This window comes from Ambystoma mexicanum, chromosome 1q, assembly GCF_040938575.1.
Source record: "Ambystoma mexicanum isolate Mex_15411 chromosome 1q, UKY_AmexF1_1, whole genome shotgun sequence".
NCBI classification, from domain to species: domain Eukaryota; kingdom Metazoa; phylum Chordata; class Amphibia; order Caudata; family Ambystomatidae; genus Ambystoma; species Ambystoma mexicanum.
Window position 1 is genome coordinate 157,505,670 of NC_090922.1, and position 144,179 is coordinate 157,649,848.

The following is a 144,179-nucleotide window of genomic DNA, read 5'->3' on the forward strand; positions in this document are numbered from 1 at the left end:
ATTAAATTTATGTATGTTGTTCTGTTTTATGACACACTGATTATAGGGTGTATCTTTAAACTTGCATGTCATTTTTTAACTGGTATTCGTTTTTTATAATTACAATAATACATTGTTGATTACAATTTGAGTAACCATTCAAGAGCACATTTAATTCTTTTCCTCTCTACACTCCTTATGTTGTGGTCTCTGCTATTCACAGAAAGCATGCACCGGGTCTTTATATTTTGAAGCTCTGTATTGAGCGAGGTTTGACCCAGGTGCATTTAAATCCTGTAGTCCCTTTTTGTGTAAAAATGCTTTGGAATACAATTTTTTTTTATATCATCATCACATAGTGACACCGCTGTTGATAGAGACATGGTGGATGGGTATGGATGGATATTTCCTGATCTTTCTGTGTAAGGTTTGTGCGCTGGTACTCAATGTTCATGCAGTCATCTCCCCCCCAGCCCCTGCCCAGCTGCTGCACGCTCTTCCTGATGACTATCCAAAGGAGAAAGGAGGGTTGATGTTGCATGCATTCATTCTTTTAATTACCTGCGCCTTTCATTGCTCAATTTGCTTATACAATAAAAATTGCACTATGGTGCAAGAGACTGCGCGACAATAATATGTGACACCCACTGCCAAACTAGCACTGCTGCATTGCCTGCAGACTGGTTGTCAGGAACCTGATGCTCGCTACGCCACTCGCCAACCTCATTCAATGAAAATCGCACTATGGTGCGATTAATGACACACTGCCACAAACTAAACTTTGAGTAGTTTCGATTTCCCCCATCCCTGGGCTAGCCCGACCCTAGGTCGGACTATCTGCAGCTGGGACCAGGGCGCAGCTAAGGCACATTTGCTATAAATGTACCAAATTTGGGTGCCCAGGCCAGAAACATGTGGCGACGTGCTTACGTTACTGCATTTGGGAAATTTGAGACCATCCGCCAGGACTACGTCCATCATGCACACAACGCACGCACTTCAGTCAGTGGCCCCCATGTGCGCTCAAGACAGTGACTGACTGACTCAGTACTATCTGAGCTGCAGCACCGCCGGCGCTAGCCCGCTGCATTCATCAAAAAAAAGTAACACTGAAGTGTTACCTTTCTTTGATGAATGCGGCAGGCTGTGACACGATGGCGCCAGCCAGCACTCGGTATTACAAAACACTGGGAGGGAGCGGCAGGGCTGGGCGGGGCTGCCTCTGCCCAACCTGCTCCCTCCCAGTGATTTGTATTATAATGGCAGAGCTGCTTTAGCCCCCGTCCTCGCACCCCACGCCTGACAGCAGCACCATGGCAGCGCGCCCGCTGTTCCTGCTCTGCCAGCGCCTTCACCCCAGCATGGGGTAGATAGAGGCCCCACGAGAGAGTGCAGGCGAGGACAGTGAGGGGCAGAATAACATAGGCAGGATCGTGGTATGGTGAGTGGAGTAGGGGCACTGGAGGGGCGCAGTCACTGGCGCTTCCCTGCACGGCATTGTGCACAGTAAGTTCATTTTCCCAGGCATACAGTTGTAGGTTTTGTGAAGCATCAAGCATATGATACTCCCTCCGCACCCCTAGAGACCGCAGCGTGCGCATCTGTAAGTTCAACAGTCACCTTTCCCAGGCCAGTATACATAGTTATGTAAATTTTTTGATCTGCACATTAACCCTTTCTCTGCGGAGTTGTGTGATTCCTTGGGCCCCGATACCCATTCTCTCCCAGTGCACACAGTTGTGTACGTATTTAGTTGCATTTCCACCTACTCACAGAGTAGTTTATTGTGTTTTAAGTATAAAGCATATCTTGAATAATTCCTTGGGTTGCATGTATTCCCAGGCATACATGTGCTCCATCTCCCAATGTACACAGTTGCTTCATTGGTTTCAGCTGCATCGCATCTGCCAGCACCACTAAAATTTGTAAAGTATCCGACTGCACGTCCTATCTCCTCTTAAGCGCATAGTGTTTTGTAACTTTCTCAGTGCAAAAGGGTGTAGATTTGTGAGTTTCGTTTGCTCTGTCTCCCAAAACCAGTTGCATTATCTCTTGGGTTGCGCGCTTTCCTACTTCTTGAACGCAGAGCTTACACAGATGTGTGATTGATGGTGCATCCACCCTCTGGCAGTGCACAATGATGTGTAAATCCTTAGGTGTTAATGGCCCTCCAGGTGCACATGGTCTGTGTGGTTTGCTGGTTTGCATGCCTTTTCCTAGTGGCACAGTTCTGTAATTCCTGCGGTTATACATGCTCTGAATTTCTCATTGCACATGTGCCCCTTACCTCCTGATTCACGGAGTTGCATTCTTTGTTCTCCCCGTGTATATTGCTGTGAGTCCTATGTTGGTATGTGCGCTAAATCCTGCTGCGCACACAACTGTGTACGTTTTTAGGTTGCACTTGTACTCTGTCTCCCGGGTGCACAGTAGTGTAATCGTTTGGGCCACAAGCGCTTTCCTCGTTGTTCGTTGTACATGGCTGTATGAGTTTTTAGGTTGTACATCAGCCAGTGGCGCCCCCAGAAATTTTTCATAGGGGTGGCATGATGAGATCACTGGGGAGGCATACCAAAACAAACACATAACCGGCAGGCAGGCCGGTGTTTGTGGGGGGGGAGAGACAGCGTCTTTATAAGGGCCCCTCATTATCTCTTTGAAGGGTATGAAGAGTGAGTGTGTCATGGTAGATGTGAAAGAACATTATTAAGGCACCGGCCCTTCCTTTTTCTCCTCATTGATACCTTGCAAGCCTGCTTCGGCCAAACTCTATTATTCGTGTGTCTCTTTAAAAAAACAAATCCGAAATCACTAGACCGATTTTTGTGAAAAGTGGGCAATTTACAAGCCCAGAGCCTCCAATGAATTTTATGATAAGTCTTTTCACTCCCCCACTGTCGGCTCATGATGGCCTGGACTCTGACTCGGCTTCAAGTGATTATTTGTTGGCTGCATCTTGTCTCACTCGCCTTGCAGCAGGCCAGCTTATTGCTTCATTTGTGCTGAATTTTGTAGTTCATAGAGGTGTGCCGCGCTCTGGAGTGCTGTATATCCACACAGTGTTGCAGTAGGCACTGCTATAGAGTTGTGTGGTGCTGCCATGCTGGAGAGCTGTGTGCTGGTGCAGTTTGTTATGCTGTATAGTGGTACACTGTTGCAGTTGTGTTGCAGATCCATGTACTGTTGCCATTTGAAGTGGTGTATATATACTGTGCAGCTGGGACATTTGAGAATATCTGTGGTGTGCATGCAGTTTAACTTTGGAGTGGTACATATCTGTTATGTTATTTTATGAGTTGTGTTGTAATGTAAAATGTGAGCACAAATACAACTGGCAAGGTACTTTGCGGTGTCATTTGGCAGTACTGCTTATTAAATGCAACTCTATTTTCACTACTGGTGGCAACTAGTAGACATTCTTGAGTATGGTTCTGCAAAATAAGTATTTACCTATGCGATGATGTTTTTAAAAAAAAAAAAAAGAACAAAAGGAATGTTATCACTTTCTCAAGCGTTTACACAAAACATAACATGCAACAAACACATCAACCCTCCATAAGTACCATTTTCTGTAAAGTCGTGAATTGATGTGATTCACGGATGATGGTTTGAGGGGCACTTTTTTCAGGCGAGGAGTGGGCCACTTTTTGAGGCGAGGGGTGGGCCACTTTTTTAAGGCAATGGGTGGGCCACTTTTTTTTGGGTGTCCGGGCCTATTTCTTGTCCCAGTCCGACCCTGGCTGGCCTGAACTGTGCCGGCGTGCTCTGCCCTACGGCTCACATTGTCTGACTGCCCTATGCTCTCTCCCGCTCCAGGCTCCCGACCATCGTCTTCCGCTCGCTGGCTGGATGGCTGCTTAGCTGACCTGCTGCTAATGCTGGCCTGCTTCCACGGTGCCCCTGGCCCCCCAGCATCGGAATCGGACTGGACTGAGGTGTGGAACAGACTGCCTGGGCACCTCCGACCAACTGACTGTGTCCAAGTCAACTTGAACTAATTAGAAGTAAGTGTGGCGTGTTTGTTTGTAATAGCAGCTGCCTGCAGGGCACACATCTGCGCAGTGCTGCTCTGCGCTTCTGCCCTTTCTTTTGACTAAGTTGATTGATCATCAGATTCATCACCGCCTTTTATCTTTTACGAGAGGTGGTGGTGTGTGTGCCTGCCTGTCGGAACTCTGCCCTGCCGTTATTGATTGAGGGTGGGAAGCCACTGCGGGCTGCTGCCCCGCCCGGCCCAGCTAGGCCTGGCCTACACTTGTTGTGTGTATATAGCTTTTTGCTAGCAACTGGGATCATGGGCATTTGCAAACCCAGGAAACAACTGTGGGTGAGTGTGAGTGAGTGAGTGAACTTTTCTTAGCCGCAAAAAAAGTTGCACCCAGAGTTTTATCTAGTATGACTGAGTATATTCCCCAGTCCCAGCCAGCCAGCAGCCCTGAGGCCACAAACATTAGTATCCAACGGTACTTTATTACATTAACCCTTACCCAAGGCACTTACTTGGCCGTTAAGGGAATAAAACCTGTGTGGCGAATGCGAATCACAATGTTGCACTGTACATTTAATTGCCTAATGTAATATAATATATATGCACAGGTATAGTTAACATTATTTTTAGATATTTTTGTAAGCTTTTGATTTTTAACTGAAAAGGGGGGGCTGGCAGGGGGACGTCAGTCAGATAATTCTGGATGGGTTAGATAGAAGGAGGTACTAGAAAGACAAGTGTAAGGGGAGCCAGTTGTGGTGTCACATGGCCAGTTAGTCCCGGGTCACGTGACACGCCGGAAATAAAGGAATCACCGGAACTGGCGTTAGAACGCCAGTCCGGGTTTATGCATCCAACCAAGTGGTTGTGTCGTCTTTGCCTGCGATACCATTGCGCTGCGTGCTACCGGCGGCCTGCAAGGTATACTCCTGAATGTCGGGCCTGCATGCAGCCCGGCAGGCCGACATCACACCAGTCAGCGAGCCAAGGCAAAGGGACTGGGAGTTGAACTTGAGGTAAACAAAGTAAACATGCTGGACGGACACGTTGATTTGAATTTTAGTGACACTAGTGTTCTCGGCAGGGTCAGTCTTCTCATGGCCCTGGTCGCCGACCTGCCTGAGCATTATATTTTGGATAGGATTTGGTCAGCAGGAGCGCTGCGGAGAGGAGCAGACTCTGTTGCCCACTGCCCAGGCCCAACCCTCTGTGTCCTCGGCTCATCTGCAGCAATGCTTCAGAATGAAACAGACAGTTTACTAGCTTGGGGCCTGGGCCTCCTGCTAAAGTGCCAAGGTGACTGACGTGTGACTCACGCTGGGGATGCATCGGCGTGCGCCGCGTGGGGAAAGCAGTAACTGTGGTCGTGCTGGAAAAAGCAGCTGGATGTATTGGAAATAAATAATGCCTGTGCTGTGTGCTTGTAGTCCTGCACCCAAAGTCCTACGTTATATGATGATTATGTGTTCTGTAAGCCTTATGCCCTACATTTCAAGTGCTATTTTGATTAAGGTAATAGCTATATTGCTAACTGGCCCAATGTCACACAGATTATCTTTTGATGTCTTGAATTTTTAACCAAAGCAGTAAACATATGGAGATTAGGAATTCCATTTTTCCCAGTACGGGCTTGCAAGTCCAAGCTTGCAAAGTGGTGCTCTGGGCTGGCTGAGTTTGGTCACATGTTGGGTTTTTGGCACTAAGAAATTATATTGCACTGATGCACTCAGGGAATAATGACAATTATATTGAAAGATGTATACAATTGTACTTTAAGTTGCTTGCTAATGTTTAGCTTTGTTTCAGGAGGATCCATATGTCTGTTGCTGGGACAAAAGGTTATTTTTGGTCTGGTATTATATTGGTATTTATATTATCAGGGTATTGTATTTTAAACTCAAATGCATGGTCTAATTATGGCTTGTTTGTGCGAGGCAGACAACCTTGTGTCAGAGAATCTAGCAAAAATATTAAAACATGCTTTCATTGCAGTCTGTGGTTTTGCATTGTTTGGCCTGGTTACCACCAGCATGGTATGGTATATTGCTTGCAAATATTCATTGAATTGTTCTTTTTTGCCTTGCTGATTGATGGATCGGATTCATATCTCCAGATTTCATTGTCAAATATAAATAACATTTTAATTGGACGTTCCCTCCATAACAAATGTGTGGTGTGTAACTGATAATAGATGTGGCTCGTAGAAGTGGAAGGTTTTATATATTGGGTATAAATCCCAGGCAGGTTTTCCTTGAATATTAAGCGTCAACAGTTCCTAGTTATACCCGCAAAATTAAGGAAATGGTAGTGTCCCCTGGCCCGACCTCACTCTGACCCGACCGGCATGGCGGCGTGCCCCATGAGAGGTTTTTCGCCCCCTGTGGCGTTAAAGCCTGGCTCTGGCAGTGTCGCTATATTACTGAATATAGTTATTGCTGTCTCACACAAATATGCCTTAAATTGTACTACGGTTTGTCAACAGTTTAACCATAGAATACAGCAATTATTACTTGTCATCATTACGTGTCAATTATTACAGCCATTACAGCAGTCACGGCAAAGCGTATTGCCTTGTGCAAGAGGCGGTTGTGCTCAAACTGATCTACAACCCCACTACAGGGAACTGCGACAAAGGAAACATCTGATAAGGTGGTCGCAGCGGCGGCATCTCCAGAGATCAACTCAGCAATGCCCACTGAGGCTAAGAAAAAGAAGCTGAATTTAGGACAGGTTGTCCTCAACGCACAGTAATCCTTGATGACACAGAGGGGGTCGCCTTAGCGACGTCAAATATGACTGACTACTTCCCCCTCTGGTATAGGAGGGTAAGGAACTGTTAATTGACGTGGCCAATGACTTAAAAGATCTGAGTACTGTTCCCTGTTTGGGAACTAAAACCATTGAGACGGTAGTGCGAGCCTTAATTAAACCGCTCCCATCAGTACAAATTGAATCATTCATCAATCCACCCACTTCGAGCGAAGCCTTGCTGCACTCTTCAGCTCCCTTTGATTCTCCCGAACAGGTGATGGAAACCTATGACACAGAAATCTATGCAGCTATACGGCTAACCAAGGTTTCTGTTCCCTTCAATACTAACTCCCTCGGTGTGAGCACCCAAGAAGATCATTCATCTTGGACAGAGGTCAGTGTGTCGAGCACCCCAGTCCTGCCTATTAATTCCTCCTTTCACTCCATCCCTGAACTGTTTAGATCGATCACTTCTGGGGCAGTGAGTGAGACGAAGGCTGACTTGAGTAAACAGAAGGTGGATGATGCGAGTAACCGCTCCGCAGAATTGGACGACAGTGACTTTCCTACTGCAATCTTCAATATACTGGAATCCCTGTTGAGACAACTGCTGTTGAATACGATGGCTATTGAAACTAAACTCAATATACTTGACAGTAGGGTAGATGAAATAGCTCACCTGGTCAATGAGCTCTTGAAAACCTATTATTCACACACAAGGTCTATGGATACATTTTCCCAGGGCCTGATGACCATCTCGGAATCTGTTACAACTATACCATCTCAGCTAAGGAAAGCTATAGGGGCAACAAATTGACCGATGAGGGATACAGCCACTTCCCCAGACCCTAACTCCTGGTACCAAAGGAGGAAGAAGAAGGCAGCAAAGCAGGCAGCTATGTATCTAGATTTGTCCACAAGGAAAAGGGGCACTGCAAAAGCTTCTAAAACCAAAGCTTCTTTGGAGAAACCACTGGAAGTAGGGGGAGAAGCAGTAGGTAACCAAAACCGGGACCATGATGGCAGCTCATCTACTAAGTGTGTGGTGTTTGTTGATTTGGAGATAGAAGACGAGGAGGAAACTGCAGCCATGAGCTCGAAGAAATGGGCAAAAATCAGCAGCAAATCTGAAGTTACTAAGAACTGCCACAGTGGTAACACTGTGAAGACAGGACTGGCAAACTGCATCAGTACGTTTAAAGACTCAGCCGCAAACATGCCAGCTGACAACCCACAACCTATTACCTCAAGTGAATCTCCTTTATATCTATGAAAGTGGGGGGCGTGGAAGCACCTATATCACGCACTAATTTGAATAGTAAGGCAGAGGGATTCCAACTCGCAGCCAAAAAATGAGGGGAAGTACAGTGACTCTGCTCCCCCTCAGTCCCATAAAGTCTTGATGATCCAAAGTCTACTCCATAAGACTCAAAATTCCTACATGAATCGCACCCGGTTTCTGAACTTGCTGTATGCAATTATTCCATTGAGATTCATTAATAGCAGTGATATGAAGATTGCGGACATATGTAAGCAAGCACAGTACGTCACTTCTTACATTCATTTCTATTCTGAAGATACTCTTACATTTGTATTGGAACAACAAGAAGCATTTTTTAAGTTGGGTTACTATTGTCATGTGACTAATTTGTATTCATTTAGATATTTTGACCCACTTCCCTCGTCTGAAGAAGAAGAGCCTCTCCTCACCCCCACAGGAAGAAGGGCTTGTACACACATGGCCTCCCTCCCAATGCCTGCGCAATTGTCTCAAATAATGGTTAATTCCTTCGAGCTGGGTACTCGGAGACAGGAAATGAGGGGTGATGAGCCCCACTGGAAATGGTTGGCCAAGCAAGTGGAAAAGAGGGTGACACGAGATTCCTAACCCCAACAGTGGCCACCCTGTGTTGTACCTATTTTGGAATTCTAGGGGCACACACATTTGTCTTTAAAAGAAAGTCTCTTTGAATATTTGGACGGGCTGAGCATGGTAATGCTGCAGGAAACTTGGCTAACGGCCACTCAGATTGTGGATGGCTGGAATTTTATAACAAGAGAAGCGTAGAAGCGCCCTAGGGGGCAACCTAAGGGAGGCCTTGCTCTAGGGGTAAAAAACACCATGGGGCTGAAAGAATACAGCTGGGCCTCACCCAATGTCCTGATGGGATGTGTGACTAGCCACACTTCGGGAAGGGAAGCGGGCCATCTGGAGGTACTAATCATTGTAATTTATGCTCTCCCTTATGAGGCAAACGTTGCCAAGACGCTTAGGGAAATGGAAAGCATCTTCAGTGGACTGAAGACCACTGGGCTCATTCTCCTCTGTGGGAACCTTAATACCACTAGACCGCTTTACGACATCTCCGGATAGAGGGAGACATCCTGAGTAGAGGGAAGATAGAAGGTATAGAATCCAGGGTGAGAACGCACCGCTGGTGTCTACAATTGACCAGCCTGCTGGCAAGATACAGATTTGTGATGCTAAATGGAGCTCGGCCATCTGACAACGCAGCCAACTTTAAACGGGTGGGTAACGGTAAGGGTAGATCTTAGACTACATGTTCTTAGCCAACAGGCCCTCACTTGTACTTGATAGAGGTGTTCATCCATGTACAGAAAGTGACCACTATCCGATCATTGCACACCTTGACCTGCAGTTGAGGGGGGCAATTCAGGGAACTACAGGTCAATTAAACACCAATCCAACCAGGGCAACACCGGTGGCACACAATGCTCTGCTTGCATATATCAATGTGGAAGAAAATGATCCCTTAGGGTTGATCACTCTATAAAAAAGCCATGAGGGAAATTGGGAGTGTTCCTTATCCAAAACCAGATACCAGGGGAAGGAGTGCATAGGGAGGATGATCTTTCATTCTCATAAGTATGACAGTGCCATTCAAAAAAGAAAGAGGAAGCTGCGAGAAGAATTGCGAACTATTGCTAAAACTGTAATCTTCTCGGCTTCTCATAGTGAAGAGACCAAAGGTGGTAAACAAGATACCTAAAATGGCTAAAAAGCCATAAATACTCTAAAGAATGTCCTCTATGGAGGGAACTAGTACACTCCTTGTTAACAAATGACATAAGACATTTTTGGCGTATAGCTAAGGCAAAAGAGCATAGTGGTGAGGTATTAATCTTGTGCCAGAACTGGTCTGGATAGGCCATATCACGCAGGTTCTGGGCGGAGTGCTGCAAACTAATGACAGGGGGAAGGCACCAGCAGCCAATTGGTTGTATGGCCTGGAATCTTATGGTATCTTGAGGCTGATTGGGAACAGCAAGGCCTCCAGAGCGCAGTGCCCTGACGGGATATGTAATACCATAGTAATATCTGAACCAGTTCTATGGTCACTGGCACTACACTGCATGTTCAAATGCATAGAAAAGCTACAGATGATACCTAGCTCATGGTGGGACAGTATAATTGTACCTATACTAAAAAAGGGAAAACGCAAGGCCAATATAATTCCCCTATACCAAACTGGTTTTCGAAAAAATGTGAGTACGAATATTAAGATCCTTGCCTTAACCACCATTATACAGCAGGCAGAAATCAGTAAACTCCGGGTGTATGCGGCGTTCATTGATTTTAATGCTGCATTCAACATGGTGGACCACGTCAGGCTGTGGCGCAAATTGGAAAGAACACAGACCGCCAGGGTTATTAAAAATGCTCACCCTACTGTGCTCTCAAACCAGGGTCAAAATTAGGTTGGACAACCATGGCAGCACTATGGCGTGGATACCCACATCTAAGGACTTGAAACAGGAATGTACACTGGCACCCATGTGCTTTAACCTATACTTGGCAGACCTGAGCGAGACCTTGAGGAATCCGTCCGCTATCCCTCCCAAGTTAGGACCAGTACCAATCTAATGGTTGGGATACGCAGACGACCTGGTCATTTTAGACCTGGCACCGGGCAGTCTACAAGCCAACCTGAATAAATTTGCGGTGCATGTGGAGGAAAACTCCCTGGTGATAAACATCATGAAACTAAAATCATGATATTCGACTCGGGGAGAAGGAAAAGAAAACCATGAATCTGGGAGGTTAATGGTAAACCGCTGAATGTGGTTCACTCCTATAAATATCTAGGAATGCATTTGAACAGTAGACTAAGCGGCACTACCATTTTGAAGAAATCAGTCTTAGAATTAATGCCCCTTAGGGGGACTTTGCTCTTTTGCACAGAAGGGTGTGGGGGTAGTCGATTGGTACACTGATCCAACTGTATCAGTCCAAGATTGCCTCACTGGTACTTTATGGTGCGGAAGTTTGGGCGCCTTCCATGCTAGTAGAGCGGAGTAAATTGGAAAGGAGCCTATTAAAAAGTCTACTGCGGCTACCTAGGCGCACAGTGATTGAGATGATCCGCCTGAAATTTAACATCTCCCCCTTAGTATCTAGGGTAATAATGTGTTGTTTAACTACTCTGTGGAAACTGAACAGTGCTCCGGCAGATACCCTACTGGCTCTGACGGCCTATGCCTTTTCTTCACGTGCAACCCTGATGAAAACTAGCAAAGTGGGAACAATCTACATTTTGGCTAAGAAGTGGTTAACATGGGTACTGGAGCATACAATACATAGGCTTCTTTTCTCTTTTTAAAAAGACTATGAAGAGCACATTAGTAAGGCATGATCTGGCTCAAGCCATGGTTAACCTGCACACCAAAAACACTGCTAAATAAATTGTGTTGTACATTTCCATCAGAGGGGATGTAGAGCAATTTGTTGGTTACTACTTAATATGGGAATACCTGCATCTAAAATTCAACACGTCTAAAACTGGGGAGATTGAGGGTATCTGGCATTGGTCTTCTAGCGCTAATAGGGACTGTCATCTATGCGGGACACACAAACTCGAAATAGTCAGACATCTGCTATGTGAGTATCTCACAGGACCCCGCCAGTCCTCTCGCACTTGACTTTGGGCCCTACACTCGCCTCATCATCACTGCACTTGAACAATGACCCAAGAGAGTGGCTTCTCTCTGCACTTAATCCAGCCTCCACCGGTTGGGTGCACTTGGACCCCCCCAGGACTTGTCCCCGCGCCTCCACCTACCACTCCCCTGTAACCGTCTGTGCACTTGCGCGATACTAATGACCATGCCTGAAGATCGTCTGTATGTTCCCCCTTGTCTTCACTCCCTGCATGGTGGCGCCTTAATGCACTTGGAAAAACTGCAGAATCGTTGTCGGGCCTATTTGCTGTTGTCTCCACTGTTAATTGTATTATATGCACTTACTCTGCCAGGTGCAGATTATTATCGTTTCAGAATTTCAAGGGCTCTGAACAACTGCTAGATTTACCCTTGTTCCCTCCCTCCTTGAACGCTTTGAAACACTTGGCTTTGTGTATAGACGCTTTACAAATAAACATTACCATACCATACAATACCAATTCTCTGAATAAACTAAGGGTGGAAGCAAGGCGAGCAGCTGGGATGGTGGATGACTTACCAGGAAATACATTGTGGAGTGAATTTATGAGTGGCAATAACCACGCTTGCATTATTTATCTCACCTTGCTATGGAGAAAAGTAGAGAAAATCTCAAACTTTTAATGTGATAGCTAAATTGTTTTACACAGAAGTGTACATGGAAATGTCAGTTGTTTCTTATTGTGTAAAGTTGAATAAACTATCACAAATAAAAAAAAATGTTTTGCAAAAATAAAATAATTAAGGAAATGGTAGTGACCCCCGGCCTGACCCCTTTCTGACCCAACCGGCGTGGCAGCGGGCCCCCCGAGTGAGATTTTGCCCCCAGAGCATTTAAACCTGGCTCTGCCAATGTCGCTATGTTACTGAATATAGTTTCTGCTGTCTCACACAAAATATGCCTTTAATTGTACAAAGGTTTGTCAAAAGTTTAACCATAGAATACAGCAATTATTACTTGTCATCACATTTGTAATTTCCTCCAACACTCAATGCATCCTTTGCCGAGAATGTGAAACCTTTGTCTCAGCTAGGAGCATCCAACAGTTTTTTTCCCCATTCTCCAATAGGCGTAATGGTAAATGTACTGCACCTCTGCATTCTCTACAAGCTGTGGCACTAGAGTTCATTATTCATTAGCAAGGATCCTGCCTGGTGATGGACCTTGCTGTGCTTAAGCTGAGGCAGCTTGTATGGGCTTCTTGACCACAGTATTGGTTGTTAGGAGGTTTGAACACCCGACTTGGAAAAGGTAGTATCCTGCAGCTGAGTTTGTACTTCTCATTGAATGCCATAATAAATGTGAACTTGCATGGTTTAAAAATGTCTATATTGGCCTGCAATAAAATAAAATACTAATAATAATTTAATCAGTTCTACAAAGTATATTTGTCCATCTTAAACAAAGGGACATTGAACTGGATGTTAAAAGCATTGCAAGTTATATCACGGCAGCGCAGCACCAGAGCATACAACTACCAGGAAGGCCACTGGTGAGTCAGCAACCTTCGTTTTATGTTCTGTTTTATTTTGGAGAAACAATCCGCCTCACAGTTTTGATAGCAGAGGTGATCTGACGCTATTTGCATGCATGATGGCTTTGAAGCAGTCTGCCTATAACATGTGCCTACATGTGTAACTGTTAGACAATCAATGCCTTTGTTTTGCATTTTGTTTTTGTACTTATTAGCAGTAGGACACTTTTAGTTACTACAATTAAAACATATTACTAGATTGAGATGGGGGCAACTGATTATGGAGCCAATCTGGGGCAAACTTCATCTCCATCCAGGTCAAGTTTTAATTCTCTCTCTTTGTGATTTATTTAGGACTGCATCTAATAATACATTTACAAGAAAAGGTAAAGTCCTTGTCCTGAAAAGCTTGTTGATGAGATTAGCAGTGCCTGACCACACCCACGCCCAAGGCCAATAGTCCAGCACAACTGGCAGAGACAGTGATTGATTGAAATGTCTGCTACTGTTTGTGAACGTATTGGTCAGATACAAAATAAAACAAAAAAGGTACAAAATAAAGAATTGATACAGGGAGGCACTAAAAGAGAGGAACAGACATAACCACCTGCATAATAGCTTTCAATTGACCCGGAGAACTATGGTCAGCCCACTCTCTCATTCCCCTGACTATATTTCATAAGGCCAGACACGGCACAGTACTGAACAGAGAGTGCCCACACAAGTGAAGATATGGCAGTGGAGAAATGGACAAAGATGGCACTAGCGGGAGGAGACATGATCACTGGAACATCTGGAGTTGTGAAAAAGTAAAACCGTGTTCATACTCAACAGCTGTCCCCATCCAGTATTTGATATCCACTTTCATGCCACTTTACACAGGCATAACTCTGTTTCAGCACAGGTACAAATAAAAACAAATGAATAGTGGCCTTCCTCACTGAGTACTTTAGAATATTCTATCATGCTCTGGACCATTGTTTGCATATGATCTTCATGCGTTAAAAATGTTCTCACATATATAGTATGATCATGCAACCCTATTAGTCAGGATATTGCACAGTAACTTGCACATGGCATAAGGTGAAAATGAACCATGGATAATGTTATGTAGTGTCTCAACCTATCCTTTTGCAAATCTTCATGTATATTGATTTTAAGGCCCTTTGGAACATGCATATGGTAGGGTATGGGATTACACCAGCATAATTCTCAGTCCAAATAACCGAACCAACTCAAGAAGATGGCAAAGTACTGTTGTTATTGACAATTATCTAAATCAGGGAGGTTACAGCGAACATCACCGCACAATCACTCAGTTTCTCAATGATCGCTACTAAAAATACAATTCTTATACTTGAATATACGTCAGAGTGACGTCATACTACGTGGCAACAGTGAAAAACTTATCGAGGATCGGGATTGGTTAAGGGAACCATTGAGATATACATTTGTATAGGAGCTAGGATTGTTATTGGCTGTCCTTACCGTGTGCCTACCTCTTAAAACATGTCACTTTAGAAACATTCAGTACACAGCTTCTCATTGGTCTTGCAAGCTATAAGGTCCTTCATTATACGGACTAATACAATTGGTTGGCACACTTGTGCCATGTCTGGAACATTTGGTTTATTTAGCAGCATGTAAGCCGAGACCCAGGTGCAGGGAGATAGGATGTGAAGCTACCTCATTCCCAATTAGCCTTTCATCTCTCATCATCAATGCTTTCTGCCATGAAATTGTCTTTGTACTTGACTTTGTAGAGTATTCTCGTCTTTGGGAATGCACACGAGTGAGGGCACTCGCTATCGTGTCTGGAACTTCAAGCTCTATTTCCATCCTTGGCTCACGTGACAGGAGATCACGATCTGGTCCATTTTGCAGCTTTTAAATGCTCTAAATGAATTCAAACTTGGCATCCTTTGTGTTCTTTCTTGCACCTTGACGTGAGAAGATTCATCCACCGCACACTCGTTCTTCTTCAGAGTAGATAGCGGACCTCGATTTCTAGGATCTTGACTTCAGGTCAGGCAGCCTCACTATGCAGCTCCATGAGCCTGTTATTCAGCTGCGACACAGCTTTCCATTCACCCTTCATGATTTCTGTTTTTCTTATTTCATGATACCAATGTCCAGTTTCTGTACAATGGCGGCTTAACCTGCATTCTATTCACTACCATAGCTAGCTTCTATGATAACTTGATCTACCTTGCATTTCAGCATCTGTACATTCATTTAACTTTTGTTTTCTGCAACATTTTGTGCACGTGTAATCTTTTTTTACACTTGAGAGTTCACTCGGTTCTTTACTTCATTATTAGCTTCTTCAGAATCCATACATTATCTTCAGTTAATATCTCGGGACGTCGTGCACACTTTCTTTTGACGCCATAAGCCATTTGCTTAGTTCTCTCTCATATTCCTTCAGGGCGGTCCTCCTGCAAGTTGTCATCACTTTGAGGGTACATTTGATAGGGTTGTCTCAATGGGTATCTTCTTTCAAATATTTGCTGCGGTATTGGTACAATAGCTGGTGTTAGGCAAGGCTCGATCTCATGTCTCCAATACAGGGGAGGGATCTCCTGCGGATCTACACAGCTGCTCCTCTACATTCCCCCCTCTGGTTGAGTCCTCAACCACCTCCTCAAGTTTTTTGGCTCCTTTGTATTTTTTCTTGAAGAAGTGTCTCTTCAGTACCATATCTTCGACACCCCCCTCAGGGTGCCCGCAGTTTGAACATGTTCACCCACACTCCAGGTCATATAGCTACATTGTCCATTCAGAGTGCAATAGAACCATCGTCCCACGTATTTCTTATGATCTTTTGGGTACCAGAATTTGGTTCCTTCAGGTGGCACAATACTTACACATCAGTCAGCACCTTGTCTTCTGGTTCATCCTTTCCGCCAATCATAATATTCATTCCTACTGCTTTCTTGTCAGTTTTCTCACATTGTCCAATTATTATCCTTCTCATTCAGAATCCAAATATGATAATCACCAGTATTGCTCCAATGAACTTTGATAGGTTGGCCATCTAATAGGTCCTGCAGAGTCATTTCTGTCCTGTTGGCCACCACATCTCTTTTGCTTCCTGCTTTGATTTGGGCAAGTAGGGGTTAACCCTGTCTGGTGTAGCCTGGAGGAGGAGACTATCACTTGAAAGGGACCCAGCAACGCGGAGCGGGCAGAGTCCCGCACAGTCCTTTCTGTCCATTGTGTTCTGTCATGGGCGTTGTGAGCTGTGTCCTGTAATCGAGTTGCTGGTCACCGTTAACTACCGGCGAGGATCCGCTCTCAGCTGCAACAAGCTGCGAGAACAGTGCTTTTGAGTGTGGGGGTTGGGTGGGGAGAGACGGACTCTGGCGACACCTCGAGCCACCAGACGTTCCCCGCCTCCCACCTCTATTGCGTTGTCAACGCTAAAATTGCATTTAACCGCCATCCAAGCCGTGCTGTTTGTGCCCCATCTACCATCCCTTGAGTTTGGCTGGATTCTTCGTGTGACTGTTTCCCTCTTTGGTGTGTATCACAGCGAACCCAAAGCCAGTTGGAACTCCTGTACGAGGCGGCGAGACCGTCTTGATTTTCTTAAGTTTCTCTATCTCTATGTCCTGAACGCTCTATTGAGGGAGCACTTTTTTCAGCAGTGGGACTGGGGCCGTCTGTTTAGTCGGCTCAGCTTGTCATGGTGCAACATGGTGGACAATTGCATGAGCAGCCTTTTGACTTTTCCAATTTTTTAAATTGGTCATAACCACAAGGAATGTTCACTAATTGCCCTATACATTTGCTTTTATTTCTGTTTTATTATAAATTCCGGTTGGGGTTGCAAGCTTTTTAACAGCCCTCCAGTGCTGAAAAGAGGGCAGCGAGGGCAGTGAGGGTTTCGCTCCTCTCCCTCTTTGGTAGAACCATTTTAGTCTTAGTTCTTATTCTGTTTTTATCTAATATTTGATTGCGTAGTACTGTTCTCCTGATTGATTTTTCTCTGCATGACCTGTTATTTTTCTCTGCATCACCTGTGGCTTTGCTAAGTTATCTATTGTAATTTTTATCACTGAAAACCTGCCTCTGCCATTAACACGGTTAATTGTATTGTGAGGGGTTGCGAGGTAGCCTTTTTCCTCTCCCCTCACAAGGGTTATTTATTGCCTCCTTTCTTTTTACATTTGGGCATTCCCCACGGCCGACCAGTTTGTTATAATGTTATACCACTTTTTTTTCACAGCGTTCTTATATTTTGGGACCCACACATTGGGCGTTGTGAGCTGTGTCCTGTAATCGAGTTGCTGGTCGCCGTTTACTACCGCTGAGGATCCGCTCTCAGCTGCAACACACTGTGAGAACAGTGCTTTTGAGGATGGGGGTTTGGGAGAAGAGACGGACTCTGGCGACTCCTCGAGCCAACGGGCGTTCCCCGCCTCCCACTTCTATTGCTTTGTCAACTCTAAAATAGCATTTAACCGCCATCTGAGCCGTGCTGTTTGTGCCCCCACCTACCATACCCTTGAGTTTGGCTGAATTCTTCGTGTGACTGTTTCCCACTTTGGTGTGTATCACAGTGAACCCAAAGCCAGTTGGAACTCCTGTACGAGGCGGCAAGACCGTCTTGATTGCCCTGAGTTTCTCTATCCCTATGTCCTGAACGCTCTATTGAGGGAGCACTTTTTTCAGCAGTGTCACTGGGGGCCATTTGTTTAGTCTGCCCAGCTTGTCATGGCGCGATATGGTGGACAATTGCATGAGTGGCCTTTTGACTTTTCCAGTTTTTAAATTGGTCATAACCACAAGGAATCTTCACTAATTTGCCTATACATTTGCTTTTATTTCTGTTTTATTATAAATTCTGGTTGGGGTCGCAAGCTTTTTTAACCCCCCCAACAGTGCTGAAAAGAGGGCAGCGAGGGCAGTGAGGGTTTTGCTCCTCTCCCTCTTTGGTAGAACCATTTTAGTCTTAGTTCTTATTCTGTTTTTATCTAATATTTGATTGCGTAGTACTGTTCTCCTGATTGATTTTTCTCTGCATCAACTGTGGCTTTGCTAAGTTATCTATTGTCATTTTTATCACTGAAAATTTGCCTTTGCCATTGACACGGTTAATTGTATTGTGAGGGGTTGCGAGGTATCCTTTTTCCTTTCCTGATTGTTTATTAATAATCCTGATTATTTATTGCCTCCTTTCTTTATACAGTTGGGCATTCCCCACGGCTGACCAGTTTGCTATAACGTTATACCACTTTTTTTTCACAGCAGTCTTATATTTTGGGACCCACACATTGGGGCTCATTATAAGCTTGCTGGTCCAGGTACTACAGTATCGGTAAGCTTGCCGATACCGTAGTTCCCAGACTGGCAAACTACAAGTTGTGCTCGCGGGTGCCTTTCTGCCTGCCAGGTCGGACCTGGTGGGCAGAGCGGCACCTGCGAGCACAGCATCCGGTTTCCCCATTCCCATTTGAGCCCTACTGGTCTCAAATGGGATGGGGAAACATTTTTGATGGCGCTCAGGAATGGGCAAATACCGGGTCCAGCAAGGCCGTAATGACCTGGTAATTGCCCATTTCTGGGTGCCGGAAAAAATAAAATACTGGCGTCAGCCTCGTAATGATGTCCATTGTCTTTTGCCTGCTCCTTGGCACAAGCTGTTCACAGTCCCTTAAAACAAGGCAACACCCAGTGTTAGCTAATTCCGCAGCATTTTTACATCTAGCATAACTGCATCTTGCATTTGCACTTCCACTTTGGCGATCTGGCTGCTTTGTTATTGGGTTACTGTGTATTGGGTTGTGGCTTTTGTGTGTGCTTTGACCTTATTCTCTTCCTTTCTCTTTTTAATCCTCTGACAAACGCTCATTGGACCCTTTGTGTGGGCCAAGGTGCCCTTCTTGGAGGATGGGAAAATGCAAATTAGAAGAGGTGGGGCTATGGTCACTGGTGCCAAAAAACATAAACACAACAGAACCCCAAAGACCTCCATTAAGCCAACAGGGGTTATTCAAACCGAAACCAACTTTCCTTGGATTCTTATCTCAATACTATGGCTGCGAACTTGGTTTACAGAATCCAAGTGACCGAGAAAGCGATTTGGGATGCTGCCTCGTCAATTGGGGTTACCGGTCGGTAGCTGGGAGAAGCCCTACTTTCCCTGATATCCCCCACATTGAAAGCCCCATTGGGGAAATGAGGGGGGCCCTCTGTTGCGCTGCAACTAGATGAGGACATTGAAATATTCAGTACCCCAAGTGCAAGAGCCACACCAGCAGCTGTTTCTGCAACAGTTGCTGAGCTTTCTAGTGTCCAGGAGCCCCTGCCACCATCTAGGGATGACTCTATAGCATCATCTACTAAAGATGATGATAAAACCTGGCTGGAGGCACTATTAGATCAAAAACTAAAGCCCCTTTTTCTCTTTATTCGAATCAAAGGGTGGATATCCGACAGGGCTCGCCCCCTTGGATTCTCATGGACAAATTAAAATGGAGGCTACCTTTGCATTGCTAGAACGTTTCAAAAAGGGGATCATGGAAACCCTGTTGATAATGGATGACTCAATCAGAGATTTAAAAACAAAAGTCAATATTATCATCCAAAATGGCCCTAGGGCTGGTTTGAGCTCAGAGCCCACCACAACAAGACTTTGTAATCGGATGGGGCAACGGGTATGGGAGGGCAACACTGTCAGCCACACTGCCCCGCACCCTAATCCTATGGTGGTACCTACAAATTACATTAGTCCAGGGTCATCAATGGTCATGGGTAGTGAAGCTGAGGTTGGTGTGGTCCTTAATCTCCCCCCGCAGGCGCTCCCCTGGTAAGTGTGATTACGGGAGTTCAGAGTTTACCAGTGGGTGCTTTAGAAACTCTGTCATCTTTGATGAATAAAGCTACTCACTGGATTAACTCAAATATAATGGGCCCTAGCATAAATTCAAAATCTGTACTGATGGCCAGAAGAGTGGGATGGGTGGACCCACTAGGAAGTCTATTACAGGTGATTGCATTGTGGTCTCATTGTCTAGCTCCATATTGGTGAATCACCTGCTCAGTCCCAATCTGTCAAGAGGCTTGAAGGCAAATGGCTCAAACCTTGAGAGCAGATTGGTGGGCCTGGTTTATTTTTATCCACTAGGGAGGGTGCCGGTAGCCACACCGGATGGGCGAGGCCAAAGTCACCAATTGGGGCATTTAATTCAAGGCAATGCTGTTCGTTCGGGTGAACCCAGTGTGGCACATGTCTCTTCCTGGCCCACAGTGGGAAGGAGAGCCCACAATCACCTGGGGCGGGTTGCCGCAGTTGGGAACTGTGCGGTCATGAATCGTTTTGAGCCTGTCGTGTCAATGGATGACCAGGATTGACAGAAGGCAAATCATGGTTCATCTTTGGTTCGAGGCAGGGATCAATGCTGCACCCGCTCAAGAGGAAGTAGGTTGTATTACTCAGGCAGGAGTATTAACAAATATCCTCGGTCCTGAATCCTGCGGGGTGGAGAAGTACATTAAACTAGTTTCTTGGACCATAGCGGGCTCAAGGAACAAGCTGCAGTTGGAGGAAGACGTGGAGTTTATGAAACTTCACGTGATCATCCTACTGCAAGAAACCTGGGTCTTGGAACTGCCCCGTCTGGATGGTTATGCCTCGTATGGCATTCCTGCTAAAAAGAATAGGAGAGAGCCGAGAGGGGTTTGGTAGTGCTGGTTAAAGCCTCCTTTCATTGTGGGGTTGAGGTGGTAGAGACTGGGCTCGAAGTTTTACAATTGTTGAGGTTTAATTTCCCAGGTACAGAGGGGTTTGATCTACTGAACTTGTATAACAGTCCTAACGGGGCAGTCGGGGAGGTATGGTGTAACATCAAGGAATTTGTAGACCTGGATTTTGATGACCTTATTCACTCCAAGAAAAGGCTCATTTGGGGAGGGGATTTTAACATCAAAATGGGTTGTGGCCTCTCTAGGGATCTATATGAACCCACGGAATTACAAATGTTAAGGGTCCTCGTAACCAGAAATGGCTGATGAGAGGTTCTGCTCTAGGGGTCTTGGGTTGTTGAGCACTTGGCTTATTGAGTGGGGTTTGCGCTCAGTTAATGGGCGATTTTACCCAGACATTCATGGTAAATTTACATTTAGCAATTATATGGGGTCCTCCACGATAGACTATTTTTGCCTCATGTTGAACTTATGGAAACACATTAGTTGTTTTGATGTGGTCCTGGTGGGTAACAGTGACCATTACCCCTTTGTGCTAACTTTGAAAGATCTAATTTCTGTGGACGCCAGTGTTTCTAGCTTCTACTGTCAAATAGAAGCGGATGTGGCATCCCGATATAGAATAAAGTGGGGGACAATGTTGGACTCTGGCCTGCATTGGAAAATATTAGCTAGTCAACGGACCTCGTTGTTGGGGATCTTAGATGAATCAAATAATCATCGGGCAGTGGTGGGCCTTTTTGAGGGAATATTGGAGGCCCTCACAGATTTCTTTTAATGCTCCCGAGATGACAGGTACAGCAGGAAAACGGGGGGTTGGTTTGACGAAAAATGCAGGCTGGCAAACCTCGAACTATTGGCTGCTCTAAAGCAGCCTGTGGTAGATGGACACAGCATTGTGCAGGCATGGACTGTTTACCGCAGGACGCTTGAGCAAAGGAAATGGGAGCTGGAGACCACAGCCTGGAAAGAATTCCTGGAGGCTATAAGGGTTAATGAAGCAAGGGGTTTGGGGGAATTTGTATCAAGAGGGTCTCATGATAGCCCAATGGTGATACATGTGGGGGCCTCAGACTGGGCCTCTTATTTTGGCATTCTGTACGACGATGGCAGAGCCAGAGAAGAGACTTAGTGTGGGGGAGTAGCTTTATGTTTTTCTCTGGAGGAAGTAACATAGGCAATTGGGGCACAATCTTGTAATCAAGCTCCTGTCCCTGATGCAATACCTGCAGACCTTTTTATGAGCCAACTCGAACTTTGGGCCCCGTTGCTGACGAGTGCCTTTAATGCCTGTCTGAGCTCGGGGCATTATCCCCCGTCATGGAAGACAGCAACAATATTCCCCATTTTCAAAAAAAGGGGATATCGCCAAACCCTCTTCTTATCGCCCCATCTCCCTGCTGGACACAGTATTTTACATTTTTTGGACGGGTCTTGTTGGGGCACTTGGAGTGTTGGCTCACTGAAAGCAATGTCCTCATGGACATTCAATTTGGTTTTCGCCCAGATTTGAGGACCATGGAGCAGGCCCTCAACTTGTATCTTTTGATATCCAATGTTGTTTTCTGCAAGGGTGAAACGGTCTACCTTGCATTTATGGACTTAAGCACAGCTTTTGACAAGGTAGATCGCTCCAAGCTGTGGGCTGTGCTTGAGTCCATGGGTTGTCCAGCTGACATCGTGACAGTTCTGCGGGAGAACCACCTGAATACTAAAGCCAATGTTCGGTTTGGAACAGGGGGGCGGTGTACCGAGTGATTTGATGTGATACTGGGAGTACGCCATGGGTGTGTACTGAGGCGGATACTGTTTACCTTATACATTAATGGGTTGCTGCAGGTACTACTGAACACTGCTGTGGAATATTTGCGAGTGGGGGAGGCCATTCCCCGTTTTGGCGTATGCTGACGATACAGTGCTTATGACCAGAACACCCGGGCCTTACAGGCCTTGGTGGATGCATACGCCTCTTTCATGACCAGCTTAGGTTTAAAAATAAACTCTGTAAAATCAGCAGTCATGAGTTGCAGAGGTAGTAAAAAGATGATTAAGCTGCACCCCATTGTTTGTATAGGGGACATAATTTTGAGGGTAATTGAGAATGATTACTTGGGTGTGAGATTCTCAGAGAGTTTTTCGAGTAATGCACATGTAACTAAACAATCTCTGAAAATGTGCTAATACCTGGGGGGTCTCCATCAATTCTCCTCTAGGTGTAAGGGTCAACATATGGAATCAGCACTCAAGGTCTATTCCTTGCAGGTTAAGGCAGCCTCTCTCTATGGAGCATCACACTGGTGGTTTCAAAAGCCTGGTGATACACAGGCAAGGGAAAACTGCTATTTTAAAAGGCTATTGGGACTCCCGGTTCTTCTTCCTGTGCATCTGTACACAGAGAACTGGGGATGCTCTTTCTGGAGGATGAGTGGGCAGCCACCCCTGGTTTATTATGGCTTAGAATTTGGGGAAATCATAAAGCCTCACTGTGCCATTTTATAATTGAAGCAACCCTGAGCGTGGACCTGTGGCATAAGATACCCTGGCTTAAATTTGTAAGTGAGTATTTGTCCAAGGTAAATCTGGTGGTTATGCCTCCTGCCACCAGGCTGTTTCAAGTTAGAGAAGTAAACTCTTCTAAGAATGTGGTAATTCGGGAACTAGCAGCAATTTGCACCAACATAGTGTGGCCATGCATGCTGATGCGTACCATCAGCTTATTAGTGGTTTCCCTTCTATCCAGCCGTATCTTACTTGGTCTAGGGTGGGTCATCATAGCTGGCTCATTACTAAGGCCCGCTTTGATTGCCTGCGCTTGAGGGGGAATATGGCAAATTGGATAGGTTACCCGGATGATCCAAGCTGCCCTGTCTGTGGTGCGCCCCTTGAAGATTTGGCTCATTTTATCTTGTTCTGTCCGGGTTATGGAATCATCAGGGAGCTAACCATTTTGCAAGTTTTGAGGTGCACTGACCTGCATCAATATAGGGCAGCACTGCTGCTACTAAGGCAAAAGTGAAATTCTCAGCCTGGGTTCTATTATCATATCTGAAGGTTGCAATGTCACTGAGAAGGGGAGCTCTAAGACGGTGTGTTTTTGTATCATAAATTATCCTGTAATGTGTGGATATGTATTCTGCTGTTTATTTTTTAACTTTAGAAGACTAATGAATTGCTTTATTGTGATGTTCTATGTGTGGTTATGAATTATACTGTACATTGTATTTTAGAGATCAATGTATTTTTTCTTTTGTGATATTTCATGCATGTGTTTAATGGACATTGTTTTGTCTGAATAAACTTTTCAAAAATAACAATAAGGAATCCATGTGAACAGGAGTGCAAACCAAGTGTCATCTCCAATGGCCTCTGTCTCATCCACCATTTTTATGTGTAGAGTTGTCAACATCGATATGGCCTGCGTCAAGGTCCCGTTCACGCCGTCATGAGATGGTGTGAATGTGCAACATGATGGCTCGATCTTGGCGCCAACACCTCCTTCTATTTGTTTAATCATATTGAGGACATACCTATTCTGGAGGGACATCAGCCTTATGGCCCTCAGCTCTTCTTTTATAGCTTTAAATCCTTTTATAGTGGCATTGATTGTTTGCAGCAGCTCCCATCTGGTGACCTATTGCCTTTTGGCATTCCATGCTGTTTGGATTCCAGGCATGAACATGGATGTGAACGCCACTGCAGTTCTGCTGAGTAGTGTGTGCTCGTCAGGAATGCCTTCATATGCCGTTAGTGATTTTGGTGAGAAATAATTCGATCTCTTCCTCCACCAGAGTTTTATTGACCTCTTCCTTCTCATGTGATCGTCCACTTACAGAAATTCTTCAAACTTCAGGGCACTTTGTGGAATCACCAATGCTGGAACATGGATATACACAAAGAAACACACCTCTCCCCAATTCCTGGGTAGCTTCATATATGTTCTGGATCTGCATGTCCAATATCGATCCATTAGGACAGCCGTCCCTCTCCTCATTCCTGGAACATCCATGGTGTTTTTGCACCCCTTGTTATGTCCAACATAATTTTTCCCTTTGCTTCGAAATCACATTGTTGCATTAATCAGTTGGACTACAGACACTGTGCCTACATCATCTTAAACCCATGTCAGCAGTTTAGAGTACGTAGCCCAAGATTTCAAACACTCATCATTCACCTTCTGTACTCCTTGCACTGCTCCTTTCCTCAGCAGATGAACTGCACAGGACATCATTCCATCTTCCCATCCTTTGTTTTTATGCACTTGTCCATAGATCAGCAGTTTTGAACGTTCCCTGAATCCAGGCATTTCAGTCTTCTCTGTCATGTCAGAACAGATCATTCTTTTCATTTCTTCAACAATCACCTCGTCTTGTCCTGCAGCAGGATACACAAGGATTCTGTCTGTCCATTCAGGCTCCTTCTCCATTTGTGTTGTCTTGATGTAATCATCCCGGTATTGACATGACTTTCCTGATCTCTATCACACGGTCGCCCAATCCCCTTAAAACTGTCCTCTAGTAGTGCATGCTGCTAGATGAGTGAGGCACCTTGCATCTTGTGCTGAAATCTCTTTTGAAATTATGGTCTTCACTGTATTCATGGCATAGGGGATGAGAGCAGACATAGCAATTATCATCAGATGCTCTCTCCTCAACCTTTTTCATGTGCTGATACCACATATTATTCTCCAGGTGAGCCGCATTATCATGGTAGGTATTTATCCCCTGATTATCTTCTTCTGCATCCCTCTTATGTCGCCTGACATGCCCATGGAGGTTAAAGAAGTTATCATCATTTGTACTCGCGCTTCGAGAAATCGTAGGAGTTATTTTCAATGGGAACATTAGGTTAATAGAGACTCTGAAATGTAAGATACAGAAAGATAAAAAGAATACACATATATATATATCATAAACAGAAAGAAGCCTGGGAAGCTTGGACAAACATTTGGTATTCCATCCCAATACTTGTTGAACTCGTGTTCTTTTTATAATCAAATCATCCTATTCTCAGATCATTTTGAATACAAGTATTCAATTTTGCATTTGTAGCTACACAATCTGCCCAATAATCGCTATTAAGAGTCTTCGTACCACTGGACCATTTTTGGGATCATGTAGAAAGGTGTGAATATTGACATTTCTCCTAACAAGAGCAGGGTAGGACTGAAGTACAAACACAAAAAAACAAATACAAACCTGTGTGTGTTTCTGTCAGCAGGTATCATGTGTTTATCATTGAAACAGATATTCTCCTAAAAATGAAGCTGGGTATTGATCTCTCTTCGTGTCAGCATAATACTGATACAATTTTTACTCTTTCAAGGAATTTCTGAAAAGTATGTTTTCAGCCTCTAGAATTGTCTGGAAGTCTTGTGCATTTCCTACTATGAGTTTAAGGAGTGTCCAATGAATTCCAGTCCAAAAGAAATATGTGCTAATCACATGCTGTTTTATCGTCCTTCTTCTTGGTCATCGATGGAGTCTGCACACATGGAAGTTCTTCTTCTTCTTCTTGTCTTGCTTCTTGATCAACGGAAGCTGGAGGGAGGGTCCCGCCTTTGTAGATATGTACATCTCCTAAATGGAGAAAAGCTCGTCTTCCCGATACCTTAACTGCAGAAGGGGAGACTTCCTCAACAATAAGGGGACCATTAAACCTAGACTCGTTTCACTTGTGGGTAAAATTCTTGATATGGATTAATCACCAACATATAACTTTGGTGGTAACAAGAGCTCATTGGGTTGACTACTGGACTGTGTTACTTGACCCCTCCCTCTGATGCTTGACTTGATCTGCAATGAAAGAAACACTGGTAGTCATACATGTCAAATAATCATGCATTTCATCACCTAGAGCCTTCGCTACACTCTGGGCATCACTTCTGACTCTAGATGGAGGCATAATAGGCATTCTCATGCAACGCCCTGTCACTAACTCATGGGGAGTAAGATGGTGGTCAGAATCTGGTTGATTTTGAAGAGCATATAAGGCAAGGGGTAGGCAATAAAGCCATCCCTTCTTCAGAGTTAATTTGATCTTGGCTATCCTCTCCTTGAGGAGACTGTTGAGTCTCTCTCATATCCCGTTTGCTTGTGGATGATAAGCAGAAGAAAATGTATGCTTTATGCTCAATAGAAGTCCTATTTGTACAAATAGCTCATTAACAAAATCTGGTCCATTATCGGATCTTAGCACTTTGAACACACCCCATCTTGGAAATACTTTGCACACTTAAAACTTTGCTGTGCAATTGGCATCAAGGTTTGTACATGGACCGGCTTCGATCCACCTGGAGCAGGGACACACCACCACTAATAGATACCTGTACCCATTACATGCTTGCAGCATATCGATGTAATCGATATGTAAATGTTGAAACAAACCATTTGGTCGAGGTATTACTCCTCTGATTATTCTCAGTGTTTGTCCAGCAGTAAGCTTTTGACACACAATGCAATTCACCATGAACTGTGCAACGTGTTCCAGTAGATTGGGAATAAACTAGTCTTCTGCACTTGTGACAGCAAGACTTTCTCTGGTTATATGCACAGGGTAATGCAGCTGCTCAAGTACGACTCTCAACAATGCCACTGGTATCACTGGCTTTCCAGTGCTTTCCTGCATCCATAATGCTTCAGTGGGGGACAAAGAAAACCCCCTACTTTTAATAGCTTTTGCTCTTCTTGTCGAGCTCTTCCCTGAATCTCTATTAGTTATGTAATCGACAGCATATGAAACCCTTCTCGTACCAGCATGCTTCTATTCAAAATTTCTTTAGTATCTTCAGTATCAAAACTCAAAATTTCTGAAGAGTATGGAACTCTTTTGGCTTCTATGTCTGCGGCTTCGTTTCTGCGAGAGATCAAGTATGTGTTGCGCATTTTACGACCACTATGGCTGGTGGGAGTTGTACTGCCTTAATGAGCCTGTCCAATAAAGACGCATGTTGCACTGGAGTGTCGTCTGCATGGAGGTATCCCCTCCTTTTACAGCATGACGTGCACAGTTGACGTCACATAGGCGGAGTCACTGTACACTGTCACTTCCTGCCTTTCGTGTTTCTCAAGCTCAACAATAAGCGTTACTACTTCTGCAGGTTGTGCTGAAAAGTGAGACGGTAATCTTGCACTCAGCACTACCTCAAATTCAGCATTTAATCTGTGTCTTACAACTTCAGAGCATTGAATGCCTCTCCCCACTAGTTTGATAAATTCTTTGTGAAGAACCATCAATTTCCCCTCCCTCTAGAGCATTTCCTTTCACAAGTGGTATATCATCATAAAATTCGACATTATTTGAACAGACATGCGCATGATCACATTCTTCTACAGGTTCAGTTAGAAACGTGGCTGGGTTCACTATTTTCACCTCACTACCTTAATTGCTGGATTGGAAATCATTACCTTGTAAGCTGAAGCTCTCTGTGACATTAATGTGCCCTTGGATTTCTCTAAAATAGCAAATAAGGTGTGCTCCATGTAAAGAGTCGTGGAACAGCTCATGTTAATACCCGTGGACTAATCAATTGCAAATGCGGCAGCAGCCAGAGATTGTTCGAATGGGAAATGTCCCCTCATAACAGGATCTAAATTTGCACTGTAGTATGCCAAAGCTTTGTACCCTAATGTTGTCCTTTGTGTGAGTACTGCTGTCATCACTGACCCAATTAGGATGTGAAAATAAATTCAATTCTTTGCTATAATTGGGGATTCCCAAAACTGGAGCTGTGCAGACTGCTCTTTTTAATTCCTCAAATCCTTCCTCCATTTCTTCAGTCCTTTCTTTTTTTGCTTACCAACTTGTACTTTCTTTAACAACTGCAAACGTGGCTTGGTATATGTGCTGTAGTCAAAAACTCAGGCCCTGCAATAATTGCACAAGCCTAGAAACTGCTGCATTTGCCTCACTGTGTTTGGCATTTGTGTTTTCAGAATAGCCTCAGCTCTTTCTGGTGTCACTTTATTTCCTTCTTGTGAAATTAACTGACCTATGTTCAACACTTCTTCCTGACAATACTGTCATTTCTCCTTGTCCACCCTGTTTACCTTGTTTGCCAATATTGTCATTAACTGAAAAGAGTCTTGTCTGCTTTCATCTTCTGTTTCACTGCAAATCAATATGTCATCTATGTACTGAATTGCCGCACTCTTGAGTTCAATGTTGCCTAAATCCATCTGTAGGACCATGTTAAAGATCGATGGGGACTCACAATACTCTTGGGCTAAACGAGTATGCTTCAGTCTCTTTTGTCTGAACATAAAGGAGGTAAGGTCTTGTGAGTCTTTGTGCAACGGGATCGAGAAAAATGCATTTTTCCAAATTGATCACTGTGAAATACTTAGCTCCAACTGGGATGCTACACAATATTGTTGCCGGATTAGGAACTAATGGAAATTCAGCGTCTACAGTCTGATTAAGAGGGTGCACGTTGTGGATAAATCTCCATGACCCTCCTTTAGATTTTTTTATCGTATCGAATACACAACAGTATTACATGAGGACTCCAATGGCACTAGTATTCCCCCGAATCATTAGTGCTGAAATAGTCTTAAATATGCCTTCATCAGCTATTCGAGACATGGGGTACTGTTTTGCTCGTGGTACAATTGCTCCTGGCTTAAGTTTTATTTTAACCTCTCCTATTCACTTCAATAGGCCTACATCATATGGGCTCGTATTCCAAAGAACATTTGGCACCTTTTGTGGGTCTTCCTGAAAGAATACTGGTTGTTGCCGCATTATCACCATTCGCTGTGGGACTTCCTTTTTCTCAGTCTTTATCCAGTATGTAATGCTTACATTGGCTAAGGGTGGAAGAGACAGTACGCTTTAAGGTGATGACCATAGTTTACAAATGTTTGTATGGCAAAGCCCCGAGATACTTTAAGAATCAATTCTCCTTGTATCTGCCTCAAAGACGCCTTAGATCAGAAGATAAGGCCTATCTGAATATTCCTAGAGCAAAACGTGTGCAAGGGCAGGGAAAATCCTTCCCAGTCAAGGCAGCAAAATGCTGGAACAAATTGCCATTAACATTACGGCAGGAATAGAACTACCTGAGATTCAGGAAACTTCTGAAAACTCACCTCTTCCAATGATAATCTCTTATCCCTGCCCGCCTCCTATAACACATAATACTATGCGCATTGGATTACTCAGGACATTCCCGCGCCCTGATGCCTGCAGGCTATCGGCGCATTCTAAACAAGCACATAAACATAAAAATAAACATAAAAAACATTACCTCGTCATCAATATGTTAATCTCTGAACATATCTTCATCAGGTATGTCAGTCAATATGTATCCCTCCTCAAGAGCTATAACTGTCCTCCATTCTCTGCCTTCATCATCTACTCCTTAAAGCATTGCTAGTTCTCCTTGTAGTATAGCTGCTTCTAATTCTATAGAAATAGCCTGTCCTTCTTCCTCATCCATAGGTACTTGTGGTCTAACTAAGAACTCATCAGGTATCCTCACAATCTTTCCCACTAATCCAGGTAGCCATGGTAATAAAATGCTTACACCATACTTGAAAACCTCCAGATCTACCGGGACTCCTCATAGAGTCACTTGCCCTGTAAATGCTAGAATAAACTCTCCTACATTTAAATAGTGTATTCCTGGAGTGGATCACAATATTCCCTGATCAGTGAATGAAATCATCATGTTAAGTTGTGTTATCAAATCTCTTCCCAGGATGTTAACTAGCGTCTGTCGTGAATATAACAAGGGAACAGACATGTCACATTCTCCTATAGAAACAGTTAAATTTATCAGTGAAAGGAACTAAATTCGTAGTCCAGAGAACCCTTGAGCATTCCTGGAAATACCTGCCATTGGATATTTTACCTCGCTTATGCAGGAGCAAGTCCCCCTGTGTCTACAAGAAAAGAAAAGGATTTGCCTCCTATCGTCACATCGACCATTGGTTCCTTTTGGGGGTCTGGTGTCACTGATAGTACTGAACACATCAAGTTACTGTGTGAGCTATCCTATTGAGGGTACAAATTCATCCCTGTACCCGTAAAAAAGGGTTTCCCCTACTGGTGTGCAACCGGTTGGTTGGTATTTCTCTTCTTGTCCATTAGGACTGCAGCTACCAGAAGTCCTTTCGGTCGAGACCCGACTACACAGCTCACTGGAAAGAGAGGTGACAGAGTGAGGGAAAGTAATGGATCGCTGTACAAATGAGGCCTGCAATCCAGATGCTCCATTCAATGTAGACTGAATGCAAAAATGTACTTTGTTAATAGCCTGCTGCTAATACAGAGAGCCTGTGGACCCGGTCTGAAAAGGGGGTGGAGCATAAGGCCCATGTTATATGCTCTGAAACCTGTAACCCAGCTTGTGTGGTAAAAGAAGGCAGCAACTGACCCAGGGAATCAGCTCATATGGATGATCATTTAAGGGGAAAGGATTAGGATAAAAGAGATCGAAAAAAGGCATGTCAATGTGGGTTGTTTGGATGAGGTCAAGGGAGGAGAAAGTGGACCAAGAGACCGTGCAGACGAAAGACAGTGCAGCGGAGCATGGAAGAGGATTGCAGAAAGCATGTGAAAGGTGATCAATTGGTTGGTGAATTAAAGTGGTATATGCATGTCAGGGTGTGTGTAAGGTGAGTGAGTGAAACCAAGGGAGAATGTGTGGGTATGAGTTAGAGTGGTTTGGAAATGTGACTGGGAGTGTGAAAGGAGGGTGACTGAGAGAAGGTGTGCGAGATGAGTATAGAGTAGTGGGACGAGGGAGTAGTGGAGAGGGTTCTATGTCATTTTGCCGACCCCCTTTTTTCCGATGGGTGTTTTGCTGCGGGCAGGTTAGCCGAAAAACTTAATCGCATTTTTTTAAAATAATTTTCAGGGGGGGATAGCTCCCCCAAACTCCCCTTATTTTTATAATTTTTTTTTATTTACCTTCCCCAACCCTTCATTTACACTTTCCCACCCCCCAAATCATTTTGATGGGATTTTTCGGCAAAACACCTGTTGCAAAATACCAGTTGGAAAAACAGGTGTCGGCAAAAGGACGTAATACCATGGAGAGTAGTGGGAGTGGAGAATAGTAGAGTTGATTGGAAGGAGAGTGATTTGAGAAAGTAGTTTGGCAGCAACATGTGGCCACCTTAGAAGAAGTGATTCAAATGGCTAATGGGCATGAGGGAGCCAATTGTGGGGCCGAAGAAAACCAGCGGCTTGGTACTCAAGGGAGAAATGAAAGTCAGGCCCTGAGAAGACCAAGCCACACTCGACCAGTACCCAAAACAAACACGAGGCCTCCTTTGCTGACAGACTGGAAATTGTCCTGAGGTAGTAAGGTGTTGTTCTTCTGGGAAAGCAGGACATATTTTGGTGTGCAAAAGTGTTTGTGTCGGAAAAGGGGAGTGGGGGTAGAGTGTCTGAATATCTTACATGGAAGGATGGAGAAAAGGTGTTATAAGACAGGGGATACCGTGTCTTTGGTGTCCTACTTCCACTCCCCGAGGACCCCCATCCAGGTGATCCTCCATCACCGGTTCACCACCAGGAACTGGATCCAATAGCGATGGCTGTGTCCTGGCCACCTGGATGACAGATCCCCGGGGACTAGTCAGGGAGACACCTTCAGGTTTCTCACATACCCTCCCTCCATGCGATGTAGCCACATTTGTTTCACAGGGGACCGGGAAAGATAATCTACATCTCCCAGGTCTTTTCTATTTTGGTGTTCCACAGTGAAACAATAGGGTTGTAGGTCTAGAAACCATTGCATGACCCGAGGGTTGGAGTCTTTGCTTTGACTAATTCAAACTAGGGGTGAGTGATCTGTAACGTGTGAATTGTTGTCTTAATAGGTATTATCGGAGATGGATAATGGCCCATTTGATGACCAGGGCCTCTAGTTCAAATGTAGAGTAATTGTTTTTATTTGGGAACAGCTTGTGACTAGTGAATAATATGGGATGTTCCAATCCATTGCAAACCTGGGACAGGACGGCTCCTAACCCTGTAAGGGAGGCATCCATCTGTAATACAAACTCTTTAGACAAGTCGACTACCTTCAGGTTTGGGTTCTGGCACAGAGTCTGTTTCAAGGTGTTGTAACATATCTAATCTTCGTCATTCCAATAAGGTTTCTGGGGTTTTGCGTTCTTAAGTTTATCTGTCAGCTGGGCTGTTTTGTCCAAAAGGTTGGAGATAAACCTACGGTAATATACTATTAACCAGAGAAAAGCTCTAAGATCTGTTTTGGCCTTAGGGGTTGGTGTATCTAAGGCAGCTTTTACCTTCTCATGTTGGGGCAATGCATTCCCATTCCCTACGAAGCCAAGGTATTTTACGGCTCACTGGGCACATTTGCACTTAGCTGCATTAGCAGTTAGTCCAGCGTTTCTGAGGACTTTCATAATGGTATAAAGATGGAAGAGATGGTCCTCCCAAGTCTTACTATAAATGACGATATTGTCAATATAAGATCCACAGAAATCGGCATAGTGTTGTAAGATTTGATCCGTGAGACATTGAAAGTGGCTGGCGCACGATGTAAGCCGAAAGGCAGGACTTTAAATTGAAATAGTCCTAGAGGCGTTGAAAATGCAGTCTTTTCCTTTTCCATATACGGGAACTTCCCAATATGCTTTGGTTAAATCTAGGGTAGATAGAAAGGTGGCTGCTCCTGGTTTATCAATTAGGTCATCGATGCGTGGCATGGCATAGGCATTGAAGTCCGAGATGGTATTAAATTGACAGAAGTCTATGCAGAATCACCAAGAACGGTCAGGTTTAGTTACCAACACAATAGGAGAGGACCATGGGTTTGGAGATGGCTCAATAATATTGGTTTCCAACATTTTGTTGACTTCCTCGATCACTGTCTGCTTACAGGCTTCTGGGAGTCGATACAGTTTTAAATGAACTACTTTATCTTTAGGTGTTCTAATATAGTGGTATGTGTCACGACTGGTATGAGGGCTCACCTGTTTAGGCTTGGTAGGCTTCTTTCTTGTTGGATCTGTCTGCCTGCGTTTCCTGGAGCTGCGGGTCTCGTGGAGATAAAGACGGGCTTCTCAAGACGCCACTTAGAGTTCAGCGTTCAAGTGTGGCAGTTCGTTGGCAACTGCGAGAGCAGTCCTGGATGGAGACCCGCGGACGCGGGTGGCCACAGTTGCTGTTGAGGTCCGGAAGCTCTGGAAATCCTGGGCTAGTGGTAAGGCGGTCCGAGGGCAACTGCGAAAGCAGTCCTGGATGGAGAGCCGCAGACGCGGTGACCGCAGTTTCAGGTGAGGTCCAGAAGATTCGGAAATCCTAGGCAAGCGGTAAGGCGGTCCGAGGACAACCGTGAGAGCAGTCCTGGATGGAGAGTCGCGGATGCGGTGCCACAGTTGCAGTTGAGGTCCGGAAGCCCAGAAACCCTGGGCAGGCGGCAAGGTGGTCTGAGGGCAACCGCGAGAGCAGTCCTGGATGGAGAGTCACGGACGCGGTGCCGCAGTTGCATTTGAGGTCCAGAAGCCCGGAAACCCTGAGCACGCGGCAAGGCGGTCCAAGGGCAACCGCGAGAGCAGTCCTGGATAGAGAGTCGCAGACGCGGTGCCGCAGTTGCAGTTGAGATCCGGAAGCCCGGAAACCCTGGGCAGGCGGCAAAGCGGTCCGAGTGCAACCGCGAGAGCAGTCCTGGATCGAGAGCCGCGGAAGACACAGTAGCTGAGAACCAGGAAGACACAATTAGGTGAAGGAAATTCCTAGGAGCGAGCGCGAGGAACTACACTCGAACAAGCAATTGTGAGCGCATTGACATGCGCAGAACCGCAGGGGCGTTGCACTTATCTAGGCGTGCTTGAAACTATACCGCTCATCAAGGAGCTGTGTCCGCCATGTTGAGAGGGTGTTGGGAACATTCGGGCACGTTGTCGAATGGACCAGGAGGTTCAAAGGGGGCGGTAGCATGATTTCATGACAGTATGCCCCCTCCGAAGACTCGTACCCCCTGGTTTGCCAGGATGTAATCGATGGAATCGTTGCACCAGTCTGGGGGCATTGAGGTTGGAGACTGGTTCCCAGGTACGATTACTGGGTGGATAACCCTTCCATTCCACCAAGTATTGTAATCTTCCCCTTCTGTACCTGGAATCGCAAATTCGGGAGACTTCATACTCAATCTGACCCTGGACTAGTAGAGGAGGAGAACGGGGAGCATTCCTGGTAGAGTGGAGCTAAGGCTTTAGCAGGGAAGTATGGAAAACAGGATGGATTCTGTTCCAAGTTGTAGGCAATCGTAATTGATGGGCCACTGGATTGATTTTCTTAGACACAATGAAGGGGCCGTAGTAGCGGGGTGCCAGCTTGTTTGGTCTTAAGTGTCTGGGTAAATACTGGGAAGATAACCAGACCTTGTCCCCAACATTATAATCTGGAGCAGGGCGTCTCTTGGAGTCTGCGAATCTTCTTATGTTTTCCCTAGCCTGGGATAGATGGTTCAATGCTTCTGGATGAACTGAAGCCAACTGAGCAGTCCAGGAATCAACAGAAGGAACAGGACTTGGAGAAGGCAGCACTGAAGAAAGCACAGAAGGATGAAAACCTAGGTTGCAAAAGAATGGACTGGTCTTTATCAAAGAGTGTTCAGAGTTATTGTAAGCGAATTCTGCGACTGGTATGAGCACTGACCAGTCGTCTTGAACCCTGTTGGAAAAACAGCGTAGGTACTGTTCAAGGGTCTGGTTTACCCTTTCTGTAAAACCGTTTGTCTGTGAATGGTATCCAGATGAAAGCGCTCGTTGAATTCCTAACACCTTGCAGAGGTTTTTCCAAAACTTGGAGATGTACTGTGGTCCACGATCAGAGATGATTTTGGATGGTAGCCCATGAAGACGAAAAATGTGTTTTACAAAGAGTCCGGCCATTTCTGGAGCCGAAGGCAATTTTGATAATGGTGCAAAGTGAGCCATGTGAGAAAAGAGATCGATGGTTACCATTATAACTGTATGTCCCCTGGAAGGGGTAAAGTCTACATTGAAATCCGTAGCTATGGCTTCCCAGGGTCGGGAAGGAGGAACTGGTTGGAGAAGTAGTCCTGCTGGTTTTTTGTTATCGGTCTTGTTCTGGTTGCAGACAGCACATGCCCGGACATACATCTGAAAGTCTTTCAGCATCTTGGGCCACCAGAAGTTTTGTTGAATGGAAAGAAGGGTACCGCTGACCCCACAATGTCCAGAGTAATAGGTGTCATGGCATAAGTGCAAAATGCGCTTTTGTAGCGATTGGGTAGGTACAACTAGTTGGGTTTTCCGAAAAAGGAATCCATTCTTGAACTCAAGACCCCAAGGATTTTGTCCTTGGAAGTCCTTCCAAAGGTCCGAGGTTGTAGTCTCGTTCTTAATGGACTCCAAGATGTCAGATGCTTGAGCGATGAACACAGTGCTCGGAAACATTTTAGGCAGGGTGGGCCTTTCCTGAATAGGGTAGTCAGGACGTCTGGACAAGGAATCCGTGATGATATTTGAGCTCCCTGGAATGTGAGATATCTGGAATTGGTATTGAAGAAAGAAAAAGGCCCATCGTGCTTGTCGGCTGTTCCGGCACTCCTTGGACTGAAGGACTTGTAGGTTCCTGTGATCTGTTTGCACTTGTACAGGATGGGTAGCACCCATGAGGAGATGACGCCAGTCTTTAAAGGCTTGGCGAATGGCAAGCAGTTCTTTTTCTAGAACTGAATAGTGGGTTTCACATGGGAGAAAAGTCTGAGATAGGTAAGCCACAGGATGTTCGAACCCGTCTTGGGCTTGTTGTTTCAACACCGCACCAATTGCGAGTTCAGAGGCGTCTGTCTCCACTAGAAAGGGTCTTGTAATGTCAGGCTGTATCAAGATGGGTTCATGAGTGAACATTTCCTTCAATTTAACAAAGGCAGCTTCTTGAGAAGAGGTCCATAGAAAGGGGGTATTCTTCTTAAGTAGACTCGCGATTGGTTGAACAATGGATGAAAAGGAAGGTATGAACTTCCTGTAAAAGTTTGCAAGGCCCAGGAAGGATTGGACTTGTTTTTCGGAGCAGGGGACTGGCCAGGATGTGATGGCTTCGATTTTGACAGGATGCATAGCCACCCCTTGGGCGTTTAAAACAAATCCTAGGTAACGTACCGTAGAAACATGGAATGTGCATTTCTCTGGTTTGGCTAATAAATGATGTTCTCTGAGTCATCGTAGCACGGCAGAAACATGTTGTTGATGTTGTGTGGGGTTTTTGGAATACACCAAAATGTCATCCAAGCACATAATAACAGAGAAGAAAAGCATATCTGAAAAAACCTGATCCATAAATCGCTGGAAGACGGCCGGGGCGTTGGCAAGTCCAAAAGGCATGACCAGATACTCAAAATGTCCGAATGGTGTTCGAAAAGGCGGTCTTCCATTCATCGCCTTCCCTTATTCGTACCAGATGGTAGGCTCTTCTCAAGTCTAACTTGGTAAAAATTACAGCGCCCCTGAGTGCTTCCAAGATGTCAGATATCAGTGGTATGGGGTATCTGTCCTTCCGGCTACATTGGTTTAGACCCCTATAATCTAGACAGATTCGCAGCTCCTTTGTGTCTTTCTTTGGTACAAAACATAAGGACGCCCCTGCGGGAGACATGGAAGGACAGATGGTGCCGTTAGCAAGATTGGTATCCAAATATTCTCTTAGGGCCTTCTTTTCAGGTTCTGAAAGGATAAACATCCTGCCAAAGGGAATTACAGCATTTTCCTCAGTATCGATTGCGCAGTCTTCTGGCCGATGTGGAGGTAGGGTTTGAACAATGGCAAAGGAAAAGACGTGAGAGAATTGCTGATAGATCTCAGGTACATGATTGACATTGGAGATGGAGAGAGAAGAATTGTTCCTTTGGTCGACCTTGGGAGCATCTGGATAGGTAACTGAAGACAAACAGTGTGATAGCCAGTATTCAGAGCCCAAAAATAAAGAGCCAGTAGGCCAGTTGATGTATGGGTTATGCTTCTTTAACCAAGGCATGCCTAGGACCACTGGCTAGTGTGCGGCTCTGATTATGTCGAACTGTATGTTTTCTTGGTGGTTGTGGACAGAAAGCGTGATCCTCCTGGTTTGTTGGGTGATAGTTCCTGAGGACAGGGGGGAGCCGTCAATTCCCTCTACTGTCTGAATGATATCCTTTTGTTCTCTGGGTATATCATGCCTGGATGCCCATTGGTTGTCCATAAATGTACCCATAGCGCCACAGTCAACCAAGGCCAGAACAGTCTGTGGTGTTCCGATGGAAGGGAGTAGAGTGACTTCAAGGACTACCAGGTTGCATCTTGAGGAAGGATCCAGGATTGAAGGGATGGAGCGGTCCTTGGTCTCCCGAAGCTGGGCTCGGGAGACCGTAAAACCAGGCGTCATTACCGGGTCCCACGAGGGGAAGAGGGAGCTAACAATGGGCCAGTCGTAATCGGCCCGTTGTTAGCTCCCTCTCCCATTCCCATTGAGCCCTATGGGGGCTCAAATGGGAATGGGGAAGGTCCAGGCCCTGGATCCCTGAGGGAGGAATTACCGGGCCCTCTGAACTCGGAATGGCCCGGTAATTCCCCATTCAGGGAACCCGGTAAAGGAGCCCGGTTTGGTGGCAGCCATGGAGCTAAAAGCTCCATGGCTACCGCCAAACTCATAATGAGGCCCTAAGCCTCAAACCAATTTCATATGTTCTCACCTTCTGGTGGCGGTTTGCGAGATGGGAATGGAGGCCTCCTCTCCTTCTTCCCAGGTTTCCTGGAGCATGTCCAGGACATCTCTGGGCTCTCTACAATAGGGCAGTTCAAAAGGAGAGAAACCTGTGGAAGCCTGGGGGGTTTTCTTCACTGCAAATAGTGCCCATGGAATCATTCAGTCCCAGTCTTTCCTGTTCTTGTCTACCAATTTTCGTAAAATTAGTTTCAGGGTTTTATTGAATCTTTATTCCAAGCCATCGGTTTGGGGCTGGTACACAGAAGTTCGCAAGGTTGTAATGTGGAGTAGCTCTTTGACTTCGGCCATAAGCGTACTCATTAAATTCGAACCCTTGTCTGTTAGTATTTCCTTGGGAAAGCCGACCCTAGAGAAGTACGGTAGAAGACTGAAAAGTGATGGGGAAGCCTACCGCCCCCTATCCCTCCTACCAAATTCATGACAAGAAAGAAGGCCAGGAAACACTGCAATCACCCATTCTATTTCGGACGAATTCCAAACAGACCTATGATTGACAAGTATGTCGATGCTGACCAGGCGTGGTGGCTGTAACGCTCACCTGGTTCCTACGGAGGCGCTGACTCAGGCTGGACTGCGACCCTGGGTTCGGGATGCGCTCAGGACGGGACCTCCGAATACGAACGCCCTGGTTTGTGAGGTATTTTTCTGTAGATGGGGAAAAAAGGGGTAAATACCCAAGTGATAGGATGAGGTTCCCCCCCAGTCTTTGCTTCTCCCACTTCTAGGCTTTCAACAAGTCTCAGCGAGCTCTTACCTTTGGCTTGGTGAAGGTGAGCTCTCCATCCTGCTTCTGGTGCAGGGGCGCATGGAGTCCAGTTACGTCACTGGATGAATTCAATGTACAGGTTTAGAGTCCTTTTGTAATAGTCTTTAGGTGCAGAGACTCTGTTGGGCGATGCTGTTGCAGTTGCACGTGCGGAGACACGTGAGTATAATTGAACTATGGTCTTTTCCAAAATGGCACCTGTAACAATGTCTTTCCCTTCCTTGCAGGTGCTGGGTTGCTGTGGGCGATGCCGCCGTTGCTGCACGTGCGGAGGCACGTAAATATAATTGAACTGTGGCCTTTTCCAAATGGGTGCCTTTAACAGTGTCTTTTCCCTTTCAGGTGATGGGATGCGGTGGGCGATGTCGCCGTTGCTGCACGTGCGGAGGCCGGTAAGTATAACTGAACTGTGGCCTTATCCTAATGGGTGCCTTAAACAATGTCTTTTTCCCTTTCAGGTGCTGGGATGCTGTGGACGATGCCACCGTTGCTGCACGTGCAGAGGCCGGTAAGTATAACTGAAACGTGGCCTTATCCTAATGGGCGCCTTAAACAATGTCTTTTTCCCTTTCAGGTGCTGGGATGCTGTGGAGGATGCCGCCGGAGTGAAGGCCGCGGTAAGCCTTGGAGTGATCAAGGATGGATAAGGTAAGCGAGCGCGGCTGCGGGCGTTTTGCACGTTTTCTAACCTTGAACTTTTCTTTGCAGGTCTCGGAGACTGGATTCTGGAGGCTGAATTCAGGTACATATGAATTCCTGCGTGTTTTCTTATCCCCAGGTTGCTGCTTGGGAAGCTGAGGATATATCCGGACCAAGGATGCAGGAGCCGACACGGTGAGCGTCCTGCTGCTGCTGCAGAATAACGCGAAGCACGTGAACTCCATCGGGCGTGGTTTAAATAGTGTAGCAGAGCTTTGGTGCGTGTTCTTCCTCCAGCCCCACCCAGGTAAGAAAAGAGTTCCTGATTTGAGGAAGTAGTTCCTCCCAGCCCTGCTGGCTGGGGACTTCAGCCTGACTGGGTTGCTCTGGGTGAGTATGCAGCATGGTCTGCCCCAGGTAAGTCCACCCAAGCATTATGACATGGTTTACCCATATGAGCCCGGCGATTATGGTGCCGGGACTGAAACCCTTTATGAGCCTGGCGCCAAAGGCGCCAGGACACAGTCCAAAGGGCCCCTGTAGGGGTCTGCTGGGTCCGGAAGAATGAAAGGCGGGCCTGCTTCTGAGGATGCTGGGCCAGTCCTGGCTCCTCGGGAGCAGTGCTCATGACAGTACCCCCCCGCAAGGCCCCTCCCAAACTTGTCCTCCCCGGGGGTTTTGGTTTATTGGGAAAAGTCCGGTGAAATTTTCTGACTAAACGAGGAGCATGGACGTGGTCATAGGGTTCCCATGATCTCTCCTGAGGTCCGTAGCCTTTCCAATCGATGAGGTAGAATAGTTATGATTTGATGATCTTAGAGTCCAAAATATCTTTAACCTCAAATTCGGGTTCTCCATTCACTTGAACAGGCTCTGGAGAACTGGTCAATCTGGTTCCCGGTTGCATGGGTTTCAAAAGAGAAACGTGAAATACAGGATGTATTTTCATATGGGTTGGCAATTTTAATTTGACGGCTACCGGATTAACTATGGCCGTAATTGGATATGGTCCCAGGTATTTGGGGTTGAAGGTGCGAGGCCCTTTAAGCGATAAATGTTTGGTGGACAGCCAAACTTGATCTCCAACCTGGTATTGAGGGGCATCGCTTCGGTGTTGGTCTGCTCCCTTCTTGTACCTTTCTTTGGCTCGTTGAAGATGTGCAGTCGCTTCTTTAAAGGTTTGGGTGATAACAGTATGCAATTGATCCACGGCGGGTGTTCCAAGATCTTGAGGTGGATCAAGGTCGGAAGTTCGAGGATGAATACCATACAAAATGTAGAAGGGACTCTTCCCGGTTCCTGAATGAACTGAATTGTTGTATGCATATTCTGCTATCCAAAGGATGTCCTTCCAGTTGCTCTCCGACTGTTGTAGCATGCATCTTAAATATTGCTCGAGAGTCTGGTTGGTTCTCTCGGTTTGTCCGTCGGTTTGGGGATGATGGCTGGCTGAAAGTCTTACATCGATTTGAGCTAATCGACAACAGCTGCGCCAAAAGTGGGAAACAAACTGGCTTCCCCTATCTGAGATTACTATCGATGGGAAGCCGTGTAATCGGACGATGTTTTCGAGAAATACTCTGGCTAGGACTGTCATGATCTCTGCTTCCAAAAGGTCAGGGTTTTCCCAACTCCCTTGGAAGCAGATCGATAACCCAGGTTCCGAGGGCCAACCAGTCCCAATTGGGACCTTTTGGACCCAGTCCTGGCGCCAGTGGCACCAGGCTCATAAATGTGCCCAGTCCCAGCGCTGGAAGCGCTGGGCTCATAATGCTTGGGTGGACTTACCTGCAGCAGACCATGCTGCTTACTTGCCTGCCAGCTGAGCCTCTGATCCTCTTCTGTTTGGAACTACTTTTCCTGTTGGGTGGGGCAGGAGCCACTCCCTAGATTCAGAACACTGGAACTCTTCTGGAAAGCAGGAACTCTTTTCTTACCTAGGCGTGGCTGTGGAAGGAGACACCTAAGCACTACAGGAGGCTATTTAAACCACACCCGGTGGATGAATCTTGCTTTGCGTTATTCTGCATCCTCTGCAGCAGAACGCTCATCGTGTCTTCTGCATCGGATCCTGGGCCTAAGGAAAAAGGCTTACCATCCTGAATCCAGTCTTCAGCAACACCTATAAAGACAAGAAAGAACAGGTTAGCATTCCGGCATCTGAAAGACAAAGGCTTACCTACTCTTCGTGCGCTCCGGAGGTCTTCACAATGCATTCCGGCATCTGAAAGACAAAAGCTTACCGACTCTTCGCACGCTCCGGAGGCCTTCGGCGCTGCATCCTGCATCTGAAAGACAAAACAAGGTGCGTTTAAAGACATTGGGGAACTTTAATACTCACGTGCCATTACTCCTTTCCACATCAACCCCAGTGGGTATTCTGGCACCCTGCAGCCGCTCCGAACTCGTACCTGCAAAATAAAAGACAGTTAGAGCGCATCGTGAAGCAGGCAACAAGCGCTTACTTACGTGCTTCCAGGCGCTTCTATTCATCATACGGACTCCATCTTCAACTCACTTCAGCCCGTCATCCGCCATCGCCGGAACCTGCAAAACAAGAGACATCATTGCTAAAGACTTTAAAGACAATAGAATTACTCGAAACTTACCGTTCGTGCAGTAAACGACGGACAGCAGTCCTCTGAAGTCAAGAGGCCTGCGCTACCGATCCAGTGAAGAAACTGGTTACAGCACCCTGCCCCGAGGCAGATGGAGAGCTCGGCATTCACTTACCTAAGGTGAGAGCGTTAACCTTTGGGGGTCTACAGGAGAGCAAAAAAGGGAAGAGATAGGGACACCCCAATAACCCCAGTTCATTAATCCCATATTTTCTGTCTGCAGACATCTTACTCTTGAAGTCAGGCATACAGTGCACAGAGGTCCAGCCCAAAGAGCCAACCGGGTGCTACACATTACCTTTGAAGATACGGTAGTCGCCCAGTCAAGACCGGCGCCTCTGCGAGAATCAGGTGAGCGTTACAGAACGCAAAGCCTACCGCAAAACTCTCGCCCAGGCGCTATGGAAACCTCGGATACTGACCACCTAGCCCGGTTATTTGGGGAACTAAGGGCAGAAGTGCATGCAGCTCGTCAGGAAACGAATGCTCTAAGAAGGGAACTAATTATTTCCAAGGAGAGAACAGACGGTCTTGCTAGACAATTGCTACAGTCACAAGCCGGACAAACCCCGTTACCCGCATCATGGGCAAATCTTCCTTCAACATCCTCTATGAATCCAGTGCAGATCAACCTACCTGGGAATGTACCTCTGGCTCCGCCCGAACGATTTTCTGGTGACCCAAAGAGGTTTGCAGTATTTATCAATCAGTGCCGGTTGCACTTCTTATGCCGGCCAGCAGCCTTTCCAACTGATCAAGCTAAAGTAGCTTTTGTACTTTCGTACCTTAGTGGCAATGCGGCAGACTGGTCGATCCCTCTAGTTAATCAAGATGATCCGGTTCTCCATGATTTTCAAGCCTTTCAGCTTAGTGTGGAAAAACTGTTCGCAAGACATTCACAGGGGCAGGCCTTGGACAATGAGCTTCTTTCGTTGCGACAGGGTAATCAAGACCTTTTGGCTTATATTGCATCTTTCAATAGACTAATAGTGGAAACTCAATGGCCTGAGGACAAAAGGATTACGCTGTTTTACAGAGGTCTACGTGGAGAGCTCAAAGACGTTTTAGCCCAAGTAGTGAATCCCCCACAAGACTGTTCGGATTATATAGACTTGGTCGTTCAAATAGATCATAGACTGCAGAACAGGAAGGCCGACCGTTCCAAGTTTGATGCTCGAGTATTTTCCAAACCGCCAACTCCTTCCAAAGGAGTAGACTCCGGGGAATCCATGCAAATTGGGGGTCTGAAAGGTCCTCTAACACAAAAGGAGCGGGAAAGGAGAAAACAGTTGCAATTATGCCTATATTGCGGAAACTCAGGGCACTTTCTTCGAGACTGTCCGGTGAAACCTGCCAAGAAGGCAGTATGAGCTGCAGTTACCAAAGTTACAAACTCTGAGCAGGGAAACGACCTCGCCCGACAAGAATAGAGGTCCTCTTGCCGAGCGTGAAAACCAGTTCCGTGACCTCGCATTTCGTGATACCTATGGTCCTCATTAGCCCTGATAATCCGGATCGATTACATGCAATTGAAGCTTACGTCGACAGCGGTGCCATCGGCAATTATGTGGATCATGAAATGGTTTTGAGGATGAATCTAACTCTTTGTCCCAAGGCTGTAAAGGACGTCATTACTACAGTGGATGGTACGGAGATAGCCTCCGGGCCAGTAACGCATACCACTCAAGAAGTGACGCTAGTAAGTCAAGATGGACACCATGAGAAGATCGTGTTCGATGTGATCAAGGCCCCTCAGTTTCAGATTATTCTAGGAATACCTTGGTTAGAGAAACACAATCCTCTGATGGATTGGCGAGCAAGAACGGTCCAGTTTCCAGAATGTGTCTCTACTTGTCACCTTCCACCTGGTGTTGCACTGGCAGCAATTTCTTCAGAGACTCCCCAGTTACCTCCCGAATACCTTGAATACCAAGATGTTTTCCGGAAGGATCAGGCTAACACTCTACCTCCTCATAGGTCTTATGACTGCCAGATAGACCTGATACCTGGATCTACTCCTCCTTGTAGTAGAATTTATGCTCTCACCGAGCCTGAGAACCTTCACCTTCGACAATACCTGGATCAATACCTGGCGAATGGGTTTATTCGTCCTTCCAAGTCCCCTGCTTCTTCAGCTTTGTTCTTCGTTCCGAAAAAGGAAGGAGACCTTAGAACTTGTATCGATTATCGCTCCCTGAACCAGATCACCGTTAAGAATAGATATCCGTTACCTTTGATCCCTGAACTCCTGGACCAAGTCAGAAAAGCATGCATATATACAAAGCTGGATCTTAGAGGAGCTTACCACTTGGTACGAGTAAAAGAGGGCGATGAATGGAAGACTGCCTTCCGCACCAAGTATGGGCTATTTGAATATCAGGTCATGCCCTTCGGACTTTGCAATGCCCCGGCCGCCTTTCAATATTTTATGAACGATGTCCTCAGAGAGCTCATAGATGTGTGTGTTGTTGTTTACATTGACGACATCCTCGTTTATTCTTCATCGGAATCTGAACATCGGAAACACGTGAAAATGGTCCTCGAAAGATTGCGTCAACACAAGCTTTTCGCTAAGTTGGAAAAATGTGTTTTCAACGTGACTGAAGTTGAATTCTTGGGATTCATATTATCACCTGGCGGAGTACGTATGGATTCAAAGAAGGTCGATGCAGTTCTCAAATGGCCATCACCATCCTCCGTAAAAGGTGTGCAAAGCATGTTAGGCTTCGCTAACTTTTACCGCAGGTTTATCCCCGAATTCTCTCGAATAGTCCAGCCCATCACTGCCTTGTTAAAGAAAAACAAACGTTTTGAATGGTCTACCGAGGCGGAACAAGCTTTCCACGATTTGAAGACTAAATTTATCTCTGCACCAATCTTAAAACACCCTCGCCCCGAACTCCCCTACATCGTGGAAACTGATGCTTCAAGCCTTGCCATGGGGGCAGTTCTATCACAAAAGGACCCGGTAACCAATCAGTTGCATCCCGTGGCATTTTGGTCCCGCAAATTCTCGCCTCCTGAAATCAATTACACGATTACTGACAAGGAACTTCTGGCTATCAAGTCTGCCTTTAAGGCTTGGCGGCATTATCTGCTGGGGGCCTGACACACCGTTACTGTGATTACGGATCACCGAAACCTGCAATATTTGAAAACCGCAAAAGCCCAATCCTCTAGACAACTCCGTTGGGCATTATTCTTTGCCGAGTTTGACTTCATAATTACCTATCGACCTGGTACAAAGAACGGTAAAGCTGATGCCCTTTCTCGGATGGGAGTGGAAGAACACTTGATCAACCCTAAACCTGTACCAATCATTCCCGAACAAAGAATTCTGGGTGTAATCGCTACAGAATCCATAGAGGAAGTTAAGGATAAAGCCAGGCAACTTGTAACTCCAGCAGACATACAGAATTGGCATCTGCAGGGAAAGGACTTTGCAGTAAAGGACAACTTATTGTATTTCCAAGAACGATTATACCTACCCAGCACAGATTTACAGAAAAAAGTAATCTCCTGTTATCACGATTCTTTAATGGAAGGTCATCCCGGTATGGCCAAGACCTCAGAAAAGATCAAGCGCTACTTCTGGTGGCCGTCTTGGAAAAAAGATATCAGAGACTTTATAATGTCTTGTGGAGTATGCGCCCAAAACAAGAGTCAAAAGGAAAGACCAGCAGGCCTCTTACGCCCTATTGACATCCCACCTCGCCCTTGGCATACGCTTTCTATGGACTTAATCACCGATCTACCTCCATGCTCCGGATACAATACGATTCTAGTAATCATGGACTTATTCTCCAAGATGGCGCATTTCATTCCGCTCAAAGGCTTGCCAACAGCAGCAACTCTGGCCCGAGAATTCCTCGAAAACATCGTCCGACTACACGGTTTTCCTTCGGTTCTAATTTCGGATCGAGGTAGTCAATTTATTTCTCATTTTTGGCGAAGTTGCTGTCGGTCGGCTCAAATTGATGTGAGACTATCGACCAGTCACCACCCTCAGACCGACGGACAAACCGAGAGGACCAATCAAACTCTGGAACAGTATTTACGCTGCATGCTGCAACAAACTGAAAAAACTTGGAAAGACATCCTTTGGATAGCCGAATATGCCTACAATAACTCTGCCCATTCGGGAACTGGGAAAACACCGTTTTTTCTTTTGTACGGCAGTCACCCTCGAACCTCGGAGTTGGATCCCCTCCAAGATCTTGAAACACCAGCAGTAGACTACCTGCATTCTACAATCACCCAAGCCTTTAAGGAAGCTGTTTCACACCTTCAAAGGGCTAAAGAACAATACAAGAAAGGAGCAGATCAACATCGGAAGGAAGCCCCTCAATATCAAGTAGGGGACCAAGTCTGGTTATCCACCAAATATCTACCTCTAAAAGGGCCACGCACATTCAACCCAAGATACCTTGGTCCCTATTCCATCACTACCATAGTAAACCCAGTAGCGGTCAAGTTGGACTTGCCCCCTCACATGAAGATACATCCGGTCTTCCACGTCTCTCTATTAAAACCCGTGCAACCTCAAACCCGACTAACTAAATCTCCAAAACCCATCCTAGTTGATGGAGAACTCGAGTTTGAAGTCAAAAGCATTCTGGACTCCAAGATCTCCAAATCTAAACTATTTTACCTAATTGACTGGAAAGGCTACGGCCCCCAAGAGAGATCCTGGGAACCTGCTGAATATGTCCACGCTCCTCGCCTAATCAAAAGATTTCACCGAACATTTCCTGACAAGCCAAAACCCCCGGAGAAGCCCGGTTTGGGAGGGGCCTTGAGGGGGGGTACTGTCATGATCTCTGCTTCCAAAAGGTCAGGGTTTTCCCAACTCCCTTGGAAGCAGATCCATAACCCAGGTTCAGAGGGCCAACCAGTCCCAATTGGGACCTTTTGGACCCAGTCCTGGCGCCAGTGGCACCAGGCTCATAAATGTGCCCAGTCCCAGCGCTGGAAGCGCCGGGCTCATAATGCTTGGGTGGACTTACCTGCAGCAGACCATGCTGCTTACTTGCCTGCCAGCTGAGCCTCTGATCCTCTTCTGTTTGGAACTACTTTTCCTGTTGGGTGGGGCAGGAGCCACTCCCTAGATTCAGAACACTGGAACTCTTCTGGAAAGCAGGAACTCTTTTCTTACCTAGGCGTGGCTGTGGAAGGAGACACCTAAGCACTACAGGAGGCTATTTAAACCACACCCGGTGGATGAATCTTGCTTTGCGTTATTCTGCATCCTCTGCAGCAGAACGCTCATCGTGTCTTCTGCATCGGATCCTGGGCCTAAGGAAAAAGGCTTACCATCCTGAATCCAGTCTTCAGCAACACCTATAAAGACAAGAAAGAACAGGTTAGCATTCCGGCATCTGAAAGACAAAGGCTTACCTACTCTTCGTGCGCTCCGGAGGTCTTCACAATGCATTCCGGCATCTGAAAGACAAAAGCTTACCGACTCTTCTCACGCTCCGGAGGCCTTCGGCGCTGCATCCTGCATCTGAAAGACAAAACAAGGTGCGTTTAAAGACATTGGGGAACTTTAATACTCACGTGCCATTACTCCTTTCCACATCAACCCCAGTGGGTATTCTGGCACTATGCAGCCGCTCCGAACTCTTACCTGCAAAATAAAAGACAGTTAGAGCGCATCGTGAAGCAGGCAACAAGCGCTTACTTACGTGCTTCCAGGCGCTTCTATTCATCATACAGACTCCATCTTCAACTCACTTCAGCCCGTCATCCGCCATCGCCGGAACCTGCAAAACAAGAGACATCATTGCTAAAGACTTTAAAGACAATAGAATTACTCGAAACTTACCGTTCGTGCAGTAAACGACGGACAGCAGTCCTCTGAAGTCAAGAGGCCTGCGCTACCGATCCAGTGAAGAAACTGGTTACAGCACCCTGCCCCGAGGCAGATGGAGAGCTCGGCATTCACTTACCTAAGGTGAGAGCGTTAACCTTTGGGGGTCTACAGGAGAGCAAAAAAGGGAAGAGATAGGGACACCCCAATAACCCCAGTTCATTAATCCCATATTTTCTGTCTGCAGACATCTTACTCTTGAAGTCAGGCATACAGTGCACAGAGGTCCAGCCCAAAGAGCCAACCGGGTGCTACACATCACCTTTGAAAATACGGTAGTCGCCCAGTGAAGACCGGCGCCTCTGCGAGAATCAGGTGAGCGTTACAAGGACTGAAGCTGAGGGCAAACCTTTTAGCGGAATAAAATGGGCCATTTTAGAAAACAAGTCTACAATAACAAGAATGGTGTTGTACCCGGAACAGGAGGGTAAGTCTGTGATGAAGTCCATGGAAAGGGTATGCCAGGGACACGGTGGAATGTCTAATGGTTGCAGAAGACCAGCCGGCCTTTTCTTCTGACCCTTGTTTTGAGCGCATACTCCGCAGGACATCACAACATTTTTAATTTCTTTTCTCCACGAGGGCCACCAGAAGTGTCTCTTCACCTTTTCAGTGGTTTTGGCAATGCCAGGGTGACCCTCAATTAAAGAATCATGATAGCAGGAGATTACCAGTCCTTGTAAATCGGTGTGTGGTAGAAATAATCGTCCTTTGAAATAAGGCAAATCATTGCTCACGGTGAAATCTTTTCCTTTTTGTAAACAATTCTGTAAGTCAGATGGGGTCACAAGTTGTTTTGTTTTTTCCTCAATATCCTTGAGGGATTGTGAAGAAATCAGGCCCACGATTCTTTGCTCAGGAATTATTGGTACAGCTTCTGGATTGGCAACGTTATCTCCCATTCCAATTCGGGAAAGAGCATCCGCTTTGCCGTTCTTGTGGCCTGGGCGATAGGTGATTACGAAGTCAATTTCAGCAAAGAATAGAGCCCAGCGAAGTTGTCTGGAAGATTGAGCCTTGGCGGTTTTCAAATACTGCAGATTTCGATGATCTGTGATCACTGTGACGGTGTGTTTGGCCCCAAGAAGATAATGCCGCCAGGCCTTAAAGGCGGATTTAATCGCTAGAAGCTCTTTGTCTGTAATGGTGTAGTTGATCTCCGGCGCCGAGAACTTCCGAGACCAGAATGCCACAGGATGCAGCTGGTTAGTCTCTGGATCTCTTTGTGATAAGGCAGCTCCCATTGCTAAGCTGGAGGCATCGGTTTCAACGATATAGGGGAGGTCTGGGCGTGGGTGTTTCAAAATTGGCGCCGAGGTAAATTTAGCCTTTAGCTCTTGGAAGGCTTGTTCTGCTTCCGCAGACCATTCGAAGCGTTTATTCTTTCTTAAGAGGGCGGTGATGGGTTGTACCACTCGTGAAAACTCTGGAATAAATCTGCGATAAAAATTGGCAAAGCCAAGCATGCTTTGAACGCCTTTCACGGAAGTAGGAGATGGCCATTTGAGGATAGCGTCAACTTTTCTTGAGTCCATGTGGACCCCTTTTGGTGACAGAATGAATCCCAAAAATTCGACTTCCGTGACATGAAAAACACATTTTTCAAGCTTGGCAAAAAGTTTATGTTGGCGAAGTTTTTCAAGGACCGCTCTGACATGGTTTTGATGGTCAGCTTCTGAAGATGAGTATACAAGAATGTCATCTATATAGACGACAACGCAGACATCAATGAGTTCTCTGAGGACATCATTCATTAAAAACTGGAAGGCGGCCGGTGCATTGCATAGTCCGAAGGGCATAACTTGATATTCAAACAGCCCATACTTGGTACGAAATGCCGTCTTCCATTCGTCCCCTTCCTTGACCCGTACCAAGTGATAAGCTCCCCGGAGATCTAGCTTAGTATAAATACAGGCGTTTTTCACTTGGTCAATGAGCTCTGGGATCAGAGGTATTGGGTACCGATTTTTTACAGTTATCTGGTTCAGAGCGCGATAATCAATACAGGCTCTAAGGTCACCTTCTTTTTTTGGTACGAAGAACAGAGCTGAGGATGCAGGGGACTTCGACGGACGGATAAAGCCATTGGCCAGGTACTGGTCTAAATACTTTCGCAGATGAAGATTCTCAGGCTCGGTAAGGGCGTAAATTCTACTGCAAGGGGGAGTGGCTCCGGGTATCAGGTCTATTTGACAGCCATAAGATCTGTGGGGAGGCAGGGCATTAGCCTGTTCCTTCTGGAAGACATCTCTGAATTCTTGATGCTCTGGAGGCAATTGCAGTCCTTCGGCCGTTGCTACCGCTAGGCCAATACTGGGTCGAGGATAACAAGTGGTTGCACACTCTGGGAACTGTATCGTCTTTGCTCGCCAATCAATCTGAGGATTGTGTTTCTCCAACCAAGGAATCCCTAGAATTACCTGGAATTGAGGAGCCTTGATCACGTCGAACACGATTACCTCCTGATGTCCGTCTTGGCCTAGTATCGTCACTTCAGTAGTGGTATGGGTCACTGGTCCGGAGGCAATTTCCGTCCCATCCACCGTGGTAATGACGTCTCTAACCACCTTTGGACAAAGAGGTAGGTTCAACCTGGAGGCCAATTCGCGGTCCACATCATTTCCAACTGCTCCGCTATCAATGTATGCCTTATTGCATGCAAGCGATCCGGTTGCTCTGGGTTTATGAGGGCCATTGGCATTATGAAATGCGAGGTCAAAGAACTGTTTTTTACGCTCGGCAAGCGGACCTCTACACTTGTCGGGCGAGGTCGTTTCCCGGCTCAGATTTTTCAGAACTCTTATCAGAGACTCCCACTGTCTTCTTAGGTGGTTTCACCGGGCAATCTCGAAGAAAATGCCCAGGACTCCCACAATAGAGACATAGTTGCATTTGTCGTCTCCGGTCACATTCTTTCTGTGTTAAGGGACCCTTTACAACCCCAATTTGCATCGGTTCGACGGCTTCTACTCCCTTGGTGTAACTTTGAGACTTAGGGAGCACTCGTGTTTCAAACCTGGATCGATCCATCTTTCTGTTTCGTAGCCTGTGATCCAATTGGACCACCAAATCAATGTACTCTGAACAATCCTGAGGAGGATTCACTACCTGGGCAAGGACATCTTTGAGTTCGCCACGCAAACCTCTGTAAAAAAGCATGATCCTTTTATCCTCGGGCCATCTGGTTTCCACGATTAGCCTATTGAATGATGCAATATAGGTCAAAAGATCTTGGTTGCCCTGTCGTAGGGAAAGGAGTTCATTGTCCAGGGCCTGCCCCTGGGAATGCCTTGCAAAAAGTCTTTCCATATTGGCCTGGAAGGCCGGGAAATCATGAAGGATTGGATCGTCCTCTGTAACTAGAGGGATCGACCAATCCGCAGCGCTGCCGCTAAGATACGAAAGTACAAAGGCTACCTTGGTCTGGTCTGTCGGAAAGGCTGCAGGTCTACAAAGAAAGTGCAAACGGCACTGATTCATAAATACTGCGAATCTTTTAGGATCACCAGAATAGTGTTCAGGTGGCGCCAAATGCACATTTCCAGGTATGTTGATTTGAAATGGATTGGCTGAGGCCACTGGAATATAATTCCCCCCTGAGTTAGGTAGAGGGGTTTGTCCTGCTTGACTCTGTACTAACTGTCTAGCGAGTTCATCAGTTCGTTCCTTTGACACTATCAATTCCCTCCTAAGGGCGTTTGTTTCCTGGCGAGCAGCATGGACTTCGGCCCTTAATTCTCCCAACAACTGGGCCAACTGGTCTGTGTCAGAAGTTTCCATAGCGCCTGGGTAGGAAATTTTTGGTAGGCTTCGCGTTCTGTAACGCTCACCTGGTTCCTACGGAGGCGCTGACTCAGGCTGGACTGCGACCCTGGGTTCGGGATGCGCTCAGGACGGGACCTCTGAATACGAACGCCTTGGTTTGTGAGGTATTTTTCTGTAGATGGGAAAAAAGGGGTAAATACCCAAGTGATAGGATGAGGTTCCCCCCCAGTCTTTGCTTCTCCCACTTCTAGGCTTTCAACAAGTCTCAGCGAGCTCTTACCTTTGGCTTGGTGAAGGTGAGCTCTCCATCCTGCTTCTGGTGCAGGGGCGCATGGAGTCCAGTTACGTCACTGGATGAATTCAATGTACAGGTTTAGAGTCCTTTTGTAATAGTCTTTAGGTGCAGAGACTCTGTTGGGCGATGCTGTTGCAGTTGCACGTGCGGAGACACGCGAGTATAATTGAACTATGGTCTTTTCCAAATGGGTGCCTTTAACAGTGTCTTTTCCCTTTCAGGTGCTGGGATGCGGTGGGCGATGTCGCCGTTGCTGCACGTGCGGAGGCCGGTAAGTATAACTGAACTGTGGCCTTATCCTAATGGGTGCCTTAAACAATGTCTTTTTTCCCTTTCAGGTGCTTGGATGCTGTGGACGATGCCACCGTTGCTGCACGTGCGGAGGCCTGTAAGTATAACTGAAACGTGGCCTTATCCTAATGGGCGCCTTAAACAATGTCTTTTTCCCTTTCAGGTGCTGGGATGCTGTGGAGGATGCCGCCGGAGTGAAGGCCGCGGTAAGCCTTGGAGTGATCAAGGATGGATAAGGTAAGCGAGCGCGGCTGCGGGCGTTTTGCACTTTTTCTAACCTTTAACTTTTCTTTGCAGGTCTTGGAGACTGGATTCTGGAGGCTGAATTCAGGTACATATGAATTCCTGCGTGTTTTCTTATCCCCAGGTTGCTGCTTGGGAAGCTGAGGATGTATCCGGACCAGGAATGCAGGAGCCGACACGGTGTCATGATCTCTGCTTCCAAAAGGTCAGGACTTACCCAACTCCCTTGGAAGCAGACCCATAACCCAGGTTCCGAGTGCCAATCAGTCCCAATTGGGACCTTTTGGACCCTGTCCTGGCGCCAGTGGCGCCAGGCTCATAAATATGCCCAGTCCCAGCGCTGGAAGCGCCGGGCTCATAATGCTTGGGTGGACTTACCTGCAGCAGACCATGCTGCTTACTGACCTGCCAGTATGAGCCTCTGATCCTCTTCTGTTTGGGACTACTTTTCCTGTTGGGTGGGGCAGGAGCCACTCCCTAGGTTCAGAACACTGGAACTCTTCTGGAAAGCAGGAACTCTTTTCTTACCTAGGCGAGGCTGTGGAAGAAGACACCTAAGCACTACAGGAGGCTATTTAAACCACACCCGATGGATGAATCTTGCTTTGCGTTATTCTGCATCCTCTGCAGCAGAACGCTCATCGTGTCTTCTGCATCTGATCCTGGGCCAAAGGGAAAAAGGCTTACCATCCTGAATCCAGTCTTCAGCAACATCTATAAAGACAAGAAAGAACAGGTTAGCACTACGGTCTTCAGTGACAGCGCATCTCTTACCTGGTCCATCGGCTGTCACCAACGCCTCGCGCTGCATTCCGGCATCTGAAAGACAAAGGCTTACCTACTCTTCGCGTGCTCCGGAGGTCTTCACACTGCATTCCGGCATCTGAAAGACAAAAGCTTACCAACTCTTCGCACGCTCCGGAGGCCTTCGGCGCTGCATCCCGCATCTGAAAAGACAAAAGAAGGTGCGTTTAAAGACATTGGGTAACTTTAATACTCATGTGCCATTACTCCATCCACGCCAAACCCAGTGGGTATTCCGGCACCCTTCAGCAGCTCCGAACTGGTACCTGCAAAATAAAAGGACAGTTAGTGCGCATCGTGAAGCAAGCAACAAGCGCTTACTTACGCGCTTCCAGGCGCTTCTATTCCGCACACGGGTCCATCCTCAACTCACTTCAGCCCGTCATCCGCCATCGCCGGAACCCTGCAAAATAAGAGACATCATTACAAAAGACTTTAAAAGACATTTGAAATACTCGGAACTCACCGTTCGTGCAGTAAACGACGGACAGCAGTCCTCTGAAGTCAAGAGGCCTGCGCACCCTATCCAGTGAAGAAACTGGTTACGGCACCCTGCCCCGAGGCAGATGGAGAGCTCGGCGTTCACTTACCTAAGGTGAGAGCGTTAACCTTTGGGGTTCTACAGGAGAAGAGAAAAGGAAGGAGAGAGGGACCCCCAATAACCCCAGTTCATTAATCCCATATTTTCTATCTGCAGACATCTTACTCTTCGAGTCAGGCATACAGTGCACAGAGGTCCAGCCCAAAGAGCCAACCGTGTGTTACACATCACCTTTGAAGATACGGTAGTCGCCCAGTCAAGACCGGCGCCTCTGCGAGAATTAGGTGAGCGTTACAGAACGCAAAGCCTACCGCAAAACTCTCGCCCAGGCGCTATGGAAACCGCGGATACCGACCAGCTAGCCCGGTTACTTGGGGAACTAAGAGCAGAAGTGCATGCAGCCCGTCAGGAAACGAACGCTCTAAGAAGGGAACTAATTATTTCCAAGGAGCGAACAGACGATCTCGCTAGACAATTGCTACAGGCACAAGCCGGACAGACCCCATTACCCGCATCAGGGGCAAATCTTCCTTCAACATCCTCTATGAATCCAGTGCAGATCAACCTACCTGGGAATGTACCTCTGGCTCCGCCCGAACGATTTTCTGGTGACCCAAAGAGGTTTGCAGTATTTATCAATCAGTGCCGGTTGCATTTTTTATGCCGGCCAGCAGCCTTTCCAACTGATCAAGCTAAAGTAGCTTTTGTGCTTTCGTACCTTAGTGGCAATGCGGCAGACTGGTCAATCCCTCTAGTTAATCAAGATGATCCGGTTCTCCATGATTTTCAAGCCTTTCAGCTCAGTATGGAAAAACTGTTCTCAAGACATTCACAGGGGCAGGCCTTGGACAATGAGCTTCTTTCGTTGCGACAGGGTAATCAAGACCTTTTGGCTTATATTGTGTCTTTCAACAGACTGATAGTGGAAACTCAATGGCCTGAGGACAAAAGGATTACGCTGTTTTACAGAGGTCTACGTGGAGAGCTCAAAGATGTTTTAGCCCAAGTTGGAATCCCCCGCAAGACTGTTCGGACTATATAGACTTAGTCGTTCAAATAGATCACAGACTGCAGAACAGGAAGGCCGATCGTTCCAAGTTTGATGCTCGAGTATTTTCCAAACCACCAACTCCTTCCAAAGGAGTAGACTCCGGGGAACCCATGCAAATAGGGGGCCTGAAAGGACCACTAACACAAAAGGAGCGGGAAAGGAGAAAACAGTTGCAATTATGCCTCTGTTGCGGAAACTCAGGGCACTTTCTTCGAGACTGTCCGGTGAAACCAGCCAAGAAGGCGGTAGGAGCTGCAGTTACCAAGGTCACAAACTCTGAGCAGGGAAATGACCTCGCCCGACAAGAATAGAGGTCCTCTTGCCGAGCGTTAAAACCAGTTCCGTGACCTCGCATTTTGTGATACCTATGGTCCTCATTAGCCCTGATCATCCGGATCGATTACATGCGATTGAAGCTTACGTCGACAGCGGTGCCATCGGCAATTATGTGGATCATGAAATGGTTTTGAGGATGAATCTAACTCTTTGTCCCAAGGCTGTAAAGGACGTCATTACTACGGTGGATGGTACGGAGATAGCCTCCGGACCAGTAACGCATACCACTCAAGAAGTGACACTAGTAAGTCAAGAAGGACACCATGAGAAGATCGTGTTCGATGTGATCAAGGCCCCTCAGTTCCAGATTATTCTAGGGATACCTTGGTTAGAGAAACACAATCCTCGGATCGATTGGCGAGCAAGAACGGTTCAGTTCCCAGAATGTGTCTCTACTTGTCACCCTCCACCTGGTGTTGCACTGGCAGCAATTTCTTCGGAGACTCCCCAGTTACCTCCCGAATACCTAGAATTCCAAGATGTTTTCCGGAAGGATCAGGCTAACTCTTTACCTCCTCATAGGTCCTATGACTGCCAGATAGACCTGATACCTGGATCTACTCCTCCTTGTAGTAGAATGTATGCCCTCACCGAGCCTGAGAACCTTCACCTCCGACAATACCTGGATCAATACCTAGCGAATGGGTTTATTCGTCCTTCCAAGTCCCCTGCTTCTTCAGCTTTGTTCTTCGTTCCAAAAAAAGAAGGGGACCTTAGAACTTGTATAGATTACCGAGCCCTGAACCAGATCACTGTTAAGAATAGATATCCGTTACCTTTAATCCCTGAACTCCTGGACCAAGTCAGAAGAGCATGCATATATACAAAGCTGGATCTTAGAGGAGCATACCACTTGGTACGAGTAAAAGAGGGCGATGAATGGAAGACGGCCTTTCGCACCAAGTATGGGCTATTTGAATATCAGGTCATGCCCTTCGGACTTTGCAATGCCCCGGCCGCCTTTCAATATTTTATGAACGATGTCCTCAGAGAGCTCATAGATGTATGTGTTGTCGTTTACATTGACGACATCCTCGTTTATTCTTCATCGGAATCTGAACATCGGAAACACGTGAAAATGGTCCTCGAGAGGTTGCGTCAACACAAACTTTTCGCTAAGTTGGAAAAATGTGTTTTCAACGTGACTGAAGTTGAATTCTTGGGATTCATATTATCACCTAGCGGAGTGCGTATGGATTCAAGGAAGGTCGATGCAATTCTCAAATGGCCATCACCATCCTCCGTGAAAGGTGTTCAAAGCATGTTAGGCTTCGCTAACTTTTACCGCAGGTTTATCCCCGAATTCTCTCGAATAGTCCAGCCCATCACCGCCTTGTTAAAGAAAAACAAACGTTTTGAATGGTCTACCGAGGCGGAACAAGCTTTCCAGAATTTGAAGACAAAATTTATCTCTGCACCAATTCTAAAACATCCTCGCCCCGAACTCCCCTACATCGTTGAAACTGATGCTTCGAGCCTTGCCATGGGGGCAGTTCTATCACAGAAGGACCCAGTAACCAATCAGTTACATCCCGTGGCATTCTGGTCCCACAAATTCTCGCCTCCTGAGATCAATTACACTATTACTGATAAGGAACTTCTGGCTATCAAGTCTGCCTTTAACGCTTGGTGGCATTATCTTCTGGGAGCCCGACACACCATTACTGTGATTACGGATCACCGAAACCTGCAATATTTGAAAACCGCAAAAGCCCAATCCTCTAGACAACTCCGTTGGGCACTATTCTTTGCCGAGTTTGACTTCATAATTACCTATCGACCTGGTACAAAAAACGGTAAAGCTGATGCCCTTTCTCGGATGGGAGTGGAAGAACACTTGACCAACCCTAAACCTGTACCTATCATTCCCGAACAAAGAATTCTGGGTGTAATAACCACACAATCCATAGAGGAAATTAAGGATAAAGCCAGGCAACTTGTAACTCCAGCAGAAATACAGAATTGGCATCTGCAGGGAAAGGACTTTGCAGTGAAGGGCAACTTATTGTATTTCCAAGAACGATTATACCTGCCCAGCACAGATTTACAGAAAAAGGTAATGTCTTGTTATCACGATTCTTTAATGGAAGGACATCCCGGTATGGCCAAAACCTCAGAAAATATCAAGCGCTACTTCTGGTGGCCGTCTTGGAAAAAAGATATCAGAGACTTTATAATGTCCTGTGGAGTATGCGCCCAAAACAAGAGTCAAAAGGAAAAACCAGCTGGCCTCTTACGCCCTATTGGCATCCCACCTCGCCCTTGGCATACGCTTTCTATGGACTTCATCACCGATCTACCTCCATGCTCCGGATACAATACGATCCTGGTAATCGTGGACTTATTCTCCAAGATGGCGCATTTCATTCCACTCAAAGGCTTGCCAACAGCAACAACTCTGGCCCGAGAATTTCTCGAAAACATCGTCTGACTGCATGGTTTTCCTTCAGTTCTAATTTCGGATCGAGGTAGTCAATTTATTTCTCATTTTTGGCGAAGTTGTTGTCGGTCGGCTCAAATTGATGTGAGATTATCGACCAGTCACCACCCTCAAACCGACGGACAAACCGAGAGGACCAATCAAACTCTGGAACAGTATTTACGCTGCATGCTGCAACAAACTGAAAAAACTTGGAAAGATATCCTTTGGATAGCCGAGTGTGCCTACAACAACTCTGTCCACTCAGGAACTGGGAAAACCCCGTTTTTTCTTTTATACGGCTGTCACCCTCGAACCTCAGAGTTGGATCCACCCCAAGATCTTGGAACACCAGCAGTAGACTACCTGCATTCTACAATCACCCAAGCTTTTAAGGAAGCCGTTTCTCACCTTCAAAGGGCTAAGGAACAATACAAGAAAGGAGCAGATCAACATCGGAAGGAAGCCCCCCAATATCAAGTAGGAGATCAAGTCTGGTTATCCACCAAATATCTACCTCTAAAAGGACCACGCACATTCAACCCAAGATACCTTGGTCCCTATTCCATCACTACCATAGTAAACCAGTAGCGGTCAAGTTGGACTTGCCCCCTCACATGAAGATACATCCGGTCTTCCACGTCTCTCTTTTAAAACCCGTGCAACCTCAAACCCGACTAACTAAATCTCCAAAACCTATCCTAGTTGATGGAGAACTCGAGTTTGAAGTCAAAAGCATCCTGGACTCCAAGATCTCCAAATCTAAGCTATTTTACCTAATTGACTGGAAAGGCTACGGCCCCCAAGAAAGATCCTGGAAACCTGCAGAATATGTCCACGCTCCTCGTCTAATCAAAAGATTTCATCGAACATTTCCTGACAAGCCCAAACCCCCGGGGAAGCCCGGTTTGGGAGGGGCTTTGAGTGGGGGTGCTGTCATGATCTCTGCTTCCAAAAGGTCAGGACTTACCCAACTCCCTTGGAAGCAGACCCATAACCCAGGTTCCGAGTGCCAATCAGTCCCAATTGGGACCTTTTGGACCCTGTCCTGGCGCCAGTGGCGCCAGGCTCATAAATATGCCCAGTCCCAGCGCTGGAAGCGCCGGCCTCATAATGCTTGGGTGGACTTACCTGCAGCAGACCATGCTGCTTACTGACCTGCCAGTATGAGCCTCTGATCCTCTTCTGTTTGGGACTACTTTTCCTGTTGGGTGGGGCAGGAGCCACTCCCTAGGTTCAGAACACTGGAACTCTTCTGGAAAGCAGGAACTCTTTTCTTACCTAGGCGAGGCTGTGGAAGAAGACACCTAAGCACTACAGGAGGCTATTTAAACCACACCCGATGGATGAATCTTGCTTTGCGTTATTCTGCATCCTCTGCAGCAGAACGCTCATCGTGTCTTCTGCATCTGATCCTGGGCCTAAGGGAAAAAGGCTTACCATCCTGAATCCAGTCTTCAGCAACATCTATAAAGACAAGAAAGAACAGGTTAGCACTACGGTCTTCAGTTACAACGCATCTCTTACCTGGTCCATCGGCTGTCACCAACGCCTCGCGCTGCATTCCGGCATCTGAAAGACAAAGGCTTACCTACTCTTCGCGTGCTCCGGAGGTCTTCGCACTGCATTCCGGCATCTGAAAGACAAAAGCTCACCAACTCTTCGCATGCTCCGGAGGCCTTCGGCGCTGCATCCCGCATCTGAAAAGACAAAAGAAGGTGCGTTTAAAGACATTGGGTAACTTTAATACTCACGTGCCATTACTCCATCCACGCCAAACCCAGTGGGTATTCCGGCACCCTTCAGCAGCTCCGAACTGGTACCTGCAAAATAAAAGGACAGTTAGTGCGCATCGTGAAGCAAGCAACAAGCGCTTACTTACGCGCTTCCAGGCGCTTCTATTCCGCACACGGGTCCATCCTCAACTCACTTCAGCCCGTCATCCGCCATCGCCGGAACCCTGCAAAATAAGAGACATCATTACAAAAGACTTTAAAAGACATTTGAAATACTCGGAACTCACCGTTCGTGCAGTAAACGACGGACAGTAGTCCTCTGAAGTCAAGAGGCCTGCGCACCCTATCCAGTGAAGAAACTGGTTACGGCACCCTGCCCCGAGGCAGATGGAGAGCTCGGCGTTCACTTACCTAAGGTGAGAGCGTTAACCTTTGGGGTTCTACAGGAGAAGAGAAAAGGAAGGAGAGAAGGACCCCCAATAACCGCAGTTCATTAATCCCATATTTTCTATCTGCAGACATCTTACTCTTCGAGTCAGGCATACAGTGCACAGAGGTCCAGCCCAAAGAGCCAACCGTGTGTTACACATCACCTTTGAAGATACGGTAGTTGCCCAGTCAAGACCGGCGCCTCTGCGAGAATCAGGTGAGCGTTACACACGGTGAGCGTCCTGCTGCTGCTGCAGAATAACGCGAAGCACGTGAACTCCATCGTGCGTGGTTTAAATAGTGTAGCAGAGCTTTGGTGCGTGTTCTTCCTCCAGCCCCACCCAGGTAAGAAAAGAGTTCCTGATTTGAGGAAGTAGTTCCTCCCAGCCCTGCTGGCTGGGGACTTCAGCCTGACTGGGTTGCTCTGGGTGAGTATGCAGCATGGTCTGCCCCAGGTAAGTCCACCCAAGCATTATGACATGGTTTACCCATATGAGCCCGGCGCCTATGGCGCCGGGACTGAAACCCTTTATGACCCTGGCGCCAAAGGTGCCAGGACACGGTCCAAAGGGCCCCTGTAGGGATCTGCTGGGTCCGGAAGAATGAAATCCTCATAATTCAGAGCTGCACAGCTCAAATTCGTGGTCTCTGATCATGTGACGCAGCCAAAGCAGACAATGGACAGCGATCAGCGGTGGAAAGGAGCACTGGTCCCAGGCCACCAGACACAGACAAAGATAAGGATGCAACAATATGCAGCAAGTGTTGCACCGATCAGGAGAGCACTCTCATAAGCTAAGCTGGTACACACAAGTTAATTCTCAGTTTGTTTATTTATTTCACCCACTACTAAAGTTACATATTTTATTTCACCAAAACTCCAAAACATGTATTGCTACAGCCAAATACCTTATAGACCTTGGGAATGGAGGGGGTCATTATCGCTTAGGATAATGGCCCTTACCCAATCCATGTCCCTCTGCTTTTCCTCAGGCCATAACTTGGCATCGGGTCACCATTGCTTGTTAATGACTCCTCCCTCAGTGTATAATAGTAAGGGAATTTTGATGTTATTGTTCATTATAATCGTAACAAGTGGTAACAATGTATTACTAATATTTCATTGGGATGTTTATGTAGCAGTTTTTAAAAAAAACTTTATTTATTGCTGGCATCTTACAGTACAGGGATCATCATATATGACATTAGGAATTAATATCACATTTAATTCAGTTAGACATAAATCATCACATAGTGCATTTGTTAAGATTGCTTTGGAGGGGGGGTAAAGGGGATATGGGTCAGGTATATTTTCCTTTTACAGTCTAGGCAGTTTATTCATCGGATTGGTATTCTCCACTTCATAAGTACTCCCTGAGGGGACCCTAAATGTCTTTTGGTCTGGAGGTGGTTTGGATGCCTCAGATATATCTTTCTTTGTTTTCTTGTACATTCTTGTACATTTACAAGGTCTCGGAGACAGTTTCCATAGATGGGTTGGGATTTGGATTTCCATTTCCTGAGGATATTGCACTTGGCCACTGCTCCTCCCACTGCAAATAGTCTGCGAGTTTTTATAGAGGCCTTCCTGATATCCCCCAGTAGGTACTTCTACGGCGTGGCTGGGATGCGCATGTTCAGTATATCGCTCATGGTTTCCGCTATCTCCTCCCAGAATCGCTTGATCGCGGGGCATTTCCAGTACATGTGAATTGAATTGGCGGCTACCTCTCCGCACTTGGGACTGCTGATACACACAAGTTACAATGCAGACACAAATTGGGCCTCATTCCGAGTACGGGGGTAGGGGGTTAACGGCACCGGTAAGGATGCTGGTGCCATTAACCCCCTACCGCCACTTCCCGAGGTCCCTTAGCGGGTCCCACCAGGAACGGCTGGTCTGACCAGCCGTCCTTAGCGGGATCCGTTAAGGGACCATGGAGCTAATAACGGGCCCGCTATTTGCAGGCCCGTTATTAGCTCCTTCCTCATTCCCATTGAGCCCTATGGAGGCTCAATTGGGAATGGGGAATGGTTTTCAGAATGGGGACCTACCGGGTCCTCCAAGTTCGGAATGACCCGGTAAGTCCCCATTCTCTCTACCCGGACCCAGAAATGGGTTTGGAGGCAGCCATGGCGCTATTAGCACCATGGCTGCCTCCAAACTCGTAAAGATCCCCATAGTCATTCTTTTTACCTTCAAGGGTACACATCGAACTGAGAACCTTTGTGCATCCCTGGCCTGGGGACGTCAGCTCTAGCCAATCACAGTTTATACCGTAGGGGTAGAAAGCAATGGGCAAGAACCAATGGTAAGTCCACCACACCACAACAATGTTATAGATAGTGACTTGGGGATGGACCAGCCACCTGACATGTGAGCGCCAGTAGAGTAACATCTATATAGTCCACTATAGGTGGTAGAATACTCAATACCCAATTGTTTTTCCCGATAGGATTTCTGGAGAAGGGCCCATGGTGTGACGTCATGCTTATGCCATACGGTAGTAAAACCGGCCTGCGAGCCAAGGAAGAGTGAGATGTGCATGGATTGTTTTTGTTCCTGTGCTGATCCCTGTTGGTTTTGCCTGTAATAAACCACAGTTTGAACTTGCCGTTGACTGAGTCCTCTGTGCATCCTGGGGGAGGGAGTTGGGCTCTCCAAGTCTGCGGACTTCCAGTGTCCCTCTGGCATACCTTGGGGTCCTCCCCAACAAGTTGGTGGTAGAGGTGATGGTTGGCTGCGTCTGCCCGGCACAAGTTTCGCCCCTTTGCCGCCGAATCTGCGAGGTTGCTGGACCCTCACATATTTCAAGAAGACAGGAAAATGCGTGCCAGTGTAAAGGCTGTCAGGAGCTCCTTGGAAATCATCCTGCCTGAAGTCAGCGAGTAGTCCAGGCAGACCAGTACGGGGAGGCGAGCGCCTTGAGCAGGAGTCGGCAGCCGAGCAGCACCAGCAGACCACAGAGTGTAAGTATTGACCAAGTCTAATGGCAACAGTGGGTGTGAGGGAGGGTATTGAGTATTGGTAAGTATTGTTGAGTATTGTAGAGTATTGTCAAAGTATTGTCTAGCATAGTCGAAGTTAGTAGGGACGGGATCAGAGGTAGAAGTCTTTCTTTTATATTTAGGGCACATTCAGGTTTAGAGGTAAAAGGTTCTGGTGAATAACGTGGACTATTGACACGATGGCATGGATAACAGAAGATATGTAAATATTGGTATTCCTGTGGGTTGGGCATTTAAACTCAGGTCATAGATGACGGTATCCCTGTGAGGGTTAGCAAGGGAGCTGGCCTAGATTTTGGAAGGTGAGTCGACTAGTTAAGTCTCCTGGAGTGAGATGTTTTGCACGCGAGGGAAGACAGCTGTGGGGCTTTTGTGTGGTTTGGGAGTAATGGGCTATTACAGTACTGTCGTAGTTCACAGCTCCAAAGCGCAGGAGTGGCACAAACCAACCACCCCCGCAATGGTCTTGGGACCTGCAAGACAGAGTTTACACAGGTTTCCTTGACCACAGCAGGGAAGTAGGGTTAGGGTATCCATTGTTGGATGAGTATGTGGGTTTAAGGGTAACCAGGTTGAGGATTAGGAAGAGGTTATGGACAGGACTGGGGGATTTTAGAAAAGGCTCAGATCCTTGTCCACGTTTTGTCTAGCCTCTGCAGAGTGTTGTTAATTTCCTCTACAATGCCACAACCCCCCTTCTATGCAACAATACCCATGCATGCACATCATTAACAGTAGACATTTTGGGTACCAAAGAACCAGTCATTACTACTAGTGTGGTTACATAAGTCGGCTTGCATACTTAGCTTTTAGGGAGTTTGAGCCCTGAGGAGTGGTCCCCTGTTGTCTCCTGCAATGGTCCGTCAAGCCCTGTGATACGTCAGTTGCTTACAGAAGCAGGTTCATGCTGAAAAAAGAGAACAGCATTAGTTTGTGCTGAACTCTATAGAATCCGTGGTCATTCACTCTTCACACCACACTCATCACACAATCACACATACACATTTTGTTCTGCAACGTGCGCTGCCGCATGTGGCTTATTCTGAAATAGCATAATCATGCAGTGGTATTTAGAACCTACAACTTGGACTCTGTATGTGGCTTTCTGTCCCTGGGCCCACGTGAATAAATACTGTAATCAATGCGTGTGTTGCCACACGTGGCTTTGGTATTAAACTGAGCGCATTTGTTTTTCGTCTCGTGCGCCTGTTTTGTCTGTTACATGAGACGGGAAATACCTGGCTGCTTTGGATTCAATGCGAACTGAAATTAGGTGCACTGCGCTGTTCCAAATGCGGTAATATTGGTAGCAGGTGAGTAAGGGTTATGTAACACAGTGCAGTAACTTAGCTTCAATGGGGGTCATTACGACCCAGGCGGTAAGTACGCCAACTTAACCACCATGGTGTAAACTACGTTTACACCATGGTGGATGGCGGATTTACCGCCCCATTCCAAGGTGAGTGGGGCGGTAAATCCCCATTTCCCATTTTACCCTTCCCCATTCCCATTTTTGCCCCATAGGGCATAATGGGAGTGGGGAAGGCGCTAATTACGCCACCGTAAATTACGGTGGCGTAATTAGCACCAAGGCGGTTTAGAGCCATGGATTTTAACGGCTGCTAAAAGCAGCCGTTAAAATCGGAATCAGGCGTTAAGGGTTAACGACGGCGTTAACCCTTAACGCCTGAGTTGTAATGAGGCCCAATGAGGGCGCAGGGGCTTAGGTTGGGTTGAGCGTGGCTCCCTGTGCATTTCCCTGGGTCCCCTTTGCATGCAGAGGCACGACAGCACTTATCTGAATGAAGCGAGGGGCCGGACTGCTGCTGCGGTGGGGATGGGCCCCTCGCGTGTGATTTTACAGGAGCTGCTTGACGTGCCTCCTCTTCCGTTGAAGTCTCAAGCACAAGCCCCGTGCCTTGGGATTTGCCTCTCTTTGGTTCCTGGATATCAAAGGCATGCTGCGAAAGGGAGTTTCGGTACGCTTTTGTCCTACACAAAGGGCAACGCAGTCTTCTATAAGGCTGTATGCCCATCAGCATGGATTTAAAAGCTTTTCCTGGTTTAGTCAGTTAGTTTGGTAAAGGCTGCTACTATTCTTCTGGGTTTTGTTGGTTTTGTCTGTCCTTTGGTCTGTTTGCCTCTGACAAGTACAGTGCGTGCGCAGTATTTGATTTTTCTTTGTACTACCTAGGTCAATAGCTTGCTGATGTCACCGATAGGTTTGCACATAGGACACAGAGAGCTTGAGACGGTGAGGAGCTAGTATTGGAAACTTGGGATTGGCAGATGAGGTGAACCAGCGGCGGTGCGCAGAAGACATATGCGCAAGATTGTGCATGGGCCTGAGGAGGGAGCAGTGGTTGTGAAGGAGGGGCGGTGCATGGAGCACACCTGATGTTTGGGGCAGGAGAGGCCTGTAGAAACTGAATTTCTATTATATTGTGTCTTTCTCCCTTGACAGCAGACTATCAAAACCCTCGACTTGAGGTCAGGTAAAGGTATTGAACATGTATCAGGGGTCATTTGGGAGGGAAACACCCCTTCAGCACTTGTGTAAGACACTCCCACCTTACAGAGAAAAAATCTGCAAATATAGCATAGAATGGTCCAAAAGTACAGAGGGAAAGTCAACTAAACCGTGGCCACCTTGTGGAAGTTTCTCCAAAGACGTGCAGCAATCACTACTGACACACATACAGGGTGCTTATAAAGGGAAGAAGCTAACAAAATGCATGGCCATATTTGAGTTGTGGCACATGCTTCAGGATGGCGAAGGTGATGCCACGAGGCATCAGTGGATTCTGAGCCAGTAGAAGGTGAAGGAGCCAGGGACTCATCCCTCCACACCTCCCCATGTCCCTCCAAGTGTAGCATCCAATGACACAGATGATGAGCAGGGGATGTACCCAATGCGAGAATTAAGGGCAGCAGAGGGGTACTCAAAACTGACCTATAAGCCACCACCATACACTAAGGAGGAAAAACCAATAGGGCAATAGGCTATCGAGCGAGAGGCAACCAGCGAGGCACAGGAGGGCGCGAAGGAGGGGCTTGAGGGCATTGTAACAAACGAGTGGATAGGAAGGCAGATACTTCTGAAACCACAAGGGAAAACAGATGGAGAGACAGAAGGGGCGACTAAGGCCATGGAATGGCCAAAGAGAAGCATCACGGCAGCAGACTCGGCAGAGATAATGGATGAGGAGGAGAGGAGGGAGAAAGAATGAGCGGAGAAACTCGAGAGAGAGGACAGGGAGAGGAGAAGAGAATGGAGAGGGAGGATAGGGAGCAAAGGAAGGAGGAGGAATAGGAGCGCATGGAAAGGGAACGAGAGGAGAGTGCCGAAAAAGACGTCAAGGATAGGAGGAGATCAGAGCATAAGCAGCAGAATAAAAGGACAAGGGAAGTGGAAGAGATCTAAAGGCAAAGAGAAGTAGCAGAGCGGGACAAACGCATGTTAGCTGAGTGGGAACAGAGGAAGTTACAACTGGATAGACTGGCAAGAGAGCGCGCGTGTACGTAGAAGGACGAGCAAGAAATAAGGGCTGTAAAAACACAAGGAGCTTTAGACGGGGGAGACGACAGACTCGAGGAGGACACACGGACAGAACCAGACAGCATAAGCTCATGAGTCAGGAGCACAGTAGACAAGGAAGGAGCAGGCCTAGGAGCTTGGGGAGGAGCAAGACTGTACGATTTGCGGGACATTGTCCTTGGTACAAAATCTAACACCGACTTGACATTGAGGAGGCTGAGTTTTACAGACAATTTCTGTAGTAATATGGTCACAGGTTCCGACAACGAGGGCAGGTACAGTGGGGAAGAGAGGGGGGAGCAGTTCCAATCCCAGTCAACAGGGACAGGGTCAGACAAGCGGGTGTCATGGGAGTTTAGGATGCACACGGGGAGAAGGAGAGGGCAGCTCGAATGAGTAGACACAACTGGCAAGCGACTTACACACCCTACACAAGATCACTACATATATCGATAGGCTTAGAGACATCCCAGGACAAACAAAAGGGGAGACAGCAATGGCTTGTTCAAGGGGACGGCTGACAAGGAGGTATGACGACAGCAGGAGAGTCCCCATACTAGATCCAATAGATGTATGCGCAGGTATCGAGAGCGAGTGAGGGGACTGACACATCAGACTGACTAGAAGAACGCATGAGGAAGAGGCAGCGTTCACACAGATGCCTTTACTAGAGAGAGGGGGGATGCAACCTCAGTATGTACCATGGAAGCACACAGACAAGGAGAATGTGAAGTGTAGGTTACCAGCGTTGAGTGCAGGGGCTGGGAAGTGGATATGTGAGATGGAGAAAATGACAGCGGGGCATAGGCTAGCTGTGGGTGACATTAAGGGACTTTAAGTATCAATCTTTGGAGATGCTGCTGATGAGGTATGGAAAATGGCAGGGTTCCCGGGAGTGAATACACAAAACATAGCACTTGACGGTTCACCATTTGCAAACTGCAGGGCAGAAGTATGGCAAGCACTGAGCACACAATACCCAGATACATCAGACACTGGGGCCATTACATCCCACAAAATGAGGGAAGATGAAGACCCTGTCCAGTACATTCAGGAGATTCAAGAGCTCTGGCGCCTTGAAACTCGAGAGCCTTGGGACAAAACAGTAGTAATATTGAATCACATAATAGTACAGGGGCTACCAGAACCTGTCCAGAAATGTTTGAGGAAATTGGTAGAGATGGAGGCAAAAGGGTGGCCAGAAATAACATTCATGACAGTTCATTATTGCCGGCTATGGCAGGAAACAATCAAGAAGAAGGCATAAGACAGGAAGATAGATGAAGCAAAACTAGTACAGAAAAAACTATCGAAGTATGCAATAGAGAGGGCGATAATCACCAGCCCCGCCCCACAGGCACAGCAGCAGCAGCCATAACCACAGCAGTTTGTGCCACCCATGGGGGGAAGGTTCATGGGGCAGGGTCGCCCACAGCGAGGGTTCTGAGGAAGGACGGGCCAACAGAGAGGGCATGACTTTGGACCACAGATGCATCGCAATCAAGGGGGCTCCCAGGGGAGTTTTGGGGATATGGGCAACAGATGCAGCAGAATCCAGGGGATTTGTCAGGGGGCTTCCTGGGGCAAGGGCGGGAGCCACTGCAGTGCTCGATGTGTGGGCAGTCAGGACACATTTCAAGAGTTTGTAGGCACAGGGGGATGCAGACGAATTGGGGAAGGCAGGGCCAGCTGCCCTATCAAGGGGACCAGGATCAGCCGCAGCAAGGACATATGCAGGGCATATATAAAAAAATAGCACAAACACATGTACACACTCCACAAACACAATTGCAAGCAGCACAGATGCCAGCACCAGTGGCACAATATTTGCAAGCACCACAGATTAGAGGGAACACACAACAATTAGCACAGATACAGAGCAATGACATACCAGCACACGTGGACACAGTGGCAACAGTACTTGTCAGACAATTGGGAGGAGTTACCATGGTGGGGAACAACCCCTTGACAGGGAATTGGATGTCCCTGTACCCTCAATAGGACAGCCCACAGACACACTCGATGTGTCCCATTCTGTCGATCACACCCAACCCTGCAGAGGAACCTAGCATAGGGGTGATGATAGGTGACAAAACGTTTTCCTTTCTTGTTGACACAGGGGCGACTAGGCCCTGCATTAGGGAAGGAGCATTTACATTGGCCCTCATTACGACCCTGGCGGAAAGGGGAAAACGATGGCGGAAATGCAATACCGCCATCGAAAAGCGCTCGGTGCGACTATGACCCGTCACCGCAAAGTACGAAGCCATTAGCGACACCGTAGTGAACGCCAACGCTAACTGCACTAAGCACGCGCGCGCGCACCATGCCAAACCGCAAACACCACCATGGTGCAACGGTACGGCAATTCCGACCCTAGCGGACATGTACCTAACGCCATCAGGCATGGCGGAATGGACCATTCCGCCATGGCTAGAAATACGGCATCGTGAACCAACCGTAAATGGCCCACTGAGTGCCTGTACTCCACTCCCTGGCCACATTGCACAACTCCTGGCAGGCGCAATGTACTCACACCATGCAACCAGTGAAATCTACAATTCACCCATGCATGCCAACGTAGAAATGCATGCAGGTGTTCGAAGCGCCCCGTGAGTGGGCATCCATGTACGGCATTTCACCATAGCCGTACTGATGCAGCACAGGCATGTGAAGGTACAAGACATCAAAATGGAAATCAAGAACACATGACACAAAACAACAGTAGTCCCCCATCGCTTGCCACCAGCGCAAGGCAACATCCAAAACAGCATCCTGAGGGGGATTGCACCAGACCTGTACTCTTGCCAGTAAACAAACCAACCATCAGCAGAAGCATGTACCACACAAGTTGGCAGAGTGACTGAGCAGCCAGGCACATCCCAAGAGGGGCCGATGGGAGCTGCAGGGCACAGATGGCATGAATACAGAAGCTATTCCAATGGACATGACCCCAGTCCCCCTCCAACAAACGCACGCAAACACAGGCACCTGTGACCAGCCACATTCTGAACATCCCATCATACCATCAATCGACCTGGCTGACAGGCACCAGTCGGCCAAAAGCCAATCCCCCGCCCCTGAACAGCACATCATGTAAACAGTCACAATGGCAGCCCCTATCCGTGACCACACTGTGCTACGTAGGCAAAAGCGGCCAGTACTGTACCACACAACTCAACTCAGAAGGCGGAACACAATGCAGATCATCTCGCAATACATACCGCCACAAATCGAAAATCGCCACATCACCTGCAAAGAATAACGCAACATGCCAAATATCGGAATACAATTTAAATGCACATCCAAATGACAAAGGCCTCACAGCAATTTGTAAAATAACACCAAAACATCCATCATCACCGAGGGCTGCATCTGCAATAATTGACCAGCTTCCACTTGTGTGACGCCCTGTACCATCATGGCACACAGGGCCAACATCAACGTTCCAAAAGGCAACATGGAAGCGGCAAGAACCGCAGGTCCGTCCCATGAGGCAGGCACTAGTCCAGCTGAAAGGCCGAAATGTTGCACCTAGCCACCAGAACAGCGTAAGGGCATGTGGCCCATTGGCGATCGTCCCATAAGATCGTAATGCTGCTCCACTGATTCACCCGAAGCTGCAGGTGTCGAGAGTAAAAACCATCTGGAGGAGTGGCGTACAGATGGCATCTGCAATAGGGCAGGAGATACCTGTCACCAAAATGAAACACAAATTAACCGATTGCACTACATGACACATGATGCATCACTATCTTCATTCAACACACCAAATCCACACCCATATGCATGCTAGGCCACTCCAAAGGAATATACACACCCCTAAATCAGTATCGATACATAACGAAACCAATCGAGGTTAATACACCATTGGCAACGTCGGTTACTGTGCATGCGTCCGTCAAGATAGAACCCATGACATGGGATTAGTAACGTGCCTAGACACAAGTGTATGAAGGCGCGTCGAGACAGGGAGGATCCGACAAGGGCAGATAGACGTAAGTCCCACTATGGCAGCCTTGCATCACATAGCGCAGGGGAAGGGGATTGAATCAAAAAACACATGTACATGGCAGACCCTAAATGGAATCATCTGTCCATGCATCCATTCATCATTCCCTCATCCCGCAATGAAAACGCATGAACATTCACTCACATAATATGTGAAACTTCCATCGCGTCTGTGCGTAATGCAGTCTGCAAAAACCACTGTGCTCCTGGCCGGATCTGTAGTGTCGTGAAGCTAGATGGACTTGGGAACGTCCTGCCTTATCGTCCACTACGCTATTGCGCATCCCATTCAATTCATGTCATTCATTGCTTGCTCGTTATGGGCCCTGTCCCAAGGACATTCAACAATAGAACGTTACATTTCCAGGCAGACCTGTGGGCGTCTCCTCACCGCTACTTCGCAACCAAAAATCCTGGCCTTCGAATTCCACACTTGCAACATTACGTCGAAAAGGCTTCTGTGAACGCTTGCATTCACAATTACATCAATGTAGTGCGGCTGTGTGTCATAATGCTAACTGGCTGCAATCACAAATGGGACGCCACGCCCGTCGGTGAAGTACGATACTGTGCTGCATGAGGGTCGGCCATCGATCGAGCCCTACATACCACTGACTCTTCACAGGTATGTAAGCGGCTGCAATCATAGCATGTGTAACAATGGGAGCATAGCATGAAAATCAGTCAAAGTACATCACACTGCCATCGGGATTTGATACATGATTCCAACCCCAAGATGCCATGCGGCCAAATGCAGCCTTACGTGCGGGACGTGCTCGGCCAGAAGGGATTGCATCTGCCACAGATTCATTCAATCAGCACAGGTGGAGGCCATACAGGCCGACAGCACATATATAGCAGACCCAAACCCCTCCCACAACCACTCCCACTCCAAAATGCTACCGGCAGGACTAGCGATGTTGGGCCTGGGGCACCAGATAGCACTGCAAGTGCTACAACTACAAGAAGACGACGAACAACAACAGGTACAACAACCGGGCGCACAGGGGAGACGGAGGAGAAGGAGGAGGAGGAGGGCAAGGCAGGGTCAGCAAGGCCCACAAGCACTGCCACTACCACCACGCAGGCGGCCCGCAATCCCACGCCTCCGAGCTGATCCGTTCAACCTCACTGCTGAGCAGATCCACACCCTCTACCGTTTGGACCGGGACACCATAATCGCCATTGTGGACATGACACATGCTGACCTCGTGAGCATGATAGATAGCCCAACCGCCATCCCACCCCTACTGAAGGTGGTGTCTGTACTCCACTTCCTGGCCACAGGCACCTACCAGCACACAGTGGGACAGTTGCATGGCATTTCACAGCCACTGTTCTCACGGACACTCTCCCAAGTGCACGATGCCCTCCTGAAGCACGCCGACGACCACATCACACTACCACGCACGTACCAGGAGATTACCAACGCAAAGGTGGGATTCCATGCACTTGGCGGCATCCCGGGTTGCATTGGTGCCATCGACTGCACCCATGTTGAATTGGTTGTCCCACATGCCATGGAGGTCCAGTACCGCAACCGGAAACAATTTCATTCAATCAATGTGCAAATGGTGTGTGACTCCAACAAGATCTTTACGCATTGTTGTGCCAGATTTCCAGGATCTACCCATGATTCTATGGTCCTGAGGAACACAAGAATACCACGCTACATGGAGCGACACGCAGGGCACAGATCCTGGCTACTCGGTGAGTCTCATTCCATGCATGACATCGTGGCCCATTTGATGCGTCAATGACCTTGCAGGAGGGGGGGGGGCTACTTAGCACTATCATTCCACTGACACCCTTTATTCGTCCCATACAGGTGATGCCGGGTATCCACTGAAGAGATGGCTCCTTACACCAATCCGGAACCCACAGAACCAGCATGAGGAGGACTACAACCATGCCCACTCACGTAGCCGTGTGGTCATTGAACAGGCATTCGGCCTACTGAAGGCTCGTTTCCGCAGCCTCAGCAGGTCTGGCGGGGCACTCATGTACAGCCATGAGAGGGTTTCTAAGATGGTCATGGCATGTGTCATGCTGCACAACATGTGCATACGTAGGAATGTGCCCATGCCCCCTGACGCTGTACTGCATGCACCTGAAGATGATGATGATGAGGGTGGGGATGTGGAGGGACGCCAGGGAGTCCATGAGGCACAGGATGCACGTGCAATCCGACAGAGCATCATAGATGCATGCTTCTAGCAACCACGCATGGTGCCTATTACACGGAAAGGGGACCTGTGGCACTGTGTGTGTGTAGTACACGCACATAGTGGACTGTACGCCTATGAAGGCCTCGTACGCAAATATCAATGTCCACACATGTCATTGGATGATAATGAAGTGCTGTATTGTTAATGTGATTTGATTCATACACCCTATGGACCCGCCACCCAGTGAAGCCCAACACACCCCCTCCACCCTACTTCCTCCCCCCCCAACACCAGTGTCCAGATATGCATGCTGCCCGTGGGTAGACGCTATTGCAAGCCCCCTCTACGGGTATCAGGGGCACCCCTGCCCGTGGAGCGCAGGTTCCTGCCAGATCTGCGTTGGGGGCTGCCCTGGACGGAACTTGCCACGGATGACGTCTCTGCCTGCTCGCGTCCATGCATGTCTCTGAGGGTTTGTGAGAGCTCCGAGAGCACACGGCGCACAGCAGCAAGTTCAGCACAAACGTCTTTGGACGTCGCATGCAGTTCCCCCCTCAGGCTCTCGGTGCTTTTCTCCATTTGTGCTCTCAGGCTCTCGGTGCTTCTCTCCATTTCTCCCCTGAGGCTCTCACTACTTTTCTCTATTTGTGCCCTGAGTGTCTCGGTGGATGTTTCCATGGCTGCCCTGGAACCCCCGCATTCATTTGCATGGTCCTTGAGTAGCGTGGACGCTTCCTGCTGTTGCTCGATCAGCAGGTCGAGGGACTGTTGCCTCTGCTGGGCCATGGACATTTGCGGTGGTGTGACAGGGGGGCTGCTCAACACATGTTGCCTTGGCACAGGACTTGTGGGGGTTGGCCAGTCGTCGTCTTCAGGGTGCCCCTGCGTGGTTTCGTCATGGTGTAGGGGATGGAACATGCAGGGGGATTGGGAAAGGTCATGGATGGTACCTACGTCGCCAGCACTGTTTTCCGTGTCGGAGCATGCTGGCATGACAGCTGTGTCACCTATGGTGCTGCTACCACCAGAGGCAGTGCCATCAGATACGTTCTTTGGGGGGACCTGTGGTGCTGGGGTTGTGGACTTGCTGGCTGCTGGGGTGCCTGTTGCAGTCCCCTCCAGTGTGCTGGCACTTGATTCCTGCTGCTGCCGTGTCTTGATCCTTGCACCTGAGGTGGAGGCTCTTGGGACGTTGGTCCTGGCCCTCTTTGCAGGCGTGCTGGTAGGGGTGTCCTGCAGCTCGTCGTTGGTATCGGACCCTGTGGTGGAGTAAAGAGGGGCGAGCGTTAGTTATGGGTCTGTCGGATTTGGAATGGCAACGTGTCAAATGCATTGGGGTGGTACATGAGGCTGATATGGGACTGGGCCTTGGAGGTGGTCTCATTTTCGTGTGGATTGAGGATGCATTCATTTGGCTGCCTGCAGTTAGGGGGTGCATGCTGCACATGTAGGGGTTGTTTATGGCATCTTGATTAATTTGTTTATTCATTCTGACTTTTAGAGGGCGCTGTCAGGGCAAAGTATGTATTGCACTATGGGGTCACATGGTACTGCACATGTTCGTGGTTTGTGGATTTCGCATTGTTTCTCTTGGCAAACCTACCTGATTCTCCGGATGTCGGCACTCCTTTCTCCATCCCTCCGACTCCCTCTATGCTCTCCATTCCTATGGTGGAGGCGCAGATCTCCTCCCAGGGGGTCAACTTGATGGGCGACTCTGATCCCCCCCCGGTAGCTGTGGCGATGTTCCTGTTCGCAGAAAGTATGCTGCGTACGCGGATCCGCAGGTCGTCCCACCGCTTGCGACATTGCTGTGGCGTGCGGGGTGTTGTCCCCACCGCACTTACGCGCTGTGCCACAAGGGCCCATATGGCCTTCTTGTTGGCAAGGGCCGTCCTGGTCATTTGACTGGAGAAGACGACGGCGCCATTTTCCTGCAGGGTCTCGGTCAGCACGGTCAGTTCCTCTCGGGAGAAGTGGACCTGCCGCTTGCGATCACACGCTTTCTTGGCTACCTTTCCCATATTTATTTTTTGAACTGGGGTTGCTAACGGGTTGGGATGTGTGTCAGGGTCGGATTTTTAATGGTTGTGTTGGGATTCGGATTTTATAGTTGTGCGGCGTGCTGTTTCCCGTTCCGGCCACATGCTTTTACTTCCGTTTCCGTATATTTACGGTGCCCGTAATTTGCGGTGCCCGCTCATTACGGTGCCCGCTCATTACGGTGACCGCTAAGATGGGTGGCGGTATTGCACCTGGTGCAGCGTACGGCGGCGGTAAGGGCCGTTTTGGGGTCATTTCCGCCATCGCAGCCTTTCGGATTCCGCCATGGCGTAATGCTCGTGCCCGATGGGTCGTAATTAGCCGCACTTTGCTCCTTCGTGCAATGGCGGAAACGCTATTTACGCTGTTGCGGTCCGGTCAGTCAATTTCCGCAAGGGTCGTAATGAGGGCCATTGTCAGGTGATGCCATGAACACTCAAGGATTCTCTGGAGTTAGGGAAGTGGTTCCTTTTACAGATAATATTTCACTTTCTATAGGAGACACGATCTATCACTGCCTTTGCTTTCCTCTCGACAGACACCTGTATACATACTGGGATGAGACATTATGAGCAGACTAAACATGTCCATCTCATTCACAGACAAGGGAATAGTGTGCTCCACACCAGGAATACACATGCTCAATGTAAGGCAGATTGTTCAAGCTTATTGTGGATTCAAGCTACAGAGGGGGGGTGCCAGTGGACCCAGGGATGTTCCAGTATGGAACTGACATTGCCATTGCATGGCTTTGAAGAATTGCAGGGAAGATATGGGGAGTTCCAAATGAGTTGAGCTACCAATGGATGTGGAAGAGAGAACCATAGTGCCAATAGAAATAGAGGCAGTAGTTACAAGAGAGGACTGGATTGCAGTGCATGGGTTGGATGACACAGGACGGGCATGGAGAGCAATGATCACAGTGGCAGAGTGATGCAGGTTGAGCACAGTGACAGACAATGAGCATTACAGAGAAGAGAGGCTATAAGTAGAGATGGGGTTCGAAATGAGTGTGACCTATTGGCTACCAATACACTACAGGGAAGTACCACAGAGAATGGCAATGGCACTAGAGGCGCCACCACCATTCTGGGAGGATGATATGGCCATGGTACCCAACACCCTATGGACCACAAGTCCCTATGACGTGGGTCACATTAAGAGCATTGGGGGAGTGAAGATCAAGCTGAAGCCAGGAGCAATTTTACCAACAGTAAAGCAGTACCCCCTAACCAAAGAAGCTGATGAGGGCATTTTGGAGACAATAACAGCCCTAATTGAGAGAGGCATTCTTGTAACATCAGAATCCCCATGTAGCACTGCAGTGTACCCAGTGTGTAAGGTAAAAGGTGGGTCATGGCGTTTCATAGAGGATTTAAGGCCGCTTAACCATATTGTAGAAGCAGAATATCCATTAGTTGCAAACCCAGTGACAATTTTGTGCAGCATTCCAGCTGAAGCTGTTTGCTTAATGTTCATTGATTTGAAGAATGCATTCTTCCCATTACCACTACACCCGGACTCACAATACTTGACCAGTTTCATGTATAGAAATCAGAAGTGGAAACATACTCGTTTACCACAAGGGTACTGCGAGTCACCATCTATCTTTAACAGAGTGATACAGATGGACTTGAGCAACATACAAACGGAGAGCACAGGTTTGCACTATGTAGACATTTTTATCTGCAGCACGACAGAGGACCAATGTAGACATGTTGACTGTGTTAGCTGACAAGGGGTTCAAGGTGGACAAGGCCAAGTTGCAGTATTGTCAGAAGGAAGTGCTATACGTTGGACAGACGATATCCCAAAATGTCCGACAGAACACCCGAGAGAGAGCGGAGACATAAGACACCCAAGGCCACAATAGTGAGGGAAATGCAACAGTTCTTAGGGTTATGCAACTACTGCAGAACCTGGGTCTTTGACTACAGCACATACACAAGGCCACTACTGGGCGCTCTGAAGGAAGAACAGTAAGAAAACAAGACACTGACATGGACCTCTGAGATGACTGAAGCATTTGAGGTACTGAGGGAAGCAATAAGCACTGCAGCAGTGCTAGGGATACCAGACTACAAAAAGGATTTTTTTACTATTTTTTCACACTGACGTTGTAGTAATGAAGGCAGTACTGACACAAAAGACAAGCATGGGGCAAGGCCAATAGCCTAATACAATTGGCAACTGGACCCACTTATGATAGGACACAATCCGTGCAAACAAGCTTTGGGAGCTGCTGCATTTGCAGTGGAAAAGTCTGCACCAATAACCATGGGCTACACCACCACTCTTTACGTGGAGCACACCCTCTTTGCTATACTGCAGAAGCCAAACAGCACTATGACCACACAAAGAGCATCAGGATTTGAGGTGATACTGTCCAATGTAGGACTGAAGATAGTGAGATGCAGAATTGTCAACCCAGCAACATTCCTGGCAGATGTCCTACAGGTAGGAGACTATGCACACAACTGTACAGCAAACAAAGGGAGATGTTCAGTGACACTCGAAAGCTAGAGGAGGATGCACTTGAGAGGGAGACGTGCTCTATATTGACAGGTCATCAACAATTTACCAGACAGATGGGGTCAGGCATACTGGGACTGCAGTAGTAAGACTGAAGGAAGATGGGACAAGTGAAGTGGTAGCCGTGCGGGCCTACCATCCCATTACTCAGCACAAGCCGCAGAACTAGTGGCCCTAATATTATTACTGGAGAACAGCATAGAGAAGGAGCTCACAGTATACTCCGACTCCACCTATGTGACGTCAACAGTACACTCTGGACTATCACAATGGCTTAGGAGAGGATTCAGAATGGCAGACGGGACTCCAGCGCAACATGCACTCTTACTGAGTAGACTGATTGAAGTAATTGCTTACCCAAGCTAGATAGCAATAGTGAAGTGCCAAGCACACACAAAGGAGGACAAACCCATTTCAAGAGGAAACGAAGCATCAGACTTTGAGGCCAAATGTGCACCATACTTTGGGGACCTGTGGGAACTAGGAGGAGCTCCAAATGCGAGGGAGTGCACCAGAAACATGGTTCTTAAGGAGAAATACAATGTGTTGCCAGAAGTGCATATCATGGAGTTTTAGGGAGCTGCACCCAAGAAAGAAAAGGACCTGTGGGTAAGAAGTGGATGCTCAATGTCTCTGACAGATGTCCTTTGGAGGCAAGATAATACTGGGAAAGTGGTGATGCCACTAGCATTATTGAACACTGCACTGACACAATTGCACTATCCAACATACACAGGGAAGGAGGTCATTGCTACACGCATCGGAGAAACATGGTTCTGTCCTAATTTAGCCGAACACGTGGCTGAATGTATGAGCAACTGTTTGACCTGTAAGCAGATTACACAGGGCATACTTTTAGGGTGGTGAGAGGAGCCATACCGAGACCAGTAGGCCCATTCCAGAATTTACACTTGGATTATGTCGACATGATCTAGGTCTGTCGAGGGTACTGCTACATGATAGTGGTTGTATGCCCATTCTCCAGGTGGATTGAGGCTGGGCCCTTTTCACAACATGCTGTTGCCCTTAGAGTGGCCAAGTTCCTAGTCAGAGAGGTGTTCCCAAGATGGGGCATGTGTGAGGTCCTGCAGTCTGACAATGGGCCTCACTTTGCCAATAAAGTGTCTCAGCATATCACAGCATTGTTGGGCATTCTACACTGATTTGTCTGTGTGTACCACCCGCAAGTGAATGGGGTGTGTGGACACCTGAATGGCCTCCTGAAGGAGTGCATAGCCAAGACACAGCAGAATAACAACAATAATTGGCTGCATTGTTTACCTCTTGCCTTGTTTGCATTGCGCAATAAGCCTGGGTCCGACCACCATTTAATGCCCCATGAGGTGGTGACTGGACGGTGCATGCATCTTCCCCTGGCTCCTCCCACAAGAGCACTGAAGGATTGTGAGAATAGTGCAGATGTGTTAGGACAAGCAATGATTGACTATGTTACTTCTTTGGTGGCTAGCGCTTCTTTTATCTCTTGCCAGATACAATGACACCTGGGAGGCTCAGAAGACAGTGAAGAGAGCAACTGCAACAGCCACCATATCTGAGTTCTAAAACCCTGTGAGTGTGGGAGACATAGTTCTCCTCAGGAATTTCAGAAGGCGCTGAAATGCGCACAGGTTCACCGGCTGCATATTGTGGAGAAAATGGCCGACCATGCTGTCAAACTAGAGGGTAAGATGGTCTGGAACAACTTGGCGGATTCCAAGCCCTGCAAAGCAGCAGCCTCACCTGGCAACAAGGTCACCTTGACTGAAAGGGCCAACGTTCAGCACCTAGGAGAGCTACAGGTGCCTTCTGAACTTACACAACCGAGAGAAAGGCCTTGCATGGTCCCGTGCTCATGAGCAGCAGAAATAGAGACTGGAATACTTGATAGATTAGGGCACACTGTCTGTTTGTTATTTTTCCTTTTCCCACACAGAGACTACGTCAAAGTCAATGTGACTGTACTGTTTGTTTATATGCATGTTGCCCTCTACTCGTCACCCAGATACTTTCTCCAACCAATTTATCCATGCTGTAGGGAAACCCAGCAGATTCTGAGCCTGAACCCCAGGAGTGTACTATCTTGCCTTTATAGAGTACTTGGCCCAAACATATCCACAGCTTGATCACGGTTATCCCCCAGTACTTGCCACTCTAAGAGACCCATCAGTAAGAAAATTGTGGGAAGCAGTGTTTGCCTTTGCCATCAGTGATTACTTGGTCTGCGGGGCTTGAGAGCATTTACAATACTAACACAGTTATGCATTTCTTCGCGCATTTCAGGCGGGCAATTATATCTTCAAGCTGCAAGGATCAAGCAGCGTAAGTGGAAATGAGGGAAGCAATAAAGAACATTATTATCATGTTGTGTCTATTATTTCGAAGTGGGTTAATGGGATTCATGTTCTGGCGAATATACTGTGTTACTAGTACTATCGCTGTATCCTTTACTAACATTCCCCCAAGCTGAACAGGTGGAACGACCATGTCAGGTGGATAGGAGAACACTGCTGATAAGGTAAGGAGAGGTAAGTGCAGTGTTGACACAGACATGAAAGCGGTTGACATGTATCTCACAGACACTGCTCCAGTGTCTAATAAAATGTGGTACAAACACATGACAAAAGCAGGTACGGAAACCACCAGGGAGAGCTGTTATGTTTGCTCCTTAATCCCCTATGCAATGAGTGCCTCCAGAACATTCATAGCTACTGAAATACCTGCAGCAAGAGCGCAATGCCTAATGCATCTCTCGATGGTGCAAACTCGAGGAAGATTTCAAGGGAAGACAGCCACGTTGAGATGTATGTCCAAGGCAACGTTCCCGTATGAAGATAGTTACATAAAGATATTAGACATGATGAACAATTATTGGCAGCTAGATGAAGCTACAGAGTACATAACTGATGGACCTGACAAGGGAGAAACAAAGACTATCACTTTGAAGGAGCTACCATGTCCTTGGACAAGAGTGAGGTAAACAGGAGGAAAGCATGGTTGTTGGGAAAGACCACAGATACTGGTGTATGGCCAAGTATACATTAAGGATGGATGGCAAAACAGATTGGTGTGAAGCAAAGCGCTGCAACTAGCGCAGTCACCAGTGAACAAGGTGCAGGAAGAAAATGACAGGTGCCTGAAGGAATGGGACGCGAGTGCCAAGCTACTGACATGGGTGGAAAATGAAGCTGGCCCAATGCCGATAATACCTCTGAAGACACCAGCACTATGCTATCAGAACAATGGAGAAGTGGAAGTTGGTGAGAATGTGGGGTACAGAAGCATTGAACAACACTCAGCTATAAAAGCAGAAACAGCAGTGCTGATGGATCATTACTGGGCTTGCGGATAGAAAGCATACGAGTAGCTGCCACCCGACATGGGAGAGTTTGCTCATTGGTGCACATCAACATGCCTTTGTTGGTTGTGCAAAGGAAGAATGTGAAGCTTGACGACGTCCCGTAAATGGATAATACCAAATGAAAGAAGAGATTGATCGAAGTGGCACCAACAGTCAAGATATAGAAGGCAGATAAGCTGGCCTGATTGAGCAGAGTAAAGAGAGGACAAGATTACTTCTCAGGAGCATCAGCAACAGCACTAGATGAGGTTCCAGCAGAACACAGGCTGTTCATCAGGACGCAAATGTTCTTTGCATCTATAAAACCAGATATACATACGCATACATCCACAAATGCAAAGTGGTTACAAATCACCCACTGGGAGATGATGGTGACGATCAATTCGACTGTGAATGGATTCAACGCAATTAAGGAAGAGCTCAGAGCAATAAGGTTGGTGACGCTCCAGAATAGATATGTTCTGGACCTCCACAGATCTATGGAAGGAAGAGTTTGCACAAGGATAGGGAGTTCCTGTTGCACATTTAACCCTTCCAAGATTTATTTTATTTTATTTTATTTTGACACTTGTATAGCGCGCAAAGCCCAGAGGTATCTAAGCGCTTTTAGCTTAAGAATACGGTTAGAGTAAGTGCTAAATGCAGAGGTCAAGCAATGGGAAAATGCATGGTGCCTATCCCGTTGTAGGGTGGCAGCAACACACAAATGCAAAAGTCAATCAATGGGCAGATACATGGTCCATACCTCATGTTTCAGGGCGGCAGCAACACACAAATGCAGTAGCCGATCAATGGGAAAAATCAATGGGCAGGTACATGATGTCTACCCCAAACTGCAGGGCGGCAGCAACACACAAATGCAATAGTCAATCAATGGGCAGATACATGGTGCCTCCCCATGTTGCAGTGTGGCAGCAGCACACACATGCAATAGTCAATCAATGGGCAGATACACAGTGCCTACCTCATGTTGCAGGTGTCATGATCTCTGCTTCCAAAAGGTCAGGGTTTTCCCAACTCCCTTGGAAGCAGATCCATAACCCAGGTTCCGAGTGCCAACCAGTCCCAATTGGGACCTTTTGGACCCAGTCCTGGCGCCAGTGGCACCAGGCTCATAAATATGCCCAGTCCCAGCGCTGGAAGCGCCGGGCTCATAATGCTTGGGTGGACTTACCTGCAGCAGACCATGCTGCTTACTTGCCTGCCAGTTGAGCCTCTGAACCTCTTATGTTTGGAACTACTTTTCCTGTTGGGTGGGGCAGGAGCCACTCCCTAGGTTCAGAACACTGGAACTCTTCTGGAAAGCAGGAACTCTTTTCTTTTTTTATTGTTTTTTTTTTATTGATTTGGTTGAATTTAATCAACCTTTCAAACACAAGAAAGAAAAAAGTACAAAGATACAACATTTAACATAAATTCCAACGATCATTGTATAGAAAAGACAACATTTGTTCAATGGTCAATATAAAAAAATCTTAAAAGGCAACATTTGTATGCATTATTCACCACTTAAAAAGATTTGAGAAAGCTATAATTTGCAACATTTAGTTAAAATCTTGTTTAAATTAATTGTCTAGTTTAAGACTGATGAGAAAATTAACAGCTGCTATTTGGATTGCAATGTTATTTGTGCTCAACAAGACTGGCCAGCATTCATCCTGTGAAACATTACCCAAATATTGACAATGTCTGGCAAAAGCAATTTGTCTGTTAGCACTCAGAGGTACGCATTCTGTAAATAAGTGAGCCAGGGTTTCACCTTGCAAAGAGGCTTGACAAAATCTACAGATATTTTGTTCTTTACTAATTAATCTACGTTTAGCCTTAACTTCCATAGTGGCCCATAGATTAAAGCGAAGACGCATTATTCCTGCTCTATATTTTAGAGCAGGAGATCGTACTAAGTACGCTGGGAGAGTTTTAAGTTTTTTTGGAGGGAAGCGGGCTGGATCACTGGAACGATACATAGTAGTTAATTCACATGTGTTAATCCAGTCTGTTTGGTGGATTTTGAATTTGGCTTTTACAGGGTTCAACAGCAACAAATCGAGTGAGACGTCTGCCTTTATCATTATTTGATATACTCGTATTAGCCACTCTGAAATATATCTAGATTTTTTTTCCGCAAATACAAGGCGAGAAAGCGTGTTTAGTAATACGTTTTCATTAGAGGACACCAGACATTTCCCAAAAAGTGAGCATATTCGCCAGTTATAGTGGGCTTCAAGAGAGGTTAGGCCAAGCTCATATCTCATCCATGATATGGGGACACATTGAGGAAGATGAAGAATTGCACGCCAGTATTTAGCTTCCCATTGATCAAATTTAAAGGTAGAATCTACTGGAAGAGTTTCCAGGCCATATAGTAATGTGGGGACAACTTTCTTAGTCCAATAGTGCCAAGCCGGAAGAATAGAGAATTTACCATATCTGTACATGATAACACGAGCTTGGGAGATGGATGCAAGTAACTTGGACTCAATCCTCTCTATCTGCCCATTTGCTTTTAACAACCCTTCAAAAATCATGCCTAAATAGCAATAGCTGGGGACTAGACTAAGTGGGGTATTACCTATGGACCACACATATGAAGCTGGGCCTGTACGTTTGGGAGAATATTGAATGATATGGGTTTTGGACGTGTTGACAGATAATTCATTAGCTAGGACATATTGGTGGAACGTGTCAAGAAGTCGTTGTAGCCCCACCTGGGTTCTGGATATGAGTACTAGATCATCTGCGTACATAAGTGATTGAACTTCTCGATTACACAGCCTGGGGGAATCTGATATGACAGTAGAAAATGCAAATTTGACATCATGTATGAAATAATTAAATACTGCTGAAGCTAACGAACAACCCTGTTTTAAACCACGAAAGGTCGGTATGCTGTTTGTTAGTAGACCATCAAGTGTAATACGTACTCGTATCGACGTATCATGGTGCAGTAAATGTATGATGTCGTATAAGGTCGCTGGGCAGTCATCTCTAGCGAGCTTGTTTAATAGTAGAGGACGACTCACCGAATCAAAAGCTGCATTCAGGTCAATAAAGGCCAGAAACACCTGTTGTTTTGTTTCTTGGCACTGGGCTTTGATTGCGTTCAGGGTCATGAGGTTGATGTTGGTCCCCATTCCTACCATAAAACCAGTTTGATTAGAGTCCCTAAGGTTATTAAAGCCAGTCCAGGTGTTAAATTCGGCTAGGACCAGTTTGGTAAAGATTTTTCCTGGGGCATCTAATAATGCAATCGGTCGATAGTTGGAAGGTATTGACCGGTCGCCTTTTTTAAAGATCGGTATTATGATAGATGATTTCCAGGATATTGGGATCATGCGATTGCGAATGATATCGCAGAAAATCCTGGACAAGATCTTGGACCATATGTCCGGGTGGCTTTTGAACATGTGGTTTGACAACCCATCTGGACCTTCGGCTCGAGATGAGCTCAATTTTTTGATTATGTCACGAATAGCCTCAACTGAGACGTTTAAATTCCAGCTGGATGTTGGCGCCGGCAAGTAGTTGACATGGTTGTAACAGGGGTCATCATATAATATTAAGAAATGCTTAATCCACATGTGTTCAGCAACCCCATTCAATTGAGCATCTGCTTGCTGGTGACAAGTCTGATTGTTCAAAAGCGACCACATGCCAGCTGAATTTTTGTCGCTCATGGCACTAGCCATGGCTTCGCTATCTCGTTGATATAGCAGGGACTTGCGTCCACAGATCCAATTTTTATAATGGCTTTTTGCAGATTTCAGTGTCTGCCATTTATCAACTTCAGTTGACATTAAAATTTGTCTTTTAAGCCTCCTATATTCTCTCCTTCTTGTACAGACTACTGGGTCAAATGTGTGAGGGTGTTTAATCCTATTTGACTGGGGTATATTTATGGTCTTCTCAAATGAACGTAATAGGTCGATATATTCATTACTGCTACAGTGTTGGGCCCTGTTCAGTACAAGATGTTCAAACTGATTCAGGGAGCTTGCAGTCCACTTGAGGCGTGTGCGGGAGTTGTTCACTCCCACAGTGCCATAATAATGTATGTGTCTAATTGACATTGTGGATTGCAACATGCACTGTAAAGACAAAAGGCAATGATCACTTTTTGGGTGCTCTATGATGTCAAAACAAACTACTTGTTGGAAAAGCTTGATGTCAACATAGATATAGTCTATGATACTATTTGAGAGCCCTCTGTGCCAGGTGTGGTGAGGAGGGACGTCATTTTGGACTGTACCATTCACCATGTGATAGTTCCGCTCAGCCATGATCTGCTCCCATTTACGTGCACTTTGTGTTTGTGCACCCACCTTCAAACAATTGAGGTTCAAATCACCAAGTATGATGGTATATGTGATTGTTTTGTCAAGACAGATTAAATCGAGCATATCATTTAAGCCTTCGAAAAATATATCATCCGGCATACTGAGAGGATTGCGATAGATGTTTAATAGGGCAAAAGTTGTGTCTTTATTACAAATTCTCACAAGCTGGATATGTGCACCAACAGACGCCCATGCCGTAATCGAGAAACCAAATTTAATATTGACAGCCACTAGTAGACCCGATGATGGTCTACCTGCAGTCAATACTGCGGGAATTAAGGCCATTTCATAGCTGTCCCATAACGGAAATGTGGTAAGCCATACCTCTTGTAGAGCGATGAAATGATATAATAATGACATTTCTCCAAAAGAGGAATGGAGATGTTTATGCCCTCTTGTATTCCAACTGGCCACGAGAAGAGCGGTTTGGGTTTCTTCTTTGAGTGGTCAGTATTGAGAATTTTCAGTGGTCCATGATGCTCTTGATTCGCTACGGGAACCCTGATATATTTTGGGGGCCATAACTGGACTATTTGGAGGCACGTGAGCAGACTCTGGTTCTTCTGCCAGCAAAAAGCCCATGTTAAATAGAATCATTTTATTTTGCCATATTAATTGATGCACTGCACCAGATGGGATCCAGAGTCTAACTATTGATAGGGATACTTCAGAAATAAATTCAACCCTATCAATATCATGCGAAGAGATGTTACATAATTCTTTTGTGTCACCAAAGATATTCAGTACACTTTGCCGATTTAGATCATATTTTTGATTGTTACCTTCTCGACATTTAAGAATTAAGGTATGGCATTGAGTATGACCTGGATTCGGTGGCCCAGAGGACCAGCGCTTGGTGTTATTGCGCGGGACCCTTTTTTGTTGGGGGGCTTACTTTGTCCAGAAAGACTTGCCACATCAAATGCTGCATTTACAGGTGCTTGATTGGCATGATTTAAATGATCAACTGATCTTGTAGGATCACCTTGGGTTTGTGCAAAAACAGAAACCACCTTTGCAGCAAGGTATTCATCAACTTTCTTTTTTAGTTCGTCTGTCAAGGACTGCATGTTGATTTCATTTTGTTTGTGTTTATCACTTGGCAGGGGTGCAAAAGTAACCATTTTGGACTGGTTTGCAGAAATAGCCAAATTTTGTACAGGAATAAGAGTTTGCTGTGGACAAGGAAATGCAGGGATAAAGCCAGCTCCACTTTTGATTGATGGTTTAGGTGGTGCCTGTGAGAGCACTGTATGAGAAGTAATGGGGATTTGGACAGAGATGTTTTTGTCTGGGATCAATGAGGTTATGGGAATTTTTTGTAGCACACCCAAAACTTGTACCAATTGTGATAAAGGAGACAAGGGCGCAGACGGGATGTTCATGATTGAATCGGTTGGGGAGGGAGCTTGAGGAGTCTCTGCTACCTCTACCCCTCCAGAGTCCACGGAGACGGCAGTTCTTGCTTCACCCAGCTCACAAGTTACGGAAGGTGTTTGCTTGTTACTAAGAGCTTTAAAAAAGGTAGACAATGTGTTTTTTTGATGTTTGAATCCAATCATGTTTTTCGTTTTTTTTATTGGATGAATGCTATATTTTTTAATATTTTTCTTTGTTTTTTTTGACTTCTCCACTGGTAATGATTGTACATCATTCTCCACTGGTAATGGTTGTACATCATTCACCCTCTGTGTGTCTCTCACAGGATCGCAACTTGAAACCGTTGGGACTGTAGGTAGCCCACCATTTGTTTGTGGAGTCAGCTCCTTGCTGCCGTCATGCATTTCAGGCACTGAGTCCCGACCAATGATGCCTTGAATTAGTGGCAATGGACAGGGTGTCAGTGTATGAGGAGATAAATCTGTCTCCGGATTGTTGGGCTGTATGACTAGTGACAGCTCTATTTTGTCTTTATTGGACTCTAATTTTGTGAGTTGTTGCATTGAGAGCCACTGCATCAAGTCTTCAAACTGGGCGGTTTGGCGAGATACTTTGTTATCTAGTGCTTCATAAAGTTTACACAGACTGTACACAGCTGTGTTGATGGCAGTTAAAGTGGGTTGAATCATAGAAAGGGTTTGGGCAGCATTATCAACTAGATGAGGGTTATGAGTGCGCGGAGTTGGGAGAGCAAATGATTTGAGGTAAGGTAGTGCAATGTCAGGAGATAGAGCACTAATGTCATCAGGGACACTACTGATGCTTTCAGAATCACTATTACCAAGATTTGAATCTGAGGTGCTTCCGTGAATGGAAATTATTTGAGCGTCAGATAATGAAAGCGAGAAAACAGGTGGCGATCTGGGCATGTTCGCATTATGCATCATATGGCAAGATTTAGTAGATTCAAGCATTGTGCGATCAGAAATTGGGCGGGAGGAAGTGCATCTCAAAGGAGTATGCTGTGGGGTACCAATTTTACCAACTGTTATAGGGGAAGGTGTAGAAATCATACTTGAAGGAGTGTTGGTAGGGCACTCTAATCGAGTGGTATTTATTTTGCCATTTATGTTGTCAAATGCAAAGCGAGTTTCTTTAAACATATTTGCAGGGGTGACATTCTTAGCTGTAAAGAAGGAATGTAATGCCGCTACGGAATTCGCTGAATTGGGCGATGAAGATTGGGGCTGGGGCATCATTACCAAGGGGGTAATCGTTGGCATGTTTGATGTAAGCTTGTATGCTGTGTATGAAGTCATAATAATAGATGAAGAAAGAATAAATAAAAAAGAAAATAGTAAAGGGTACACTTAGATGAACAGAAGCCCCACTAGATACCAACAGGGGTAAAATGGAGCACACCGCTCAAACAATGTCAACAGGGTGTAAACACGAGACAAGTTACACTTTGGAGCCTCGTCTGCAATACTATGTGTAAGACAGTCCCTATTGTGCTTTACAGATATGCACTGATGCTATTTACTAACCATTAACAAATACTGCCTCGCCACCATTCGCGCAACAGCCGCACAACAGCCAGCGGGCTTGACTCCTAAGGGCTTCACGCCGCGAGGGTGGATGGCTCGGCGTTTTAAAGTTAGAAAAGGTCACGTGATACGTCACGTGACTCGCTCAGGCCCGCCTCCTCCAGGAAGTACAGGCACCAGTGCCAGCAAGAGCCTCCTCACGGCTCGCAATGCTGGGTTTGGAGAAAAGTAAACGTTGCCCCTGCTAAGCACTAATCCAGTCTCCAAGTGCTACAGCGTTCGCCCCTCGGGCGGATGGCTCGGCGTTTTAAAGTTAGAAAAGGTCACGTGATACGTCACGTGACTCGCTCAGGCCCGCCTCCTCCAGGAAGTACAGGCACCAGTGCCAGCAAGAGCCTCCTCACGGCTCGCAATGCTGGGTTTGGAGAAAAGTAAACGTTGCCCCTGCTAAGCACTAATCCAGTCTCCAAGTGCTACAGCGTTCGCCCCTCGGGCGGATGGCTCGGCGTTTTAAAGTTAGAAAAGGTCACGTGATACGTCACGTGACTCGCTCAGGCCCGCCTCCTCCAGGAAGTACAGGCACCAGTGCCAGCAAGAGCCTCCTCACGGCTCACAATGCTGGGTTTGGAGAAAAGTAAACGTTGCCCCTGCTAAGCACTAATCCAGTCTCCAAGTGCTACAGCGTTCCTCTTTTCTTACCTAGGCGTGGCTGTGGAAGGAGACACCTAAGCACTACAGGAGGCTATTTAAACCACACCCGATGGATGAATCTTGCTTTGCGTTATTCTGCATCCTCTGCAGCAGAACGCTCATCGTGTCTTCTGCATCTGATCCTGGGCCTAAGGAAAAAGACTTACCATCCTGAATCCAGTCTTCAGCAACACCTATAAAGACAAGAAAGAACAGGTTAGCATTACGGTCTTCAGTGACAGCTCTTCACTTACCTGGTCCATCGGCTGTCACCAACGCCTCGCGCTGCATTCCGACATCTGAAAGACAAAGGCTTACCTACTCTTCGTGCGCTCCGGAGGTCTTCACACTGCATTCCGGCATCTGAAAGACAAAAGCTTACCAACTCTTTGCACGCTCCGGAGGCCTTCGGCGCTGCATCCCGCATCTGAAAGACAAAACAAGGTGCGTTTAAAGACATTGGGGAACTTTAATACTCACGTGCCATTACTCCTTTCCACATCTAACCCAGTGGGTATTCCGGCACCCTGCAGCCGCTCCGAACTTGTACCTGCAAAATAAAAAGACAGTTAGAGCGCATCGTGAAGCAGGCAACAAGCGCTTACTTACGTGCTTCCAGGCGCTTCTATTCATCACACGGGCTCCATCTTCAACTCACTTCAGCCCGTCATCCACCATCGCCGGAACCCTGCAAAACAAGAGACATCATTACTAAAGACTTTAAAGACATTAGAATTACTCGAAACTTACCGTTCGTGCAGAAAACTACGGACAGCAGTCCTCTGAAGTCAAGAGGCCTGCTCCCCTTATCCAGTGAAGAAACTGGTTACAGCACCCTGCCCCGAGGCAGATGGAGAGCACGGCGTTCACTTACCTAAGGTGAGAGCGTTAACCTTCAGGGTTCTACAGGAGAAGAGAAAGGGAAGAAGAGAGAGACATTCAATAACCCAGTTCATTAATCCCATATTTTCTATCTGCAGACATCTTATCCTTCGAGTCAGACATACAGTGCACAGAGGTCCAGCCCAAAGAGCCAGCCGTGTGTTACACATCACCTTTGAAGATACGGTATACGCCCAGTCAAGACCGGCGCCTCTACGGGAATCAGGTGAGCGTTACAGCAGGGCGGCAACAGCACAAAAATGCAATAGTCAATCAATGGGAAAAAATCAATGGGCAAGTACATGGTGAGTACCACATGTTGCAGGGCGGCAGCAGCACACAAATGCAATAGTCAATCAATGGGCAGATACATGGTACCTACCCCATGTTGCAGGGTGGCAGCAGCACACAAATAGAATTGTCAATCAATCGGCAGATACATGGTGCCTTCCCCATGTTGCAGGGCAGCAGCAACACAAAATGCAATAGTCAATCAATGGGAAAAAATTAATGGGCAAGTACATGGTGCCTACCCCATGTTGCAGGGCGGCAGCAGCACACAAATGCAATAGTCAATCAATGGCCAAGTACATGGTGCCTACCCCATGTTGAGCACAGGAGTACCATAGAATGTGAGTCAAGGTAAGGTAAGTAGGCACTGCTAGTCTGTGTGAGTAGAGCAAAGCTGTAGTGTCCTGGCAAAAAGTTAGTGCTGGCGAGGCATGAACAAGAGAAGCCCAGGGGTTATGCGAGAGATGAGAGGATCCCTTAGTGATGGGTTTGGGAAGGGGCTGGCAATGTATGTAATGGTGGCGAAGCGGTGAGTCAGGTGGAAAGGTCGGAAACAAAGGACAAGAAGGAGGAACAGAAGGTGTTAGATAACGGAAGGTATTAGATAAAGGAACTCTATCAGATGCAGTGGCACAACTGGCACGGATATATGCCAAGATGGAAGATTAAGCAAGGCAGACAGGAAAGGACCAGAGCTGGATAGCGTAAATATGGTTGTGGATGCCGTTATGGCTGTCAGATGCACTAAAGGTGATAATGGGAGCTGGGAGTCCCAGCACAGGACTGCAGTTCCGCTCTCAGATACCAGGACCGTCGGTGGTTAAGTCTCTTTTCTACAAAAAGCCTCTTGCCTCTGAGGACCTGATGTGTTAAAAAATAATAAACAAAAGTTCCTTTCTGCTTGTACGTTGGGTTATGCCTTTTCACCCCTGGATCCCCCTCTTCTGGGTTCAGACCGTTCTCGAATGTTAGCCTCCCTCTGTCGGGTTCACTATGGCTTTCCTCAAATCAATTTCACTTATGGCATTCACAAATCTTAATGTCTTTTTAAACAGTTCACTGTGGACATCCCTCTGTCAGGTTCACTTTAGTCAACACAGTGTTCATTGGGACTTTAGGCTTCACCCCTTTCCATTGGCATTCCTCCGGTCGGGTTCACTTTTGCCAACTTCTCAGTTCCTTCTACTTTCTTTTGTTGCAGGATTCACTTCCCTTGGGTTTTCAATGGTTTTTTTGTCAAAGACTTTCGACTGTACAGTGGATTTTGCTAGACCCTTGTATGACCACTTTGAACTTTTCCCTTTGAATCTCCCAGGGCCTTCTGGTATCAGTAGTTTCAACAAACATGGCTTCAACCAGAGTCTCTCGAATGAGCAACCATGTGGTCCGGGACCCCTCTGCAGCTGGTTTTCCTTTAATGTTAACAGTTCTTTGAACTTCCCTTATTTTGCTATTTGCAACTTTCGTTCAACACAGTTCGGTTTCTTATCGGTTCTCCCCTAGACTCACTGGCTGTGATGGACTGCTTGACTTTTCTTGTCTCTGGAGTCAAGGACAGTACCACGGTTGCAAGCATCTCTACCTGGCTTGGTTATCAGCAGAGGAGGGCTCTGTGTACTGTTGACATCTGCTGCAACACACTCTGGCTATTGTTCGGTGTCTTACAATTCCTTCCACAGAGGTTTCGCAGGTCTGGGTCGGAAAGGACAAGGTCGCTTCTCTCCTTGTCACCCTTTTGGTTCACACCGCCTTTCTCTTCCTCTTGGACTGCTGTACTTGGATAGCTGTCTCGTTGTGCGGACTGCCTTGGTCTTAGTGTGCTCTCGTGCTCCACTCTTTATCCCTGTGGGGAAGGGAAAGGGCTGTCAGGTGTGTGTGATTCTGGTCAATTGCCTGAATTTGCCTGACCTTTGTATTGGGTCATGTCAGGTAAACGGCCCTGGTGTTAATCCATCGTCTCTCGTGGTGTGTGAAAGTGTTTGTCGGAAAGGGGTGCGGGAAGAAGTGTCTGATTATCCTATATGGGGAAAAGGTGTTATAAAAAGGGGGATACCACATCTCACCCGTCGGTGTCCCACTTTCTCTCCCTGAGGACACCCCATCCAGGTGATCCTCCCTCACTGGTCCACCCCCAGGAACTCAATCCAATAGCGATGGTCGTGTCCTGGCCATCTGGATGACAGATCCCCAGGGACTAGTCAGGGAGACACCTTCAGGTTTCTCATAAAGTATATAGAAAGTATAAGAACAGAGCAAACCAATAGATTCTGTGCAACAGTACATTATATGAAATCACGAGAAATAACCAGTGCATAAGCTGATACAAATCAAATTAAGTAAACATACTGGCATGACGTTGCCAAATTGTCATGCAATTACACTATTAGTAATGTGATCTTAAGTTAAGAGCAAACACAACTGTTTTGTAATCAGACCACATGTCATTCGGACAGCTAGTAATGGGTGACAATGACATTAAGAACACCTCTTTATCATTGCCCAGCTTGTGTCCTTCATACATTGACATTTGTTCTGGAGAATTATGTTGTGTCCATATGCACAATATTCACCTCTTAGCCAAAAGAATACCCAAACTCAATAACCTATATTTCCGTTGAGGTACTTTGCCAAAGTGTCTAAATAGGCATGAAGTTAATGCAGGCGGAAGATGCACTCCAGTAATAGCTTCCAATGTGAAGTGCACATCATTCCAACATTTCTCCATTCAGGGACAAGTGCACATCATGCCCTTGAAGTCATGTTCGAAAAGTCTCATTCTGTCAGGAACATAATGCCATCTATTTAGGATCTTCAAATTGGATGAGTCTTGTGGGGGTGGACCTCTGATCTCTTTTCTCAAAAATAGGCCCACCTCTTAAGAAGCAAGTGCACGTTTTTCTGTAAAGCAAGATTATTTTACATACGGCCAGGAGGGGCTAGACAACCCTTTAGAGACCGGACTAACCAGATGTTCCTCAAACCACACACATCTTTCACATTATACACATTTTGCAACAGTTTGCACACTCCCACATATTCTTTTACAAAGTCATCCCCCCAACATGATTGGTCAATCCTATACAAGGAAATCTACACCCCCCCTCTGTTCCCATGCGCAAATTTGATACATTAATTTAACAAACATCTTTTTGGGATCTTTCCATAGTAGGTACCAACATCAACACATGGTTAGATATTCACGTACAACAATCCTAATTTATTACAGGTTCATCTGGTCGGGGTCCTCTAAACCCGGTCATGAATGCACATGGCTTTACCACTGATACTTCAACAATATGAGGAGGAAGAGAAACAAACAAATTCCCTTTGAATCAGTGAAAAAGCACCTTATCTGCTCACACTTGCTGGCCTCCTCATTTCATGCTAATCTATAATAACTACCATTTTCAGCATGCATGCCCTCCAACCACATCTTGGTCATTGCTGAGAACTTGATTGAAACCCATAAACTGTTTTTCCACTCTGCTCTTAAGTACCCCTTACAACAGGTTTATTACCTGGCCCCAAACTGACCCTACCAGGTGTCTGGACTTCCCAGGAAGTGGAATAACACACTCCTATATACTTAAAACGATTACATCTCCTCTGCATAATAGCACCAAGTCATAAAACGCTTGGCTGGCTGCAACTGACCGTTTGATGTTGTCACAGCTGCCTGAATGCAGTTAGCTGCCTTCCCCCAGCATCCAACCTCGATCGATCAGCTTCTCACCATCCCAGGTTTCTGCAGCTTACGCAAACCACAGCTATGAAGGATCCGTAGTATGCAGTTTCATGCACTCGCCATGTACCCTTTGTTCCCCAATTGTCCCAAACACACTTTTCTATAAACTCCTGTGTATGTATGTCTGTGCATGTGTGTTCAAGACGATTGCATCCACTTAGAATGGTTTCTCCATCCACAAATCTCCTTTCTCATATGGGTGTACAACGCTCCTCGATTCTCATCTGTAGACGCTGTATCGCACGCCACACAACTACATTGTGTTCATATTAGATCAGCTGACTTGTCATTATGTTGCAATATTAATATGAACACTAATCCCATTCTCACTAGCTACACTAGATACATGATGAATCGTAACATCGCACCAACATCGCCGTCACCCCATTCACCAATATGATGCGCTCAACACTGTTAGGCAGAATTATATGCAGTATCCTTTGGGAACACCACACACAATTAGAACTAAAAGTGACAGTACAAATTCACCTTTGGTACAAGCCTGTACTACACAGTAAAGTGGTAGCGATGGCTGAGCAGCCAGACTTATCGCAAGAGTAAAGTGAGCAGTATCAATAGTTACACAAAGGACAGCAATTACTATGATTCAAAGAAACACTGACTCAAGGTTTCTGAGTAAAAGAATATACATTTATTTACACATCAGTTATTAAAGATTTCACTATTATCAAGCAGTTGAAAAATAAAGATTCTAATACACTACACCACACCCAATAGATCCTGGACAAGTTGGGCTCAAAATGAAGTGTGAACAAAATGAAACTCCAGCAATAAAAAGGGAGGGAAAGACAAAGTTAGACAGAAGTTGAGCAGCACCAACAAATAAGTAAGCAGGGCAATCTAGAAAAAAGAACTACAGTGAGGAAATCAAAACAAGAGGCCAGGGCCAAAGCCAATGGACCGAAGTCTTTGAAGAAGATCACACTGTTCAGGGTAGTTCGCGGTTAAGTCTTTGCCAAGAGTTCAGAATGAAGTTGGTCGGATGAAAAGTTACTTTAAAAAATAGAGAAGGACAAGCCCTCGGATTGGTGAAAGATTTCACACACTTTCACCGCGGTCGGACGAAACGAACAACCGGGTTAGCACAGTACCTTTAGAGCAGAAGAATGCTGTAGCGGAGGCAGACGTTCCTGGCAGGTCCTGGAGGCTCACGGTTCCTGAAGCGACTGTCGGACTTACAAGACGGAAGAAAACTGGAGTGTCCTGCACTGCCCAGGGAAGAAACCAGCAGTGGAGCAAAGCGACAAATAAAAGGTGCGCTCCTTAAAACCCAAGCAGGGTCTGTTCCTCCTGGCTATCCGGTTCACTGCAGCTGTGCACAGCAAATTAGACCAGAGGAGGGAGGCCTGGCTTGTAGTTGGGCAAACTGGTTGGTCCCACCAGCTCAAGGGGAGAAGATTCCTTCCAGATCTTCCCTGTCGTCGAAGTTTGGAGATTCTGACCCGCAGCAGGGCTTCACCTGGAGGTTCAGTCATGCAGAAGCCCTCCTTAGGAACCTTTGTTTGCCAAAGGTCGGCGAACAAAGGAATCAAACCTGGTTTGGCGCGCAGAGCAAAACACGAGAGACTTTTACAAAATGAAATGGTGAATAAACCCAGCCGGAACCGTATAAAAATATATATGGTCCAGCAGGTTTAAGTTTGAGGCTTCTAAAATAGCCTAAAACAATACCAAGGCTATTTAAAATAACCGCAGTAGGAAAAATAGGGTAGTTACCACTACCAACAGCCAAACCTTAATGAAAAGGGAATTAAAAAATGTTCCATGAGAAACAGACAAAAAGGGATAGCTATTAACCCTTTGCAGAACTCTATGTAAGATAGTTTGTACTGGGTCTGTGGTTTTAAAAAGGCTAAAAAGTCAATGGCAACTGTACATGTTTCTGGGAGAGAGTAGTCAGTCCCAGAAAATTGAGTTTCAGTTGGGAAGTCTGAAAAAGACAACCCTGTGTTACTGCACTGAAGGTGCTGTGTAAAACACAGTAAAAAGATGATGCCTATGGAGTAGGTGAGGCTCCACAGTCTATGAACACAAGAAAATGTTAAACACACACAGCAAAACACATGTAAGAGTGGGAAAAAGGCTCACACTCTTACCAGGTGAAAAAAATAAATCCTAGCAATCCAGCGAAGCTGCTGAGGGACTCGGTAGGTAAGGGAAATTAGCCATTCTGGAAAATTCTCCCTAACACTCGCCCCCTCCAGACTAAGGAAGAGGAGAATATAATCCACTCCTGGATGAATCTCTTCACTCTAGTCGGTTAAAAACATCCTATAGAGACCATCAGCATTTTGGTGGTGACATCCAGCTCTGTGCTCAATGATGAAATCAAACCCTTGCAGGCAGATTGACCATCTTAGAAGTTTTGGGTTCTCCCCTTTCATTTGCATTAACCATCTCGAGGACAGGTGGTCAGTTTGAATCATAAAAGTAGATCCATACAAGTATGGTCTAAACTTCTTTAAAGACCACACAATGGCAAAACATTAATGCTCTATGGTTGCCCACCTTGTTTCTGGTTCCTTCAGTTTCCTACTGATGAAGCAAATGAGGTGTTCCCTACCTTTCTCATCTAGTTGACTAAGGACTACACCTGTACCTGTATTGGATGCATCTGTCTGCACAATGAACGGTTGGTGATAATCAGGAGCTCTTAGGACTGGAGCTTGACAAAGGGCTTTCTTCAGGCTTTCAAAGGCTTGAGTCCACTCCTCATTCCACGTAACCTTTTTAGGGAATTTTGGAGAGGAGATCACATTCAAGGGAGAAACTATGGTCCAATAGTTCTCTATGAAATTCCTGTAGTACCCAGTGAGACCAAGGAAGGCTCTCACTTGGGTTTAAGTAGTAGGAGTGGCCCAGTTATATACAGTTTTTACTTTGCTAGGCAATGGTCTTATTTCACCTCCTCCTACCTCATGACCAAGGTAGACCACTTTGTGCTGACCAATTTGACATTTGCTTCCCTTTATGGTCAGATGGGCCTGCTCAAGAGCCTGAAAAACAGGTCCTAAGTGATCAACATGTTTTTTCCAAGTAGGGCTGAACGCTGCAATGTCATCCAAGTATGCCATGCAGAAGTCCTCCATCCCATTCAGAACTTGATTGACCATCCTTTGGAATGTACCAGGGGCATTCTTTAATCCAAAAGGCATAACCTTAAACTGGTAGAGGCCTGCTGGGGTGGAGAATGCAGTTTTCTCCTTGGCATGGTCTGTCGGGGCTATTTGCCAATAGCCTGACGTCAGATCAAATGTACTGAGGTACTTGGCTGCACCAAGTCTATCCACCAGTTCATCTGTCCTTGGTAAAGGATGGGCATCAGTCTTAGTGATTGCATTTAGAGCTCTATAGTCCACACAGAATATCAACTCCTTGGATACTGCCTTTGGTACTCGAACAACTGGACTAGACCATGGACTTGTAGAGGGCTCTATAACCCCGAGATCAAGCATCTTGTTGACCTCTCCTTTGATGTGGGATCTCACATGTTCTGACATTCTGTAACCTCTGCTTTTCACAAGTAAACAATCACCAGTGAGAATATCATGCTGGCCCCAAGGGGTCAAGCCTGGTGAAAGTGAAAACAGGGAGGCAAACTGATTCAACAGAACTTTGCACCCCTCCTGTTGTTCAGAGTCAGTTGAGAAGAGAGATTGACTCCTTCTATGTTCCCATCTAAAGGTTGGCCTCTGAGAAGGTCAGGTAGAGGTTCACTCTCCTCCTCCTCTTGAGCTGAAGCTAGAAGCAAAGCTCCCACTTCTGGTCTCGAGACAAATGCCTTCAAACGGTTGGTGTGAAAGTATCTGGGAGCCTCCTTAGGTCTGCCTAAGACCACCAGATAGTTCACCTCTCCAAATTTGCCCACAACCTTGAAGGGTCCTACTGATTTGTCCTGCAAGGCCCTCTGCCATGTTGGCAACATAACTAGGACAAGCTGGTCTTGAGTAAACTCAACCATGTTGGCCTTCTGGTTATGCCAATGTTTGACCAGAGCCTGACCTGCTTTTAAGTTATCACTAGCTTTTGCCATCATGTGTGATATTCTCCTCTGGAGAACTATCACATAGTCAGTAACTCTAACTGGCTTGGGGAAGGAGCACTCTCCAAACCCTCCTGTCATGGGTGCTAGACAGAGCTGGTCACTCTGGCGCCGTTGGCGTGGTATGCACTCCATCAGAGTACACCCAACCAAGATGGCATTGGGGACTTTGATGGCCGGTTCAGCTCTTCAGCTGACGAGAAGGAGCCCGGCTCCTCCCTGTCAACAGGAAACAGTATTTCCGGACTCTCAACATGCATGGCAGTGCATTGCTACGATTTTCACCGGCTACGCTTCGTGAGTTTCCTCATCTTTGATTAAGCCAAGATTATTCCTCTTTACCTTTCTACTTCCCCCTGATATAACCACTGTTCTGTCCCTTATCAGCAGCTGTTCCTCATCCTCTGAACAGATCCATTGGGATCGATCGGTTCATCTTCAGCGCAAAGCCCGCACACCACTTTTTAACGTAAGTTGTAGATCTCCCCACATATTTCTCATTAGCTTGTCAGGGCTGACACATTAATATCTCTCCTGTGCTCATATTATTAGAAAAGCGCTCTCCGTCAACCTTGGACTACCTTTCCCAGCCTACCTCGTAGTTCCGTGCAATCTGGTACAAACCGAGGAAATTCTCAGTAACGTTTGTCACCCGGTAGGTTTGGATTTCAAGCATTGTCCATTCCGTTACGCAGTCTATCTCTCTTCTGATAGTTTTCTTTTATATGCAGCACAGACTTTGTTACATTCCAAAAGGCTCAGCCCACTCCTCACAGACTTTGAAGTACCCGCGGCATCTGCCTTCTTCGTTCCATTTATGACCTGCATGTTAGAACCTCAGGTACTATTACTAACAACACCCACCTAACCCTTAAAAACTCTCTTACCTGAGTCCCTCTTTAACCTCTACCCTTTAACTTGGCACCCAGTCCCAGAAGCCCAGAAAACAAAACTAGTCATCTCCAGCATCTTGTAAAAACAACGCTCTCTGGAAGTGACAGCGGATTCTCTACATGCCGCACCCTAGCTTCACAGGGTTTTTTCCCCCACAAGGGTTTCCCTGGCACCTTCTCCCCACACCTGTTTCTTCAGGCGGGGTGAAGGGGTATCAGGTAGATTTCTCCTTTCTACATTGGGTTTCTGAAGACAAGGTAGGGTTGCTGTTATATTACTGGTTGCTTCATTTGCTGACTATTGTCGAGGTCTACTTCTACCTTTGTTACTGCAAGACTGATCATTTATTTAGTTCACGGAGCTTACAAGATAACACCTCCTTGATCAGGGCCAAGGGGCCTCTGACTGGATGGCTATAGAGAAGTTCAAAGGGACTGTTACCAGCTCCCTCCTGAGGGACTTCTCTATAAGCAAAGAGAAGGCATGGCATTAGAAGGTCCCACTTTCTTTTAAGGGGTTCCTCTAAGGTACCTATCATGCTCTTAATACTATGATTAAACCTCTCTGCCAGTCCATTTGTCTGTGGATGGTAGGCTGTAGAGAACTTGTAAGTGACACCACAGTTTTTCCACATGGCTTGCATGTAGTGGGCCATAAAACTGGATCCCCTGTTGGATATTACTTCCTTCGGAAACCCTACTCTGGTAAAAATACCAATTAGAGCCTTAGCATCAGCCTCAGCCGTAACAGGCCTCCTAGGTATTGCTTCAGGATACTTAGTAGCATGGTCTACTACAACCAGGATAAACCTGTTTCCTAAAGATGTGGGAGGGTCAAGGGGACCAACAATGTCGATGCCCACCCTCTCAAAAGGAACTCCCACCACTGGGAGAGGCACCAGTGGTGCCACATTCTTGGCTCCACTCTTGCCAGAGGTTTGGCAAGTGTGGCAGCTCCTACAGAATTTGTCAACTTCTGAACCCATATTAGGCCAGTAGACGTGTAGGGAGAGCCTTTCTTTGGTCTTTTTGAAACTCAAATGACCAGCCAAAGGTATCTCATGGGCCAACTGTAGGAACTGGAGCCTGTTTGCTAGGGGCACTACAATTCTTTTGCAGTCCCCAGGGATAGACTCAGTCGGTTCACTGTAGAAGAGGCCATCTTCCCAGCTCAACCTATGCTTTCCAACTTCTTGCCCATCAAGTTGAGAAGCAGCTTGTTGTCGAAGACCTTCGAGAGTAGGACACTCTCTTTGTCTTCTGCTGAAGTCTACCCTGTTGGGTCCACCTTCTGCCACTATAGACTGCAGCTCAGGATGGTCAACAGGGTCAAGATCTCCAACCAAAACAGTGTCTTCCTCCAGATCTGATTCTTCAGAAAGTGGATCAACCACACAGGGTTGTACCTCACACTTTGCGTCAGCAGGTGGAGGAGTCACAGGTGTGACCTTGGACAATCTTGGGGATGTCCTTGTTGGTAGCACAGGGGTGCTCTCTGACATTTTCCTTGAGGTCTTAGGTTTCCCCTTTGCCTCTTTCTTTCCAGAAATAGCAGTGAGGAACTCCTGTGGAGTGGGAGTGATAGTTTCCCCTAGTGAGCTCCTGTTTCCTTTTACTGTGAGGCCTGGGGGTACTGGACACAACCCCAAGAGTTTTCAGGTCATTACCCAACAGGACTCTCCCAGGCACTTCACTCTGCACACTAACAGGTATTTTGACAGTCATATCATTACACTGGATGAGAGCTGTTAACTGGGGAAGCATTTGCGCAGGGCCTCCAGCTAACTTGGTGAGGCGTTTGGGTGCCTTAGCTACATGCTCCACCTTTAAAAAGGATTCATCCACCACAGTTATGCTGGCTCCAGTGTCTCTCATGGGAAGAGTCTCCTGGCCATTCACAAGAACACTATCTTTATAATACTCTTTAGTATTATCTGGGATGAAATTATAGACACCTAAATTCTGTTGTTCCCACAAGCCCAGGGACACTAAAGAAACACTAGCTGAGACTCTCATGGGTTCATCAGCCAGTAGGTGAAATTTTCCACTTGCCATAGGTACTTCTTCCTCTGGGGAGTAGACTAAGGAGACAGCGTGGACCCCTGAAGGTTTACCCTTACATCTGTGATCCCCTTTCACATGGTCAGTTGACCCACAAACATAACATTTTCCAAATGTTTTGATGAATGGGGGTTTGTTCTGACCTCCATCTGGTTTGGGTCCACATGGTGCACTACCCTGATTCGGTTTCCCTTGTGGTTTACCCTTATGTTGCTGTTTGGGGCCCTCTTTTGGATTGGAGGTATTGGAATTCTCCTTGTTATCTTTCTTTGTTTGCTTTCCCTCATCCTTCTTCTGAGTTGCCCCAGAATCCTTGTGAGTAGCCCTGTTGGCAACCCACAAGTCAGCAGCCTTAGCTAACCTCTTTGGATCTATCTCCTTAGAATCAGCCAAGTGCTGTCTAAGCTCAGGAGAGCAGGCATCATAAATTGACTCCAACGTAACAAGATTTCTCATACCTTCATAAGTGTTCACTTTGTAACCCTTAACCCAACCATATAAGTTTTTCAAACATTCATGCACCCACGTAGCCCAAGGGGTACCATCATGCTTTTTGAGGGTCCTAAACCTCTTAAGGTACTGGGAAGGGGTCTTCCCAAATCTATCATTTAAAGCTAGCTTCACACACGCATAATCCATCCTATCCACCTCCCCCAACTCCATCACATCAGATGCAACAGTGGGTAGCCTAGAGAAGCGCCAAGGAAGCAATTGATTCCCTGTAATGTCTTGAATCACATGGTTATATTCAAACATTGCCAACCAATCTAAAAAATGTCAAGCTTAACCTCATACATACCCACAATTTCTTTAGGCATACAGGGTCTCTTAAGACTGGAAGACCTAGAAGACTCTGGGAGAGAAGCATTTTCAATAGACAACTTTTTCATTTCTAAGGCATAGTTCATCTCCATTTCTCTCAGCTTAAGTTTGTGATGCTTTTTTTTCAGTTTGAGCATTTAAATGTTTAAATTCCAATTCAAGCCTCATTTTCTCTAGAGCAATGAATTCAGGACTGAGTGTAGGACCTGTAGGGGACCCAGTGGACAAAGGTTGAGGTTGTTGAGCAGGTAAAGGAGCAGTGAGGCCTACATTGTGGGATACACCTGTTTCATCTAACTCATCAATAATAGACACATTATCATCCTCATAATTTTCCACATTTGCTGAGGGGTTAAGTATTTCAGACCCACCCTCCAGACTTAGTTTCTCTAACAACCTTTCAATCAATTCAGACTGTTTTACTTTAACAGAGAGATTCCTTTGTCTACACAGATTTTTCAGATAATCCACAGTGTATCTAAGGAGGGTCTCCTGACTGTAGCTTTCCATATCAGACATGATTAATATTGCTTTTTAGTGGTGTTTAGCCTTGTGGTTAGTTAATTCAAGGTAATAGCAGCACTCTAAGTGTAATCACTATACTTGATCCTCACCGCTGTACACCAGTGTTAGGAAGAATTATATGCAGTACCCTTTGGGAACACCACACACAATTAGGACTACAAGTGACAGTACAAATTCACCTTTGGTACAAGCCTGTACTACACAGTAAAGTGGTAGCGATGGCTGAGCAGCCAGACTTATCGCAAGAGTAAAGTGAACAGTATCAATAGTTACACAAAGGACAGCAATTACTATGATTCAAAGAAACACTGACTCATGGTTTCTGAGTAAAAGAATATACATTTATTTACACATCAGTTGTTAAACATTTCACTGTTATCAAGCAGTTAAAAAATCACAATTCTAATACACTACACCACACCCAATAGATTCTGGACAAGTTAGGCTCAAAATGAAGAGAAGAAAAATGGCACTCCAGCAATAAAAAAGGAGGGAAAGACAAAGTTAGACAGATGTTGAGCAACACCAACAAGTAAGTAAGCAGGGCAATCTAGAAAAAGTAACTACAGTGAGGAAATCAAATCAAGAGGCCAGGGCCAAAGTCAATGGACCAAAGTCTTTGCAGAGGATCACACAGTTCAGGGTAGTTTGCTGTTAAGTCTTTGCCAAGAGTTCAGAACGAAATTGGTCGGACGAAAAGTTACTTTAAAGAATAGAGAAGGACAAGCCCTCGGATTGGCAAAAGATTTCACACACTTTCACTGTGGTCGGACAAAATGTCACAATTATGCGGCACTCCCCCTCCCTCCCGCACATGCACTATGTATGACAAACAAGTATCTAAGATCGTTTAAGTAGGAGAAATAGACCATTCCACTTCGAAACGCTATTCACAGCCTATAGTATTGTAACAGGAGTAGTTGCTTTCAGAGTGAATTAGGCATCACATCACAGATATCGACAACAAGACCATCAGCGCACATGTCGCCCAATGTCATGTAGTGCAATTTAGCCCAAACTTTACCCACTGTCAAATCCAGGGTGGGTGGAGGGAAGGCAGTTCCACAGCTGAAACATGTTCTTCTGCAATGCTATTATAGTTCTGACAGTTCTCCATAAACCAAAAGGGTGCATATTGTGCTTGAGCCACTAAACAAAGCAGTTTCAAATGTGGGTCCCTGAAGCCACCTCTGTCATAAGGTTTAGTGTGGCAGACCATTTCATACGGGCTGCACCGAGGGCCACATGAACATAGACATTGCCGAGGGTAAATCTGTAAAAAAAAATGTTGTCCGTGTCATATTGGGATATTTCGAAAAAGAAATAGCAATTTCGGAAGAGCCACCATTTTAAATAAAGCAATGATACCTGCTATGGATATTGGATTGGAAGGCGTGCCCATCTGTTCAGTCTAACAGGTAGCTGTGAGATGCATTCACCATTGTTCTCTCTGTAAAGGGAGGTTCTTGAAATGTTTATGCCTGAATACTTTACAGTATAAGGGGACCAGGCAAAGATGTTTTCACACAACAACTTGACCGTTCCTCCCGCCAATGGGAAGAGTTCAGCCCTGAATGCATACCACATCGCATTATCTCCTGCATTATGGGCTGTCATGTTACTTTCTCACAAACAATAGGACATCGTCCTCATATTGTGATATTACATCATGTGTTCCCACTATTATAATACTTCTTAGCCCATGCTTGAGCCTCACCAAGTCTGCAAGATGTTCAATGACTATCTATGCCGAACAGTCGTGGTGACAGAGGGCACCCCTGCCGACTGCCCTTTCCTAAAGCCTAGGCTAGATAATTCCCTGTTAATGCAGACCCTAAAAGCTGGGGATGCATACAAGAGTTTTACATATGAAATGAAATGGGGTCCAGAGCCACAGTGAGCAAGCAGATTGTACGGGAATTGCCAAGATATGGAATCGAAAGCTTTTAGTGAATCTAATGTGGCTACGACTGCATATACTTCATTGATTGATTTGTGCCATTAATTTAAAGTTCCTCTGTATGCTGAGTGCAGTTGAGAAGTCAGATATGAACCTGGCTTGATCAGGGTGGATGATATGTTTCATATAGGGCATTCATCTATAGGATATAATCTTGGCAAAGATCTTGACAAGAGAATGAATCTAGGACAACAGCCTATAGAACCGGCATTCGTCAGTCGGCATGTTTGGCTTTAATACAAGTATAATGCCCTCGCACAAGAATGAAGGAAGCAGTTAACGACTCCTCACAGACTTTGAGCAGATGTATACTACGAATAAGCTAGTATTGCTTATATAATTCAGTATTCAGAACTTCACAGCCTGGTTCCTTTCTTGAGGGCAAGTCATCAATCACATGGATCGCCTCTTCTTCAATCGTAATTGGATGATCTAGTTGCCCACATGTGTTATGTTGTGTTATCTTGCATTTGTATAGCGCCTGCTACTATAGTTTGTGGCGTTTAAGCACTTTGCCTGTCAGAGAGGCAAAGGAGGAGTATGATAGAACATTCAGTGGTATTAGGGAGAAGCAAAGTCGGATGGACATTTGGGATGAGGGCGAAGGATAGATAAGATGCACAGGAAAGCATGAGAAGGAAAAGGTAGAAGAGCTATGCGTACATATGGACCACATTTATCATGGGACTCAACTGTAGTTTAGAGGGCACAATGCCAAGAAGAGAGATAACTGGTGAGGAGGTGTTCTCTGTGCAAGGGAGGTATGTCTAGAAATAACTCACTGCATGGTGAGCCTGGGCATGTTGAAGCCATGCCCGAGAAAACACATATGGCAAAGCCCTTATGCTTTCTTCACTAGGCTGCCACCAACATTTGGGAGGTGTTGTATGCCCGAAATCTGAATTTGCTGAGTTTGTAAAGGTTCCCTGAAATGCGAGCAAAAAAAATGCCCTTTTTGGTGTCCTCATTTATGTCTTGGTTGCCAAAAACCTTTACTTGGGTGTACCATGGTAATTGTGTTATGGGAAGCTCATCTAAGAAGTCACTTATGTCTTCCTTGGTACTTGTAACATTTGGCGCATATACATATGCCAAGAAGTTGCTGAATACAGTGTTACTTTCCCTGCTAGTATGTACTGTGCGCCCACTGACGTCCTTAACCAGCGGGATACAACTAGCACCTCTATCTTGGCAAATCAATCATACACAGATCCTCCCTAGTGTCTCCCCAAGCAATGCCTGTCCTCCCATGAATCTTACTGTCCTTTCTACATCCAATTGTATTTTATCAACAGCAGATTTAATTCTCGCAAGAGATGTTTCCATAGAGTTAGTTGCTGAGTTTATGCAACTCTTCCTTGCATTCCTTAATGTCCTTTGTCATCATCTTTAAGACCCTGAGTTCAGTTGATGTAGCAATCCCCCTTTTATGTACTTTAAACGCTTGCCACAAGGTTTGTGCCAAGTCAACAGTACCACTATTGAGATCAAAAAATAATGTTATGATCTCATGTATATTGGATGAGAGCTCTGCATCATGGAACGCCTGGGGATTAAACCTTCAGTAGCTTTGACGATTGGTGCAGCTTCTAAACTTCAAGCAAAGGAGTATAGATGAATGATCAGAAAAGGTTCTGGGGAAAATTATAGACATGGACACTGCGCTAATGAGGCTAGTGGAGATTAGCCACAGATCTATGAGATGTGGGATGAGGAATAGTACGCATATTCTCGGTTATCTGGGTGCAATATATATGCCATATATATAGTTCTAAACTCTACATACCACACTGTACGGATAATTTTCACAGTTTTGTACTAGCATATCCTATTTTTATTGTGTTATCAATTACAGTATAAAAGTCACCGCCCCATATGATAAGTACCATGGGGAAGGTGTCTCATTGCTCATTTACACCAGCATAAAATTGTGGATCATCAACATTAGGCCAATATGCATTAACCAATGGAATCTCTTTCCCTTAAATACTGCAATATACTATAACATAACGACCGAGAGGGTTCAACAAGGGTGTACTGTCTGGAAACATAATGGACCTGTGAATTATCGTTCAAACACCACTTGTGTGGGAAAAGCAAGAAGACTCCTATTTTATTTCCCTCATGCCTTGTCAAAACTCGTATTCATTCTATCGACTGCAGGGTCTCATGCAGAAAGAGTATCTTCACGCCTGTGCTGCTCTATATTTGCTAATAGCGTGCACATCTTGATTGGGTTACTCACACCCCAAATGATCCAACACATGCACACAATCTCATCAGCCATCCAGTGAAGACGCTTTGATATTCTCGTAATCTATGAACATGCATCTGAGGTTAATCACAGGAACCAGAACTCTCGTGGAACACATATCCAATGCAGAAAAAGTTAGCCAAGTAGGAATGTTTCCCCATATTTCTCACAAAACTCCCTCCCCTGCCTTTTGCACCCTGCAATTTCAGGTAGAGTATAGCCCCAGCGTAAAACCCATTCAGAACAAGCAACTTGCCTTGGCCTTGCACATAGATCTAAAATCTGCTACCATTGTGTTGTACCTGCCAATGACTGACTGTAACTTCCTGCTACAAGTTTACAATGTAACCAATCTCTTAAGCAAAAAGCGCCTAGATGCCTTTGAGCGCTATATAAATGCCAAATAAATAAATGAAATAAATAAATAAACTTTGCATAGGGTTGGCTGCAGCTCAGCAGTAGTGCAGTTAACTGCCATCCTTCAAGTGAAAATCATATATATCTTAAAGATAGAAACAAACACACATATTGACATAAGTATTATCAGGAAGTATGTTGGCTGCATTTGTAAGCAAAAGTGTGACATATCATCTACCGGTGCAGTGTGCTTTACACAAGAAATAAAGAAGTGGTTAATCAATCTAATGGCACAGGGGCTGGGATGTTGGATTCAATGAATTATAGATTTGGATGCTATTGGAATTGAATTAGAATTCACTTTTGTCACTGGATGAGCGTAGTAGGACATCCTTTTCTCTATAATTGAGAATTCTTGTGATGAATGGCCTGATCGAAGCCCCAGGTTTGAGTTTTGGGGCCAGTGAGCTATAAGCTCGCTCCACTGTGAAGTTAGGGGATATTTTAGGATTCTCAAACATTCAGGGATTGATTCTTCACTAACACCCTATTGTCTCCAAAACTGGTCTCATTCTTGATCTCCTTCTTTGTTTTAAGTTTGACTTGCTTTACACCCTATGACAATGCAACTGCAGCTGCTACAACCTCATTCTCACAATCTCTTCAGCCCCTTCGCTCTTGGCAGCACTGGTCATTTATACCATTCCCATTGGACCTTTGACCCCTCTTCTCTTTCACATCTCTCCTTCGCTTCCTTTGAATTTCATCTTATTTCTTTTTTCCTCGCCTGTTCCACTCTCTATCCTGACTATGTATTGCCCTCCGGGCTATCTCACATCCTTTTATGATGACTTAGACTCTCTGTTATTTTCAATGTTTCCTCCTGAAGCACCACTATTGATAGTTGAGGACTTTAACATCCATCTTCCACAGGCTGATCTGTGTACATTCTTAAGTTACTGTCTTCTTGTCCTACACATGAAAAAGGAGGTGTCCTTGGCTTACTATTCATATCTCCTGATCTTGATTCTATTGAGTCTATCTTCTCTCACTCTTTCCCTCCTGTCGATAATTTTTTGGTCTGCACATTGCTCCACTTTCTTGATAACACACCCTCTCCTTGCCCTCCCTCGGCTTCAATCTTTCTATGCCGTGATCTACGAAACTTAGACTTGGTTTCACTTACTACTACTATCTCGGCACAGCTGGCTATTCCCAAAAACGAATTGTCTTCTAATTATGGCAATCATCTTACCTTCTTGTATTCTCCCAAAACTTTGTCTCTTGATTCCATTGCTCCTCTCTCTCAAATGTGTCTGAAGGCTAGACCTACCTGACCTTAGCTGTCGCCACTCTTAAAATCTTTACAGACCCTTGCCCATTGAGCTGAACATCGCTGGCTTAAAAATAAATCCTCTGCTAACAATCCAACATTCTGTGCCCCATTCACTTCCTAAAACTCTAGCCTCAAACAAGCAGATTCTAGTTATTTGAACACTTATTTATTCTCAAACCAACTCTTCTAAACTGCTCTTTAACTCTCTAAATAGTCTTCTAACCCCTCCCTTGGTTGATTCCTCCAAATCCGCCAATCCTTCTCCATCAGACTTTCTTGACTTTGTCCTTACTAAAATTGACACCATCCATTTCTCTGCTAGTCCTGTCGCTTCATCTCTTAGTACTGGCTCTTCTGCGTCCTCTGATTCCCTTTCTTGCATTTCTCCTTCTATGGCTACTTCATGTTTTTCTTTGTTCACACCTATCTCTGAAAGTGATGTCATCTCTACGATCGTATGGACACACCCCAAGGCTGCTCCTTAAAGATCCCCTCCCAGCTTCTTCAATTAAATCCATCTACCCTCCCCTTTCTTCTTTTCTTACTGCCTTCTCTCACTGTCCACAGGTTCCTTTCCTTTAGTCTTGAAACATGCTACATCCTACTGCTTTTTTAAAAACAATCACACTGGACTCTGCTGTTCTCTCTTAGTTCCATCCTATTCCACAAATTTCACCAATTTCAAGGGTGCGCAGTTTTGATTATTTGGGGGACAGGTTCTCATCAAACTTTGCCGCTCACCCTCATGTGAACAAACAAACCACAATATTCAATCAGGCCCTGGGTGGGGTAATTCGGACTATGGGTATGTTCAAGGCCAAGCCAATTGACCTGGTATTAAAGACATATAATGGAAAAGCAGTCTCGGTTGCCAGGTTTGGTATGATTTGATATGATAGTTTATTTATATAGCGCCTATACACAATGTGTTTCAAAGTGCTTCAAGGCAAGGGAGTGAAGAAGGGAAAATACAATGACATTCTTACAGGCGATGAACAGTAGGATGTGAAATTAACTATCGTACTCAGCCTGACGACATTTCAGACAATGCAAGAGCTAAGACATAGATAAGGAAGGGAGGGGGAGAGTGGGAAGGAAATGGAAAAAGACAGCGTCTACCATACTAGGCATGACGACATTTCTGGTAGAGCCGGAGAAGACAAAATGTGAGTGAGAGGGGTGCAGAAAGGGAGGGGAGGAACAAAACAAGTGACTATCGTACTAGGCCTGATGACATTTCAGATAGTGCTGGAGGTGCGGGTTGGACAAATAAGGGGCAGGGGAGGAGACAGACAAGGTTGCTATCATACTAGGTCCAGGGACAATTCTGATAGAGTAAGAGCATAGAAAAAAGTAAGGGGAGGAGACAGGAAAAGGGAGAAAGGGAGGTGAGGAGAAAACAGAGTAAGCAAACAAAAACAGTGGAGAAGCAAGAGGGGAGAGCGAATACAATTGCAGAAGTCAGTAATAACACATAATGTTGCAAGCCTGGATGCAAGATGAAGATTGGAACAGAATGATTCAGGCCCACCATGGAAAGGGTGACGCACCGTGAATCAATTAAGTCTATAAAAGTCAAATCCAGCATTGGCCAGAAGACGGTGATGGTGAAACCAGAATGTATCAGGATAGACTCCTGCAGAAGTAGGCTGGAGGGGGGTGGTGGGTGAGCAGGGTAGAAGAATCAAGCAAAACTGGCAACACCTGTGTGTGTGAAGGTGGGGCACAAGGGAACATCACGGGGGGACCATAGGGGTGGGGATGGCCTATGGGGACAGAGGGAGTAAACAGATGTTGGTGCATGCTTATCTGCTGTCTGAGCAGGGGTTCCGGCCCTGGGTCCTCCTGGCCCGAACAGGTCCAAACGGGAATTGCCGTTTTCTTCATCGTCCCTTTGTTTCGGATGCCCGGGGCGAGAGACGCCCTTGATCTAAAAGTTGAGAGCAGGAAGGAAGAGGCGGGGCTAAGAAGGTGGGTGGTACTTAGGCGAGGTGACAAAGATCCACTGGTACCTGCTCCCCATCTGCAAAGGAAAATACTATGGAGGGCTCCTTAAGTAGGGAAAAAGAGCGGCAACCAGGAAGGCACATAGGGGGGCCTTGCTAAGTGTCCGAGAGTTAAGAGCAGGAAGGAAGGGCTACAGCAATGTCACCTCTATCCGAGTGGTAGAGAACACCTTTTTCAAGAAGGTTTTGGCCCTCCCCCCTGTTTGACTGCCAGATTTAGTGTACATTTAGAACTGAAAAAAAAATTTAAAAAAATTAAAAAAATTATAATTAAAAAAAATAGTTCACATGCGCCCCTCTGCGAGTTCGGACACAGCCATTGACCTGTTCTATGGGAAGGTACCCACTCGAGAGTCCAGAGCCACATTTGAACTCACTGTACCTTTCACAGATGGGAAATATCCATGTGCATATCAGTCTTTGTCCCACCAACATGGGTAGTCCAGCACCAAAATGCTATGGCAATTCCTTTCTGAACAAGAGTACCAACAGCAACCCCATACACGTGTTTCAGCCTATTTGAGCCTCATAAGTGAGGTGGATTTTTGTCCCTCTGAGCACAGTGAGCAAGGGGTGCACGTCTGGATGACCCTATGAAACTTAGGGTTACTAAAGCTTAGTCTCTTTAAAAATAAAATAAATAGTCCATAGGCGCCCCTCTGCGACAACGAACGCGGCCCATTGAATTATTCTATGGGAAAGTACCCATTCAAGAGTCTGCAGCCACATTTTAGCTCCCTGTACCTTTCACAGATGGATAATATCCATGTGCATATCAATCTTTGTCCCACCCACATGGGCAATCCAGCACCGAAATGCTAGGACAATTCCTTTCGGAACAAGAGTACCAACAGCAACACCATAGACGTGTTTCAACCTTTTTGGGCTTCACCAGTGAGGTGGAGCTGTGCCTCTCTGAGCACAGTGAGCAAGGGGTCCACGCCTGGATGGCCCTAGGAAACTTAAGGTGACTAAACCTAAGTCCCTTAAAAAAAATGAGTCCCTAGGCAGCCCTCTGCGAGAATGAACACGGCCCATTGATCGGTTCTTTGGGAAGGAACCCGCTCGATGGTCTGCAGCCACATTCTAGCTCATTGTACCTTTCACAGATGGGAAATATCCATGTGCATATCAGTCTTTGTCCCACCCACATGGGCAGTTCAGCACCAAAATGCTATGGGAATTCCTTTCTGAACAAGAGTACCAACAGCAATCCCATACACGTATTTCAGCCTTTTTGGGCTGCATTAGCGAGGTGGAGTTGTGCCTCTGTGAGCACATTGAGCAAGGGATCCACATCTGGATGACCCTAAGAAACTTAGGGTGACTAAACCTAAGTCCCTTAAAAATAAAAATAGTCCATAGGCAGCCCTCTGCTAGAATGAACACAGCCCATTGACCTGTTCTTTGGGAAGGAACCCGCTCGAGAGTCTGCAGCCACATTTTAGCTCACTGTACCTTTCACAGATGGGAAACATCCATGTGCATATCAGTCTTTGTCCCACCCCCATGGGCAATCCAGCACCTAAATGCTAGGGCAATTCCTTTCTGAACAAGAGTACCAACAACAACCCCATACACGTGTTTCAGCCTTTTTGGGCTTCATCAGTGAGGTGGAGCTGTGCCTCTCTGAGCACAGTGAGCAAGGGGTCCACATCTGGATGACCCTAGGAAACTTAGGGTGATTAAACCTAAGTCCCGTAAAAAATAAAAACATTAAAAAAATAGTCCATAGGTGCCCCTCTGCGAGAACGAATACGGGCCACTGACCTGTTCTGTGGGAAGGTACCCACAGGAGAGTTCGCAGCCACATTTTAGCTCACTGTACCTTTCACATATGGGAAATATCCATGTGCATATCAGTCCTTGTCCCACCCACATGGGCAATCCAGCACCAAAATGTTAGGGCAATTCCTTTCTGAACAAGAGTACCAACAGCAACCCCATACAGGTGTTTCAGCCTTTTTGGGCCTCATCTGTGAGGTGGAGCTGTGCCTCTCTGAGCACAGTGAGCAAGGGGTCCACGTCTGGATGACCCTAGGAAACTTAGGGTGACTAAACCTAAATCCCTTAAAAAAAACAAATAGACCATAAGCGCCCCTCTGTGAGAACGAACACGGCCCATTGAATTGTTCTGTGGGAAAGTACCCATTCGAGAGTCTGCAGCCACATTTTAGCTCACTGTACCTTTCATAGATGGGAAACATCCATGTGCAAATCAGTCTATGTCCCACCCACATGGGCAATCCAGCAGCTAAATGCTAGGGCAATTCCTTTCTGAACAAGAGTACCAACAGCAACCCCATACACGTGTTTCAGTCTTTTTGGGCTGCATCAGTGAGGTGGAGCTGTGCCTCTCTGCGCACAGTGAGCAAGGGGTCCACATCTGGATGACCCTAGGAAACTTAGGGTGACTAAACCTAAGTCCCGTAAAAAATAAAAACATTAAAAAATAGTCCATAGGTGCCCCTCTGCGAGAACGAATACGGGCCACTGACCTGTTCTGTGGGAAGGTACCCACATGAGAGTGCGCAGCCACATTTTAGCTCACTGTACCTTTCACAGATGGGAAATATACATGTGCATATCAGTCTTTGTCCCACCCACATGGGCAGTCCACCACTGAAATGCTATGGCAATTCCTTTCTGAAAAAGAGTACCAACAGCAACCCCATACAGGTGTTTCAGCCTTTTTGGGCCTCATCTGTGAGGTGGAGCTGTGCCTCTCAGAGCACAGTGAGCAAGGGGTCCACGTCTGGATGACCCAGGAAACATAGGGTGACTAAACCTAAATGCCTTAAAAAAAACAAATGGACCATAGGTGCCCCTTTGCGAGAACGAACACGGCCCATTGAATTATTCTATGGGAAAGTACCCATTCAAGAGTCTGCAGCCACATTTTAGCTCCCTGTACCTTTCACAGATGGATAATATCCATGTGCATATCAATCTTTGTCCCACCCACATGGGCAATCCAGTACCGAAATGCTAGGACAATTCCTTTCGGAACAAGAGTACCAACAGCAACCCCATATACGTGTTTCAACCTTTTTGGGCTTCACCAGTGAGGTGGAGCTGTGCCTCTCTGAGCACAGTGAGCAAGGGGTCCACGCCTGGATGACCCTAGGAAACTTAAGGTGACTAAACCTAAGTCCCTTAAAAAAAATTAGTCCATAGGCAGCCCTCTGCGAGAATGAACACGGCCCATTGATCTGTTCTTTGGGAAGGAACCCGCTCAATGGTCTGCAGCCACATTCTAGCTCATTGTACCTTTCACAGATGGGAAATATCCATGTGCATATCAGTCTTTGTCCCACCTACATGGGCAGTCCAGCACTGAAATGCTATGGCAATTCCTTTCTGAACAAGAGTACCAACATCAACCCCATGCAGGTGTTTCAGCCTTTTTGGGCATCATCAGTGAAGCTGTGCCTCTCTGAGCAGAGGGAGCAAGGGGTCCACGTCTGGATGACCCTAGCAAACTTAGGGTGACTAAACCTAAGTCCCTTAAAAAATAAAATAAATAGTCCATAGGTGCCCCTCTGCAAGAACGAACACGGCCCATTGACCTGTTCTTTGGGAAGGTACCCACTCGAGAGCCACATTTTAGCTCACTGTACCTTTCACAGATGGGAAATATCCATGTGCATATCAGTCTTTGTCCCACCCAAATGGGCAGTCCAGCACCGAAATGCTATGGCAATTCATTTCTGAACAAGAGTACCAACAGCAACACTTGCTTAGAGAGGCAAAGCTCCACCTCACTGATGATGTCCAGACTATGCGAGAGGGTCCACACTCACCAGCTCTGACCTACGTGCTTTGGGCAGAATAACCGTGTTTTGGGTGGGCACTTTTATCCTTCTTGAGGAACGCACTGCTTACCAGGAAACATAATGAAGTCTTTATGAGTGTCACGGAACATTTTTAACTGTTTTCTAGAGATTTTATTGAGTATGTAAATGTTTTTGTATTTGATACAGATATTTTGTCACTTTTTTATGATTCCTATGGTGTGTTTCCAAAATAAACATAGATGATGAGTAAATGTAAAAGTTCTAAAAGTCTTTAATGACACAAACTAATGTATTCAATTTTTTTGCTTTACTGTAGGAATCCATGCGTGCACTCTCTCTTCATTTGTTCAATTCCCCCTTTTATTTTTTTTGTAAAAACCAGCAGGTAAATAGCATTCATTTTTTGGCAATAAGAAGATACACCCTTTCATAACCCCTATATGGGAACAAGAGGATCTCTAAAGATCAAGAATGCCCAAAAACCATGCAGAGAGTTTTCAAATAATTTCCAAATATACTCACTGAATTTTCTAAAACCTCTTTATTTCCCAAAGTATCCTGCTCCCTAGTTATAAGGGGGGATCCTGCCCAGACTACCAATTATTTGCAAAGAGGGTCATGGTATCCCTCTGAGACATTTCCATGACATCCCAAGATCCAGTCAGACAGTAGGAAAGCCCCTTTGCACAACCCGAATATCCAGCATAGACTTACTCCATCACTTTAAAGGGAACCACTGCCCCCACATGCAGGAGGCAAGTGTGAGGTACACCAAATAACAGCCAAAGGGGAAGAGAAACAGACCCCAACACTAACCTCACTCACTAATAGAACCTCCCCCTCACACTGACAGAACAGGATAGTGGAAATGCTTCCCCATCTCCATTCTCTGTAAAAATGTCTGCTAACCCGAAAACTACACAGGAAACACCAACTCGAAAATTCCCATAAAAAAACAAAAAAGCAAGCCCCTGAAATGAGAAACCCTATTACCGTCGAAGAACACTGAAAACAAGGAAGAGAGGGAAATATCCTGCTCCCAAACATGTGCCATGAATCTGAAAAGGCCATTTTAAAGTCCTCCCCCTTGAGTTCTGATCGTCAACACTCGCTTCCAATCAGATCGCTGCAGAGTACCACCTGATCACCTCAGTCAATCAGGGAGAGGTTCACATGCCTTACAGTATATAAAAGGTTCTGTTTCCTCAGTATGGGAGAAAAGGACACTGGAGTGCATATGTGATCAGGAGAGCTCTGGGGAGAGAACTAGTGGGAGAACTAGGACAGAGTAAAAGACTCAGATGGATCAGGGACCAGGAGAGACTGTATGAGCCCAGCCCCAATGACGTCTTTATGGAAAGAAGAACAACCTCTGGATCAGGGAGAGAACCATGCCTTTGGTGAGCAATATTCCCAGGTAGAGAATGGTAGAATAATGGGAGAATGGGAGGAAGAGAAAGAGTGAGTGACAGAGAGAGAGAGAGAGAGAGAGAGAGAGGCAGAGAAAGAGAGAGAGAGAGAGAGAGAGAGAGAGAGAGAGACACACACAGACACAGACAGAGAGACACTAGTGGCACATTCAGGCCCTCTAAGAGAGCCATACTCCAGGCCCAGTGAGAGAACCCACAACTGGGAGAGAGATATTGGGGGAGAGCAATGGGCCCAGAAAGAATCCTAAAAGTCTCCAAGGTATAATTCGCAGACACTGACGAAGACCAAAACAAGGAGCGAGATTACAAACACACTGCTGGGCTCTGTACCCCAAATGCTGGAGGAGACCAAACCATGGAGATCCTCAGAGGGCTACATACCTGACACTGGCAGAGACCAGACCAAAGAGAGAGTGAAACAGAGTAAGAATTGTAGTACAGGTGGCATTCCTGGCAGGGATCCAATGACCAGAGGACAACACTGAACAATGTTTTTTTAAAAAAATGTTTTTATTAACAATGTGTGCATTTTACAACACTGAGCAAATACAACATACGGTCAAAACATTTCTTAATATTCCACCGTTCCTCTCAACAAAACAAACAAAAAAAACACATAAAAAACCCCAAACACCACAAAACAGCAAGAGCTAGTACATGTACAGGAATCTACTTCATATCTTCTGAAAAAATCCAAGTGTTTTCTTCCGACGATTAAGCAATCTTTCTAAATCAGCATATTTTAACATTTCGTCCATCCAACTATTCACTTCTGGAGACAATTTAGATTTCCATCCTCTTGATATCAGCTTTTCTGCCACTAAGGCACCCCTTAATAGCCTTTTCCATTGAAAAGTACATAGTTCATTCAGTAATTTGTCATCACCAAGAATGAATGTATTAAAATCGTAATCTAGGGTCAACCCCTACACATTGTAAAAAATAATGCAGAGTCTCCTCCAGAAATTACTCACCCTCACACACTCCCAGAGCATGTGTTCCAAAGTGCCCACTCTGTGAACACAGCCCCAACAGTAATTTGTATCAGAGAGACTTCTTTTATGTAATCCCTCATGCATCCAATTCATCCTATTAAGGATCTTAATCTGACGCGATCTCTCACCCAACCTTACAGAACACAGGCAAACATTCATACAAACAACCTTCCATCATTCCTGAGTCATCTCACATGACATTCTCCTTGTCCATTCTTTCAGGAGGGTTCTATTCTCCATTGATCTAGACACTATCAATTTATAGTATTTACTTTCTAGCACACCTTTTAGCAAATTTGATGTAATGTATTAAGGGATTGTCACTGTGTGGGTCAAAATATCAAACAGAGATGGAACAAGCATTAACTAAAACATCAATATGGTTCACTGGGTTACAAATAACTACGTTTTGTTGATGGATCAGATCTTTATAATAAAATCATCAGGAATAAATGAAGGTTCATTATTCCACTTCTTCTGCTTCAGGGTTTCCTCCCTTAATGGTGTTCTTCCTGGGATGGAACTTGTAGCACAGTCTTTAGACAAAATCTTTGGGGTTTCCACATTTGGGTCTTGCGACCATTGGGGTTCTATGGAGACCACAATATATTACTGTTGTCAGGGTGATGTTATTTCTTTCTTGGACCTTTTGATATGTGGCTTGGTCTTTTGGGTCTCAGGAGTCTTTTACTTTTGACAAGACATAGGGAGAGCTAATATGTTGGAGGTTTGATCGATTGTTGCAATGTAATATCGAGGTGGGGTACTGAGAGCCTGTGTGAAGCACAGGGAGCATTAACAGTCCTGGATGAGGGCCAGGAGCAGCTGACAGGGTAAGAGGATGGCCATCTCCCCTGCCTTCGCATCCAACTCTTGGTAACCTAGCTTCTGGACCCAGAAACATGATCTCACTGCTCTCCTCTTTTCTCGTGGCACTCCTTGTCATTCACTCTTTCAGATCTTCTGAGTCTCTGAGGGAGATTTCCCCATTTATCCAGCCAGTCAGATAGCACAGTGAGCTAAGCACTCTTCCCTGATATCTGTGCATAGCCTGCTGTGGCAGGTTAGAATCTTGGCAAATTCAACTCAGCCTTTCATCCTTCGGAGGACGATAAAGTGAGTTCTACTCTGTGGGCTAATAATGTCTTCTGTTATTTCAGCGCTCAGAGAGCTATCAGTGTGTAACACTATACATGAAATACATTATTATTATGATCTTTAGCTCCTTATTGTGTACAGCCTTAGTCTCTGGATCTCACAGATATGGCTTTCTCCTTGTCCAACTCTCAAATGAATTCTTGAACCAATGTCCTGTCCCTTGCCTCTACCTCATTCTCTTTCCTCGTCCACCTCTCATCATCTGTTATCACTTTGCCTCAATTCTCCATAGGCATGTCATTAAAAATACAAGATTTTACTTCAAACAGGTGTGAGCCATATAGCTGTTGCCTGCTCATGTCCGATAAAAAGTATTGGCAGTGATCTGGTGATTAAAAGCTGCACATCAATCTGTCAACTCTATGAAAAAGATAACCTTTGACAGAATGCCCCATGTCTTAAATAGGTTTTCCACTTCGTAACTGTGGTCAATTTATTCACTTGTACAATTCTACTACAAAAGCACACAAGTGGTGCATCTAAGTAGCTCAGCCGTTGTTTTGCATCTATACAGCGTGGTAACCTTACATCAATATAAAAGTGGTGTTAGAAACATAAATATGTTACATTATTCTACAGAATTTTAAATTAACATTTTACAGTAATAAGTCAAGATTTTAGGAGCACATTAAGAGTACCATAAATATCAGTTGAAATGGGCATATTTAATCCCTCCCCTCTGAAACTGATATTTAAGCCCCCTTCATGATTAAGTAACTAAAGCTATAATGATGTCAGAGATGAAAGGTTTGCTAGAATACCAATCCCTTCTGGAAGGAAAGCATCATCATACTGGAAAATCTTGAGGAAACGGAAACCAGGCAAGGTTAAATTGTAAAGGTAGATCCCCTCTCCACCAGCGAGGTAACCTGCCCAAAATCCAAAGGTGCCAACTGTCATGATGGTGTGATTGCAGTGGATGAGTAGACAAACGCCCCTTCCGGGAGATGATTCGAATCCATCACCTGCAAAGAAGCCATCGCCTGTGGAGTTGTCAATATTCTCCTTGCACCACTTCATACCATTGCTTGTGACCAAAAACAAAGACTCCAGGTATTTTTCCCAGAAATAACCCATAGCCGTATTCAAGTAGCCAATATCACCCACTGTCCCCTTCCATGAATTTGGCATGATCATCAGATAGTCACCCCAACGAACGTGAACTCCGATGTAAGTCACATTCTTCCGAGAACCCTTCAGTTTCTCTAAGTATTCATTGGCCGGCTCCCTGATAAAGTCATCTAAATCAAATTCTCTTAGGATCTCATTACATACATGGTGGTAAAATGTCCATGAGCAGGGATAGCCAGCTAAAGAAACATATTTTCCACTGAGGTTCTTGTACTCATCAGACATCCAATCATGCAGCCCGTAAGTCCTCCACTTTATCATCTCCACCATATTGGCATCTAGAAGTGGCAGACTGATCTTGAAGAAAGGCGATAGATAGTCATAGTCTGTGGCCTTGTGTAAGCCAGACACCCGTTGAGCTTGGCCAAAGCATACAAGGTTGCATATTGGCCCATCTGGTTACCCAGCCGGCCAGAGGAACTCACTGTGAATGCCCCATCAGCAATTATGCTGGTCATATTCAGTACAGTTTTTGCTCAGGGAGGTTCAGGGAGGTTCAGAACCCTAAAGACTGATAATTCTATTGTCCATTGAACAGAGTAATGATAGTAAACGCATATTGGGAAGATCCCAAGAAGACTAAAGAGAGCAGGTATGAGGGCCCTCCAATGGCAAAACCCAGTCATCTGCAGGTGCATCTCCTCTTCCCTGTTTGTCCTGAAAGAAAAGAGAAAAAGGAAAGAGAATAAGTATAGTACTATTCCATCAAGAGGGGACATTTCTATCTATGTTTGCTCTAACTACCTAAAAGATGGCAACTTGAAACAAAATAAAATAATTATAATTTGATGACACTTAAGGAACATTATGTGCCCACTTGCATTTGATAGTGGTTGCAGCACGAGAGAAGGGCAACGTCTTTCAGTGTGCATATTCCATGCCATGACCAGAGATGAAGAGTTTGTTGTTGATGGAGTTCTTGCCCCCATGCATCTCTTTGCTTGTCAAAGGACAAACAAGCTCTTGATATGTGTCCAATCTTTCAACTCCTATTCCTAGTACTCTGCTCCTCTTATTTTGATCCCATGATCTATCTAACCTTTCATTCCCCCTCACTCTTCTCCACCTATTTTGGTCTCCACTGGACTATGGAATTCATGTTCTCTCTGCATTAAAATGGAAAAAATGCACTTCAATGTTATGAATCACGACCCCACCATGGCAAATGGCCACCAATTGGACTGGGTCATTACCAACAACATAGAGACCAGTAACTATGCTACCACCCCTTGTATATGGACAGACCATTACAAAATAGCTTTTGACCTGCATCTACCTTCCCCAGTAAAAAAAACTGGCAAATAAGGCAAGTAAAGTCCTTTCCAGAAACTTTAAAAAATATTGAAAAAGCAGACCTACAACTCTGCATTAAGAGCATTCTAGCTGACATTAACGAAAAAGACTCTTGTGACACTATTATCAAAAAATATGATCAGCAGATGCTTACGTTAATCAACCAGAAAGCACCTAATCGAGAAAAAACTGTTAGGCCCAACCTTAACCATCAAAAATGGTTCACACCTGAACTTATCTCTCTCAAGAAAGAAAAAAAACGTAGTGAACAGAATGGATTAAAAACCAAAAATATGACCACAAAACAAGCTACAAGTCACTATAAAAATCCTACAAAATGAAGATCAATGAGGCAGAAAAGAACTATTTCAACAGTCAAATCGAAGCATCTTCCAACTCAGCCAGTAAGCTTTTTGACATTCTCAGATCCTTAGATAAGCCCAAGGCTTTGGCCCCTGAATTTTTACCATCACAACTTGAATGCGAAAACACCCAGGTTGCATTTGCTAACAAAATTTCTAAAGCCAGAGAATGTATTGCACTAGCACAAGCTAATAAACCCCAACGTTACATTCCAGCAAAAGAACTAACAATTGGAAAGGAGAAGTTTCAATTTCAATCCATCTCCCTAGAAACTATGTTAAAAACGTTAACATCTATGAAGCCATCCTCATGCGCCGAAAACATACTCCCTCCCAAGATAATCCTACAATATCCCGAAATATTTGCGCCACTCTTTACTAAAATTGTCAACACCTCTTTTCGGGACCAAGTAGTGCCTAACAATATAAAAAAGGTCACCATCACACCTCGAGTAAAAAAACCTACCCTAGACCCTCGCGACCCCAACAACTTAAGACCCATTACTAACTGTAATTTTACCCTTAAAGTACTGGACAAAATAGCGACAGCCCAATTCCAAGAATATGTGGAAAGCCATGAGATTCTATATCCTCAACAATCTGGCTTTAGAGCCACTCATAGCACCGACACTGCTATGCTGGACTTACAGTCCAGAATGCTGGAAATTATGAACAAGGGAAAGGCTGGCTTACTAGTCTTGTTAGATCTGAGTGCCGCCTTCGACCTGCTTAACCACCAGCTTTTGCAGCAGGCACTTGAGAAGGTTGCTAATTGCTCCAAGGAATCAATAAGTTGGTTATCATCCTTCCTAGAAAACAGAATATCCAGAGTACATTGGGGTGATACATTCTCATCTGAATTTAACATCTTTTGTGGATACCACAGGGAGCTAGTCTGTCCCCTCTGCTCTTCAATTTGTACATTTGATTCCTATGTGAGCTACTACAACAACTCCAGATATTTTTTACCAACTATGCTGACGACAGTCAGCTAGTACTGGAACTGAGTGGGGATTATGCTAAGGATAGTACGATACTAAATACACTCTACGAAAACATCGAAGATTGGATGGACAATAACTGGATGTGCCTGAACGGCAATACAACTGAATTAATGGTTTTTGGCTCCATCCAGGCTCGTGCCAAACTCCCTGCTGAATATCAGGTCTTCCAAATTAAAGAAACCCTCATCCCTGTGGCAGATAAGGTTAAAACATTAGGCATGACGTTGGAAGCATCCCTCAATTCTGATGCTCATGCTATGTATGTTAGTAAAAACTGCAACTATTACATCCGTCTACTAAGAGCCATTAGACCACTTTTGAGTGAGAAAAACTGCGCCACAATAGCAAGAGCTACCATCATGTCACGTTTGGACTATGGGAACGCTCTCCTGGTAGGAGCTAGTAAGCAAAGCATCCAAAAATTCCAGCTTGTCCAAAATAACGTGATCAGAATGGTCAAAAAGAAAGCAAGAAACAAATACATCAGTGAAGCTAGACGGGACCTTCATTGGCTGAAAATAGAGGAACGCATACAATTTAAGACTATGTGCCTAACTCACAAGTATTTATATGGCAAGGCACGAGCCTATCTGAAGTCCAAACTCACTTTCTACCACCCGTCCAGGGCATTAAGATCAGAAGCAAACAGGCTCATAAACGCCCTTCAAACACAAGAAGGAACTTGGCATGGGCAGAGCCTTCCCTGACCGAGCGGCCTCTAATTGGAACAAATTGCCAAAGCACCTTAGATTGGAGCCCAATCTTTTGGTTTTCCGCAAAAAAACTCAAAACAGAGCTTTTCAAGTAACCCCATGTCTAGGCCCCTCTGAATCAGTTAACCGGAATCTTTATGTTTTTGTCCTGTCGCCTCTTTTTGGCTTCTTCTTGAGCTTTGTACATATCTACCTGTAATGGCCCCGATGCCTGCGGGCGGTCGGCGCTATACAAATAAATAAAATTACACCTCATTCTAGTCTTGATCTCTTTATTAGATGTCATCTTCATTGGTTCTGCCTCACCAAGACTTGGATTACTTCCTCCCACACTGCCTCCCTTGTCTCTCTCTCTTTTTCCTGTACTAACTTCTCCTAGGCATTATAGACAAAGGCAGAAAAGTAGGCATCTTGCTTCAATTTCTCTCCGATCCCTTTCTGCTCCCCTTCCCACCCTCCTGTTGTACACCACAGATGAGAATAATTGTTCATCTTTCTGAAATCACTACCCTCTTCCTTTTCTCAATATCTATAGGTTTTCTTTCTCTGACTTTTTCCCATTCCCAGAAAGCACAGCAACCCTATCTGGCCAGTGCTTTTTTTGCCATTCCGACTTCCCTTCACCAAGCTGAGAGGCCATGGGAAAGCACTCTTGATCTGCTCTTCTTTCTTCAATCCTGCTATGACTGCTCTCCAATCTCAGCCAAAGAAATGCAATTTTTTTTGTCTAACTCTGTCTCTTTCTCCCCATTCACTTCCCCTGTTTCAGCTCCTTCATTGTACGCCTTCCCACCTACCCTTGATGCCTCCTCCCTTTACTCTCTGCAAGTCTTACTTTGCTAACTTTTTCACGTTTAACGTCTCTCTTTTGTGTTCCTCTTTCATCCATTGTTCCCTGCACTCCAACTTGCCCTTTTTGCCTTCACCTTTCCCAATATCTAATATCATTCTCCTCTTTGATTCAGACACTACTTCCATTGTTCATAAAAGTTCACCCAAACATCCTTCCATACTGGATCCCTTACCCTCTTCTTTGGTTCCACAGGTCTATCTTTGGTTTCTATCTGGCCTAAGGGCCCTTTTTAATCTTTCCCTCTCCACTTCTATGTTTCTTTTTCCCTTCATTATTAAAAAGCCTCCCTAACCTTACTCGTCTAGCTAATTTTTGTCCCATTTCCCTCCTTTCCTTTTCTTGCATACTCAAACATGTTGTAAATGCTCAGCTTGCTTCCTCCCTGGACTAACACTCTCTTCCTCTCCTTTTCCTGTCTGGATTTCATACTTCCCCATCTATGGACACTGCCTCTCTTCACACCTCTAACTCTGTGCTTTCTGCTCATCTTGTCAAACTTTCTTCTGTTCTTGTTTTCCTGGATCTATCTGATGCCTTCCACGGTGTTGATCACCCTACTCTTCTTTCCAGGCACTCCTCTCTTGTGCTCTCAGGCTTTGTCCTACAATGGTTCAGCTCCTACCTCACAGATAGGACCTATTCTAACTCCTAGGCTGAAAATATCTCCTTCCCATTCCCTCTCCAATTCGGGATTCCCGAGGGATCCTTTTTAAGCCTCCTACTCTTCTACATGTACACTGTTCCTCTTTTTTCTCTCATCACCTCAATTAATCACTCATGCCACATTTGTGCTGACAAATCCCAGATGTTTCTTTCATTTTCTTATTTCTGTGATTTTCTCCATGCTCTTTTACCCAATGTATCTCTGCCACTCAATCTTGGATGAATTCCCACTTTCTCGATCTCAATCAGCCCAAAACTAAAGTACTGTTATTTCCTACCACATCTCTTCCTATCCTGTTCTTCCCCCTGCTGTTTTATTCCCTCCCTCCTACCTGCATATGTTTACATTTGCACACACGTTTTGTTTTCGTATCCTCACTCTCTTTTTCTCTACACATTTCTAATGTCACCAGAACCTCTTGATTCCATGTTTATACCATTTGCACCTTTCTTTATTTTCACACTACTAAGCTCATCATCTTCTCTTTTATTTTGCTCATCTTGACTATTGTTCTGCTCCCTTTGTCAGACTATCTACTTCTCACCTTACCCCCCTTTGCTCAGTCGTTAATTGAGATATCCGTTTTCTCTTCTCTCTACCTGCCTTTTGCTCCTTCTTTTCTGTTTGTTTCCCTACTTTGACTCTCGGCTGCTATTTCACTTCCTCCACATAGTATACAAATGCATCCATGGTCTTTATTTGCATTTCCTCTCTGATTTCCCCATGCATACTCTCTCGCCCTTATCACTACCAATCCTTAACCCACATCTCTAAGCCCTCAATTCAGCTTCCACTCTTTTTCTCTCCTGGCTTCTCAGTGCTGGAATTGAATGCTCCTATCCATCCAGTCTTCTGCATCTTTTCCACAACTTTCGCACTGACTTTAAATCTCATCTTCTCCACCTCATTTCTGACTCATAAATTGTTATAACATTTCGTTTTTATATACCATTATTGCATTTATATTGTATTGGGCCTCATTACGAGTTTGGTGGCAATTTTACTGAATCATTTACTGTTACCGCTATCTGGTCCCGTGGGGTAACCACAATATTACAAGTCATGGTAATGCGGTATAATATCAAATTTTTGCACTCCATAGGACTCCGTGGACATTTTTGGCAGAACCGCTGCTGGCGGGATTATCGTGCGGTAAATTTGATGATGTCTGAAGTTAAAGTGGAGGAATTACATCTAATAGCATGCTGGATGTATATCTGTCACGTTTCCTCCAAAATACAGCAGATCTGTCACGCAGTAATACTGTCAGTGGTAAATCCGCCAAAACTTATAATTTGGCGGGCAGGGAAACATTTGATAATTCCGTTACTGGCAAAAATGTGGGATTGACAGAATTACTGCCACTTTTTTCCCCCACTTGTAATGTGGTCCATTGTTTTTTACTAAATCATAGATCGTTTTTTTTGTATTGACTAGCGAGGGTTACAGCATTACAGCCTGTGACATGGAAAATGGACCAGGTGATGTAATGTTAAGGTAGAACATGACTTGGGGACAGAAAATGCAGACAAGGGACACTCAATCACAATGGGTTAAAACTGTAATTACAATGATGGATTAGTAGAGGGGTATTTAAGGAGGAGGAAATGTGTGGGAGAGTGTGGGCAATATGAAGGAGCCAGAGCAGGGATATCCAACCTTTACGTTACTTATAGTTTAGGTCCAATAGGCGGGAGCTACTCTACAGGTAGTGGGCTGGTGCTGTGCTCGAGCATATGCATTTGTACCCAGGTTTTTTTAAGCAGTTTATTTACTCTATATACAGAAAAGAAAAAAAATACACATTGACAATTATATTAAGACATTCAAAAACATCTTATTTTCAATGGTGGATTGTGAATTATTAAACTGGGGCGTAAATGTTGGCCCTGAATATGTGGGAGTGACCAAGTGTCATGAATCGCAGAGCACACCCCTTTTGGACTTCCTGGTCCCTGTCTCAACGGGGCTTGCACTCCCTAATACTCCCAACATGGCCGTCCAGCGTAAACACCTCTTTCCGCTCCACGCGCTGGATGTAGCCTATTCTATTTATAGACCACACCTTCCGCGGCTCCGTGTGTCTCAATGCTATCCCAAGTGGCTACCAGACGTGTGTACCTAGTTCGCGGCTTTGTTTCTTTGTCCTCGTTCCCTTCCTCTTCTAGCCCTTTCCCTTTTTTCCTGTTTCTTGGATCCCCGTGCAAGTCGGTTCCATTCAAGACTCCTGGATTCCTGGATTCCACGATCACGGAAGTGAACGCAACCTGGAGTCGGAGGAGACTCGAGCAGCCTTAGTGAAAGCCAGGTCCGTCCGCAAGAAGACAGCGTCCAAGGACCCCAACAAGGAACGGATCCAGGTGAGAAGGGGGGAACTCCTTGACACCAAGTGCATCGTGGGAGCTCGAACCAAACAATGGCCATTGCGGGGGGTTTCACCACAAAAACATTTTTTCTCACTTTTCCCCATTAAAATAATGTGTTCAAATCGTGCATTTTACAGACATCTCTGTGAAAAAGTGGATAAAAAGCCAGGCAGTTTGGAGTCGGTTTTGTATGGCAGTACATCAAAAAACACAATAGAGGCAAGTGACCAACAGTGCAGAGGATCACATTTTCATGTGTTATGTTGTGTTATCTTGCATTTGTATAGCAACCCCTACCATGGTTTATGGCGTTTAATCACTTTGCACACTGTCCGAGAAGCAAAGGAGGAGTATGATAGAACATTCAGTGGAAGTAGGGAGAAGCAAAGTCAGATGTGAAATTAACTATCGTACTCAGCCTGATGACATTTCAAGAGCAAACACATAGATAAGGAAGGTAGGGGGAGCGTGGGAAGGAAATGGAAACAGACGGGTGACTACCGTACTAGGCCTGACGAAATTTCTGGTAGAGCCGGAGAAAACAAAAGGTGAGGGAGAGGGGTGCAGAAAGGGAGGGGAGGAACAAAACAAGTAACTATCGTACTAGGCCTGACGACATTTCAGATAGTGCTGGGGGGGGGGCACCAGTAAGGGGTAGTGGAGGAGACAGACGAGGTTGCTATCATACTAGGTCCAGGGACAATTCTGATAGAGTAAGTGCATAGAAGAAAGCAAGGGAGGAGGGGAGGAGATAGGAAAAGGGAGAAAGTGAGAGGAGAAAACAGAGTGTAAACAGACAAAAAAGAGTGGAGAAGCAAGAGGGGAGAGCGAATACCATTGCAGAAGTCAGTAGTAACACACAATGTTGCAAGCCTGGATTCAAGATGAAGATGGGAACAGCATGATTCAGGCCCACCATGAGAAAGGGTGACGCACCGTGAATCAATGAAGTCCATAAAAGTCAAATCCAGCATTGGCCAGAAGACGGTGATGGTGAAACCAGAATGTATCAGAAAAGACTGCTGCAGAATAGTCTGGAGGGGGTGGGTGTAAGGGGTTTTATTACCATGCACCATGCAACATGGAGGTGCAGCCACGTGTAGGGATATGTGGGGTTTTATTGCCAGCATGTAATATATAGCATTTTTGCCAGCATGCAATATATAGCATTTTTGCCAGCATACAATGTACAATAGAAAAACACAGCCAGGCCCAGTTTGAAACTGCAGGCATTCAGAGCACACATAAAAAAAAAAAAGTAGTGCTGCGAGGTTAAAATAATGAGGTGCACAGTTTTATTGGATGCTTCATGTGTGAAGACTACATTAGAATACATAACTGATTAACATTACTAACATTACTAAAGTGCTAATTTCTAACATGCAGTCTTCTATGCACAATGAGGAACAATCCATGTTTTGGGTGGACTGTTTAAAATTCATTTTTTTATGAGGAAATGCACACTAGTGTTTTCTTCAGCTTGTGGAGAGCAGAAATATGTAAGATGCAGGAAGCAAAAGGAAACAGTTTATTCTGGACCTGAAGAGTTCATTGCTTTGAAAACGAAAGGCTGGCATTGGACACTTTCTTTTTACTCTGATTTGTAGAAATGGTAGGCAGACAAGCCACGTCAAAAAAGGGCTGAATGAGAGTTTTCTTAAAGAACAAAAGTTGAGGAGAGTGGGTGGTTCGTGTTGGGTTCAAGAGACAGACAGACGGTGCTTTCTCAGAGGGTCAAGCGCTGACTTTGAAGCTAATCAGTTGGCGCTGCCCACACATGTACGGAGGAGTTTCGTACTGAGACAGGGACCGTGAAACACAGCAAGGTCGTGCAGGGAACTTCAAAGACTACTGGCCTTGGTAAGATAAGTGCTAAGTGAGGAACAGATAGTATGCCATATGTGTGTGGCTAGGATTTATTGCAGTGCAGGGAGAGTAGGAATATTACATGTTTATTTCTCTATCTATATTCAAAGTGTAATCACATAAATTCATGTTTGCAAAATACATGTTTGTTCTCTTGTTCTTTATATCATGCAGATCATGCTGTAAATATCATGTGGTAAGATGTTGTGGATTGTAAATGGCATGTAATACAAAATATATATGAAAAAAAAAATGAGACTGTAGTGTCATTCATGTATCTGTAAATTATTTATGTAAGTTAAGCACAGAGGGGATGTTTATATCAGTGCAGTAATGCAGTTACCAATTCCTCCTTATAGCTAAAATATCAAACAAGAGGAAGTCAGTAATAGACATCTACAAAGTGTGAAAACAAAATGAAAATATCAAGGCTGAGTACCCCAAAAGGAAATACACCGAACACGGGTTACAAAGGAACATACAAAGTACTTTATTTTATACTGAATCCAGTTACAAAAACAGAGCAAAATCAGATAGCTATCAGCCCTAAGTACAACACAACGAACTCCAGCGTGGTTCAATGTGTTCAGTGAGAGACGCTGTACATTAGAATGCATTTGCTTTGTATACACTTGGTGGGCACGATGTCCAGCCCCACTTCGGGTTAATATTTCACTTAATACATCACCGATCTAGGGTTCGTGCCAAGTCTCGAACAACCGCATATAACTGGTTTGCCTTTAATACATGTATCAACAAGCCTATGCAATAAGTGTGTGATCTGGGATTTTCCATGCTAGTCTTCTTAAACATGAATACAATGCGGTTAAACAAGTGTTCTATGTTCAGTATTTGAATACATTGTTTTTATAGTATACTCGTGGCTTAGTTTCTTTACACGAGTAATCCCTTACACACAAGTCAATGAAGGACAAGGTCTCAGTTCATGACCTGAACAAGTGGCCTGCAGGCAAGTTACATATTAGCTATGTACAGAGGTCAAGACGGCCATGTTGTATTTTGGAATGACATCGTCCACCATTTTAACTCACAGGGTGACTTTTACAAAGCGAATCCTAAAATGGCGGATGAACCTAAAATGGTGGCTTACATTGATTTTAAGGTCAGGACCTTGCAACACGGATTCTTTCGCAAGTGACTTTCGAGCAGCTTGGCATAGGCCAATATACATATATTTATTGCAAAAGGAGGCACGATATAATTTCCTTTTTGACAAACCCTCCTTTTGGCCTATGCCAAGTGCTAGAACTACTTTGGATCTCCTTGCAAATAACTCCATGCATCATCATCCATGCACCCTGAATCACTGTCAGAAATATCTATTGCCATTAGGTCATTTGCTAAAAGTTCTTTCAACACATATTCTTTTGAAGTTTTGTCCGGGGCATACACTTTGTGTCCTATCGAACCTATCGCTTGTGCGCAACATCCCCCTAGCATCGAACACATAGCAGGTAGACACTGAATACAGCAACAAAGAAACAACATGATTCCAAAAATAATCAGCAAGACCGGAAGTACCTTCCAACCCCAAGATCGCAAGAAGTCCCAGAACCAAGTGCTAAGATCCCAGTTTCCCTCGGGAACATGCACTTCGGAACTAAGGACGTGCAGATTCTGTATTGCCTTGAAGATAGTTGGGGAGGAATCTGGTACAAAAACACAGCAAGCGGACCCCACTAATTTAAACACTCCACCACGCTCAGCCAGAATGACATCTAATGCCATTCGGTTTTGAAGTGCTACTAGTCTTATCGCCTTTTGTTCTAACGTCATATTATAGAGTATGTCTGTGGTCCGGTTGATGGTTCTCTCCAGTACTCTCGCTAGCTTTCTAATGTCTTCCGAATTCGCTATCTGCCCCCAAAATGGCACAACTGTTTTTGCTATATCTCCCAAGATTTGTGCTGGGGTGTCACCATTCTCGTCCCGCCGTGGATGAGCCTTTGAAACTTCTCTTGTACTAGCTATAAACACCCCAGGTAACAGGATCCCTAAATAACATGTTCCCTGCCAATCCCTGGGCAACCATGGAAATGGTACATTACCGCAGACAAAGTAGACAGGTTCGCCTACATACAAAGGTCTGTTTTCCCCAGTCAAATTTGCAACAGTGGCACAACCTAGAAAATTTCCCATTGACTGAGTTCCATTCCTCTGTATTCAAATGGAAACTGAATCGGGGCCATCTGAGCTCGGTGAGTGTGCCCAGAGCCTTGCTGCCTATTTTCCACCTTCTTGGTGCCATTCCGCGGTCCCCGTGCCCCCCAGGTACCCCCTTGCCACCTCCTCGCTCCCCGCACCCATTTCCTGATTCCCGCCCTCTGCTGCCTCCAGCTCTTGCCCACCACACTCCCATTGGTCAACTAAGGCTGCCTACGAGAGTCTATTGACTCGTACCTCCTCACTGGCTTCTTTCCTCCATCAGAGCTCGATGAGTGTGCCCAGAGCCTTGCTGCCTATTTTCCACCTTCTTGGTGCCATTCTGCGGTCCCCGTGCCCCCCAGGTATCCCCCTTGCCGCCTCCTCGCTCCTGCACCCATTTCCTGATTCCCGCCCTCTGCTGCCTCCAGCCCCCGCCTACCACGCTCCCATTGGTATATCCCCCCGACACGCCTCTGGTGAGTGCACATCCATTTGTGCCCATCTCTGTGGTCCCCGCTAGCCTAACCTCACATCCTCTGTGCCCCCTCCACCCCGACCTTGCTCCTTGATCCCCATTCTCTCCCCGCTTCCTGGCTTCAACAACCTGCCTCCCACCCCGCCCACAGACCACTGATTGGCCGCTTGGTCGTGTCCCATCAACCATTACTGACCTTCCCAGGGCAGCCCCCTGCCCAGCAGCCCCTCGGCTAAGGACCTCGAGGCAAAGTACGGCTCCCACAGTGACGGCTCCAGGTCGTATCTATCCGCAGGAGAGGCAAGAAGCCAACAACAAGTAAGTGTGGCAAGGGCGGGGCCAGAAGCAACTACTTCAGGCCATACTACCCTACCACTCATCTAACAAAGCATCACTACCGTAAATTCATTATAATTGCATTCACAAACTATTTCCTTTACATGTGAAAGTTGTACCCAATTGCATTTAGAAGCTGTGACCAATAGCCTCTCTGAGAAAAGTTGCATTTAGAAGTTGTGTCTAATAGCCTCTCTGAGAAAGACTGCATCTAGAAGTGTGCCCAATTGCATTTAGAAGTGTACCCAATTGCATTTAGAAGTTGTGACCAATAGCCTCTCTAAAAAAAAGTGCATTTAGAAGTGTGCCCAATTGCATTTAGAAGCTGTGACCAATAGCCTCTCTGAGAAAAGTTGCATTTAAAAGTGTACCCAATTGCATTTAAAAGTTGTGACCAATAGTCGCTCTGAGAAAGTGGCATTTGGAAGTTGTGCCCAATAGCCTCTCCGAGAAAAGCTGCATCTAGAAGTGTGCCTAATTGCATTTAAAAGTGTACTCAATTGCATTTAAAAGTTGTGACCAATAGACTCTCTGAGAAAAGCTGCATTTAGAAGTTGTGCCTAATAGCCTCTCTGAGAAAGGCTGCATCTAGAAGTGTTCCCAATTGCATTTAGAAGTTGTGACCAATAGTCTCTCTGAGAAAAGTTGCATTTAGAATTGTCTCCATGTGCATTTAGAAGTGTACCCAATTGCATTTTAGAAGCTGTGACCAATAGCCTCTCTGAGGAAAGCTGCATTTAAAAGTGTGCCCAATTGCATTTAGAAGTGTACCCAATTGCATTTAAAAGCTGTGACCAATAGCCTCTCTGAGAAAAGTTGCATTTAGAAGTGTCCCCAATTGCATTTAGAAGCTGTGACCAATAGCCTCTCTGAGAAAAGTTGCATTTAGAAGTTGTGTCTAATAGCCTCTCTGAGAAAGACTGCATCTAGAAGTGTGCCCAATTGCATTTAGAAGTGCACCCAACTGCATTTAGAAGTTGTGACCAATAGTCTCTCTGAGAAAAGTTGCATTTAGAAGTGTCCCCATTTGCATTTAGAAGTGTACCCAATTGCATTTAGAAATTGTGACCGATAGTCTCTCTGAGAAAAGTTGTCATTAAGAAGTGTCCCCAATTGCATTTAAAAGTGTACCCAATTGCATTTAGAAGTTGTGACCAATAGCCTCTCTGAGAAAAGTTGCATTTAGAAGTTGTGTCTAATAGCCTCTCTGAGAAAGACTGCATCTAGAAGTGTGCCCACTTGCATTTAGAAGTTGTGACCAATAGCCGCTCTAAGAAAAGTGCATTTAGAAGTGTGCCCAATTGCATTTAGAAGCTGTGACCAATAGCCTCTCTGAGAAAAGTTGCATTTAAAAGTGTACCCAATTGCATTTAAAAGTTGTGACCAATAGTCGCTCTGAGAAAGTGGCATTTGGAAGTTGTGCCCAATAGCCTCTCCGAGAAAAGCTGCATCTAGAAGTGTGCCTAATGACATTTAAAAGTGTACTCAATTGCATCTAAAAGTTGTGACCAATAGTCTCTCTGAGAACAGCTGCATTTAGAAGTTGTGCCTAATAGCCTCTCTGAGAAAGGCTGCATCTAGAAGTGTGCCCAATTGCATTTAGAAGTGTTCCCAATTGTATTTAGAAGTTGTGACCAATAGTCTCTCTGAGAAAAGTTACATTTAGAATTGTCTCCATTTGCATTTAGAAGTGTACCCAATTGCATTTTAGAAGCTGTGACCAATAGCCTCTCTGAGGAAAGCTGCATTTAAAAGTGTGCCCAATTGCATTTAGAAGTGTACCCAATTGCATTTAAAAGCTGTGACCAATAGCCTCTCTGAGAAAAGTTGCATTTAGAAGTGTACCCAATTGCATTTAGAAGTGTACCCAATTGCATTTAGAAATTGTGACCGATAGTATCTCTGAGAAAAGTTGTCATTAAGAAGTGTCCCCAATTGCATTTAAAAGTGTACCCAATTGCATTTAGAAGTTGTGACCAATAGCCTCTCTGAGAAAAGTTGCATTTAGAAGTTGTGTCTAATAGCCTCTCTGAGAAAGACTGCATCTAGAAGTGTGCCCAATTGCATTTAGAAGTGTACCCAATTGCATTTAGAAGTTGTGACCAATAGCCTCTCTAAGAAAAGTGCATTTAGAAGTGTGCCCAATTGCATTTAGAAGCTGTGACCAATAGCCTCTCTGAGAAAAGTTGCATTTAAAAGTGTACCCAATTGCATTTAAAAGTTGTGACCAATAGTCGCTCTGAGAAAGTGGCATTTGGAAGTTGTGCCCAATAGCCTCTCCGAGAAAAGCTGCATCTAGAAGTGTGCCTAATGGCATTTAAAAGTGTACTCAATTGCATCTAAAAGTTGTGACCAATAGTCTCTCTGAGAAAAGCTGCATTTAGAAGTTGTGCCTAATAGCCTCTCTGAGAAAGGCTGCATCTAGAAGTGTGCCCAATTGCATTTAGAAGTGTTCCCAATTGCATTTAGAAGTTGTGAACAATAGTCTCTCTGAGAAAAGTTACATTTAGAATTGTCTCCATTTGCATTTAGAAGTGTACCCAATTGCATTTTAGAAGCTGTGACCAATAGCCTCTCTGAGGAAAGCTGCATTTAAAAGTGTGCCCAATTGCATTTAGAAGTGTACCCAATTGCATTTAAAAGCTGTGACCAATAGCCTCTCTGAGAAAAGTTGCATTTAGAAGTGTCCCCAATTGCATTTAGAAGCTGTGACCAATAGCCTCGCTGAGAAAAGTTGCATTTAGAAGTTGTGTCTAATAGCCTCTCTGAGAAAGACTGCATCTAGAAGTGTGCCCAATTGCATTTAGAAGTGTACCCAACTGCATTTAGAAGTTGTGACCAATAGTCTCTTTGAGAAAAGTTGCATTTAGAAGTGTCCCCATTTGCATTTAGAAGTGTACCCAATTGCATTTAGTAGTTGTGACCGATAGTCTCTCTGAGAAAAGTTGTCATTAAGAAGTGTCCCCAATTGCATTTAAAAGTGTACCCAATTGCATTTAAAAGCTGTGACCAATAGCCTCTCTGAGAAAAGCTGCATTTAGAAGTGTGCCCAATTGCATTTAGAAGCTGTGACCAATAGCCTCTCTGAGAAAAGTTGCATTTAGAAGTGTCCCCAATTGCATTTAAAAGTGTACCCAATTGCATTTAGAAGTTGTGACCAAAAGCCTCTCTCTGAATTTAGAAGTGTGCCAACAACCTCCCTCTGAAAGTTACATAAAAATGTGCCCAACTGCCTCTCTCTGAATTTTGAAGTGTGCCCAATAGCCTCTCTGTGGAAAGTTGCATTTAGAAGTGTGCCCATTAGCCTCTCTGTGAAAGTTGCATTTAGAAGTGAACGAGTACGTTGAGCGGACGAGTGTGTGGAGCGGATGAATAGGTGGACCGGATGAATGTATGGAAAGGATGCGTCTGTGGAGCAGATGAGTGTGGGGAGCAGATGAGTGTGTGATGCCGATGAGTGTGTGGAGCGGGTGGGTATGTGGAGCGGATACATTCATACAATGGATGAGTGTGTGGAACGGATGAATGTGTGGAACGGATGAATGTGTGGAGCGGATGAGTTTGCCGAGCGGATGAGTGTGTGGTGCGGACGAGTGTGTGGAGTAGATGAGTATGTGGAGCGGATAAATACGTAGAGCGGATGAGTATGTGGAACGGATTAGTACGTAGTACTCATCTGGACGAGTAGTATGTCAAGCGGACGAGTAGTATGTTGAGCTGATGAGTGTGCAGACCGGATGAGTGTGAGCACATGCGTATGGAATCCATGAATGCATGCATGGGGCACACTAGAGATTGAGGGTAGACTAGAGCACGCAAGGTCGGCTAGAGTGCATGAGTGTGTTGAGCAGACAGGAGTGTGTAGGGCAATCTTGACCGCCTATAATGAAGAAAAAAAATGCATTGAACGGACCTGATCACATAGAATTGCGTGACGTACATAATATGATTTGGAATGCAGAGAACATTTGAAAGAGCATATAATACCACACCCCACGCTTACTCTCTTGTTTACACCACCACTCAACTAGAACACAGAGATACTATGACACCATTCGGTATAACTGTTCTCATATCAACATATCCCGCTCACTCCCGATCACTCTAAGTAAACACTGCTGGATTTACACCCCCCCAGCCAGGCGTTCTCCTCAGGCTTAACGCAGCCACACTCGACCTGGATAAATCCTGCCAGTGCGAACACATACTCCTGATCTCTCAACCACCACACCTACCGCTAAGAGCAGCTACCACACGAATTCTGCACCAGCTGCACCGATACCTGGTGTGCACACGCACCTTTGGACTCTCGCTACTCTCTCTACTGACCCGAACTTCGGTTCCGAAGGGCGTTCAACCTACCAGCGCCTTCAGACCATACCAATGGTATATAACGCGCTATATAAATGCAAAATAACAATAACAATAAAAATAAATATGATTAACAGTGTAAGAAGGAGGAATGGCATCCTTATTGCCTATTGGAGCCATTTTAAAGGCAATCAAAGATTGGAAAGGATGAGCCAGTTTATCAGAAGGCCTAATAGAAGCAACAATCGGTTTACTCCTGTTTGCAAAAAGCGAGCATCCCAGGGGAGTTAAAACACGTTTCTCAAAACTATTCAAATTGGTGCCATCATAGTTCCCTGAGATGCTATCATTTCACCGGCCAAAGAACAGTGCTCTAAGAGAAGCATAGCAAGCAGTTGTCAAAGGCAAAGGATGAATATACCAACCTAGCCCCTTATGCCCGTGTTGCGGTAAATGTGAGCAGACCCAACAGTTAGACTTATTAAAAATGGTATCCGTAGCATTCATGATAAGCAGTAGAGTGTTATTGTGGTACCTTTGTCTAGGCTGAGAATCCCTAGGGAATAGAGTATACAAATGTACAAAGGGAGTAGGAACAATAGGTGTACTTTCAGTAGATAACAAAAGTTCTACAGAATGAGTTTCCTCAAGGTACCACAATCCTAAGGCAGCGACTATTAAAAACCCAAATATCGTAAAAATACAGCAATACATTTTCGGGGCCCAGGCATTTTGTCCATCGTCCCAGTTGGTCTCCCCCTTATTTACAAGTCCCATACGAGCGGTAGCGGTAGCAGGCATTGTAGTCTTCAAACAGATACCCCAATGTTCATTGCTGGTGATCTCCTGGTCGAGCGACTTCTTAGTCCTTCCACAACCCTAGCCAACAGAATCCCCTTTCTCAAATTTGGGCAAAAAAAAAGCCCTCGATGATCCTTTTCTTCTTCAAATGCACAGCCGAACCGTGCTGTAAGTCTATCAGATGCACAGCAAAACCGTGCCATAAGTCTATTTTCTTGGACGCAGATTGTACCTTACTTTTCCCGGTACTGATTGATCCGGAAACAATATGTCGTCACTTCCTGTTGGAAGCAACGTGTCAGAAACAAGTGAAGATGCCAAATTTGAAATAGCAGTTTCCGGATGCACATTTTTTGGAGAGTGTGGAGACAAAGTGGCAGCTTCCCCAGGCCTCACGGGCTCAGAGAGATTCTCCGACACACTCTCTGTGCTACTTACTGCTTGGGATCGTTGGTTGCAGTATTAGCGAGGGGTTCTGTTTCTTCTGTAACGTGTGGCAAAAGGTGAGGAAGTTTCTTGACGTGGGACGCGTGGATCCAGTTCTTTCTCCCAGCGACCCGCACCGCTGTCTGGGTGACCAACAGGACATGGAACGGCCCGCACCAGCAAGGCGCAACGCAAGAGGAGCGGTCAAATACCTTGACGAGCACCCAACTTCCAGGCCGTATACTGTGGCCCGGGCCCTCGTATCGCACAGGTAAAGCTTCTCGTACCTGGTGATAAATCAAATACAGGTTTTTAGTCAACTGGCTACAATAATCTGAAAGTAATACATTTTCAAAATTTCTCAATGTATTGCACTTAGGAAGGTTCCAAATATTGGCAGGTCTCCCCATTACCACCTCAAATGGAGAGAGCCCAGTCTTAGTTTGAGGGGTTGTACGCATGGATAACAACGCGATTGGTAAGGCATCCGGCTATTTTAGTTTGGTGCCGGCACACGTCTTAGCGAGCTTGTTCTTAATGATACCGTTGTGTCTTTCTACTAGTCCGGCGCTCTAAGCATGTCTGGCCGAATGGAACCGTTTGTCAATTTGTAATGCCGTACATATCTGCAGAATTACAGCAGCGACAAAATGTGGACCATTGTCCGACCAGATAACACTTGGTAGACCGAACCACGGGAAGTATTCCCTTAACATGATTTTTGCAGTAGTCATGGCTGTAGCATCTTCAACAGTGAAAGCCTCAACCCATTTACTAAAAGCGCGGATAACCACCAGCACATATTTTATATTATCACAGCGTTCCATTTCAATAAAGTCAAAGTGGATCACTTCGAAGGGGACAGAGGGTGGCCCAAAAATTCCCCTTGGAGTTACTGTCCCCTTTCACACATTGTTTTGTAGGCAAATCATGCAATCCTGGACGTAGCGCTGGGCAATTTTTGAAATTTTGTCATTCACCCAAACTTTCTCTAACATTTTTGTCATCTTCTGGGCACATACATGCGTAGGACCATGGGCCATGATGACCATCATCATTATATACGCATCAGGGAGTAGCCATTTCCCTTCCGCCATATCTACCCAACACCTGTCATCATCAAGTTTCCCCAAGCCTTCAGCCCACCTTTTGGATTCTTCTAACGTGGCATCAGCTTGGATATCCCTCATCCATTGCATAAGCATTTACAGTCTCCCTTGAAACATATATCTCCGTAAGGAAATTGGTAGCAGTTTGTCTAGCTATCTGATCAGCGAAAGCATTCCCTTTCCCTATATCATCTGTATTTTTTCGATGTGCTGCACATTTCATAACTGCTGAGTAGGGAGCGCAAGCGCTGAGAGTAGTTGTACTATTAGGGAGCCATGTTGGATTTTGGTGCCATGTGCAGTAAGGAACCCTCTCTCTGACCAAAGTCTCCCAAAGTTGTGAACCACCCCAAAGGCATACTGACTATCAGTATATATATTTACTGCTAGCCCTTCGGAAAGTTCACAAGCTCGGGTTAATGCTATAATCTCTGCGGCCTGCTCAGAATTATGCGTGGTTCTCTTAGTTTCCACAACCGTGCTTAATGCAGTGATTGCATAAGCAGCTGTGGATGTACCATGCGGAAGTTTGAAGCAGGAGCCATTACAAAACAGCTCTCCTTGCGGGTCATCCAAAGGAGTATCTTTCAAATCAATTCTACCCTTTGTCTCTTGTTTGGTCGTGTACAAACAATCATGTGGCACTTCATCGCCGCAAGTAGTATCTTGCGGGAAAGATAGGAGTTCAGCCGGATTAAGAACACAACACCTCTTAATTTGAATGTGAGGAGCAACCAAGATCAATTCATATCTTGTCAACCGCGCAGAAGTGAGGTGTTGCGTTTCAGTTCCGTTCAGTAGAACATCTACAGAGTGTGGCACCATCAGGGTTAGATCATGGCCTAGGACCATTCCCTCACTCTGTTTTACAGACGTAGAAGCAGCAGCGACAGCTCTCAAACATCTTGGCAAAGCACATGCTACAGGATCAAGGGCGGAAGAAAAGTAACTGCACGGCCTATTCTTCCCTCCAGGTTCCTGCGTTAATACAGCCAAAGCACATCCATCACATTCATGCACAAACAACACAAAGGCCTTTTCATAGTTTGGTGTGCCCAAAACTGGTGCAAAGCATAATGCAGTCTTAAGCAAGTCAAACGATTGCTGGTGTTCCGCGTTCCATGACAATGGCGAAGAAATGCCCTTCTTCGTCAACGCCAACATCGGTTTGATCACTAGTGAAAAATTTGGGATCCACAACCTACAGTAAGAAGCCATACCTAGCAAGGCTCTAACTTCCTTCTGTGTATTTGGGACAAACATGCCAAAAATGAGTTTTATTCTTTCAGGTGTCAATCTTCTTCCCTCCTTTGACAGGAGATAGCCTAAATAGGCGACCTCCTGGCAACAATATTGACATTTTTTAAGCGAAGTTTTGTGACCATGCTTAGCTAGATGGAAAAGCAATAACACAGTGCCCTCGTTACAGGCACTCTCAGAGTCAGCAGCTAAAAGCAAATCATCAACGTACTGAAGCAAAGTACAGCTAGAGGGCAATTCAAGGGTATCAAGTTGTTCTTTCAAAGCCCTACTATAAATGCTAGGACTCTCTGTGTACCCTTGAGGTGCACGAGTAAATGTGAACGAGCGTCCTCCTAAGGTGAACGCGAACAAATATCTACTATCCTTGTGTATAGGAATACTAAAGAAAGCATTCTTTAGATCCACCACACTAAAGTAAGTAGCTGTAGCTGGAATCATGATTAGGATTGTCGTTACATCAGGCACAATTGGAAATTGTGGAGCCACAACTTTATTAATGGCACGTAAATCAATTATGAAACGGAATGGAATTGCACTATCGCCTTTCTTGTACACAGGTAAAATTGGACTGTTACTCAAACTTCCTGAAATTTCTTCAATCACCCCTCGATGCACAAAATCGGAAACAATGCATTTCAAAGCTCGCTCACCCTCAACTGAAATCTTATACTGGGGAATGCGTGGCAGCTCAATTCCATGTTTCAAAACTATCTTAACAGGTTCAATCTGTAAAACACCGACTTCATTGTCGTCAACAGCCCATAAGCTCTCTGGTACATTAATGAATTCTGGCGGCAAAGGTCTAGTCAAGAATTGCGAGACAGAAAATTGCTGTGGTGAAATCGTCAAGTGCACTCCATCAGAAGAACAATAAATCACTGCATTTAATTCTTTTAACAGATTCAACCCCAGCAAGTTCTCTCCACAATCGAAGTCAACTGAAATGGACAGTGGTCCGTAAAGGGACCCAAAGAAATAGGTCCCGGTAAAGAAACCGGACAAACAACTGGTGTACCAGAGAACCCTACAGAAACATTGGTTTACCCTGACAGTAGAATGATCGGAACCAGTGAATGATCAATGGACACTGTGCTCCAGTGTCTATCAAAAACTGTTGTTTCCTATTTCCCACCATCATTTCAACGTAGGGACCTTTCTGATTGATGGGAATAGGTGTAGGTTCCAAACCCTGCTTCGGGCAATCCTAACGAAACAGAATATCATCAAAATGAAGCTCTTCAGATAAATATGCAGCGGAAGGATGATCAAATATGTTCCTGGTGTCCACACTCGAAATCTGCTTATCGTGCCAGAAAGGTTGCTGAGGGTCCTGTGCAAACTGACCTCTACCAGGGCCCCCTACACCCGGGCGACCTCTGAATCGTCTACCCATATTTCCGAATGTATTATTTGACCTTTGTTGAAGGACGGGGCATTGTGCTCGCCAATGACCCTCTTACGACAATAAGCACACTGGTTAATGTTCACAGGACCCAAGGACACATTCCCTTGTGGGACATACTGACCTCTAACCTGAGAACTACCCCCTCTGGGGCCTCTAACAATTTGCTGCAATAGCACTTTAGTTTTCAAATCGCCTTTTCGTTGTTCAATCCTATCTTTTTCATTATTGACACGGTTCTCATAGTACTGAGCCATGTGCAGTACTTCTGATTGTGATTTCGCCTGCCAAGCGCTCTCAGAAGACATAATTTGTGACTGGATGTCAGGCAGCCATCCACAAACAAATTTGTCCACGAACAACCTTTACCCAGACTCTGTGCCTAGGTCTTGAACACTGAAATCCGAGAATACCTGTTCGAACCGATTAAAGAACTTGGTAGCACCCTCAGACTTTCCTTGGATACAGTCTGTAAGTTTGTCCCATATCATTTTCTCTGGAATTATAGTTTTTAATTTTGCAATAATTCTATCAGGCAAAGTTAGTATCACCTGAGGCGGTCTTTCACCAGCTGGCCTTTCTCCATCGAGTCTAGTTATATGCACCCAGGTATCTCCCAACCCTGGTACGTCGTCTATAGTTCTAACTTGTTTCCACAAATCTACGGGCAGGAGTACAGGGAATAACAAATCAATATCGCCTAAGGTGAATACTGAGGATTGCAAAACAGACTCTATTTCTTTATAGAATCCTGTCGGATTTTTCCTAATATCAGGAATGGATTGCCTAATAGTATTCACTTCCTGTCTTGAGAACGGTACGTGAACAAACTGTGATACATAATGTGCAGGAATGTTCACAGCAACTATACCCTGTGCAGCATTGGCCGCAACCTCAACCTTTGGGACAAATGTTGGAGGAACCTCTCTCATAGGCAACTGAAAAGTAGGTGACTCCGAACGCTTACTAAGCAACAGAGCTAAATCGAGCGCTAAAGCAGTCGAAGAAGTGTCAAGTGAAAAAGCTCTCTTTTAAATACTCAATAACTCTGTGGGACAAACTAATCTTACTTTTTACACAATAATCCTGTAGGTACTCTATCATTACCTGTATCACTTTCCTCTGCATTTCTGGCGTATACTGACTATACGTGTCATATACTTCAACTGGAGTTATCGACATATCCGAAATCCATCTAAGTGCTTCCTTCGTACAGATTCGTGCTTCCTCAGATATCGATTTACGACAAGAAAGGAACCGTTTCTGTACATACATACTTCCTCCTCGTCATCCTCATTCTGTAACTTTTCTAACTCCTTTCTATACCCAAATAACCTCTCGACATGCTCATTTACCTTCTCCACAGTGTCTCCAGAAAACGCTAAAGTATTTAGATCCCTTAACCCTTGCGGAAGTTCTGCATTATTTAATTTTCCCCACATTACACATAACTGAATCCCTAAACCTTCAATAAAAACATTTTTCTCAATAAAATTATCCATATTACAAAGTGTGGCAAAAACACTAGCTTGATCATCCTTCTCCATTCAATGCTTAGCCCATGCAATTAACTCACGTTTCGTCTCCGGTGGTACAGTATTCCGAGTGACAACCTTTGACCCTGCACCTCAATCGATTACAAGCGGCTCAGAAACACTTGGAAGAGAGGGAGCGGGCAAATGCAATGGAGGTACTGTAACTGGTGCAATAAGAAGAGGTGGAGGAGCTGGAGGAAGGGGAAGATTAGGAGGAACAGGAACAACGGGAACAACAGCAGGTAGAGCAGGAATAACAGGAGGAAGAGGCAAGGCAGCAGGAAGAGGAACATACGGAGGTGGCGCAGAGGCACCAGGCCTTTGTTCATTTAACAATTTATCTATAAATTAATCGGAAGCATGGAGGTCTTTGGACGGATATATTTTTTGAATTCCAAGTGAGAAAGCCCTATCCATATTTCTAGTCGATTCAGAATGTTTATCTTGGTCATACAATAATGCTTTTTCGGTGTTCGTCTTATGACAGTGCGCATGCTTCTCTCTACTTTTAAGTTGTTGCAACACTTTTTTTTCTCCAATTCTGCAAAACATCAAATGCTGAAGGTCTAGCCTTTTTCTTTAATAGAATTGACTCTAAATACTCAATGCAAGGGATTTCAAAACTACCATTGATTGGCCACTGAAGTTCGGAGGCATGTCTGGTTTGTCTGTGCCAAATGTCATTAAATAATATACTTCTAATGCCATGCTTACAGTACATAGTACATGCCGGCGATCCCTCCTGTGGTGCCGGACGGCTATATTCCAAAGATTGTCTATCGCTGCGGAACAATGCCCTAAAGCAGGTAGACAATTTCCCAGGCATATCAAATTATTGGTGTTACCTGGTCAATAATTGTGTCTGCAGATACAATGCGCCAAATTCAAATTTTCAGGGTTGAATTAAGAGTAGGGTCACGACTCACCTGAACAAACCTAAGGAGGTCCGATCGGATTTCAAAGAATCTTACCTAACTAATCTTACCTCGTGTATGGTGATTTCGGCAAATCTGCCTGCCTCGATAAGTGGACCCTCGTCAAGATGCCATCTCAGACCACAAGCTAATCGTCCAGGGATCGGGTCGTGCAGCGCTGCTGAGGTGTCGCATCTCATTCAGTGGGGCCCCTTTTTTGTCACACCGTCCGAGACGGTCCGATAGCCTGCGTCACCCTTCAACAATCCGGCATCAATCTTGAGGGTCCCTATTCGGGTGTCAACTGTGAAAACAAAATCAAAATATCGAGACTGAGTACCCCAAAAGGAAATACCCCGAACACGGGTTACAAAGGAACATACAAAGTACTTTATTTTATACTGAATCCAGTTACAAAAACAGAGCAAAATCGGCCCTCAGTACAACACAACGAACTCCAGCGTGGTTCAATGTGTTCAGTGTGTGACGCTGTACATTAGAATGCATTTGCTTTTTATACACTTGGTGGGCACAATGTCCAGCCCCACTTCGGGTTAATATTTCACTTAATACATCACCGATCTAGGGTTCGTGCCAAGTCTCGAACAACCACATATAACTGGTTTGCCTTTAATACATGTATCAACAAGCCTATGCAATAACTGTGTGATCTGGGAATTTCCATGCTGGTCTTCTTAAACATTAATACAATGTGGTTAAACAAGTGTGCTATGTTCAGTATTTGAATACATTATTTTTAAAGTATACTCGTGGCTTAGTTTCTTTACACGAGTAATCCCTTACACACAAGTCAACGAAGGACAAGGTCTCAGTTCATGACCTCAACAAGTGGCCTGCAGGCAAGTTACATTTTAACTATGTACAGAGGTCAAGGCGGCCATGTTGTATTTTGGAAGGACATCGTCCACCATTTTAACTCACAGGGTGACTTTTACAAAGTGAATCCTAAAATGGTGGCTTACATTGATTTTAAGGTCAGGACCTTGCAACACGGATTCTTTCGCAAGTGAATTTCGAGCAGCTTGGCGTAGGATAATATACATTTATCGATATAATTTCCTTTTTGACAAAAGTAGAGAGTTGTGTACAATGTGATGAGTGATTCCTTCCTTCCATGCTTATGGGAAGGGGTGCCTAATGTGGCACATAGGTTACTGGATGTACGTAAGCCAGTAATACCACCACAAACTATAGGGGGCACATTGAATAAACTCATTGGGTTCTCTGAAGTGTTCTAAGTCTGGGGCTCTGCATATGCGAATAGAAGGCATTCTAATAGAAAGGAAAGGTTTGTTTTATGATGGGGTTATAGTATAGAAAAAAAAACATGCTCACCACTATACCACAAGAATAAGATAATTCTGAAAATACCGCGAAGTAAGATACCACTAAAATGACTGCCAATCCAAGCTAACAAGATATGCTCACTAAAATAGAGTGATACCAAACCCACTCTAAATGTAAGGCTAGTTTATCCCAAAATTACCACCAATATTTTTATGGTAAGAAAATACTGCCAAATACCGAATTTACCCCAATAAGAGAAAATCTCCTACATGGGTGAGGGAGCAGGGTAGAAGAATCAAGCAAAACAGGCAACACCT

General features: G+C 45.6%; 1 long non-coding RNA gene and 1 pseudogene across 3 annotated transcripts; one reads left to right on the plus strand and one right to left on the minus strand.

Annotated features, from left to right (window-relative positions):
- Window positions 1–1,245: 1,245 nt before the first annotated feature.
- LOC138526000 (uncharacterized) lies at window positions 1,246–80,037 on the plus strand. 3 transcript variants are annotated; one of them, XR_011283463.1, is made up of 4 exons: window positions 1,246–1,420; window positions 3,796–3,983; window positions 13,086–13,170; window positions 79,168–80,037. It is a non-coding gene; the product is annotated as an uncharacterized lncRNA (long non-coding RNA). The 3 variants fall into 3 exon arrangements; XR_011283464.1 differs by lacking the exon at window positions 79,168–80,037 and adding an exon at window positions 17,384–24,163; XR_011283462.1 differs by lacking the exon at window positions 13,086–13,170.
- A 37,937-nt stretch (window positions 80,038–117,974) lies between these two features.
- On the minus strand, window positions 117,975–119,302 carry LOC138521089 (galactoside alpha-(1,2)-fucosyltransferase 2-like; annotated as a pseudogene).
- Window positions 119,303–144,179: the final 24,877 nt, after the last annotated feature.